Source organism: Aquarana catesbeiana, linkage group LG04 (assembly GCF_042186555.1).
Source record: "Aquarana catesbeiana isolate 2022-GZ linkage group LG04, ASM4218655v1, whole genome shotgun sequence".
Lineage (NCBI taxonomy): Eukaryota > Metazoa > Chordata > Amphibia > Anura > Ranidae > Aquarana > Aquarana catesbeiana.
In genome coordinates this window covers 622,371,851-622,516,029 of record NC_133327.1, presented here as the reverse complement: position 1 = coordinate 622,516,029, position 144,179 = coordinate 622,371,851, and the positions used below count along the sequence as shown (strand labels likewise).

The 144,179-nt window shown below is 44.3% G+C and overlaps 1 protein-coding gene across 2 annotated transcripts; it reads left to right on the top strand.

The window, feature by feature from the left end:
- The first annotated feature begins 29,453 nt into the window (after positions 1-29,453).
- On the top strand, positions 29,454-133,765 carry EPHX1 (epoxide hydrolase 1). 2 transcript variants are annotated; one of them, XM_073628317.1, is made up of 9 exons: positions 29,454-29,692; positions 79,331-79,515; positions 86,246-86,426; positions 97,002-97,229; positions 98,163-98,292; positions 102,333-102,547; positions 127,726-127,834; positions 130,563-130,688; positions 133,258-133,765. In XM_073628317.1, exons 2-9 carry the CDS (start codon positions 79,336-79,338, stop codon positions 133,457-133,459), a joined length of 1,371 nt encoding a protein of 456 aa, XP_073484418.1. In that variant the 5' UTR covers positions 29,454-29,692; positions 79,331-79,335; the 3' UTR covers positions 133,460-133,765. The 2 variants fall into 2 exon arrangements, with proteins under 2 accessions (XP_073484418.1, XP_073484419.1); XM_073628318.1 differs by lacking the exons at positions 29,454-29,692; positions 79,331-79,515 and adding an exon at positions 80,732-80,845.
- The last annotated feature ends 10,414 nt before the right edge of the window (positions 133,766-144,179 follow it).

Below are 144,179 nucleotides of genomic sequence, written 5' to 3'. Positions count from 1 at the left end.
CGGGAAGCGGGGCAGGCAGATGACTCCTCTTCTGAGGGCTCAATCTCAGGGGAGCCCTTCTCAGCCTCGCAATCCCAAAAACTGCTGGTCCAATCCCTTACGGAATTGGTCCGTTCGGCATATAAATTACCCCCTTTTTTTCTTTGCATTCTTTGAGGCCTTCACAGGGCCCACATGCTTTCCCTTTACACCCACTACTATATGCAGACTGGGCTCACCATTTTCTCCCTCCTGGGAGATTTTCTCTTCTTTATCCAATGGAGGAAAAATTCACTAAAAAGTGGAGTTTGCCACCAGTGGATGCTGCTATTAGCTCTGTAAATAGGAGTCTAACTTGTCCAGTGGACAATGTCCAGGTTTTCAAAGATCCAGCCGACAAGAAGCTGGAATCTTTACTTAAAACCTCTTTCTATAAGCTGGGTCAGCAGTACAGCCTGCAGTAGCAGCGATAGGGGTTTGTCCATCCTTAAAAGACCAGCTCAAGCAAGTCATTAAAAGTGTCCCCACTCAAGGGGAAGCAGAGCTGCCAAGGGCCTTATGTTTTGCGGTGGACGCCCTTAAAGCTTCTATTCAACAGGTGTCACGCTTTGCCCTCTTATCTGTGCATATGCACAGAATTCTCTGGTTGAAGCATTGGTCAGCTGAGTTGCCGTGCAAAAAGCTATTGGCGAGTTTTCCTTTTCATGGGGAACGGTTGTTCGGAGATGACTTGGATGAGTATATCCAAAAAAATTCAGGTGGTAAGAGTGCCCTTTTACCAGTTAAAAGAAGGAGTAAGCGTCCTTCTTCATTTAAATGTTCTTCTCCCCAGCACCAGGTGCTGCAGCTTGCAGGCAGTTTCAACGGCCTCCGCTGTCAGGTTCAAGAGGTAAGCCTCAAGGTCAAGCACAAGGCCAGAAGAAGCCCTGGGGGCAGAAGCAGACAAAGCAGAGTCCTAAGGCCTCCTCATGAAGGGTTGCCCCCACTCGCTCGAGTGTGGGGGGGGTTCTGCAGTTTTCAGGAGCTTGGCAGGAAGAGATCCAGGACAGATGGGTCATCTCCACAGTATCTCTAGGCTACAAGCAAGAGTTTGCGGAGTTTCCACCATTTTGGTTTCTAAGATCGAATGTTCTCAGAGACCCGTTAACAAGAAGGTCTTTGTTCCAGGCACTGGACCGGTTGCCATCGCAAGGTTTGATTATAGAAATTCCAACAGAGGAGCAGGGTATGGGGTTTTATTCAAATCTCTTCACGGTGCCAAAACCGAATGGAAATGTCAGACCCATTCTAGATCTCAAAGATCTAAATCAATTCCTAACCATCCGCTCTTTTTGCATGGAGTCAATCCAGTCAGTCGCGTCCTCTCTGAGAGGAGGAGAATTTCTAGCATCAATAGACATCAAAGATGCATATCTGCATGTGCCAATCTACCCCACTTACCAGAAATTTCTGAGATTCGAGGTGGAACAGCATAATTTTCAGTTCGTGGCCTTGCCTTTCGGGTTAGCCACTGCTCCCCTGGTGTTCACAAAGATTTTGGCCCTGGTATTAGCAAGATTAAGTCTCCAAGGTATATCAGTAAAGGCATACCTAGAGGACTTGCTGCTTATAGATCAGTGGGTCATGCGGCTAGACTGCAGTGTGTCCAACACGGTCAGGTATTTGGAGCACCTGGGCTGTATTCTGAACCAAGAGAAGTCAGCCTTACGGCCAGTAAGGAGGCTAAAATACTTGGGTCAGGTCATAGACACAGTCCAAGAAAGTTTTTTTTGCCCCAGATGCAAGTCAGAGCTATAAGAGATCTGGTCCGTGTGGTCAAGGGTTAGAAGGATCCCTCCATTCTCCTTTGTATGAGGTTGCTGGGGAAAACAGTGGCTTCGTTCGAAGCTATTCCCTATGCCCAATTTCATTTGAGACTGTTGCAAAACAGTATTTGGTCTGCTTGGAACAAAAGGGTCCAAGCTTTGGACTACCCAATGTATCTGTCACCAAAAGTACACCAGAGTCTCAATTGGTGGTTGATTACCAGAAATTTGCAGAAGGGGAAATCCTTCATGCTGGTAGCCTGGAAGGTAGTAACAACGGATGCCAGCCTCTTGGGCTAGGGAGCGGTTCTGGAGGAGGCCACTGTCCAAGGGTAGTGGTCAGAGACCGAAAAAGCCTTGCCCATCAACATTCTAGAGATTCGGGCAGCGCGTCTGGCTCTAATATCTTGGACTTTCAGGGTGCAGGATTGTCCTGTCATGATGCAATCCGACAATGCCACAGCTGTGGCTTACATCAACCACCAAGGGGGTACCAGGAGTCAGGTGGCCCAAAGGAAGGTGGATCATATTCTGACATGGGCAGAGAAGCATGTGCCTTTTCTGTCAGCAGTCTTAATTCCGGAGGTGGAGAATTGGTAGGCGGACTTCTTGAGCCGCCAACAGTTGTTCCCGGAGGAATGGTCCCTGCATTCCGATTTTTTTTTTTCAGCCATTTGCCGAAGGTGGGGTATCCCAGACATAGATCTATTGGCGTTCAGGTTCAACAAGAAGTTGGACAGCTTTGTGTCAAGGACAAGGGATCCACTCGCATTTGGGACAGATGCGCTAGTGACCCCTTGGGATCAGTTTTCACTGATTTATGCGTTTTCCCCCTCCCCCCAGTTCAGCTCCTACCGCGGCTTTTACGCAGAATCAAGGAGGAAGGGAAGCCGGTGATACTGGTAGCCCTGGCGTGGCCCAGAAGAGCCTGGTATGCAGAGATCATAAGGTTGGCAGTAGTGAAACCGTGAACTCTTCCATTCCATCCACACTTGCTTTCGAAAGGACTGGTGTTCTATCATGCATTACAATCGCTAAATTTAACGGTTTGGCTATTGAAGCCCAAATTTTAAAGGATCGGGGGCTCTCGGGCTCAGTGGTAACTACCCTGATTAATGCAAGGAAACCGGCTTCTAGGGCCATTTATTATAGGATCTGGAGGTCCTATGTTTCCTGGTGTGAAGCCAAAAGATGGCATCCTCGAAAATATGTTATAGGGAGAATTCTTGCCTTCCTACAATTGGGAGTAGAAATTAAGCTAGCCTTGAGTACCATCAAGGGTTAGATCTCGGCCTTGGCAGTATTTTTTCAAAGACCGCTTGCTTCACATTCTTTGATTCGGGCCTTTGTACAAGGGGTAACTCGTATAACTCCGCCAGTTAGGTGGCCATTGTGCCCATACGATTTGAATCTAGTTTTATTGGTTTTGCAAAGACAACCCTTTGAGCCTTTGCGCCATATTCCCTTGATCCTTTTGACAAGGAAGTTGGTTTTCTTGGTTGCAGTAACTTCAGCAAGGAGAGTGTCAGAATTGGCAGCTTTTTCCTGTAAAGAGCCATTCTTAATTAGTCATAAGGACAAGGTGGTGTTGCGTCCTCACCCAAGCTTTTGGCCCAAGGTAGTGTCCAGTTTTCACTTGAACCAAGATGTCTCCCTGCCTTCATTTTTCCCAGAACCTCGCTCTGCGGAAGAAAAATTGTTGCATTCTCTCGATGTGGTGAGAGCTGTCAGGATCTATCTAAGGGTGACAGCTCACATAAGGAAGACTGATGCTTTTTTTGTGCTGCCAGATGGACCCAGAAAAGGGCAGGCAGCGTCAAAATCAACTATTTCCCAGTGGATTTGTCAGGTTATAGTTCAGGCTTATGGATTGAAAAGAAGGGTTCCACCTTTTCAAATTAGAGCGCACTCTACCAGGGGAGTAAGTGCTTCATGGGCAGTGTGTCACCAGGCCTTTATGACTCAGGTTTGCAAGGCCGCGACTTGATCGTCAGTACATACATTTACAAAATTTTACCAGAAGGATGTAAGGCGGCAGGAGGATACCGCTTTTGGGCACAGTGTACCGCAGTGTACTGCAGGCAGCAGTGTAGGTCCTCATGTCTGAGGCGCCCTGCTTTGATATGTGTCTCCTTCCCCTCAAGGGCATTGCTTTGGGAAATCCCACATACCCACATAAAGTTTGTCCTTTATTCCCCACAAATTAAGCTTTCTTTTGATGGTATTTGATCACCACTGTTTTTTTTTGTTTGTTAGTTTTGCGCTATAAACAAATAAAGACTTCCACTTTTGAAGAAAAAAAAAACACATTTTTAAATTTATGCTATAAAACGTATCCAATAAAAAAAAAATTAAAAATCAAATTTCTTCATATCGGCTTAAAGTTATGTGTTCTGCTTCATATATTTTTGGTAAAAAATTCCAATAAGCATATGTTCCTTGGTTTATGCAAATATTATAGCATCTACAAACTATGGTATATATTTATGGAAATTTTTTTATAGTGGTAATGGCCGCGATCAGCAAATTATGGCAGGACTGCGATATTACTGTGGCCAATCAGACACTAACTGACACTTTGTTGGAACCAGTGACACTAATATAGTGATCAGCGCTAAAAATATGCACTGTCACTGTACTAATGGAATTTTATGTGATAGACCAACAGAAAGTGGCACATAATTGTGAAGTGGAAGAAAAGTTATAAATTATGTTCAATTTTTTTTTTTACAAATGAATATCTAAACCAGGGATCTTCAAACTACGGCCCTCCAGCTGTTGCAGAACTACACATCCCATGAGGCATTGTAAAACTCTGACATTCACAGACATGACTAGGCATGATGGGAATTGTAGTTCCCGAACAACTGGAGGGCCATAGTTTGAAGACCCATGATCTAAACCATGTGGTGTGCATTTGTATTCAGCCCCCTTTACTATGATACCCCTAACTAAAAGCTAGTGAAACCAATTGTCTTCAGAAGTCACCTAATTAGTAAATAGAGTCTACCTGTGTGTAATTTAATATCAGTATAAATACAGCTGTTTTGTGAAGCCCTCAGAGGTTTGTTAGGGAACCTTGGTGAAAAAAACCACATAATGAAGGCCAAGTAACACACCAGACAAGTCAGGGATAAAGTTGTGGAGAAGTTTAAAGCGGGGTTAGGTTATATTAAAAAAAATATATATATATATCCCAAGCTTTAAACATCTCACTGAGCACTGTTCAATCCATCATCTGAAAATGAAAAGAGTATGACACAACTGCAAACCTACCAAGACATGGCCGTCCACCTAAACTGACAAGCCAGGCAAGGAGAGCATTCTTTAGAGAAGCAGCCAAGAGGCCCATGGTAACTCTGGAGAAGCTGCAGAGATCCACAGCTCAGGTGGGAAAATCTGTCCACAGGACAACTATAATGCCCCGTACACACGGTCGGACTTTGTTCGGACATTCCGACAACAAAATCCTAGGATTTTTTCCGAACGGATGTTGGCTCAATCTTGTCTTGCATACACACGGTCACGCAAAGTTGTCGGAAAATCCGATCGTTCTGAATGCGGTGACGTAAAACACGTACGTCGGGACTATGAACGGGGCAGTGGCCAATAGCTTTCATCTCTTTATTTATTCTGAGCATGCGTGGCACTTTGTCCGTCGGATTTGTGTACACACGATCGGAATTTCCGACAACGGATTTTGTTGTCGGAAAATTTTATATCCTGCTCTCAAACTTTGTGTGTCGGAAAATCCGATGGATAATGTGTGATGGAGCCTACACACGGTCTGAATTTCCAACAACAAGGTCCTATCACACATTTTCCGTCAGAAAATCCAACCGTGTGTACGGGGCATTAGTCGTGCACGCCACAAATCTGGCCTTTATGGAAGAGTGGCAAGAAGAAAGCCATAAGAAGTCCTGTTTGCAGTTTGTGAGAAGCCTTGTTGGGGACACAGCAAACATGTGAAAGAAGGTGCTCTGGTCAGATGAAACCAAAATTGAACTTTTTGTCCTAAAAGCAAAATGCTGTGCGTGGTGGAAAACTAACACTGCACATCAACCTGAACACACCATCCCCACTGTGAAACATGGTGGTGGCAGTCTTGTTGTGGGGATGCTTTTCTTCAGCAGGGACAGGGAAGCTGTTCAGTGGGATGGGAAGATGGATGGAGCCAAATGCAGGGCAATCTTAGAAAAAAAGTCTGCAAACGACTTGAGACTGGGGTGGAGGATCATCTTCCAGCAGGACAACAACCCTAAAGCCAGAGCTACAATGGAATGGTTTAGATCAAAGCATAGTCATGTGCAATGGCGGCCTGTAATGCAGGGGCGCTGCCCCCCTATCCATGCGTCCAGGCCCCTAATCTACATGCGGGGTGCTGGATGCATGAATTCCAATGGGGGTTTATTATTTTCTTATTGAAGCAAGTGATTAGAGCCTGAGACTCTAATAGGCTTCAAAAAAGGATGGGCTCAGGGCGCAGAGCACTGCTGCCCCCCGAGCCCACCCAGTTGTGTGACAATTACTATTGTCTTCCTGATTCTCCTCCCGGCCAATCAGGAAGTGGCCCGATTGGCCGAAAGGAGAAGCGCTCCTATTGGCCGCTTAGGAGGGGGGAGAAGACGCAGGGGAATCCGTCGCCTGGAGGAAGCGCTGCCCGACAGATGGGGCAAGTGACCAATGGGGGGGGGGGGGGTCGGTGGCTGTGGGTGCATTGTTTACCCCCCCCCCCCCAAAAAAAAAAAAAAAAACACCAGGCACCACTGTTCATGTATTAAATTGGCCCAATCATAGTCCAGACCTAAATCCAATTGAGAATCTGTCAAGACTTGAAAATTGCTGTTCATACATCCAATTTGACAGAGCTTGAGCTATTTTGCAAAGCAGAATGGGCAAAAATGTCACTCTCTCTATGTGCAAAGCTGGTAGAGACATCCCCAAAAAGACTTGCAGCTATAATTGCACCGAAAGGAGGTTCTACAAAGTATTGACCATTTATCATTTTCCTTCCACTTTACAATTATGTGGCACTTTGTGTTGGTCTATCACATAAAATACATTTACATTTTTGGTATACTTGAATACTTTTTTAAGGCACTGTATACACAGAGCTGCCTCCCTGTAGCAGTAAAATTACTATAGGGCGGTCAGCCAGTGGTTAAATATGTTGTTCTGGGGTACATTTGTATGCAGACCACCCTAGGAAACACCCACATGCAGTATGATGCTGAGCTTCCATGACTGAAAGAACTAAAATTCATTGAATGAAAGGAGTGCCTATGGACTGAGGCTGGGAAGGAAAGGGCTAGATAATTCTGCTTGCCCCCCTGACAAGAAATGAGCTGGGCTCTATCTGGCTTCCTATAGTTTCTAATGAAGATGAGATGAGACGCTCACAGTGTGCAGTCAAATCTGAGTAAGCCGTTTCAGTAGGGAAGGGAAGACTGGAATTCAGCTTTAAACTTTTCAGCTGTCATGTATTTACAAGAGACTTGCAGAGAGGACAGAACAGAGTGATGAGCTCCTCAGTGGCTTGCTTCTCTTTTCACTGTCCCATCACAAGACCTGTATGAAATAAAAACATGTCTGCAATGTTAATCCTCCTTCCCTCAAGTTAAAACTGAAAAAAAAGGTGGAATTAGTCTTTAATCTTAGCCTGTTCTCTTTCAAATAATTCCTACTTGAACAGGCCTTTCTTCCCATAGTAGTCAGTGATTGATTTCACTTGCACTTTTCACTGTCTGCCTGGCAATACTCCCCCTACAATCTGCAGGTCTCGGCTTACATTCCGACTCTTCCACAGAACAATGGGGATCCAACAGTGAAAGTGGCTTTGCAGTAAGCGGAGGAGCCGCCACATCTCATGAGACCGGTTTTAGTTTCTGCTGACTGTTCTAATCTGCTCTGGTGTGCACAAAAATCTGGCTGAACAATGATGGCCTTGGCCAGAAAAACCAGCCCCTCAGCCGGCTCTCAGCACTCCAATGAACAGGTGTAAGAGAATACGGATTGCAGGTTGAGTCTCTGGGCCATCTGCCAGTATGTCATAGGAGGCAATCGGTATCTGCAAAGTCGTTCCCACAGAGCGTCCTCACCCAGGACAAAAGCTGCGAGACTTAGCTGTGCACAGATCCCACAATAATTACCTGCCTGCCATTTATTTTGCAATGCATATCTGCAATTTTAGCTGAGTGTAAGCCATTGCTCTGTTATTGGCCTCATTCCTATTGTTATGCTATGTTACTTACGGCCGATTAAGGATTTCTTTAAACGATCAGGGTGCGTTTGCTAATATACACATTTTTATGCCACCTGGTTTATACTGTTAATACAATCTTAAAGTGTTAGTTCACCTTTACAAAAAAAAACAAAAAACTGCTTATGCAGATGAGGGTCGCCTGTAGATAAAGAAAACAACTGTGCAGCACTGACCCAAAGTTAAATATTGCCCATGCTATAGGTGTAGGCTATTTACATACCTCCTGAAGCCTGGCTAAAAAACACTTCCAGAGATGGCATTATCCTGTCCTGCTATGTTGCTAGGACACTCCCAGCTGATTCAATTGCCCTAGCATGCGCTTTCTCTTCCCTGTAGCAGTAAATCTGAACTCAGTTATGCTACGGTGAAGGAGATAGTGAACCACTAGGGATGAGCCCGCGGTTCGAGTCAAGCGCAAGTTCGACTCGAACATTGGGGGTTCGCCGAATACTGAACATTATGGGGCGTTCACGGGAAATTCGAGCACCCGCAAAATGAAGCGAGACCGTCAATGCACTGTGAGATCGCAGTGAATTGATGGCTGCTGATTGGCCAAAGCATGCACCTGACCTGCATGCTTTGGCCAATCACAGTGCTCTCTGCTGTGAGAGCCATGATTGGCCAAAGGCAGAGTGTCTTTGGCCAATCATGGCTCAGGGGGCTGAGTCCATGCCCCACACTATGTAAGGCTGCTTACATGGCAGCCGTACATAGTTTTATGAATGAGAGCAGCAAAATGACATTTGTAAAAAAAAATGTCATTTAAAACTGCTTGTGGCTGTAATGTATTGTCGGATCCAGGCAATATAGATTAAAATCATTGAAAAAAACGGCATGGGTCCCCCCCAGTACATTACCTGGCCCTTTGGGTCTGGTATGGGTATTAAGAGGAACCCCGCACCCAAATTTCTTTTAAAAAATTGCATGGGGGGTGGGGGTCCCCCCAAAATCCTTACCAGGCCCTTCAGGTCTGGTATGGATATTAAGGGGAACCCTGCGCCAGAATTGAAGAAAAAAATGGTGTAGGGGTCCCCCCAAAATCCATACCAGGCCCTTCAGGTCTGGTATGGATTTTAATGTTAACCCCGAGCCAAAATGTAAAAAATATGGCGTAGAGATCTCCCCAAAATCCATACCAGACCCTTATCTGAGCACGCAACCTGGCAGGCCACAGGAAAAGAGGGGGGACAAGAGAGCAACCCCCCTCCTGAACCGTACCAGGCCACATGCCCTTAACATGGGGAGGATGCTTTGGGGTCCCCATGTTGATGGGGGCAAGGGCCTCTTCCCCCCAACCCTTGCCTGGTGGTTGTGGGGGTCTGTGGGTGGAGGGCTTATTGGAATCTGGAAGCCCCTTTAACAAGGGGACCCCCAGATCCTGCCCCCTCTATGAGTATGGGGCACACTGTACCCCTACACATTTACCAAAAAAGTGTCAAAATTTTGAAAATCACAAGAGACAATTTGGGACAAGTCCTTTTTTTAAAAAAAAAACTGTCCCGCGATGTCCATTCATCTTCGATCACAACGTCCAACGAAAAAAAAAATAATGTAAAAAACTCCGCCTCCCATGCTGACTGAAGCCTCTTCACGATGACAGCTGTCATATAGCTGGGGGCGGGGTCACCCGGTGACGTAAACGGGTGACCCCGCTCCCCTCTGACGTTACGGGTCGTCGAACGCTGTGATTGAAGATGAATGGACATCGCGGGACAGTTTTTTTTTTTTATCAGGTTTTTTTCATTTATTTTTTTTTTTAAATAAAGGACTTATCCCAAATTGTCTCTTGTCATTTTTAACAATTTGACACTTTTTTGGTGAATGTGTAGGGGTACAATGTACCCCATACCCATTCACATGGGGGGGGCGGGATCTGGGGGTCCCCTTGTTAAAGGGGGCTTCCAGATTCCAATAAGCCCCCCGCCCACAGACCCCCACAACCACCGGGCAAGGGTTGTGGGGATGAGGCCCTTGTCCCCATCAACATGGGGACTAGGTGCTTTGGGGACGACCCCAAAGCATCTTCCCCATGTTGAGGGCATGTGGCCTGGTACGGTTCAGGAGGGGGGGTGCTCTCTCATACCCCCCTCTTTTCCTGCGGCCTGCCAGGTTGCGTGCTCGGATAAGGGTCTGGTATGGATTTGGGGGTTTACCCCTACGCCATTTTTTTTTTTTTTTTTAACATTTTGGCGCAGGGTTCCCCTTAATATCCATACCAGACCTGAAGGGCCTGGTATGGATTTTGGGGGGACCCCCACGCAATTTTTTTTTTTTTATTTGGGTGTGGGGTTCCCCTTAATATCCATGCCGTTTTTTTCAATGATTTTTAGCCATATTGCCAGGACCTGACGATATATTACAGCCACGAGCAGTTTTAAAAGACCTTTTTTCCTTTACAAATGTCATTTTGCTGTGGTACTCTTATAAACATGGGAAAAATGTGCTACTTTACGGGCATACTAAGGACACCCCCCGGCACAATATTTAAAGGAAGCCTGAGTTCCTGCACCTATTTTCAGAGAAAAAAAAGGCCTGGCTATAAGAAGATTGCCAAGAGCCTGAAAATGAGCTGCAGCACGGTGGCCAAAACCATACAGCGGTTTAACAGGACAGGTTCCACTCAGAACAGGCCTCGCCATGGTTGACCAAAGAAGTTGAGTGCACGTGCTCAGCGTCATATCCAGAGGTTGTCTTTGGGAAATAGATGTAAATAGAGTGCTGCCAGCATTGCTGCAGAGGTTGAAGGGGTGGGGGGGTCAGCCTGTCAGTGCTCAGACCATACGCCGCACACTGCATCAAATTGGTCTGCATGGCTGTCCTCCCAGAAGGAAGCCTCTTCTAAAGATGATGCACAAGAAAGCCCGCAAACAGTTTGCTGAAGACAGTAAATTTACACTGTTATACAAGCTGTACACTCACTACTTTACATTGTAGCAAAGTGTCATTTCTTCAGTGTTGTCACATGAAAAAAATAATAAAATATTTACAAAAATGTGAGGGGTGTACTCACTTTTGTGAGATACTATATATGTAAAGTGCTGTGTAAATTGACAGCGTTATATAAGTACCTGTAATAATAATAATACCTCCATAGGCAGTTTTTTGCTAAAGGTCAAATAACCCTTTAATCACTTGCTGACTGTACTATAGCCAAATGACGGCTACAGCGCGGTCGTCCAGTTCTGGGAGGGCGTCTATTAAGGTCCTCCCGGAACGGCACGCGCTGTGGCTTGCATCCGGCGTGCTCTGTGATCGGGGTAAAGGGCCAATCACAGTCGCCCTTTACTATGTGGTCAGCTTTATGCTGGCCATGCAGCAAGTTCCTGATGAGCCAGCTGAAATTATCTTAGTAGATGTCTTGGCACCATGGAATAATCAACTTTTGTTGAAGGAGCCTGCTGGAAGAATTTCAGCCAGATAGTGGCTGCATCCAATCAGATGCAGTTGCAGTTTGGTTATTCAGACAGCTGCCACTGGCAAGGGGATTTCTCCATCTGCGTGGCTGGATGGAGAAGTCTAAAGCTAGATATAACCTAGCAGAGTTTTGTTTGACATTTTTCATTGTAAGAACATTCCTTCATTTAATCATTACTGGGGTAAAATCGATGTTCTGCTTCAACCACAGAGACGAAAAAAATTAGAAAGAGCAGGTTGAAAAATTTTTCTTGAACGAATGGATTTCTAACAGTGTATGTGGTTTTCATTCGGTAAAGTCCATTCATTTCAAAATTGAATGTTAAAATGGTTCTAAAGGCTGCATGAAGGTAACCCCCCCAATACTTACCTGAGCCCCTTGTCGATCCACCAATGTGCACGAAAGCCTTGGCTCTCTGGGGACTCTCCCTCCTCATTGGCTCCCGCTACTGTCAATCAAAGCCAGTGAGCCAATGAGGAGAGAGAAGGGGTAGGGCCAAGCCACCGCTCCGTGTCTGAATGGATACAAAGAGCAGCAGCTCAGGAGCACCCCCTGCTTGGATGCCCCCATTGCTTGCTCTGGGGGAGCCAGTCCATGCGCCAGCATGGGACCCAAGAAGAGGAGGATCGGGGCTGCAAAACCACTACACAGAGCAGGTAAGTATGATATGTTTGTTTTTTAAAATCTTTAACTGCTTTTGAACATTCTGAAAATTTTCGTGCCAATTTTCACTTGAAATTCTACAAGTGTATACCCAGCTTAACAGTGTATTGCCAGCCTGTGACTGGATAGTGAAAGGAAGACACATTAGCACTGCAGCACAATTGATTGGCTCCTTGTGCTGTTTCTCCCTCTCGCAGACTGAGCTCGGGAAAAGGGAGGCTCCTGCCATAATGTGCAAGTATGTAAAGCAGATTTACTCGTTATAGCACATCTACTCCCCCTTTGTTCCCTCTTTCAGTGATGTCAGGTCCAGGCTCCAGTTGTTGCCCCATTTGCCATCTTCTCTGCCACTTCTTCCAGGTCCAGCAATATTCCTCGTCATCCATTGAACAGCCACTAATGCATGTGCATGGGAGCTACATTGTACCTGGCAACCGGTTCTATTCTTGGCATGCAGTGAATGAAGAGAATCAAAAATTGCTAGGAGCATGGATAAAACATGTTTTTGGCAAAAGAGACTTTGCATAGGTCTTCTGCCAAAAAGCTCTAACTCCTGGCAGTTTTTGAGGAACTTCACTCTTTCAATCAACATTACCTATTTGTAATCATTATGCTGCCAGCCTTAGTAAATAGATAGAAAAGTATAACATTTTACACTTTTTTTTTTTTTTTTTTTACTTTTCTTCAGCTTCTTTCTGGTTCCCAGGTCTAGGCAAATGATGTCATACATCCCAGGAGTCTTCAGGAGGGGAGGAGGGGTTTTCTCAGCTAAGGCCACCCTCCTGCCTGCATGCCTGAGCTAAGGGCATATGAATTCCAGGAAGTAAATGTTACATGAATCACCCGCCCTTAATCAAGATGGCCGCAACTAGGAATGCTAGTGGGGTGTTTTTCAAAGTAACTTCTCAGCAAAATAAAGCATGAAGAGATGGATGAGTTTGCTTTTAATACATATATTTTTTTATTACCGTAAATTGCATTTTTTGGTTTGTGGTGCTCAGATGCATTGTAGTTCTATTTTAATTTGCCTCTTATATCTGCTTGGAGTTCAGAAAGATGGCTACCACGTCCAACCATGATCGTGCTGCCCACAGGCTGCGATCTGTGATCGCTGAGTCCTTCAGACTCAGCTGATCACAGATTGGGGTAAGGGGCCAATCAAAGCAGCCCTTTACCACATGATCAGCTGTCAGCCAATGACAGCTAATCCCAGGATGTAAACATAGCGGGTTATCTGCTTTTTTTCCCCTCACGCTGACAGTGTGAGGAGAGAAGAAGAGAGCCGATAACTGGCTTGTGTTAGGGACATCAGCACTAATAATCAGGGCACTGAATATCAGTGTCCTGACTATCAGTGCAGTCCCAAAAGTGCCCACCCGTGCTGCCAGTCAGTGCCACCTATCTGTGCCCATCAGTGCCTCCTCATCAGTGTCACCTATCAGTGCTGCCTACCAGTGCCTATCAGAGCCCATCAGCGCCACCTATCAGTGCAGCCTCATCAGTGCCCACCAGCAAGGGAGAAAAAATACCTATTTGCAAAATTTTATAACAAACTCTGAAAAATGTTTTTTTTTCAAAATCTTTGGTGTTTTTTCGTTTGTTTAGCAAAAAAATATAAACCCCAGTGGTGAATAAATACCACCAAAAAAAAAAAGCTCTATTTGCGCGAAAAAAATTATAAAAATGTCATATGGGTACAGTGTTGCATGACCGCGCAATTCTCAATCAAAGTGTGACAGCGCTGAAAACTGAAAATTGGCCTGGGCAGGAAGGGGGCAAAAGTGCCCAGTAGGCAAGTGGTTAAGCTGGCCATATACTAGTAAATTTTCAAACAAATATTCAAACGAAATGTCATTTGATAGTACTTCAAAACAAGTTTGCTTTTAACATTCAATTTTGGAGTGAATGGACTTTCCTGAAAGAAAACCGAATTCACTGTTAGAGAAAAATTTTCCATCCTGCTTCTTTAAATTTTCTCATCACTGCGGTAAAAAAGGAATGTCAATTTGACCCATTACCTATTAGGCCTGATTCACACCTATGCATTTTTAGTGCTTTTTGCAGATTTGCACTACAGAACGTGTTCCATAGGAAACCATGTTAAATGGACTGTAGTGCAAATCTGCAAAATGCAAAAAGCACTAAAAATGCATAGGTGTGAATCGAGCCTTAAAATGTTTATAAAATGAAATTTTTTTCAACACAATTTTGCTAGTGTATGGCCAGCTTTAAGGTTTCCATGCACTTTAACTGTGAAAAAAGTACAATGAATACCATTGGATGCATCATTACACAAGTAAACAAAAGCAGCCATTACACAAAAACATGCGATTGCGTAGGAATATATTGCAAGTGACCTGCAAATGCACTAAATAAAACAATAAAACTTTCCTGAGATCCCCCGGAGTATGCGGGGGACGCCTAGGCACAAAAAGATCTGGCAAAGGCAACACGATGAAAAGTTTTTATTTCACTGCCAAACAATATGAATACACAGTGCCAGGAAATATCTGTCTGTTTTCTTCCATAGAACAGGAAAGTGTACCAGGCTATGAGCTCTGTGATGTTATCGCAAAAAGGAGACCAAGTATTAAATATTACTACCATTGGTAACCACTGCTAATGACACTACCTGAAAATAATACATCATATCAAATTAAAGTCATACCCAAAACAAACATTTAAATACAACATTGAAATATATAGTACATATATGAACGGTTTAACCTAACAAAGGGTATGTAATTCTGTTGAGCCAGTTTTGCGATCCAGGCACCCCTGCCAGACAGCCCAGACAGGTTCTTAAATTCCCTGCAGAAAACAGTGCATCAGCAAAATAAAAAATACTAAAGGAAGAACGGAATGAAGGAGTTAATAACTAATTAGGGTTCACTAAGGGTTAATAATTAGAGGCTAAAACATTGTTAAAAAGGTTTTTTATTGTTTACAAATACATGTATTTTGTGAATGAAAACTACAATAGTAGCTTTTGTTCATAAATGCATGCAGAGCAAGACTCGATGTGTCAAAGTGACAGTGCATGTGTGTTAATTACACAGGGAGAACAGGGCTCCCCCTGTGTAATCATCGGAACTCTGTGATAAATGGGTGCTGTGCTTTGTTTATCAGTGTAGCCGACAGTGGACTACAGTTATCTGGCACTGCAGACTTACCCTCTCCCTTCTTAGACTGTCTCTGTGTTCCTCTAGTGCTGAGCTTGCATTACAGGTATCATCTTCCTGAGCCAAGTAGAGAGCATTGTGGAAACTGTAGTCTCCTGAACAGACATCCTTAATCTTCAGAACTATCCCTGAACTACACCTCCCAGCAAGCCATCTGCTCCAAGGAAAGAACTCTGGGAGAGGCTATAAAAGGGTCGGCAGACCAGGCCCTAGCTCTCTTGCTTCCCAGATCTCATCAAGTAAACATCCCCTTCACTGCTGTGTGTGAGAACTGCGGCCTACCACGCGACAACAAGGCGCTCCCAGTTCTGACCCAGGTGGGTCTGACGCCACAAGCTACACGCGGGGCACCACTGCAACATCGCTGAAACCAGCAGGACCAGACGATTCACTGTTCCAGCAGCCAGTCCATCATCTCGGCCCATTCTGCAGAAGGAAGAAGCGACTTGGATCACTCTTCAGGAAGTTCCTACACTGTCTCCAGATTGCTGCCCACAAATCCAGTACCAGTCACTATCATACTCCACAGGACACTGTATACAGACATCTTATCCCTGAATTACATTAAGGATTGCCACTGGTCAGTCTCAGCTGCTTTGCCTTGACTGCATATCACTGTGCCACATTTAGAAGTCTTGTTTATTTGAGCTCCAACTTGCCGGTGAAGATAATTGCAAGGCCTTGCATCTTTGAACTCTGCTAATTCCATCCTTATTTAAAGGGGCAAACCACTAGTCACTATATTACTTCATCTCTCATTAGGATTAAAGGTATAATAGGCCGGCCTGGTGTTCCCCTTTAAGCAGTGGTATTATATTCAGCAACCAATAGCCCTTTCTAAATCCATTCATTTATTGTCTGCTTTCTGTATGCCTTGATATTATATTTCTGTCAATGCCAATTGTCATTTAATTGCTTTGGGGGACTTTTTCAGCTGAGTCTTGGCTGTTTATCCAGGATTTGGCTGACTAATACCCTTTTACATAACTCTCCTCTTGAGTAAGTAAAACCAGAGAGAGCTAATCAATATACATTGTGTTATTTAAAGGTGTACACAACATGTCTCAACCTAGAGTGTCAGGAGGGCTGGAAAGTTCACAGGGTCTAGGTCATGGCCGTCTTTAATATTGATTGGACCCTAGGCAAAAATGTTCTCGCCCCCCCCCCCCCCCCCCCCATATGTAATTTCACTCTCCATCTGCTCTGAGACATACAATAAATAGCAGCTAGACTTAAAATCAGTTTACTGTATGAGATCAGGCCGCAGTTGCAATTGGTTGCCAGCTGTTACAGCATATCATTACTACTTACTGACTGGTTGCTAGAGGTTACAGCACACATTATAGCTCACTGATTAGTTACTAGAGGTTACAGCAAATGATTTCTGCTTGTTAATTGGTTGCTAGGGATTACTGTACAGTAATACTGCTTACTGATTGGTTGCTAGAGGTTACAGCACATCATCTCCTCACTGCAGGGGGGCACGATATACATATGAATGCCACCTTTATTTATATATCAATGCCGCCGGCCGCAGCTGTTTACTTATGAATGCCGCCGCTATTTACATATGAATGCCAGTTATTTACATGTAAACACAGGGTCTGCAGGTGAGTCATCTGTACACAACAATAGGGCAGAGCAGGGCAGAATTAGTACCAGCACTTCACACTGAGATATCGGGACACAGCACGGGACTAAAACTTCAAGGGACAAGGGAATTTAAACTGGGATAGTTGGCAAGTATGAGGCAGCTGCTTTGGGCCCCACAGCAATGACAGGGCCCAGGGCAGCTGCCCCTTTTGCCCTGCTTTAAAGACAGCCCTGGTCAAGGTGGCACAGATATACATGCAATTATAAGCAACAGCCAAGGGGGCAGTACTACATCAGGACTTTACAGAGCTCATGAGTGGGGGGATGTCACACTGACAGTGGAGTGCCGCTGGTTACACAGGGAAAGCTGCAATTTCTGAGTTTTCCGTTTAACACCTCGGTCCTTCACAGTGCAGGACACAGCTGGGTGATGCAGAGGCAGGAGAGGCTCCAATGTCAGTTATGCCCCTCCACAGCATGGTACCCAAGGTTGGTGCCTCTTCTGCCTCTGTCTTGGCCTGGCCTCTATGATGTAACATATTTGGTAAGGAAATACTGTACATTCTTATTGGGTGTTGCCCTTAGTGAGCATTCTCATAAGTTGTGCACATGTGGATGGTAAGAGGTGCAAAGGAACTCTCTACCAGTCCTTGGAGCAGATCGGTTTGTCTGATGAAGAATACAGGTAGGTTCACACTGGTTTTAATCTCCCAACCCACCAACCTGGCTTCCTAATTATTTAAAAACTTTGAGTTCAAGTCCACATTAGTGAGTGGTAAGTTAAGCAATACAAGCCCAGCAGAGTTATGTGTAATATTTAATGGCATTGGTGTGCACAGAGTTAAAAGTCACATTTCTCTGTGGTTAAAGTGGTTGTAAAGTCAGACAGTAGGATTACTGCCAGCCCCTCCGTTCTAATAAGGTATACAAACAAGATATTTGGGGGGCACACCCTAAAAGATGCATTAAAGTTGGTGCAGCCATAAGACCATAAAACAGAACAAAATATTACAGCGCACACATGCAAAAAAGACATTTACCTCCAGCAAGGCTAATTTAAAACACCTAGACTGTATCAAAAAATATGGAGATTTGGTCACAATATATTGCTATATGGTGCTTAAGCCTACTTACTGCGACAAAGTACCCCATGATTAGGGGGTCCTACACTATCCATAGATTGGGAGATCCCGCTTCTCTGAACCATGGCAGAAATACACTCCTCTATATGGGAGAACTTGAGGTCCCCACCCATGACACAGGTGGACACTCCCTCATTGAGTACCTCTCATTAGTGCAGGCAGGATCAACCAGGTTTTTTACAGCATAGAAAGGGACAGATTAAACAGCACTGTGCTGTTTACCTGCTTTAAAGGAACAGGATCTGTTTTTTTTTTTTTTGTTTTTTTTTTGTTTTTTTTTTTTAACAAACCCTTTAAGACACTGGGGCCCAAACCTCTAGTTTACACAAGGGACCTTCACAGACAATTGTGTGTTTGCTTCTGAATAAAGATGCTCAAAAGGATTAGATGTAATGTTCTACTGGGTGCCATATCATTTTGGAGACCAAAATCAAAGTTCAGAGGAATTAGTAGGGGGGGTTGAGTGCCGACCCTCTTTTTGTAGGTCGTGCTCTGACATTTTTTTAACTCAATGACAGAGTCACTTTAATATGAGTAATTGAAGATCACAGTGAACAGCATCCAGCCCTGTGCAGTACTCAGCACACCATATGAGGGATGGACATCATGCCTGGGTTTTATCTCCTGGAATGTTAGATAATAGGAAATCAGTACAGAATGTTGCCATCTCTGGCAGATTCTCAGGTATTTTCACATTCTATCTTGTGCCAGATGTACCAGTTATCCAGGATGACACGTCCGCCCCAGAACACGGCGTTCCAGCATTGCAACGTTTTGTGTACAATAAAAGAGATTTTATTTTACCCTTTAAAAAAGAGATTTTACACTCTTAACTGCCATTCAATAAAGAGGACCTCGCTGTCAGTTTTTCAGGCAGACCCGATCGGACCCTCCAGTCTCTTCTATGGAGCGGTGGATGTCAGCAGACATATGTCCGCTGCCATCCGATCTGATCCTGTTCGCCAAAAACAGCCCGTGTGAAAGGGACCAAACAGTTTTAGCAGCTTTGCACAGATCTTGCCTACTTTCTGGGTGGTCTTTGACTAGCGTTCAGAAAGCTTTAAACGCCTTCAGATCCATGCTATAGCCGAATGACGGCTACAGCGCGGATCTACTTTGCCGGGAGGCCGTCAATAGACATCCTCCCCTTTGCACGCTCCCCGCGTGCCCCACGCTGTGATCGCCGAGTCAATGAGACTCGAGTGATCACAGATCGAGTAAGGGGCCGATCCTGGCCCCTTACTATGTGATCAGCTGTCAGCCAATGACAGCTGATCACGTGATGTAAACAGAAGATCGGTAATCGTTTTTTTTTTCTCAGTGTGAGGAGAAAAAAAAAAACTGACCACCGGCTTCAGTGCAAGGGAAATCAGTCCCAAAGAGGAAGAAGCGAAGCCGCCTCATCTGTGCCCACCAATACCGCCTTCCAGTGCCACCTGCCAGTGCCCCACACAGTGCCACAAATGAGTGCATAAGTGCCAACAATCAGTGCCACCTATCAATGCCCACAAGTGCCACCTATCAATGCCTACCAGAGGTGCCAATCGGTGCCAGCTAACAGTGCTGCCTATCAGTGTCATCTACCAGTGCCGATCAGTGCCCTTCACTGCCACCTATCAGTGCCAGCTATTAGTGCCCTTCAGTGCCACCCATCAGTGCCACCTCTCAGTGCCCACCAATGCCACCTATCAGTGCCCACCAGTGCCACCTCATCAGTGTCCACCAGTGCCGCCTATTCGTGCCCATCAGTGCCGCCTTATCAGTGCCCATCAATGCAGCCTATCGGTGCCCATCAGTGCAGCCTCATCAGCGTACATCAATGAAGGAGAAAAATTACCTGTTTGCAAAATTTATTAACAAAATATAAAACGGCTTTGTATTTCTTTTTTTTTTTTAAATGTCGGTATTTTTCAATTTTTTTAACAAAAAATAAAAAACCCAGAAGTGATCAAATACCACCAAAAGAAAGATCTATTTGTGGGAAAAAAATTTAAAAAATTTCATTTGGGTACAGTGTTGTATGACCGTGCAATTGTTCAATTTATTCGAAGAGTGACAGCGCTATAGGCTGAAAATTGGTCTGGCAGGAGGGGGGTTTAGGTGCCCAGTAAGCAAGTGGTTAAAAAAGCGTGTCTGAAGCCAAAGCAAGTGTAAATGAGCCCTTAATGTAATTTCAAAAGCCAGTTTCAATATTTTTAATTCTGCAGCTATCATTAACCACTTTAGCTCCAGAAATTTTTACCAGGCCATTTTTTGCTATTTAGCACTGAGCTACTTTAACTGGTAATTGCGCGGTCATGCAACACTGTACCCAAATGAAATTTATATCATTGTTTTCACGCAAATAGAGCTTTCTTTTGATGGTATTTGATCAACATTGAGATTTGTTTGCGCTATAAACGAAAAAAGACAGAACATTTTGAAAAAACTTTGTTATAAAAAATATCCAATAAAAAATTTTAAAAAATCGAATTTCGTAAATTTATTTCAAAATCTATTCTGCTACATGTCTTTGGTAAAAAAAAAGAAAAAAAAATCACAATAACTTTATATTAATTGGTTTGTGTGAAAGTTAGTGTTTACAAATGATATACAGCATATACTGGAATTATTTATTTATTTATTTTTATACTAGTAATGGCGGCAATCAGTGACTTATAGTGGGACTGCGGCGGGCAACCGTGGCGGCTGGTGAAGTTTTAGGATGGGGGGCACCAGACCCCGCCCTTCCTTTTTGACCCCTCCCACTTCTCAAAAGCCGCACCCCTTATACAATCCACCCTCTCTGTCCCCTGTATTCCACTTGCTTCCACCCATAGTTTCAGGAGTATACAGCTCAGCATCACAGGACAGAGTATACAGCCCCAGAATCACAGGACAGAGTATACAGCTCAGCATCAGAGGACAGAAGTATACAGCCCCAGCATCACAGGACAGACTATACAGCCCCCGCATCACAGGACAGAGTATACATCCCCAGCATCACAGGACAGAGTATACAGCTCAGCCTCACAGATCAGGGTATATAGATCAGCATCAGATATAGGGTATATAGATCATCATCAGATATAGGGTATATAGATCAGCATCACAGATAGTGTATACAGTGGGGCAAAAAAGTATTTAGTCAGCCATCAATTGTGCAAGTTCTCCCACTTAAAAAGATGAGAGAGGCCTGTAATTGTCATCATAGGTATATCTCAACTATGAGAGACAAAATGTGGAAACAAATCCAGACAATCACATTGAACGACCCATGAACGAATTTATTTGCAAATTATGGTGGAAAATAAGTACTGTATTTATTGGCGTATAACACTCACTTTTTTACCATGAAAATCAGGTGCAAATAGCGTGTGCGTGTTATACGCCAATACTTCAATTTTAGCTGCCTCGGAGGGGACAAGGAGGGCGCCGGACGAGCGCTGTCAGATTACATACAGCGAGAATCTCCTGTTTACTTGGCAGCCTCTGTAATAGGAAGTCCTGTCTCCTGGGCCGCCATTGGACCACTGTTCTGTCTATCATAGGAGATTCTCTTTGTATGTAATCTGTCGGCACTCGTCCCGCCCCCTCCCTGTCCCCTCTAGGCTGCAGGTGGACGTCAGTCAGGCTGCACTGATGGCAATGGTGAGGCTGCTGCATTGAAGGCAATCATAAGGCTGTATTGATGTGGATTGATGAGGCTGCAGATGGGCACTGACCCTTATTTTGCTCCAAAGTTCCTTATTTAAAATTTTAGTTTTTTTCCTGAAACTTCCCTCCTAAAATGAATGTGCGTGTTATAGGCCTGTGCGTGTTATACGCCGATAAATACGGGTATTTGGTCACCTACAAACAAGCAAGAATTCTGGCTCTCACAGACCTGTATCTTCTTTTATAAGAGGCTCCTCTGTCCTCCACTCATTACCTGTATTAATGGCACCTGTTTGAACTTGTTATCAGTATAAAGGACACCTGTCCACAACCTCAAACAGTCACACTCCAAACTCCACTATGGTGAAGACCAAAGAGCTGTCAAAGGACACCAGAAACAAAATTGTAGACCTGCACCAGGCTGGGAAGACTGAATCTGCAATAGGCAAGCAGCTTGGTGTGAAGATATCAACTGTGGGAGCAATAATTAGAAAATGGAAGACATACAAGACCACTGATAATCTCCCTCGATCTGGGGCTCCACTCAAGATCTCACCCCGTGGAGTCAAAATGATCACAAGAACAGTGAGCAGAAATCCCAGAACCACACAGGGGGACCTAGTGAATGACCTGCAGAGAGCTGGGACCAACATAACAAAGGCTACCATCAGTAACACTACGCCGCCAGGGACGCAGATCCTGCAGTGCCAGACCTGTCCCCCTGCTTAAGCCAGTACATGTCCGGGCCCGCCTGAGGTTTGCTAGAGAGCATTTGGATGATCCAGAAGAGGATTGGGAGAATGTCATATGGTCATATGAAACCAAAGTAGAACTGTTTGGTAGAAACACAACTCATCGTGTTTGGAGGAGAGAGAATGCTGAGTTGCAACCAAAGAACACCATACCTACTGTGAAGCATGGGGGTGGCAATATCATGCTTTGTGGCTGTTTCTCTGCAAAGGGAACAGGACGACTGATCCGTGTACATGAAAGAATGAATGGGGCCATGTATCGTGAGATTTTGAGTGCAAACCTCCTCCCATCAGCAAGGGCATTTAAGATGAAACGTGGCTGGGTCTTTCAGCATGACAATGATCCCAAACACACCGCCCGGGCAACGAAGGAGTGGCTTCATAAGAAGCATTTCAAGGTCCTGGAGTGGCCTAGCCAGTCTCCAGATCTCAACCCCATAGAAAACCTTTGTTGCCCAGCGACAGCCCCAAAACATTACTGCTCTAGAGGAGATCTGCATGGAGGAATGGGCCAACATACCAGCAACAGTGTGTGACAACCTTGTGAAGACTTACAGAAAACGTTTGACCTCTGTCATTGCCAACAAAGGATATATAACAAAGTATTGAGATTAACTTTTGATATTGACCAAATACTTATTTTCCACCATACTTTGCAAATAAATTCTTTCAAAAATCAGACAATGTGATTGTCTGGATTTGTTTCCACATTTTGTCTCTCATAGTTGAGGTATACCTATGAGGACAATTACGGCCTCTCTCCTCTTTTTAAGTGGGAGAACTTGCACAATTGGTGGCTGACTAAATACTTTTTTGCCCCACTGTATAGGCCAGCATCACAGATAGGGTATATAGATGAGCACAGCATCACAGATATGGTATATAGGACTGACAGCACTGCCCACCTCCCGCCCGCTCACAGGGCTCACAGTGGAGGAGTGACATAGCCACCCATGGACAGGAAGTGTGTAAATTGCACACCAAGGACTAGTAAGCTGCAATATATTACATCTATAGATTTGGGTTTAGATACACTTTACGAAAGAAATAAACAGTATTTTCTAAAATACAAGATGGGATTTGTTTATGATACACAGTGCTTTTACAAACTGAGTGCTATTTAGTTAGGGTTTACATACTTTTGAGTGACTGCCTTTAAGTAAACTGCACCGCTATTAGTAACTTTTTTTTTTCTTTTGATTGGAATAGAGAATGGTTATATCCCATGTCAGTTTTGTTTTTGCCATCTGTGTTCCTTTGGTGAGATTTCCCTTTACCTAGGGCAGGGGTGTCCAAACTTTTTTCAAAGAGGGACAGATTTGAGGAAGTGAACATGCGCGGGGGGCCGACCATTTTGCCTGACATTCTTTGAACCATTAAAATTCAGCCCTAATGCCCTGTATACATGATAGGATTTTCCGATGGAAAATGTGTGATAGGACCTTGTTGTTGGAAATTCCGACCGTGTGTAGGCTTTATCACACATTTTCCATCTGAATTTCTGACACACAAAGTTTGAGAGCAGGCTATAAAATTTTCCGACAACAAAATCCGTTGTCGGAAATTCCGATCGTGTGTACACAAATCCAACGCACAAAGTGCCACGCATGCTCAGAATAAATTAAGAAACGAAAGCTATTCGCTACTGCCCCGTTTATAGTCCTGACATACGTGTTTTACGTCACCGCGTTCAGAACGATGGGATTTTCCAACAACTTTGTGTGACGATGTGTATGCAAGACAAGTTTGAGCCATGGATTTTGATGTCGGAATGTCCGACCGTGTGTACGGGGCATAAGTGTGTTCATCTAAGCGCTTATACACTGCCCAAAAAGAATTCTCTTGCCTTTGTGGCTGTGTGTGAGTAAAGAGATGAGCTTGGGCGTATTATTTGGATATACCGTATTTATTGGCGTATAACACGCACCTTCACTTTAAGAGCGAAGTTTCAGGAAAAAAAAATTTTAAATAAAGAACTGTGAAGCAAAATAAGGGTCAGTGCCATTCTGCAGCCTCACAAGTGCCCATCTGCAGACCCACCATTGCCATGAATGTAGCCTCACCATTGCCAGGAATGCACCCACCATTGCCAGGAATGCACTCACCATTGCCAGGAATTGCACGCACCATTGCCAGGAATGCACACACCATTGCCAGGAATGCACTCACCATTGCCAATAATGCACTCACCATTGCCAGGAATTGCACTCACCATTGCCAAGAATGCACTCACCATACCCAGGAATGCACTCACCATTGCCAGGAATGCACACACCATTGCCAGGAATGCACTCACCATTGCCAGGAATTGCACTCACCATTGCCAGGAATGCACTCACCATTGCCAGGAATGCAAACACCATTGCCGGGAATGCACTCACCATTGCCAGGAATGCACACACCATTGCCAGGAATGCACTCACCATTGCCAGGAATGCACACACCATTGCCAGGAATGCACTCACCATTGCCAGGAATGCACTCACGAGTGCCGAAGATTACCTACAGGAGAATCTCCTGTTTACACGGCGGCCTCTTTAATAGAAAGTCCCGCCTCCTTTGATGGACAGAACAGCCGTCCAATGGCAGCGCGGAGACGGGACCTTCTATTACAAAGGCCGCCCGTAAACAGGAAATTCTCCTGTGTGTGCAGGGCGCTCGTCCCGCCTCCTCCCTATCCCCTCCAAGGTATATACATCTTTTGTGGCCCCGTCGCTGGGAGATCGTCGGGGGCCACAAAAGATATATATGTCCAAATAACCAGTCGGGCCGTTTAGAACCAGAACGCGGGCCGCGATTGGCCCACGGGCCAGACTGTAGACATACCTGACCTAGGGCATGTTCACAACAGCAGTGTTGCCCAGCACAGCCCCAAAACAAGAACAAGGCAATTTGTCTTATATTATGAGGCTTCAGTCCACACCAATTTGCAGACCTGCAGTACAGGCCTGCTCCTTCCCCACCAGTACAGACCCCCCTCCAGTACAGGCCTCCTTTCTAGTACAGACCCCGCCCCTCTTGCACAGATCCCCTCCCTCCCCACCAATAAAGACCCCCTTTACTACAAACCCCTACCCCCCTCAAGCTTACTGGTGGAATGGATAGATGCAGTGGCAGAAGGAAGTCCTTCCCTTGGCTGAAGTCAAGGAGTAGCTTCCCTCAGCTTGCCATGAGCTGTAGATTGATTTGCATATAAATGAGTTAGTAAGTCTCATTCATATGCAAATGACATGGTTGGCTCATTCTTACATTGGTTTATTCATGTGTAAATCCTGTGGTGATTTGCATATAAATAAGCTGTGGGCACAGTGGGACGGAGCCTTTGCAGGACTATTGAGAGGTTTTATCGCAATGCGTTACAATGAGCTGCAACACACTGCAGAACATGCACTCACTGGCCACTTTATTAGGTGCACCTACTCAAATGCTTGGTAACATAAATTGCTAATCAGCCAATCAAATGGAAGCAACTCGGTGCATTTAGGCATCTAGATGTGGTGAAGACGATTTGCTGAAGTTCAAACCGAGCATTAGCATAGGGAAGAAAGGGGATTTAAGTGATTTGAATGTGACATGGTTGTTGGTGCCGGGCAGGCTGGTCTGAGTATTTCAAAAACGACTGATCTACTGGGATTTTCACATGCAACCATTTCTAGGGTTTACAGAGAATGGTCGGAAAAAGAGAAAATATCCAGTGAGCGGCAGTTGTGTGGAGAAATATGCCTTGTCAGAGGAGAATGTGCAGACTGGTTCAAGATGCTAGAAAGGCAACAGTAACTCAAATAACCACTCGTTACAACCAAGGTATGCAGAATACCATCTCTGACCGTGAAACACATCGAACCTTGAAGCAGATGGGCTACAGCAGCAGAAGACCACACCAGGTGCCACTCCTGTAAGCTAGAAACAGCAAGCTGAGGCTACAATTCACACAGGCTCACCAAAATTGGACAATAGAAGATTGGAAAAATGTTGCCTGGTCTGATAAGTCTTGATTTGAGCTGCGACATTCAGATGGTGGGGTCAGAATTTGGTGTAAACAACATGAAATCATGGATCCATCCTGCCTTGTATCAATGGTTCAGGCTGGTGAAGGTGTAATGGTGTGGGGGATATTTTCTTGGCACACTTTGGGTTCCTTAAATGTCACGGCCTACCTGAGTATTGTTGCTGACCATGTCCATCCCTTTATGACTACAGTGTACCCATCTTCTGATGACTACTTCCAGCAGGATAATGCACCATGTCACAAAGATCAAATCATCTCACCACTGGTTTCTTGAACATGACAATGAGGTCACTGTACTCCAATGGCCTCCACAGTCACCAGATCTCAATCCAATAGCACCTTTTGGTATGTGGTGGAACAGGAGATTCACATCATGGATGTGCAGCCGACAAATCTGCAGCAATTGCATGATGCTATCATGTCAATATGGTCTCTGAGGAATGTTTCCAACACCTTGTTGAATCTATGCCAAGAAGAATTAAAGCAAAAGGGGGTCCAACCTGGACCCGGTCCTAAAAAGGTATACATAATAAAGTGGCCGGTGAGTGTAGAAGTTATAAAGAAATTCTTTACATTCCAGAATCCAATGCACGTTTACATCACACACCAGCACATATGTGTCCATCTCGGTCCATATATTTGGACATGAATTCATACCTCCCAATGTTCTGAGATGGGAACGAGGGACACCTATTAGCAAAAGTATGTAGGCATAGGACACACCCCTTGCCATGCCCCCTTAAAGGAGAATTGTACAAAAAAATATAGGTTTAACCCACAAGTGCTTTTTTTACCTCTACTGTTCGTTTTTACTGGCTTTTGAAATTTACAAATGCAACAAATTAGAAATTGGATGAAAGGTTTAGCACTGGGAAACACTTTTTGAAAGATAAATAGTGCATTTTTAATACAACTATATAGATCAGACCAAAATGAGGGACAAATGAGGAGGAAAGAGGGACAGAGGGACTTTGTTCCAAATCAGGGACAGTCCCTCGAAATCAGGGACAGTTGGGAGCAATGTAAATGACAGATTGGAGATAATCAGATGTAAATGGGTGCATGTATTTTTCACATCTGGCTGCCCATAGACCTAACATGAACTTTTTTTAGGCTTCGGAAACGTAAAACTGAAAAGGACATGAATGTGACAAAGTAACATCTGTACCGTTGTGCTCCAATCAGAAGGAGCACAGCCCATGTGAAAGGTCAGAGGCCATCAAAGGTCAGCCAGGGCCAGTTGTGACATACAGTGTGGACGGAAAGTATTCAGACCCCCTTAAATTTTTCACTCTTTGTTATATTGCAGCCATTTGCTCAAATCATTTATGTTCATTTTTTTCCTCATTAATGTACACACAGCACCCCATATTGACAGAAAAACACAGAATTGTTGACATTTTAGCAGATTTATTAAAAAAGAAAAACTGAAATATCACATGGTCCTAAGTATTCAGACCCTTTGCTGTGACACTCATATATTTAACTCAGGTGCTGTCCATTTCTTCTGATAATCCTTGAGATGGTTCTACACCTTCATTTGAGTCCAGCTGTGTTTGATTATACTGATTGGACTTGATTAGGAAAGCCACACACCTGTCTATATAAGACCTTACAGCTCACAGTTCATGTCAGAGCAAATGTGAATCATGAGGTCAAAGGAACTGCCTGAAGAGCTCAGAGACAGAATTGTGGCAAGGCACAGATCTGGCCAAGGTTACAAAAAAATTTCTGCTGCACTTAAGGTTCCTAAGAGCACAGTGGCCTCCATAATCCTTAAATGGAAGACGTTTGGGAGGACCAGAACCCTTTCTAGAGCTGGCCATCCGGCCAAACTGAGCTATCGGGGGAGAAGAGCCTTGGTGAGAGAGGTAAAGAAGAACCCAAAGATCACTGTGGCTGAGCTCTAGAGATGCAGTCGGGAGATGGGAGAAAGTTGTAGAAAGTCAACCATCACTGCAGCCCTCCCCCAGTCGGGGCTTTATGGCAGAGTGGCCCAACGGAAGCCTCTCCTCAGTACAAGACACATGAAAGCCCGCATGGAGTTTGCTAAAAAACACCTGAAGGACTCCAAGATGCTAAGAAATAAGATTCTTTGGTCTGATGAGACCAAGATAGAACTTTTTGGCCTTAATTCTAAGCGGTATGTGTGGAGAAAACCAGGCACTGCTCATCACCTGTCCAATACAGTCCCAACAGTGAAGCATGGTGGTGGCAGCATCATGCTGTGGGGGTGTTTTTCAGCTGCAGGGACAGGACGACTGGTTGCAATCGAGGGAAAGATGAATGCGGCCAAGTACAGGGATATCCTGGATGAAAACCTTCTCCAGAGTGCTCAGGACCTCAGACTGGGCCGAAGGTTTACCTTCCAACAAGACAATGACCCTAAGCACACAGCTAAAATAACGAAGGAGTGGCTTCACAACAACACTGTGACTGTTCTTGAATGGCCCAGGCAGAGCCCTGACTTAAACCCAATTGAGCATCTCTGGAGAGACCTAAAAATGGCTGTCCACCAACGTTTACCATCCAACCTGACAGAACTGGAGAGGATCTGCAAGGAGGAATGGCAGAGGATCCCCAAATCCAGGTGTGAAAAACTTGTTGCATCTTTCCCAAAAAGACTCATGGCTGTATTAGATCAAAAGGGTGCTTCTACTAAATACTGAGCAAAGGGTCTGAATACTTAGGGCCATGTGATATTTCAGTTTTTCTTTTTTAATAAATCTGCAAAAATTTCAACAATTCTGTGTTTTTCTGTCAATATGGGGTGCTGTGTGTACATTAATGAGGAAAAAAAATGAACTTAAATAATTTTAGCAAATGGCTGCAATATAACAAAGAGTGAAAAATTTAAGGGGATCTGAATACTTTCCGTCCCCACTGTAAAGATGGACAGTGTGAGTGGTATGGAGGCAGAGCTGGGAGCAATGTCTCTCATACAGAACACATGGCTGGAAGGCGGCGTACTCCCAGCACTGTACATGATCACAGAAGAGGGAGGACGCACATACATAGACCCAACCCTAATCTGTCTGCAAACTTTGTACACAGCCAGAGGCCAGGGCTTTAATGGAAGTCCCATCATGCCCTTGTTTCCTGCTGTTTATCAGTGTAGGGGGAGGGGAGCATAGATTGCAGGGACAGTGAAGCTGCAGGACAGGTGAGACTTCTCTAGGAGCTGCTGAGGACCATCCAGCCTGGGAGAGAGAGAACAGCATCCAGCGGAGACCAGGAGCACAGAGGACAGACAGGTGATCACATCCTACATTTTTTATTCTAATACATTCAAGTCTATTGCACTTTGTCAATCTTCTGGCTTGAAGTTCTTGGCTGGAACTTGCCAAAAGAGGCAAAAGCTGCAAAAAAAATCAAAACATAAAAGAAACTAGCCCACACTGTCATCTATTTACAATTGACATTTAGGGCTCATTCACACCACACAGTGCATGTTATTGTATGTGCTGTGAACACGTGTGCTGCAATGTGTCATTGGAATGCATGGCTGTGCCTACTCTTTTTTTTTTTTTTTTTTTTTGTTCCTTTGTTTATTTAAAGTTTTATGCAAATCTATGGGCTGCAATGCGCTGCAGTGCTTTACAGCATTTTGGATTGCGTTGTGCAAAAATGCAACAGGTCTTGTTTTTTTTTGCAACTGATCTGCAGCCACAGGACATAAGACAAATTGGACAACATTGCCCGATGCTGCTGGTGTGAATGAACACTATAATATATGCATGCATAGTGAGGGGTGTCATTTCACTGCGAAAATAGCAATTAGTGGTAATTCATTGAAGGGAAATTCTCAGGTTGCATCCAAACTTGTGCAATGCAACACGTTGATTTTTTTATATGTTTGTCATGCAACAGCATAGGACATCCCATTCCTTTGAATGGGCTGCCCTGCACATGACAGCATGACAGATGCGCCAAAGCAGCTCATGTACCTTTTTTTTTTTTTTTGCAGTGAGTCGAGTGCATTTTTTTTGTGTGTTTTGACTCGCGACAAAATACACGACTGCCATCCACATTTGGGGTGGCATCAGAGCGGCGCAGGCACGACTCGCATTTTGCTGTGTTTTTCGCACACTTCCAGGAACACATGCAAAAACACGTGTTTCTGCGCGCGTTCCCGGAACACCAAAGTGTAAATGGGGCCTCAATTTTGCCCATTGAGCTGGTTAGGTGAAATTTGATTACAATTGTTTGATGATACCAAAAAAAAAAAAAAAAAAGGCTCTTTTTTATGGGTGTGTTGTTTAAGTTGTATTAAGGGTAGTTTTTTCATCATATTGTTTGTACTAATGTTTATTTTATTTTTTTTGTGTAGTTGATTGTTATTTGTGTGCTGTCACTTTTTAGGGCTACACTCCCACTAACCTGCACGCTAAAACGTGTCAGCTCTAGCAAGGAGCGATGTGCTGTATGTTTCAAGTTTTAACTTTACTTGAAGTGTCACCTAGTGACACTTAACCACTTCACCTCTGGAAGATATACCCCCCACTCCTTCCTGACCAGGCCATTTTTTGCGATACGGCATTGCGTTATTTTAACTGACAATTGCGCCTGTCACCTAGTGACACTTAACCACTTCACCTCTGGAAGATATACCCCCCCACTCCTTCCTGACCAGGCCATTTTTTGCGATACGGCACTGCGTTATTTTAACTGACAATTGCGCCGTCGTGCAACGATGTACTCAAATAACATTTATGTCCTTTTTTTCCCCCAAATAGAGCTTTCTTTTGGTGGTATTTGATCACCTCTGCGGTTTTTTGGGTTTTTTTGCGCTATAAACTAAAAATGAGCGACAATTCTGAAAAAAAAAAAATATATTTTTTACTTTCTGCTCTAAAATTAATTCAATAAAAAAATGTAAAAAAAACAAATTTCTTCATCAATCTAGGCCAATATGTATTCTGCTACATATTTTTTGGTAAAAAAAATCTCAATTAGCGTATATTGATTGGTTTGCACAAAAGTTATATTATCTACAAACTATGGGATATTTTTATGGAATTTTGTGTTTTTTTGTGGGGCAGGTGCTTTTACTAGTGGAAGGCATGGATCAGTGTTTCTGCTTTACAGGAACACAGGATCCATGCAACCCCCCCACCTGCAGGAGACGGATGGGAATGCGGTAATTGACCCCCCTCCACCACCCCCCATGGGAGACAGATGAGAATGCGGGGATCCACTGATCAAAACGCACTCGACTCACTGCCATTTTTATGCACTGCACCACACCGTACATCACACCAGCATTGCAGTGTGAACGGGGCACATAGAAAAATGTGTGCTAGTGGCGACCTGCATTTAACCAGTGCTGAAAAACACAGGTCACTGCACATATTGTAAATGAGCACCTAAAGTTTTCTTTCGCTGTTGTATTTTTTTTCTTTCTGTTAAAGATGTACTGAAGCTAATGAGGAGCAAGTTTTTGGTCCCAGAACAGGTCCAGGATATTTGGAAGGAGCTGCTGTAATCCTAAAGAGCCATTAAAGTGATTGTAAAGGCTGAAGGTTTTTGTATGCATGAAGGTAAAAAAATTTCAGTGTGCAGCTCCCTCCTACTACTTACCTAAGCCTGATCTCCATCCAGCATTGCGCACGAGAGCTGAGGCTCCTTATTGGCTGTCAATCACAGCCAGTGAGGCGGGAGTGGGGGGCGGGGCTGAGACACAGAGGCGGTGTTCTGCCGAGAAAGTTCCCCCCGGCGGATAAGGACCCCCCTCTACTGCGCAGGCGCAGTGCTTACACAGTAGGAGCCGGCGGAAATAGCCGAAGCCGAAAAGAATACAAATCAGCTGTACACGGCGCCTGTAAGAGGGCCCCTCGCGGGCTCGCTTCGCTCGCCACGCTTCGGGCACGGCCTCGCTTCGCTCGGCACTTTTTTATTCTCCCTCTAGGTCCACTTGGATGGTGGGGCTTGAACCTGGACCTAGGGCGCAGGCGCCGTGTACAGCTGATTGAAGTTTCTGAGCTTCGGCTATTATCGGCGGCTCCTAGTCGTTCGTACTGCGCAAGCGCTGCGCCTGCGCAGTACAGGGGGGTCCTTATCCGCCGGGGGAACTTTCTCGGCAAGACACCGGCTCAGAAGTGAGCATGCACAAGAGCAAGCCGATTGCTATGGGGGCACTCGGCAAAGGGAAGGGGCCCAGAGCGCTGGCGGGGGATCTGAGAAGAGGAGGATTGGGGCTGGGCTGCTCTGTGAAAAACTATTACACAGAGCAGGTATAACATGTTTGTTATTTTTTTTCCTTTACCAAATGCTTTAAAGTGACACTAAAGTTATTATTTTTTTTTTTAAATAACAAACATATACTTATTTCCACTGTGCAGCCATTTTGCACAGAGTGGCCCCAATCCTCGTACCTTGGCTGCTCTCTTGGCTCCTCCCCGCTTCAGATAACTCCCTGGGAGAAGCACTCTCCCGGGGGGTTACCTTGCGGGCGCGCTCCCGAGTCCAGCATTCGGCGTCCATAGACGCAATGCAAGACACGGCCCCGCCCCCCAGTGGCTGCGTCATTGGATTTGATTGACAGCAGTGGGAGTCAATAGCTGCGCTGCTATCAATCTATCCAATCAACAGCCGACAAACCCAGGCAGAGAGACGGCGCGTCCCTGTGGGACAAGTTCGAGGGTTCAGGTAAGTAAAACGGGGGGGCTGGTCACTGACAGGTGTTTTTTCACCTTACCTTTACAACCCCTTTAAGGCCTCGTTCACACCGGAAAGCAGTGCAAGAAACCTGCATTCTGTGCGCATTTCCAGTACCACGTTCGAAATGCACTGGGTGTGTGATCTGCTGCGGGTGTCAATATAATCCTGACACCCCAAACGCAGATTGCAAACGCAGTGTATGGAGTGTGTTTTTTTTTTTTTTTAAACTACTTTTTGGTGTGATCCATTGCAATTTCAGCCCAATCAAATGAATGAGCTGAAAATTGAAATTAAATGCACTGAGTTGCACAGGAATTGCACCCAAACGCAGACCGTATTCTTGTGCAATTCTGGTGTGGGCCGGTCCTAACCAACCCACGCCCACCACCCCAAGAAAAAAAAAATATTGTAAACAAAAAATGTATTAACTACAGTAAACATAAAATATCCAAATTGGGACTTGACCTAGGTTAGTGTCAGGGTCAAGCTGGGGGGTCAAAAGATGAGGGTCAATATGTTTTAGTTTAGCTAAAAAATGTGCACTATTGTTTCTTGGCCCTACTTTGGGTACAAACAACAAATAACATTAGGAGTAGGAAAATTGGGTTATTTTTTTTGGTAGTGGGTCAAAGCAATGGCAAAAATATAAAACTATAGTTTAAAAATAATTTTTCTTTTTACTATCTTGGTACATTAATTTAAAAAAAAACAGGATATATCCATTACCATTTATGAAATTAAAGTAATTTTACCCTGAAAAAAGTCAAGGTATATTTCACCTTAAAGGGGTTGTAAAGGTTTGTTTTTTTTTTTTTTTAAATAACAAACATGTCATGCTGCCCCGATCCTCCTCTTTTGGGGTCTCCCAGCAGGGCTCCTGGCTCCTTTTCTTGAGTGCCCCCACAGAGACCCGCATTCCATGGGGGCACCCGTGAGGGCGCGTTACCGAGTCCTGCTGCTGCGTCCATTGACACAGACAGCAGGACTTGGCCCTGACTCCCGTGTCACTGGATTTGATTGACAACAGCGGGAGCCAATGGCTCCCGCTGCTATCAATCTATCCAGTGAGGACCCAAGACAGCGGCTGGAGCTGGTGTGCTCGTCCCCATCGCTGGAAAGATCGGGCTCAGGTAAGAAAAAGGGGAGCTCTAGGGGGCAGCTGCACTACAGAAAATTTTTCACCTTAATGTATAGAATACATTAAGGTGAAGAACCTCCAGGGTTTACAACCACTTTAACACTGAAATATGATGATATGTACAGTTTTGCTAATACATGCCAGAGTTGCAAAACTGCGCTCAGATGTTAAGATTTATTTTACCTGCAGCCATTAAAGAGGAGCTCCACCCAAAAGGGGAAGTTCCGCTTTAAGGTCTCCTCACCCACTCCTCTTCCCCCAAATGACACTTTTTTGGGGGGGGAGTGGGTACCTGGGTTTGATAGGTACCCGCTGCCACTTTTGTTCGGATCACCTAGGCAATTTGACCAGAAGTTCTCCTCTTCCCCTCCCTCCCCGCAGTCATCTAGGACAGGTCAGAGGTTCCCGAGAACTGCAGGACCATTCACAAGGAAAAGCACGACCCGCGCATCCACAGGAGAGGTGAGTGTGTGTTTAGTAAAAGTCAGTAGCTACAGTTTATGTAGCTGCTGACTTTTAATAAACACAAAAATGACTGGGGCTCCTCTTAAAGGAGTTAAAGTATCTTTCTTTTTAACCTTGCTTTATTTTGCTTAGTTCATGTTGCATATTCTGGCCCATATAACTTTAGCGATCCTGTTTGTGGCAACAATATATTCGATTGAAAGCGTATGTCAGAGCAAAAAAAAAAAAAAGCTAAAAAAACCCTATACGCAGTATATCTCTGCATTGGGTGCGGAACCATTGCAGAGATCTACTGCATATGTTTTTTTTTGTTTTTTTTTAAGATTCCCTGTATTTTGTCCTTTTAAAGATAGTGCAAGCACTTAAAGCGTTACTAAACCCAGGAGCCTGCATTCACTATATCTGGTCTCCCACAGTACACAGAACAGGGAAATGCAATAGATTTAGTAAATATAAACTGCTAAATACCTTTTCTCATCAGAAGTATATAGCAGTCTTGTGACTTCTATCAGTGTCTGGTTAAAGCTTGTAGGAGCAGTTTTCATTCTGCACTGACTGTCCTTTGAGGATGCAGGACCCCTGACCCTCTGTCTAGACAGTGCTGATTGGACTTGTGCTGATCACATGCACTCTCCAAATTAAAAAAAACTCTCTATCAATACACACCAAATTGAGCATGTGCAGCTTGTCCCCTAGCTCTGTACTTCTAGGAGATATTTTGGGGACAGTGGAAGAATGGAAGGAGACGGGATCAAATAGCCTTTTTACACAATGCAGAGGATTTACTCCTTAGGTTCCACAGTGAGTATAACAAGCATACTTTACTGCATATACAGACTGATTTTACTGTTGTGGGTTTAGTAACACTTTTAGAGTGGAATGCCATTTAAATGTGAAAGTTCAGCTTATCCTCCTCCTCCTCCCCCCTTCCCTAATATTAGTGTTTTTTTTTTTTTGGAAGCAGGTACCTTTTTCTGACAGGTACCCACTCCTACTTCCAGATTTCTTGCCTAGGCAAGCACATGTCTCAGGAGGTTGCAGGACCAGTATAACAGCGTAGCGCATCTCACACATGAAATACTGTAGCTGCTCTTTAATAAACAGACAGTCACCAGTGCAGGGATCCAGCTCTGTCTTCACCCAGGCTGGTGCATTGCCATTCTTCGGATCTCTGGTGCCACCAACTTGACTGCAAGAAGCCAGCTGTGACTTTCTGATGTTTCACAGCTGGCTTCCCACAGTCAAGATGGTGGTGCTGGTTACTCGAAGACCAGTGAAGAACCAGCCTGGGTGAAGACAGTGCTGGATCCCTGGGCTGCTGATTGTCAAAATGAATGGGCCAAAATCGCACCGCACAGAACTGCATGTGAATCGCACATGAATCCACAGCGTGTTCCTGTGTGATTCCCAGTGACTGTAGTTCCTCATTAAATATTTCTTTTGTTCTGAAGTCCTGTTGTGGGCTGATAACGCTCAGCTTTTTCCATAGACTAAGCACTGTCTGCCCTGCCCTTGTGTTTGTGCCAAACTACTCAACCTCTCCCACTCTCAGATCTCCTAAACATAACAACTAATTTATTTTTATTCTGCTCTGGAATTTTGCCTTTCAGGCATAAAGCCCTGAAAACGGGTTCCATCCGCTGCATATTTCATCCTCTCATAGATTTTGTCAGGTTGCTGGCAGCAGAGATGTATGCTGCATCTATGCCTCCCAGGATGCAGGCCTAAGCACTAATGTGCATGAGGCCTTAAAGCCCAACTGAACTTTCATTTTAAATCACATAAATACATCCCATGGGCAGCCAAACAAAAGTGTGTTAATATTCATCGACTGTTGGCTTTCAGATGGAATGATCTGGCGGCTGTACAGTTGCCCGATCGCTTTCACAGAAACCCAGAAGTGCCCTCCCCCAAGCAATCCCCACCATGTTACCATCTCACCTGCAAGCCCAGGACCCGCATGACAGGTGTTGCTGGGCATAAGGGAGGGAGACCAACAATTGACCATTCGCTGAACTCCCGGAAGAAGTCCTTGTAGTGACGAAACCGGTTGGGCTGAGGTGTCGTTTCCTGTCATCACATTTGGATGAGAGCACACGGATGTTACTGTGCCCATTATACACATGCTGTTTTTTATCTGTTGGCATGTAAGTGCATTACTTTTAAAAAAAAGCGACGTTGTTAAGATTTTACACTATAGTGGCGTTTTATCTCTTGCTGGGGTATGGCATTTGGTGCGTCCACTTGGAATAAGAGGATTTGTGATTTCCCTACTGGCTGCCTGGAACGATCTCCCCCATCTTCCGTATGCTGACTAACAAATGGTGATGGAGCATTTGAGATACACGAGCCTTCTTTGACCCCTCCGTAATAGGTGGTCAATGCTCTGGTAAGAGCACATCCTTGAATTGGTGGTGGTTTATCACAAGGTGGAGGATTTTGTTGGTGACTCAATGATCAAGACACCTGTTCACATATTTTATGTCACGTTGGTGACTTATGGACTCACTTTTTTTTTTTTTTTTATTACACTAATTATTTGTATTAGGCACAACACATTTTTTATACATTCATTGATCTTGCCTAGCCAATAAGATCAAGGAAGGGATGAGGATTTCATCACATGTTGGGGTGAGCAAAAATGTCAATTATGCTACACGCGGTATATATTGTCGCATCCACTGGAGCGAGAACAATAATTCACATTATTTAAAGGCTTTTTATGTCGGGCTTCTATTTACTTGGCAGTAAGTTATATTGCGCATGCCTGCACTAAAAATTACTTTTATTGTATTTTTTATTTTATATTTACTGAAAATTTGCTAAATATTTGTGCTTGACAAACCATTGCACGAATATAATGTGACATAAAAAATTATGTTTACCATCATTTTATTCTTCAGGTTCTCTGCTTTGAGAAAATATACTGTTTTGACGTTTTAACTAATCTTCAGGCCTAACATGATTTTTTATTGTGTGCAAAAGAAAAAAAAATGTGTGCAATTTAAAAAAAAAATATCTGTACCAGTGGACTTCAAACCTTCCTTTTTTCTGGACAGGAAGTTTATAGACAGGCAGACCTCCATCTCGCTCTGCACCGGACTAGACCTGAAGGTTCAGTTCAAAGTCTTTTTGCTGCTGTTATCTCTGCAACTAGTCTCAAAACCTTTGCCTTTTTTATAGATTTAAAATTTTTACCACTCACATGATCATGATCATGATTCAGTTCTAATTTTTTTTTTTCGAAATGTAGAAAATGAATTCCCTTTTTTTTTGTTTTATGGGGAACTATATTTATTTTTGCTCAGTTATTTGAATTGATGAATATTAACATTTTTTTTCTTTTTTATACAATCTTAGTTTTAATAAAAATAAACATTTTATATCGGGGACAACGTGATTTAGGATTTCCACTCTGTCTCCAATTGAAGCCTTCAACAGAGTTCTATGGAAGGACAGGGGGGAAAAGGGAAGGAATCTGCAGCTTGAGCTATTTAGCAACATAAATAGGGTTTTTTTTTCAGCAAAGCAGATAAGGATAGCTTAGACAACATTTGAAAAGGAGCCTGAAACTCTACTTGATTTTGCTGCCTGCTTACCGTAATTTCACTGACGTGAAAGCTCTCAATTTTACTCATTTACGTGTAAAAATGTACATATTTAATTATTTACCGACCCTTTACATTTTTTTTATTTTACATTTGACATTTCACTATCTGTTTTCTCTTTCTGTGAAAAAAAAAATATTGAAGCAGATTATAGACTTTCTTTTTGTAAAAAGACAGGTACAAGATTTTTGCAAAGACCTTCTCTAACCCTCAGAAGTCGTTTAAACCAACCCACACTTAAAAACCACCAGAAAACCTCCAATTTTATTGAAATTTCCTAATTTTTGAAAACGCTCAAACTTTTTAATCCCCAATATTAACCTGGCTAAGAAAATAAAAAAGAAAATACTTTCAGGGCCGCCTCACAGTATGTGGTCCATTTATAAAAAATTAGCAATGTAAGGGTCTTTTCACACAAGCTTTCCTGATCATGAACGGACCTTGCAGTCTCTTCTATGGAGCGGCGGATGTCAGCGGACACATATCCGCTGACACCCGTCACCAACCGATCCTGCACAATCCGGACGGATGGTGGTCCTATTTTCCATCCGTCTGGCGGATCGGATAAGATCGGCTGAAAAACGGACAGGCAGTACCACAAGGCTCTGTACTGGATCCTGTTCTTTTTAAACTATATGTGATATAACTAAAGGTTTGTTGGGTAAAGTATGTCGTTTTGCTAATTATACAAAGGTGTGTAATAGGGTTGATATCCCTGGAAATGTCTGTAACATGGAACATGATTTGGCATTGCTGGAAGATTGGTCAAAGCAGTGGAGACTGCAGTTTAATATTTATAAATGTAAAATAATGCACATAGGGAAAAAGAATCCCCTGAGAGGGTACAACTTTGGGGGTACAGTGTTAGCCAGCACTACAGAAGAAAAAGATTTGGGGGTACTTATTTCAGATGATATTTCAGATGATTGCAAAATGAGCAAACAGTGTGAAGTAAGCACTAGGAAAATCGAATAGAATACTAGGATGCATCACTAGAGGGATCACCAGCAGGAGGAAGGAGGTCCTTATTCCCCTATATAGATCTTTAGTGAGACCTCATTTAGAATACTGTGTCCAGTTCTAGCGACCTCACTTACACAAAGATATTGATAAAATAGAAACGAGTCCAGAGATGGGTAACAAAATTGGTGGAAGGTGTGGGGGGATAAAACATATCGAGAGCGACTTCAAGGAACTTAATATGTACAGTCTGGAGGAAAGAAGGGAAAGGAGAGACGTGATTGAAACCTTTAAATGCATCAAGGGGGTGAATAGGGTTCAGGAGGGTGGACTTTTCAATATGAAACCAAAATCAAGAACACGGGGACATTACATTAAACTAACTGGAGGAAATTTCAAAACGAATCTTAGAAAATATTATTTTACTGAAAGGGTAGTTGATGATTGGAATAAACTACCAACAGAGGTAGTGAGACATTCAACAGCAAATGGCTTCAAACATGCTTGGGATAAACATAGATCTATAGACAGACAATAAGGTTAATGGAAAAAAAAACACAAAAAAAACAAAACAAAAAAAAAAAAAAAAATGAGCAGACTCGATGGACTACTCAGTTTTTTTCTGACGTCACTTTTCTATGTTTCTATGTTTTACATTACAGTGCCACCTTTACAGAGCAGTCCCCATTACATTAACCACTTCCCGCCCGCCCTATAGCGGATTGACGTCCGGGAAGTGGTTCTGTTATCCTGACTGGACGTCATATGACGTCCAGCAGGATAACATGCCGCAGCGCGCCCCCGGGGGCTCGCATCGCAGCGATCGGTGGAGTGGTGTGTCAGTCTGACACACCGCTACACTGATCTTGGTAAAAAGCCTCCGGCGGAGGCTCTTTACCACGTGATCAGCCGTGTCCAATCACGGCTGATCACGCTGTCAATAGGAAGAGCCGTTGATCGGCTCTTCCTCACTCGCGTCTGACAGACGCAAGTAGAGGAGAGCCGATCGGCGGCTCTCCTGGCAGGGGGGGTCTGCGCTGATTGTTTATCAGCGCAGCCCCCCCTCAGATCACCCCACTGGACTACCAGGGATGCCACTAGGACCACCAGGGCAGGGGCAACGTGGATGGCCAAGTATGTACCCCATGGCCATCCACATGTGCCCAATCTGTGCCAATCAGTGCCCACAAATCGGCACTGATTGGCACTATTATGTCAATGATATGCCCAGATCTGCCCAGCAATGCTTTATCAGTGCTACCTGTCATTGCCCATCGGTGCCACCTGTCATTGCCCATCGGTGCCACCTGTCAGTGCCCATCTGTGCCCATCAGTGCCCACCTATCAGTGCCCATCAGTGCCACACATCAGTGCCACACAAAAGTACCCATCAGTGCCACCCATATATACCAATCAATGCCACCTACGAGTGCCCATCAGTGCCGCCTATGTGTGCCCATCGGTGCCACCTATGAGTGCCCATCAGTGCCGCATACCAGTGCCACCTATCAGTGCCCATCAGTGCCACCTATCAGTGCCCATCATCAGTGCCCGTTAGTGCCACCTCATCAGTGCCACCTCATTGGTGCCACCTCATCGGTGCCCATCAGTGCCGCCATATCAGTGCCCATTATTGAAGGAGAAAGCGTACTTATTTACAAAAAAATTTAACAGAAACAAAGAAAAACGTGTTTTTTTTCGAAATTTTCGGTCTTTTTTTATTTGTTGCGCAAAAAATAAAAACCGCAGAGGTGATCAAATACCACCAAAAGAAAGCTCTATTTGTGGGAACAAAATGATAAAAAATTTGTTTGGGTACAGCGTAGCATGACCGCGAAAATTGGGCTGGGCGGGAAGGTGTCTAAGTGCCTGGTATTGAAGTGGTTAATGTAAAGCGGCACTGTGATGTAAAGGGAACTGCACTCTAAAGGGGCACTGTAATGTAAAGGGGGGGCTGAGGACGGACTCCGTGAATAGCACCCGATCCCTGGGAAAATTGGCTGCCATAAAATCAGTCCCTGGTGCCAAAAAGGTTGGGGACCGGTGCCCTATGTGATACTATACGGGCATGTTAATAAAGTAAACTGTTAATTAAGGCAGCCTATTCATTTTAGATCATGTGAGAGCACACTTTAATGCACAAAAAACGGACCTGCACCTTTTTGTTGCAAAGCAACGCACCACAATGTACATCAAGAGCTTTGTGGTGCACTGTAGTGTGGATGTGTTGCCTTCTACTGTAATAGTGCATTGGAAAGCCATTCGAAATGAATGCCACCAAAGCACAATGTACTTTGTGCATCAACATGTAGTAAAAACAGGGCTTTTCTTCTGACGGAACTTGCCAGAACGCAGTTCCGCCACCTCAGGCAGCCCTCTCCTCTGCAGTCTGTCACATAGAACAAAAGCCGATAGAGGAAGTTTTCTATACCAGTCACTTCCTCCGCCAGCTTCTGTATGTTAGGCATCCAGGGAATGTGCTCAACAGCTGACTGATCGGATTTCAGAGGCAGCTCTCCCGCCTGTTGTCTGTCAGATCCGTGTAGCACGGAGCCGAGCTCTCTGAAACTCCTCCTCGGTTCTGTGCTACACTGATCTACTGATCTGACAGGTGGAGCTGCACAGAGGAGACTACACAGTGAGCTGAGGTGGGGGGGAAGCCTGATTTGACAGAACAGAAGTGTGCTCAGCATGGCTCTAATGGAGGTGAGATAGCTGTGGAGGGAAAGGGGGAGGAAGGGGGGCTGGTTATGCAGAGAGAGTAGAGACTGAAGTTGTGGATATTCTGCAGTCTGCAGAGGTCAGAGCTGGGGGGGGGGGTTAGATTGTGCAAAGAGAGTTGTGAGGAGGGGAAATGTATACAGGGTCAAGAGTTCTGGGGGGGCTTGGGGTGCAGAGGTGGAAGATGGAGGGTTGTAGAGAGTTAGAGCTGTGGATGGGGGCGCAGAAGTGAAATGTGGAGGGGGGGAGATAGGCTGTGAATGGGAGTGCAGAGGTGATTGTGGAATGGAGGTGTAAGCAGTGAATGGGGGGTGTGCAGAGGTGATATGTTGACAGAGGTTAAAAGGGGGATTGGGGATGGGGGGAGGGGACTGGCATGGTAATGTGAAATGTGGGGGTGGAGGGGGTGAGCTGGCTGTGGATGGAGGGGGGTGAACTGTGGAGAGGGGGGAGAGGGTGAGCTGTGGGGAGGGGAGGTGAACTGTGGAGAGGGTGAGCTGTGGGGGGGAGGTGAACTGTGGAGAGGGTGAGATGTGGGGGGAGGTGAACTGTGGAGAGGGTGAGATGTGGGGGGGGGTGAACTGTGGAGAGGGTGCGATGTGGGGGGGGTGAACTGTGGAGAGGGGGGGAGAGGGTGAGCTGTGTGTGGGGGGTGAACTGTGGAGAGGGTGAGATGTGGGGGGGGGTGAACTGTGTAGAGGGTGAGCTGTGGGGGGGTGAACTGTGGAGAGGGTGCGATGTGGGGGGGGTGAACTGTGGAGAGGGGGGAGAGGGTGAGCTGTGTGTGGGGGGGGTGAACTGTGGAGAGGGTGAGATGTGGGGGGAGGTGAACTGTGGAGAGGGTGAGCTGTGGGGAGGGGAGGTGAACTGTGGAGAGGGTGAGATGTGGGGGGAGGTGAACTGTGGAGAGGGTGAGATGTGGGGGAGGTGAACTGTGGAGAGGGTGAGATGTGGGGGGGTGAACTGTGGAGAGGGGGGAGAGGGTGAGCTGTGTGTGGGGGGGGTGAACTGTGGAGAGGGTGAGATGTGGGGGGAGGTGAACTGTGGAGAGGGTGAGCTGTGGGGAGGGGAGGTGAACTGTGGAGAGGGTGAGATGTGGGGGGAGGTGAACTGTGGAGAGGGTGAGATGTGGGGGAGGTGAACTGTGGAGAGGGTGAGATGTGGGGGGGTGAACTGTGGAGAGGGTGAGATGTGGGGGAGGTGAACTGTGGAGAGGGTGAGCTGTGGGGGGGAGGTGAACTGTGGAGAGGGTGAAATGTGGGGGGAGGTGAACTGTGGAGAGGGTGAGATGTGGGGGAGGTGAACTGTGGAGAGGTGGGAGAGGGTGAGCTGTGCGGGGGGGAAGGGGGGTGAACTGTGGAGAGGGTGCGATGTGGGGGGGGTGAACTGTGGAGAGGGGGGAGAGGGTGAGCTGTGTGTGGGGGGTGAACTGTGGAGAGGGTGAGATGTGGGGGGGGGTGAACTGTGTAGAGGGTGAGCTGTGGGGGGGTGAACTGTGGAGAGGGTGCGATGTGGGGGGGGTGAACTGTGGAGAGGGGGGAGAGGGTGAGCTGTGTGTGGGGGGGGGGTGAACTGTGGAGAGGGTGAGATGTGGGGGGAGGTGAACTGTGGAGAGGGTGAGCTGTGGGGAGGGGAGGTGAACTGTGGAGAGGGTGAGATGTGGGGGGAGGTGAACTGTGGAGAGGGTGAGATGTGGGGGAGGTGAACTGTGGAGAGGGTGAGATGTGGGGGGGTGAACTGTGGAGAGGGTGAGATGTGGGGGAGGTGAACTGTGGAGAGGGTGAGCTGTGGGGGGGAGGTGAACTGTGGAGAGGGTGAGATGTGGGGGGAGGTGAACTGTGGAGAGGGTGAGATGTGGGGGAGGTGAACTGTGGAGAGGTGGGAGAGGGTGAGCTGTGCGGGGGGGAAGGGGGGTGAACTGTGGAGAGGGTGAGCTGTGGGGGGGTGAACTGTGGAGAGGGTGCGATGTGGGGGGGTGAACTGTGGAGAGGGGGGAGAGGGTGAGCTGTGTGGGGGGGTGAACTGTGGAGAGGGTGAGATGTGGAGGGAGGTGAACTGTGGAGAGGGTGAGATTGGGGGGGGAAGTGTGGATGAGAGAAGAGAAGGTAACCTGTGGGTGGAGGGAGGGGGTGAGCTGTAGAGAGAGAGGGTGAGCTGAGGGGGAACTGTGGAGAGGGTGAGCTGTGGGGGGGAACTGTGGAGAGGGTGAGCTGTGGGGGGAGGTGAACTGTGGAGGGGGGGAGGGTGAGCTGTGGAGAGGAAGGGGGAGAGGGTGAGCTGTGCGGGGGGGAGGTGAACTGTGGAGAGGGTGAGATGTGGGGGGGGTGAACTGTGGAGAGGGGGGAGAGGGTGAGCTGTGTGGGGGGGGTGAACTGTGGAGAGGGTGAAATGTGGGGGGAGGTGAACTGTGGAGAGGGTGAGATGTGGGGGGGGGGTGAACTGTGGAGAGGGTGAGCTGTGGGGGGGGTGAACTGTGGTCGAGAGAAGAGAAGGTAACCTGTGGGTGGAGGGAGGGGGGGTGAGCTGTAGAGAGAGAGGGTGAGCTGGGGGGGAACTGTGGAGAGGGGGGAGAGGGTGAGCTGTGGGGGGGACTGTGGAGAGGGTGAGCTGTGGGGGGTGAACTGTGGAGGGGGAGAGGGTGAGCTGTGGGGGAAGGTGAACTGTGGAGAGGGTGAGCTGTGGGGGGAGGTGAACTGTGGAGAGGGTGAGCTGTGGGGGGAGGTGAACTGTGGAGGGGGAGAGGGTGAGCTGTGGGGGAAGGTGAACTGTGGAGAGGGGGGAGAGGGTGAGCTGTGGGGGGAGGTGAACTGTGGAGAGGGTGAGCTGTGGGGGGAGGTGAACTGTGGAGAGGATGAGCTGTGGGGGGAGGTGAACTGTGGAGAGGGTGAGCTGTGGGGGGAGGTGAACTGTGAAGAGGAAGGGGGAGAGGGTGAGCTGTGGGGGGGAGGTGAACTGTGAAGAGGAAGGGGGAGAGGGTGAGCTGTGGGGGGTGAACTGTGGAGAGGGGGGAGAGGGTGAGCTGTGGGGGGAGGTGAACTGTGGAGAGGGGGGAGAGGGTGAGCTGTGGGGGGTGAACTGTGGAGAGGGGGGAGAGGGTGAGCTGTGGGGGGAGGTGAACTGTGGAGAGGGTGAGCTGTCGGGGGGGGTGAACTGTGGAAGAGAGAAGAGAAGGTAACCAGAGGGAGGAGGGGGTGAGCTGTGGAGAGGGGAGGGGGTAAACTGAGAAGAGAAGGTAAGCTGTGCATGGAGGGAAAGGTAACCTGTGTGTGTGTGTGGGGGGGGGGTGAGCTGTGGACGAGAGAAGAGAAGGTGACCTGTGGATGGGGAGGTGAGCTGTGGACAGGGAGGGAGAAGGTAAAGAACACTTTACTTCTCTTTCCCAAGGAATGGCGGTATTGGGGGCGGGAATAGGGGGGGGGGGGTTGGGGGGGTGAGAGGGCACAGAATTGACTGGGGAGGGTGGGTTCCTGCACCTATTCTCTGAGAAAAAAAGCCCTGAGTAAAAATGTTTGATTTACTGCTCGTTATAGCAATACAATGATATAATTGGTTCCTAAAAGTCTCAGTAAATATTACCATATCAGTCATAAATAAACAAGAATATAGAGGGTTCTGAGTATAGAGGGTTCTTGTGGAGATGTATTGTTGTGCAATTTAGTTGTTTTGTATAGTATTTAGAATTATAATGGACATCTCAGTTATTGGTATGCATTCAGGTTGATTGTATCTGCTTGTGTGTGGTTTTTCTTTTTTGTTATTTTGTGTGTTTTTTTTAATTTTGAAAATCAATAAATATATGTTGGAATAAGGAAACAAGAATATAAACATAGATGGAAATTAAGGCATGAAGCTCGCCCTTTTGATAGACAACACCCAGGAGCACATATTGATTTTAAGTTGGCCATACACCAGTAGAATTTCATTCAAAAAAATAATTTTATGGAACAGTAAACTATTACGGAATGTTTTCAATAACTTTTTGGAACGTTTATTCAATTTTCTGTTTCAATAAATTTTTATTTAAGGTATTCAACTTTTTTTATTTAACTATTGTTTCGAGTTTACAACAAGAATTTCAGAACACTAGTCTTTAAGTAAAGCATAGACTTTTCAAGATCAATGTTTGACCAAATGAACCCCAGTCCACGAAGCAATACGCTGTACCAGAATCCACCTAATTGAAACACAGAAATCTAAACATAACTTTATATAATATGCAACCTCATAAATATAAAGCATCTTTAAATTGGTAATAGAAGCTGTAGTTGTCACCCATATATTAGTCGGCACAGGCAGGTTGGAAATAGTAATCTAGAAATGTATGCAAATATGGGATGCACCAATATGGTGTCTCTATAAATCGGAAGGTTCATTCAATTTTATGTTAGTTTATGGGGTCAAATTAATGATTAATGTGGTTTTCGTCCAGGAAAAATCATACTTATGCAGGCCATACATGGGTCGAATTCTGAACGAATTTTCCTTAAAGTGGGGTTCCACCCAAAAAACCAAAAACACATAAAAAAATCCTAAAAAAAAAAACAAAAAAAATTTGGATATTTTTTTTTTTTTTTACTCACCTCTAAATGCCTGTTGCTAGGGGGTCCCTCGTAGTCTGCCCCTTCCACTGCCTGGGCTGGTGACATCACTTCCCCCTCAGCACAGGAAGGGCTCCGCTCTGCTCCCTCCCTCCTGTCAATCATCTGGGACCCAGGTGACTGAGAGGCCAATCACGGCGCGCGGCACCGCTCGCGCATGCGCAGTGGGTGCCAGGCTGTGAAGCCACAGCCCGGCGCCCACAGTTGCAATGCCGGCGTCGCTGAACAGAGGGGGAGACGAGCGGGGCTTCGATCCCCCGCATCGCTGGACCCAGGGACAGGTAAGTGTCCAATTAAAAGTCAGCAGCTGCAGTATTTGTAGCTGCTGACTTTGAAGTTTTTTTTTTTTTAACCGGCCCCCTGGGTGGAACTCCTCTTTAAAAATCAGAAATTTTGTGATCCGATGGTGCCACCATTGATTTCAAAATTCAACCAACCAAGATTTGTGGCTGAAATCTTCTTTTCTTTCTGGGAATTGTCTTTTCATGCGCTCATGCGCATTTCTCTTTCTATCATATTTCTCATACAATTCTCCCATCATTGATTAGAAAATTGTTTGTTTTTCAAAAAATTTCCAATATGCCCGGTCACTTAAATTTGATGGCCGCATGAAAACCGGCCGTTGCTGCGGCCCATGAATGGTGCAAAATTTGAAAGAAAATTTTTATATAAGATTTTCGAAAGAAAATTCTTTCGAAATTTGACCCATGTATGGCCGGCATTAGGCCTTATTCACATGTGTATACTTAAGTGTACACTTGTGTGAGGGCAACGTTTGCCCACACAGTAATGCACAAATGATCCATGCTTACAAAGAGCCCTTACACAGATGTACACTTAAGTATGCCCATGTGAACGAGGCCTTAATGTAATGCGCATATGAAGAATTTAAAACATTGACATGGCATGTGAGCATATTGGTCCAAAATCTAATGCTCTTACAAATTATTTTTCTGATTTTCAGTACTAACATTCAAACACAATTCTATTGGTGTATGTCCAGCTTTGGTAGTAGAAGTGAGTAATGGATTTGACCCAAACTATCTTATCAGATCACTGATATATACAGTACTGTGTAAAAGTTTTAGGCAGGTGTGAAGAAATGCTGTAAAGTAAGAATGCTTTCAAAAATATTTATTTATTTATTTTGATCAATTTACAAAATGCAAAGTGAGCAAACAGAAGAAAAATCTAAATGAAATCAATATTTGGTGTGACTACCCTTTGGCTTCAAACCAGCATTAGTTTTTACACTTGCACACTTTGTACACTTGCACAAGGTCTGGGATTTTGTGGGATTAGATTCAGGTGTTTGATTAACCAATCATACCAAGCAGGGGATAGTGATCCTCAACTTCATATGTAGGTTGAAACACAGTCATTAACTGAAACAGAAACAACTGTGTAGTAGGCTTAAAGCTGGGTGAAGAACAGCCAAACGCTGCTACTAAGGTGAGGTTTCATGACACATGTCATACACCATGGCAAGACTGAGCACAGCAACAAGACACAAGGTAGTTATACTACACCCAGGCAAAGATTTTAAAGCAGACTGGGGTTTCAAGATGTGCTGTTCAGGCTCTTTTGAAAAAGCACAAAGAAACGGGCAATGTTGAGGACCACAGACGCAGTGTCGCCCAAGGAAACTTAATGCGGCAGATGAAAGACATATCATGCTTACTTCCCATCAACATTAGAAGATTTCCAGCAATGCCATCAGCACAAAACTGCTGGAAACCAGTGGGACCCAGGCACCCATCTACTGCTCGGAGAAGTCTGGCCAGAAGTGATCTTCATGGAAGATTTGCGGGTTAAAAGCCAAACCTCTGATGTGGAAACAAGGCTAAGAGACTCAATTATGCATGAAAACATAGGAACTGGGGTGCAGAAAAATGGCAGCAGGTGCTCTGGACTGATGAGTCAAAATGTGAAAGGGCTGGAGAGCGGTACAATAAGGAGTGTCTGCAGACAACAGTAAAGCATTGTGGAGGTTCCTTGCAAGTTTGGGTCTGAATTTCTACAAATGGAGTTGGAGATTTGGTCAGAATCAATGGTGCCCTTAATGCTGAGAAATACAGGCCGATACTCCATCATGCCATACCATCAGGGAGGCATATGATTGGCCCCAAATTTGTTCTGCAGCAGGACAGATTAGAATAGAGAGAAAGAAGGATCTGAGGCAGCCTACTGTACATCCACAGAAGATCTATGGTTGCACCTAAATCATGAAAGCTGTGTGCCAGTTTCAGCACCAGATGCAGATAGTTCTTGCTACTACCATTTTTACTTTTAGATACTGTCACTAAGGCAGTGACAGATTCTAAAAGAATTACCGCCAGTTCACAGATAAGTAACCGAGAGGTAAATATGACCACCTCCAGGTTATCATACAGAGAGACACCAGTGCACAGAGTTGGGTATACGTGGTGATAAGCTTTCACTAATGTGACAACCTCCCACGTAGGGTTTGTGGTTGCTCGCATGCTGGCAGTTGCTGGCTTCCTAGCAACCAATGACTCATCCCTAGTCCCATTTAGTTGCCAACTGAGAGTCTCCTCAGCAGGAAGTAAACAAAGGGGCATGGATGTGACACATTTATGCATAGTACTGTATATGAAAAGCCCTGCATTGACTTGTTAACTCGGTGTACAAGCATTGTGTTCCATTCCATTATATTTATATTACATTTTGGTACAAACATAAATCAATAAGGTTTTGTAACGTTTTATTTTTTAAAACTAATAAAGTTCAAAAAAGTTAGTCAACTTTGGTCATATCAAAAAAGAAAATGTCTGCTGCAGTAGAGTTGGGTCAGTTTTCACCAAAATGCAGTTATGTTCCATGTGCATTTCCCGTAGGTGAATGTGCTGCCCTTTGCAAGAGTTTGCAGGTGACAATTAATTGTTAAAAGCACCCAAAGGCATTGTTGTGCTGCATTTGTGGGAACCAAATGGCGTGGTACTGCAGTACCATGTGGTTTGGTGCAGTGTATTCTGAAACAGTAGTGCTTACCCTACTTTTTCCAAATTCCAGTGCGTTTGAAACAGCCATTTAAATAAATGAGTTGCAAAACCAGACCACATGGGAACATGCGCATTTCAGTGTGAACTGGCTCAAAAAATATGTTAGTATCATGAGTAGTGATTTACTTAAAGTGTAACTCCACTTTTGTTGAGAAAAAAAAAACATCCTCCCCCCGGGTGATGTATGTACATTGCAAGGATCATAACAACCTTTCTTGCAGATTCCTACCTTTTGTTGTTCTGAAGAAATCCCTGTGTGTTTGTCTCTGCCTCTGGCCTGAGTGAGTCTAATGGGAGGGGTTTCATAATTATCAGTCAGCTGTGGCAGCTGCAGGACACTAATGAGAAAATCTGCTGGGTCTGCATCCCTTTAGACGTGTTCCTATTGGAAATATCTCATCAAAAATGACATTTCTGTTGCAGGGGATGCCTGAAATCTGACTTGTATCTTAGGCAGACTTCTGGGAAAATTTGTGAGCCAATCACACAAATCGGAAATTATGTTTCTGGGGAGTGGTCAGTACACATTCTGTGTACAGAACAACTCCATGTAGCCATATTGCTTTGCATTGATACAAAAATTACAGCGGCTGCAGATTGAAAAGGAAAGGTAATTTTTAGTAACATTCAATTAAAATATGACTTGTGTCACAATTGCACACGCTATATCATTTTCTCTTTATTTGCTATTTTTTTCCCACGAAAGTGGAGTTACCCTTTAATTCTTTTCATTCTACTGCCTGGTTAGTGACTTGAAAAAGAACTGTGGGCATAATGAGCTCTTGTATTAAAGTGTTACTAAACCCAGGACCCTGCATTCACTATATCTGGTCTCCCACAATACACAGGACATGAAAATGCAATAGTTTTAATAAATATAAACTGCTGAATACCTTTTCTCATCAGCAGTATATACAGTAGCAGTCTTGTGCGTTCTATCAGTGTCTGGTTAAAGCTTCTAGGAGGAGTTTTCATTCTGCTCTTACTGTCCTATGAGTCTGCAGGACCCCTGACCCCCTATCTGGACAGTGTTGATTGGCCCTGTGCTGATCACATGCACTCTGCCAAAAAAAAACAAAAAACTCTGTAGCAATACACACCAAATTGAGCAAGTGCAGCCTGTCCCCTAGGCCCTGTTCTATCAGGAGATGGATTGGGGACTGCAGAAGAAGGGAAGGAACAGAGAAGACAGGATCAAACTGCTTTTTTTTACACAATGCAGAGCATTAACCCCTTAGGCTCCACAGTGAGTATAACAAGCATGCTTTTCTGCAGATACAGACTGATTTTACTGTTGTGGGTTTAGTAATACTTTAAGGGCACATCATAGAGTATTCCATTTATTTTTGGAGATGGAGATGATACCTCGTAGAATAGCTTTTGCATTGGAATACCTGATGTTTACATTAATGGGGCCCCATGATATATACATTTTTTTCATGTCTTTATTTTTTGTTAGCAGAAAACAGTTTTTTATGTTTGTGTGCCTTTTCTGTAAGAACAAATACTTGTATCATTGATTAATTAACAGTGATGTTTTATATTTTCACTGTGTCCACCTTTTCTAGTACCTTGATATATAATAAATCTTTGTAATTGATCTCCAGATATCAAGCGGGTGGTAATTCCTATGTGTAATCTCCAAACGGAAAAGCGTTTCACTCATGTGGGGCAAAAGGTACACACTCCTATCGTCCAATGGTCAGCGATTTCTCAATCCGTATTGCAGGGCATAGTTCATTAATACAAACTTTATACAGCATACTGCTGTTCAGGTCTATGACAATGCACACATCACACATACCATCGAGGTCAGTTAGACACTGTGTAGAAGCCTCATGCACACAGTGCATTTTTTTTCCTGCCGCTTTTAGGAGCGTCACACGTTTTTTTTTTTCATGACGTCATCCCAGGACGGCCGACATGGTGCGACCCTGATCTCTGTAAAGAGCCAAGTCCAATCACAGCCTGTCACATGTAAACATGGAAATGCCGGTAATTGGTTCTCATCGCCTCACACTGAGTGTGTGGCGCGCAGAGTCGATCAATGGCACCTTCTCGCAGGGGACATCGAGGCATGTAATTAGGGCACTGATCATCAGTGCCCTGATTACAATAAAGCACCACCAGTGCCCACAAGTGCCACCAATCAGTGCCCGTTAGTGATGCCAGTCAGTGCTGGCTATCAGTGCTGTCCATGAATGCCCATCATTGCTGCCCATCAATACCCATCAGTGCTGCCTATCGTGCCGCCTATCAGTGCCCACCAGTGCCACCCATCAGTGCAGCCTCATCAGCGCACATCAGTGAAGGAGAAAAATTACTTATTTACAAAATTTACTGAGAGAAACTAAGAAAAAACTTTTTTTTTTCACAATTTTCGGTCTTTTTTTTTGTAAAAAATAAAAAACCCAGCAGTGATTAAATACCACCAAAAGAAAGCTCTATTTGTGTGAAGAAAATGATAAAAATTTCACATGGTTACAGTGTAGCATGACCGCGCAATTGTCATTCAAAGCGTGACAGCACTGAAAACTGAAAATTGGCCTGGGCAGGAAGGGGGTGAAAGTGCCCTGTAGGCAAGTGGTTAAGCTGTAGTTATGTGATTTGGGAGTGGAAAATACAAGAGGGCAGTGTTCTTTAAAAAAAATGCTGGTAAACGCTAACACGGCTAAATGAGCATTAATGCCAATGCAAAATGCTTTTAAAAGCGCATTTTTTTTGCTATAAAATTAAATAAAATTGCGCTTGGAAAAAATATTAAATACCAATGAAGAAAAAAATCAAAATATGAATAAGGATAAATTAACTCCTAGACACAAATAAGGAAATATCGTGAAAGATTAAATTCTATACAGCTGCGGTTATAAGTGGGGCACACCAATGGAATAAATAGAACAGGAAACCGCGCTAAAAACAATAATGAGTGAAGTCCGATTATCGATTGATGAAACAAAGTCCAACTATAGTCCAGAACAAACAATAAATTTCTCTTTGTGATGAGATGGGGAAAAATATAGTATAACTGTGTGGTGAACTGCTTACCAGAACGTAAGCCCAATCAGACAGATGGCTTAAACCCAGCCCAGGCCTTTAGGAGCGCTCCAATGGGCAGGATCCGTCGCGCTCATGCAGCAAAAACGGGTCCACGTAGGGTTTAATCAGAAAAAAATATAAAAACCATAGCGTGATACTGACATAGTAATGCAATAAATCAAAAAAAGAAAATTGTGTTCCCACAAATAATCATGAAAATCATAAATACACCCTGTATGCACAGCATATACAGGAACGTGAAATTGGTGACATGCAACATGCAATGAGTAGTGCCCTTGGATGTGAAGTTTAAAGCACCAAGTGTATCTGTTTACCAGAGGTTAAAATTGAAGAGCAAACAAAAACGCCAAAAAACAGAAAACACACCAGGTGCACAGACACACGAGGCCGCTTACCAGATGGCAAACTGGTGAAGTTATAATCAGCGGTAGGCTTACTGCCTCTGCGTGACCCAGAGTATAAACTAAATTGAACCCATAGGGGTTCCTGCTCACCAGAAGGTTAATTGGAAATGGCCCGAATGAAACCTTGGCGGAGTCACCCCGATCCCGTCCTTGCAGGCTCTTCACAGGCTCAAATATGCATATATTTTCAAAGAGGAGAAACAGCCAATAGCGTGATAACGTTGAGACTCCGATTTATTAAAAAGCAAACACTTACATTAAAAACAACGAATAACAGTAATGCCGGCCGGCACTTAGACAGCTCCCGTCCACAACAGGGCGACGTGGTGACGTCAGCACGTCCCTCCCAGACGCGTTTCGTCACAGGTTGACATTCTCAAAACGTTTTTTACTGCTTTTCCCTGGCGTCATTACTGGCTTTGCAGCTCAATTTTATTTAACGCCCTGTGTGCATGAGGCCTTAGCAAAGAAGTCTTGAAGTATTTCACAAAGTTTACTCGGAAGGCGCAATTATGTCTGACACCCTACTGATCAGGTCCACAAAACCACACCCTCATTTGTAGCCACACCCACAAAACCATGCCCCCCCATTGCTAAACTGAAAAAGAAAAAGAATCAGAAGGGAATTGTTGGGCTGTGCAAATTGTGGGTGTGGTTAAATTGCCATAACAGTGGGCGGGGTTTAAAAGAGTTTGGTTAAATTAAACCTGCCAACTTGAGGACAGTATAAATCACTCTTTTGTTCGGTCAAAAGAACGTTAACTATACCCACCCTTTCCACCCTCCTGCTCCATTCATAGAAGTTGTACTATAGCTTCTGTTAATGAAAGGTGATTTATGAATGAAGGAGGCGGACTTTAATCAATCCTTTATTGATAGCTATAGTGCAGCTTCTATGAATGGAGAAGGGGGCGGAAAGGGCAGGCATAGTCAGCACTCTTGACGGGTGCCCATGACAGTTTCAGTGGCTATATTAACCCCCGCAGCACCAGAAAAGGGGGGGGGGGTCCAGAGGATGGAAGATTTCAACTATGACAGCAGCACAAAGGACACTTCTCATTGAATGTAAGTACAATCTACAATCCCTTATGCTGATTTAAAACAATCTACATTGCATCTGGAATGTATTCACAGCGCTTCACTTTTTCCACATTTTGTTATGTTACAGCCTTATTGCAAAATGGATTAAATTCATTATTTTTCTCAAAATTCTACAAACAATACCCCATAATGACAACGTGCAAGAAGTTTGAAATCTTTGCAAATTTATTAAAAATAAAAAACTAAAAAAATCCCATGTACATAAGTTCACTGCTTTCGCTCAATACTTTGTTGAAGCACCTTTGGCACCAATTACAGCCTCAAGTCCTTTTGGGTATGATGCTACAAGCTTGGCACACCTATTTTTGGGCAGCTTCTTCCATTCTTCTTTGCAGGATCTCTCAAGCGCCTTCAGGTTGGATGGAAAGCGTTAGTGCACAGCCATTTTCAGATCTCTCCAGAAATGTTCAATCGGGTTCAAGTCTTGGGTCTGGCTGAGGTCCAGAGCGCTCTGGAGAAGGTTTTCATCAAGGATTACTCTGTACATGTCTCTGCATTCACCTTTCCCTTTGTTCCGGACTAGTCTCCCAGTTCCTGCTGCTGAAAAACATCCCCACAGCATGATGTTGCCACCACCATAATTCACTGTAGGGATGGTATTGGCCAGGTGATGAGCAGTGCCTGGTTTCCTCCAGACATATGACGCTTGCTGTTCAGGCCAAAGAGTTCAATCTTTGTTTCATCAGACCAGAAAAAATGTTGTTTCTCATGGTCTGAGAGCCCTTCAGGTGCCTTTTGGCAAAGTCCAGGGGGGCTACCATGTGCCTTTTACTGAGGAGTGGCTTCCGTCTGGCCACTCTACCATACAGGCCTGACTGGTGGAGAACTGCAGAGATTGTTGTTCTTCTGGAAGGTTCTCCTCTCCACAGAGAAATGCTGGAGCTCTGTCAGAGTGACCATCGAGTTCTTGTTCACTTCCCTGACTAAGGCCCTTCTTCCCCGATCGCTCAGTTTGGCTGGGCAGTCTGCTCTAGGAAGAGTCCTGGTGGTTCCATACTTCTTCCATTTACGGATGATGGAGGCCATTGTGCTCATTGGGATCTTCAATGCTGGTGAAATTTTTCTGTACCCTTCCCCAGATCTGTGCCTCAATTCAATCCTGTCTTGGAGGTCTACCTTGGACTTCATGGCTTGGTTTGTGCTCTGACATGCACTATTAACTTTTGGACCTTATATAAACAGGTGTGTGCCTTTCCAAATCATGTCCAATCAACTGAATTTACCAAAGATGGACTCCAATCAAGTTGTAGAAACATCTCAAGGATGATCAGTGGAAACGGGATGCACCTGAGCTCAATTTTGAGTGTCATTGCACAGGCTGTGCATACTTATGTACATGGGGATTTTTTTGTTTCTTATTTTTAATAAATTTTCAAAGAGTTCAAACAAACTTCTTTCATGTTGTCAATTGTTTGTAAAATTTTGAGGAAAATAATGTATTTAATCCATTTTGGAATAAAGAGAAAATTGGGACATGGAAACCTGTGTACTCTGCTCAGCTTGGTACGGCGATAGTCCATTCCACTTGTCCATTTTTCCCTTTGTGGTGGTCTGTTGGGGACAGGTTTCCATGTCCCAATTTTCTCAAATGATTTTGGATGATGGTACCCTTTACCCCATGTATCTGCAACTACTGTGAGGCTTAAAACTTTATCCATTTTGAAATAAGGCTGTAATATAACAAAATGTGGGAAAAGCGAAGCGCTTTGAATACTTTCCAGATGCACTGTATCTAAACATAGGTTTTAACCTATAGGCCATTCAGTTTATTTCAGTTTCACTGTCAGGCCTTTTGACTCTCACATCTGCTCCAGCCAGCAAAAACAGATTTGTATAAATTGTTGCACAGTTCAGGCAGTTTTTTGGATAAAGAAGAAAACTGTTTTGCAAGAGGCCATCTACATCGTAAAACAGGTTTTAGATGTCATGGCACCTTGATAATTGGATTATGTAAATTAGAACAGGGCATCTTCACATATTTTCACACCCCTGTCATGCTATGGATTATCCATGACTGAGTTGGATAATCCATAACATGACTTGAGTATGTTTCTGACACTCATTAGAACTGAGAAAACAAATGGATTAATGGTGAAACGTCTTCAAAATTACAAAACAAGCCCAGGTGAATGTAACTAGGGGGCCTATTCACACCATATGTGTTGGGCTATGCTGGCCAGCGTTGACCAATACAGCCATAATGCATAGAAAAGGAAAAGTGCCTCATGTCCTATAAGTTCAGTTTACATGGCTGCACTGAAAAAAAGTAGGACATGCTGCATTATTATGCAGCACAGCATGTTGCGACACACTACACTTATATATAAATTAAATAATCACTTGTTCATTGTTGCGCTCAGGATGAAACAACCTCAAAACAAACAAGATAGCAGCTACTTTTAATTAAATCAAATGTAAAATATCACCTCAGAAAAACTAAAGTGATCAGCGGCGCTTATAAAATAAAAATACAGAAAAGTGAAAATTAATGGAAGTTTAGTGACAAAAGTCCATATAAAACAATAAAAGTGCTAAAAAGTGTCCATAAAACAAAAAGGATCTTCCAAAGGGTGATAAATTCTCGCAGCCCACTCCCCATCAGGGTTAAACTCACCAAAAAATATCATCTTACACTCTCGTGTTCGGCAACAGCATAGTACCCATACAGGGTTAAGCCAGCAATCTGCTCCTCTCCACACAGAATGGACGAGTGGATGCAATCACATGGAAGAGATAATAAAGAAAGGCTCCACTAGTGTGATAAAGTCAAATACACCAATGTTTATTCAAATAAAACCTTCATCCATTGCACCTACAACATATATGAATAAAACAAGCATAAAAGTATCAACCAGAGCGCTGAAGGAATTACAAGTGAATATCAAGCCGTGATATCTCACCACACTGCTGATACACCTGCCAATTCAGCTTGGACTTCTCTCGTTGTAGTGAAGTCTTCCTACTAGTTGCCGCACAGCCATGCACCAACGCATTTCGTCATCTTGACTTCGTCCTGGGATTGGCTTTACAGCACAACAACGTTCCTAATATCCCATAGACATGCAAATGATTACTGTGACTGTAGTAGCAGAGCCACACCATACCAGAATGCCTCAAAGCAACGGTAAGCGTGACAACAGCACTAGATTTATTGCAAACTTAAATGGTGTCACTCCTCCAATCTAGGCATCAATCAAATCTAATATAGATATAAATAACAACCTGATCTACAATCATATAGCATATTTTAAGAACAGTATTAATAGGTCCGAATATCAAAAATTAAAACCATGGGTCTAGCAAGAAAAAAACTTAAAATAAAATACTAAACATCACTAATGAAGCAATTTAAATCTAATTCAATATTTAATCCATTCGGTGTGAGTGTATTTAATAAAAAAATCTATTTAGTCTCTCGTTTAGATAAATCCCTTACTATATTGGACCCCCTCCAATTATAGAAGACCCTATCAATGCCGCAGAACTGACGGGTCTCTATCATGTACATTTTTAAAATGCAGAGAAACGCTATGTTTAAAAAAACTATTTCTAACCAACTGCACAGAGGAGGTAAGTATAACATGTTTGTTTTGTTTATTATTTTTTTTTTAAAACAGACTTTACAATCACTTTAACACATTGCTTCTCCTTTCACTTTCTGTATTTCCTTTTGCGGCTCTATCACTCTTCCCACCAGCCCTTGAGGATGCTTATTATATCTAACTTAACCTAACCTCTTAGGTTGGCCATAGACGGTTCAAATCTCGGCCGGTTCAGCAGGAACCCGCCAAGATTCAAACCATTATTGGGCAGGCTGAATGTACCAAGTTGATCAATTAACTTGGGTACAACCAGCCTGCCGGATTATCTTGCGATTATTGCTATAGCCGCTAGCGATAATCCCTGTCTTCTCCCGGCAGTGACAGCTTCACCCAGCTAGTGTAATTTACAGATTTTGACTTAAAGCTGTATTAAACTTAAAAACAAAAATATAATATAAGTGCCTTGAAAAAGCATTCATACCCCTTGAAATTTTCCACATTTTGTCATGTTACAAATAAAAACATAAATGGATTTTTTGGGGATTTTATGTGATAGACCAACACAAAGTGGCACATAATTGTGAAGTGGAAGGAAAATTATAAATGGTTTTCCAAATTTTTTACAAATAAATATATGAAAAGCGTGGTGTGCATTTGTATTCAGCCCCCTTTACTCTGATACCCCGAACTAAAATCTAGAGTCTGTGTATAATAATCTCAGTATAAATATAGCTGGTCTGTGAAGCCCTCAGTTTGTTAGAGAACCTTAGTGAACAAACAGCATCATGAAGGCCAAAGAACACACCAGGCAGGTCAGGGATAAAGTTGTGGAGAAGTTTAAAGCAGGGTTAGGTTATAAAAAAAATATCCCAAGCTTTGAACATCTCACAGAGCACTGTTCAATCCATCATCTGAAAATGGAAAGAGTATGACACAACTGCAAACCTACCAAGACATGGCCGTCCACCTAAACTGAGAGCCGGGCAAGGAGAGCATTAATCAGAGAAGCAGCCAAGAGGCCCATGGTAACTCTGGAGGAGCTGCAGAGATCCACAGCTCAGGAGGGAGAATCTGTCCACAGGACAACTATTAGTCGTACACTCCACAAATCTGGCCTTTATGGAGGAGTGACAAGACGAAAGCCATTGTTTAAAGAAAGCCATAAGATGTCCCGTTTGCAGTTTGGGAGAAGCCATGTGGGAGACACATGTGAAAGAAGGTGCTCTGGTCAGATAAGACCAAAATTCAGCTTTTTGGCCTAAAATCAAAACGCTATGTATGGCGGAAAACTAACACTGCACATCACCCTGAAAACACCATCCCCACTGTGAAACATGGTGGTGGCAGCATCATGTTGTGGGGGTGCTTTTCTTCAGCAGGGACAGGGAAGCTGGTCAGAGTTGATGGGAAGATGGATGGAGCCAAATACAGGGCAATCTTAGAAGAAAACCTGTTAGAGTGTGCAAAAGACTTGAGACTGGGGCGGAGGTTCACCTTCCAGCAGGACAATGACCCTAAACATACAGCCAGAGCTACAATGGAATGGTTTCGATCAAAGCATATTCATGTGTTAGAATGGCCGAAAGTCCAGACCTAAATCCAATTGAGAATCTGTGACAAGACTTGAAAATTGCTGTTTAGCTGTTTACAGACACTCTCCATCCAATCTGACAGAGCTTGAACTATTTTGCAAAGAAGAATGGGCAACAATGTCACTCTCTAGATGTGCAAAGCTGATAGAGACATCCCCAAAAAAGACTTGCAGCTGCAATTGCAGCGAAAGGAGGTTCTAAAAAGTATTGACTCGGGGGGGCTGAATACAATCGCACGCCACACTTTTCACATATTTATTTGTAAAATTAATCTGAAAAACATTTATAATTTTTCTTTCACTTCACAATTATGTGCCACTTTGTGTTGGTCTATCACATAAAATCCCAATATAATACATTAATGATTTTGGGTTTTAACATGACAAAACATGGACGATTTCAAGGGGTATGAATACTTTTTAAAGACAATGTATTGCAGCTTAGCAAATCCTTAGATGAGATAGCATTAGTTTTCTTCTTTAGGTTTTTCTTCTTTATTTTTTGCTGACGATCCTACCAAGTTGTGCCCCTTTTTGTTAACAAGGGGCAGCAAACTTAGGGATTACTCATCACTTTGTTGCTGCTCCTCCACTATGCAGTCACAGGCTAGGTCATGGAGGTGATCAGGCTGTATTGTGTAACTTCAGGGAAAAAAAAGTCTGCTCAGCAGCCTGGCTAAGCTGTTTGGTAGGTTTGTGTATGCCCCAGGACTGGACGGATAGAAATGCAAAACCTTTTACAAATAAGAACAATTCCCATATGAGTATTTCAATGGCATGGTTAGCTGCTTGTATCAACTTCAGCTTTAAATCTCTGTACTTTTCCATAACTGTAAATGGCATATGAAATTTTGGAGATTACTATAATCCTCAGAATTGACAAATTCCACAATAATTATATATTAGGAAAAGTACAACCCAGAACATGCCTGAAACACAGTCTGCACAAGTAAAGTATATTGTTTTAGTAGTAATATTTTATAAAGGTTTCCTTTTTTTTTTAACAGTAAATTATAAAGGTTTCCTTTACTTAGGCCTGGTTCACACCTATGCATTTTTTTAGTGCATTTTTAGTTTTGCAGAACTAGGAGGTGAGTTGCCATCTAGATAAAGGAAGGCCCGTAGACGTGGTGTATCTGGATTTTGCAAAAGCATTTGACACAGTTCCCCAAAAACGTTTACTGTACAAAATAAGGTCCGTCGGTATGGACCATAGGGTGAGTACATGGATTGAAAACTGGCTACAAGGGCAAGTTCAGAGGGTGGTGATAAATGGGGAGTACTCAGAATGGTCAGGGGTGGGTAGTGGGGTTCCCCAGGGTTCTGTGCTGGGACCAATCCTATTTAATTTGTTTATAAACGACCTGGAGGATGAGATAAACAGTTCAATCTCTGTATTTGCAGACGATACTAAGCTAAGCAGGGCAATAACTCCGCAGGATGTGGAAACCTTGCAAAAAGACCTGAACAAAATAATGGGGTGGGTGACTACATGGCAAATGAGGTTCAATGTAGAAAAATGTAAAATAATGCATTTGGGTGGCAAAAATATGAATGCAATCTATACACTGGGGGGAGAACCTCTGGGGGAATCTAGGATGGAAAAGGACCTGGGGGTCCTAGTAGATGATAGGCTCAGCAATGGCATGCAATGCCAATCTGCTGCTAACAAAGCAAACAGAATATTGGCATGCATTAAAAGGGGGATCAACTCCAGAGATAAAACGATAATTCTCCCGCTCTACAAGACTCTGGTCCGGCCGCACCTGGAGTATGCTGTCCAGTTCTGGGCACCAGTCCTCAGGAGGGATGTACTGGAAATAGAGCGAGTACAAAGAAGGGCAACAAAGCTAATAAAGGGTCTGGAGGATCTTAGTTATAAGGAAAGGTTGCGAGCGCTGAACTTATTCTTTCTGGAGAAGAGACGCTTGAGAGGGGATATGATTTCAATTTACAAATACTGTACTGGTGACCCCACAATAGGGATAAAACTTTTTCGCAGAAGAGAGTTTAACAAGACTCGTGGCCACTCATTACAATTAGAAGAAAAGAGGTTTAACCTTAAACTACGTAGAGGGTTCTTTGCTGTAAGAGCGGCAAGGATGTGGAATTCCCTTCCACAGGTGGTGGTCTCAGCGGGGAGCATTGATAGCTTCAAGAAACTATTAGATAATCACCTGAATGACCGCAACATACAGGGATATATAATGTAATATTGACACATAATCACACACATAGGTTGGACTTGATGGACTTGTGTCTTTTTTCAACCTCACCTACTATGTAACTATGTAGAAACACACTACAGTCCGTTTAACATGGTTTCCTATGGGTCACGTTCACATTTGTGCATTTTATGGAAAGGGCCAGGGACCAGCAAGTTGTGTTTTTGTTTCCATAGGCTTCAATGGATCAAAAATGTGTATTGAAAAACACTAAATGCACCTGGAATATGCATAGATGTGAACCAGGTCTTATTGTAGATAAACTGTGCCTCATAGGCATTACCAGGACTTGTTGGACTCTGGTGCCCACCCATTGCCCTCCCGCTTCCATTAATTAGTCACCTTTGCAGTAGAAACCTCTGCTCTGCTTCAGTATCCTATAAGGCTGGATTCACACCTATGCATTTTTAGTGCTTTTTGCATTTTGCAGATTTGCACTACAGAACGTGTTCCATAGGAAACCATGTTAAATGGACTGTATTGCAAATCTGCAAAATGCAAAAAGCACTAAAACTGCATAGGTGTGAATCCAGCCTAATGGTCAGTTATGTAGGCATTCTACTAATCTAGCAGACCAAGGGGTTATTATAGGTCCTAGTGGCGGGGTCAGTTGGCTAGTCAATGAAGAACAGTCAGGTGTATTTCCCTCTGTCACTCCCTTTATCCTAAGCTTCCATCACCACCTGTTTAAGTTACCTCTGGTCTGTGGGTGGGACTTAAAGAACCTTGCCACTGACCACTAATGCAAAAGGCGGTCTTGCAACTGCCCACTGAAGTAAAGGGGGCCTTGCCACTGCCAAAAATGTAGAAAGGGCCTTGCCACTGACCACCAATGCAATGGGGGCCTTGTCATTAACTACCAGGTTAAAGGGGAGCTTGCCATTGACCACAAATGTTATAGGGGCCATGCTGCTAACCACCAATGTGATGGGGCTTTTTTGCTAACCACTGATGCAAAGGGGACCTTGCTGCTAACCACCAATTAAAGGTGTCCTTGCCACTAAACATCAATGTAAACGAGATCCTGTCAGTAGTCATCAATGTAAAGGGGCCCTACCCCGACTACCAATGTAAAATGGGGCCTTGCCACTGACCACCAATGTTATGGAGGCCATATCATCACCTCCAATGGAAGACTTATCTAATGAAGGCTAATCAATTAGCAGGCAGCTTTTGTCTCATGTACATCATAGTTAATTGTAGTGCAACTATATTCCTATGTGTATATTTTATTAGAATGAACCTTCTCAATCACATATTGCCCATTGTAACAGTGCGAGGCCCTTAAAAATAGTTCAGACTGACGTAAACTCACTTCAAAAACACATCTACCACGAGAGCTAATCACCCCCATATCACACCATATATGCCCAAACTTGCCCACTTTCTGGAAAAGTCCCACCTCCACGAGCCAAGCAACTGAGTCATTTCAGTAAAATATACAAATCTTTTCATTTTTGAGTCTACAGAAAAAAAACACAGTGTGACTGATCCTCTGCCTAAACAACATTGTTCCCTCTAGCAGAGTGCCAAAATGCTTAAAAAAGCAAAAATAGCTTCAAATAGGAATGCAAGACTTTCAGTAAAAAATATCTCACAAATGACTGTCAGTATACTTTTTCTATTTGCTGTTAAAGCTGAACTCCAGGCAATTGGCTATATGCACAAATTAAATACATACACCGATCAGCCATAACTTTATGATCACTGACAGGTCAAAGCGGAGCTCCAGCACCCCCATGATCCTTAATACTCGTACTATATAAGTTGGATATTGTCCTGTCCTCATACTTTTTTTCTTTGAAATCTGTAATTTATAACATGATCTGGCAGGCAGTCAGTGGCCATCAAAGATGTGGGCATCTGAAGCCCCCTCCCGTGTATTTCCGGGATTCTGTGCAGCTGGCTACCCAGCATGTACCTCCCAATCTCGCGCCTGCACAATAATGACATTGCATGACACACTTTTCTAATAACAGGTTTCCATAGAAATGGCAGCGGCGATGGAAGTTCCCGCCCCATTGTTATGGCAACCTCGCATTTAACAGAGAACTCGGAAGGGTAGGCAAGTGCGGTCAGAGAAAGGAGCAGTGGAGGAAATGGCACTTATTGCCTCACTTCCAGTCATTAAATCTCGTGATCGTACCTGCATTAGATGCCTGAAAACTCCTGGGGTGACTGACATAGATATCCCAGGAGTCAACGGGCTGGGCTGATGATGTAGTCGCCTAGGCGGCCATGACCGGAAATCGTGGGGAAGACTACTTAAAAAAAAAGTACATAAAATCACTATGGGTGCATATCACAATGTGGGTACCGTATAAACTCGTGTATAAGTCGAATTTTTCAGCCCCTTTTTGGGGGCTGAAAGTGCCCCCTTCGACTTATACACGAGTCACCGCCGTCTGCCTACATGATCAGTGCGTCATGCAGGCAGACGGTGGCCAGCGTGTGCTGCATAGACTCGGCAGCGGCTCTCACTGTTCAAAAGCCGCGCCTCCTCGTCTGTGATAGGCAGTCAGTGTACAGCCTATCACAGACATTCTCTCATCCTTGTCCGTGGTATGAGGATGAGAGAATGTCCGTGATAGGCTGACTGCTGGGAAATTGAGTTTTTTGGACGAGGAGGAGGCGCGGCTTTTGAACAGTGAATGGCCGCCGAATACTACACGCTGATCGGTGCAGAGCGGCGCACGGAGGATGCACAGGACACAGGTAGGATGCACACACAGACACATGCACACAGGTACATATACACATACACAGGACACAGGTACATATACACATGACACATGCACATATACACAGGACACATGACACATATGGACAGGACACATGATACATGCACAGGACACAGGGAGGTATACAGCTGCAGATGGGCATTGTTGACCCTCTTTTTCCACTTACAGTAGCTGCTGCATTTCTCACCCTCGTCTTATACTCGGGTCAATAAGTTTTTCCCATTTTTTTGTGGTAAATTAGGGCCTCGACTTATACTTGGAACGACTTATACTCGAGTATATACGGTAATTATTAACTGCTTTCGGACCGTCCACCGCACATTTACTGCGGCAGGGCAGCCTGACTGTGCGGAACAATGTACCTGTACGTTGGTACCGCCTCTGGGTCTAGGGTGCGCCCCGCCAGCGACCTGCTTCCGCTGTGATTGGACACAACGGGTTGCTGGGACCCGCCGATCATTTGCTGGAGAGGCAGAATGGGGTCTGCCTATGTAAATAAGGCAGACCACCGTTCTGTCAGAGAGGAAGAGAGAGATCTTGTCTTCCTGCTAACCAGGAACACAGATCTCTCTCTTTCTCCCTCTAGTTAAACCATCCCCCACACAGTTAGAAATCACTCCCTAAGAGCACACTTAACCCTTTGATCGCCACTGATGTTAACCCCTTCCCTGCCAGTGTCATTTATACAGTGACAGTGCGTTTTTTTTAGCACTGATTACTGTATAGGTGTCACTGGTTCCCAAAAACTCTTACATAGTGTCCCATTTGTTCTGCTGCAATGTCCCAGTTCCACTAAAAATCGCTGATCGCCGCCATTACTAGTTAAAATAAAAATGCCATAAATCTATCCCATAGTTTGTAGATGCAATAACGTTTGCGCAAACCAATCAATATACGCTTATTGTTTTTTTTTTACCAAAAATATGTAGCAGAATACATATTGGCTTAAATGAATGAAGACATTAGATTTTTACATTTTTTTTTATAGGATGTGTTTTATACCAGAAAGTAAAAAATATTGTTTTTTTTTTCAAACTTGTCAGTCTTTTTTTGTTGACAGCGCAAAAAATAAAAACCGCAGAGGTGATCAAATACCACCAAAAGAAAGCTCTATTTACTCCCTTTTGCCTCCAAACTCCTTGAACGTTTAGTCTACAACTGACTGAGCGACCACCTCATTGAGAATAACCTTCTTGATCCCCTTCAGTCTGGATTTCGCCCACAGCACTCCACAAAAACTGCCCTCCTAAAATTCACAAATGACTTACTAACAGCCAAAACCAACGGTCATTATTCCGTACTCTTACTCTTGGACCTTTCCGCTGCCTTTGATACAGTTGACCACCCCCTCCTCCTCAAAAAACTCAATTTGCTTGGTCTTCATGGCTGCACTCTCTGTTGGTTCGAATCTTACCTATCTCATCGCACCTTCAGTGTCACTTACAACTCCACTTCCTCCTCTCCAACTCCTCTTACCGTTGGGGTCTCCCAAGGTTTTGTCCTCGTACCTCTACTATTCTCGATCTACACATCCTCCCTGGGTCAGCTGATAGCCTCCCATGGCTTCCACTACCATTTATATGCTGATGACACCCAAATCCATCTCTCTGCACCCCATCAATCTCTCATGCATCACTGATTTACTAACAGACATATCAGCCTGGATGTCAAACCACTTCCTCAAACTGAATCTAAAACTGAGCTTCCCCCACGTGCCCCTTCCCCTGACAAGATCAATGGCACATCTATGAGTCCGTCCCCACATGCCAGGGTGCTAGGGGTAACCTTAGACTCTGAACTGTCCTTTCAGGCCCACATACAATCCCTGTCCAAATCATGCCGCCTTAGCCTCCGCAACATTTCCAGAATACGCCCCTTTTTAACTAATGACACCACCAAGCTTCTAATTCACTCCCTGGTGATCTCTGGCCTTGACTACTGCAACTCACTCCTCATTGGATTACCTTTACGTAGACTATCCCCCCTTGAGTCTATAATGAATGCTGCTGCAAGACTCATCCACCTTACCAACCATTCAGTGTCCTCCACCCCTCCCTGTTAATCCCTCCACTGGCTTCCACTCACCCAACAAATAAAATTCATAGTACTAACAATAATTTACAAAGCCATCCATACCTCTGCCTCCAGCTACATCATTAACCTAGTCCCAAAATACCAACCAAGCCGCTCTCTTCCGTCCTCCCAAGACCTCCTGCTCTCTAGCTCTCTTGTCACCTCCTCCCATATCTGCCTCCAGGATTTCTCCAGAGCTTCTCCCATCCTTTGGAACTCCCTACCCCAATCTGTCCGACTGTCCCCTAATCTATCCATCTTTAGACGATCCCTGAAAACCCTTCTCTTTAATGAAGCCTATCCTGCTTCTAACTAACTGTTTTACTTCTTCCATCAGCTCATCCCCCACAGCTATTACCTTTTGTTTCAATCGACCCTTCCTTTTTAGATTGTAAGCTCTAATGAACAAGGCCCTCTGAACATTCCTCTTGTACCAAATTGTAATGTACCGTATATACTCGAGTATAAGCCTAGTTTTTCAGCCCATTTTTTAGGCTGAAAAACTCCCCCTCGGCTTATACTCGAGTGAGTATCATTACTAAAACAGCGTGTGTCTCCCGCTGTGTAATGCAGTCTGTTCGGCCGTCCACTGAAACAAAGCCCCGTATCCTCCTCGCCCGTCCGTGATAGAGGAACACTGATACGATGCTGGGAAACTGTATCAGTGTTCTGCCTATCACAGAGGAGGAGGAGGCGGGGCTTTGTTACAATGGACAGCTGAACAGAATGCATTACACAGCGGGAGACACATGCTGTCTTAGTAATGAAAGGTACAACTGCAAATGGGCACAGTGAGACTACAACTAGGCACAGTGAGACTACAACTAGGCACAGTGAGACTACAAATGGGCACAGTGAGACTACAAATGGGCACAGTGAGACTGCAAATGGGCACAGTGAGACTACAAATGGGCACAGAGAGACTACAAATGGGCACAGTGAGACTGCAAATGGGCACAATTAGGCTGCAAATGGGCACAGTGAGGCTGCAGATGGGCATTGTTTACCCAGTAGCTGCTGCATTTTCCCACCCTGGGCTTATACTCGAGTCAATATGTTTTCCCAGTTTTTTGTGGTAAAATTAGGTGCCTCGGCTTATATTCGGGTCGGCCTATACTCGAGTATATACGGTAGCTGTAATGTCTGCCTTTTTTTGTAAAGCGCTGCGCAAAGTGTTGGCTCTATATAAAACCTGTATAATAATAATTTGTGGGAAAAAAGGACATACATGTTGTTTGGGTACAGCGTCGCACAACTACGCAATTGTCAGTTAAAGCAACGCAGTGCCGTAACGCAAAAAATGTCATGAAGGGGGTTAAACCTTCCAGGGCTGAAGTGGTTAAAAATGAGTGGAACATGTTGTTCCTGGAATTGATATGTCGAAAGCAGAAAAAAAATTAGTATCACAGTTTGTTGTGTATGGGGCTGCATAGCCACAGACCGGTCAGGGTGCCCATGCTGACCCCTGTTCATAGCCAAAAGTGCCTACAATGGGCATGTGAGCTTCAGAACTGGACCACAGAGCAATGGAAGATGGTGGCCTGGTATGATGAATCAGATTTTCTTTTACATAATGTGGATGACTGGGAATGTGTACGTCCCTTACCTGGGAAAGAGATGGCACAAGGATGCAGTATGAGAAGAAGGCAACTGGTGGAGGTAGTGTGATGCTTTGAGAAATGTTCTGCTGGAAAACCTTCCGTCCTGCCATTCCTGTGGATGTTATTTGACACGTACCACCTACCTAAACATTGTTGCTGACCAAGTACATCCCTACATGGAAATGGTATTCTCTGATGGCAGAGTAGCCTCTTTCAGCAGGATAATGCACCCCATCTCACTGCAAAAATGAATGGTGTGAGGAACACTGCAAGTTTGAGGTGAAGGTTCAACTTCACAACCTCCACAACCATCGACTTAAAGGATAACTTAAAGGATCTGCTACTGGTAGCTTGGTACCAGATACCACAGTATACCTTCAGAGGTCTAATGGAGGAGGATTGCACACTTTTACATTGAAAACTTTGATTTTTTGGACACTTTAACCTCCTCCCAGCCTCCATATAGACAAATGACGGCGGACGGGACCCCCTCTGGGGCGATGTCATATGACGTCGCCCCAGTCTCACCGCATTTGCGCACCCAAGGGGGCATGCCGCATGGCAATCGCAGGCGCGCTGTGTCCCTGGGACACGGTGCAACCCCGATCTCGGTAAAGAGCCGATGACGCGACTCTTTACCCATATGATCGGCTGTGTCCAATTACAGCCGACCACATGTAAACACAGGAGTGCCATTTATGGGCTCTCCTCGCCTCATACTGATGGAGTGAGAGGAGAGGAGAGCCAATCAGCAGCATCTCCTCACAGGGGAGACCTGTACAGAGAATCAGGGCACTGATCATCAGAGCCCTGATTATCTGTGCAGCCCCATCAGTGTCCATTGGGATGCCAATATGTGCCCATTAGTGATGCCAATCAGTGCCCATCAGAAATGCCAGTCAGTGCTGCCTTTCAGTGCCTGCACATCAGTACCGCCTATCAGTGCTCATCAGTACTGCATATCAGTGCCTCCTATCAGTGCCCATCAGTGCTGCATATTACTGCCTCCTCATCAGTGCTCATAAGTGCTGCCTTATCAGTGCAACCTATCAGTGCCCATCAGTGCAGCCTCAGTGAAGGAGACAAATTTACTTCTTTACAAAATTTTCTGACAGAAACTAAGGAAATGTGTTTTTTTTTTTCTGGTATTTTTTGTTTTTTTAGCAAAAAATAAAAAATCCAGTGGTGCATAAATATCACCAAAAGAAAGCTCCATTTGTGTGAAAAAAATGATAAAAACTTCATATGGGTACAAGCATTGCATAATCGCGCAATTGTCATTCAAAGTGTGACAGCGTTGAAAGTTGAAAATTGGCCTGGGCAGGAAGGGGGTAAAGGTAACTAGTATTGAAATGGTTAAGGACACCTATTGCTGTATATGTTAATGTGCATTCATGTTTGATGTTATTTGTTTTGGACTTAACACATTGGGGGTTATTTACGAAAGGTAAATCCACTTTGCACTGCAAGTGCACTTGGAAGTGCAGTCGCTCTAAATCTAAGGAGTAGATCTGAAATGAGTGGAAGCTCTGCTGATTTTATCATCCAATCATGTGCAAGCTAAAATGCTGTTTTTTATTTTCCTTGCATGTCCCCCTCGGATCTACAGTGACTTTACTTTCAAGTGCACTTGCAGTGCAAAGTGGATTTGCCTTTAGTAAATAAACCCCAATGCTATATGGTAAATGTATTGAGCTGTGATATATTGCAGTTTTTTTTTTAATCAATACCTTTTTATTGAAAGTTTTCATACACAAACAATAAGGTAATAACAAACATTCCAAGACAATAATAGTCGTAAGTGTCATGGTAGTTTCAATAAAGAATGAAAATATATTGCATTGTAAATACCTGTTACCCCAACAGGGTTCACACTGTAACATGTATATCCATCGTTAAGAAGTATACATTAGATTAACAAATAACATTGCACTTATTAAGGAAAGTATCCTAATTGGTAGAAGATTGCTCATCAAAAATAAAGCAAAAATGGAAAGGGAAATTGTATCATGTTTTGCCAAGCTCTCTACGTTGTTCAGAAGCCTTTGGATGAGAGATCCATACTTGCCATATTAATTAACTGATCAAATTTCATATATCTATACCAGAGTTTATAGAATGTATAACTTTCACACAGTGATTTGGGTTATTTCTACCTTTATGCCGTGTACAAACGATCGGAAATTCGGCCAGCAAAAGACCGATGAGAGCTTTTGGTCGCAAAATGCGACCGTGTGTATGCTCCATCGGACTTTTGCTGGCGGAATTCCCGCTAGCAAAAGATTGAGAGCAGGTTCTCAATTTTTCGGTCGGAAAAAGTTCCTATCCGAAAATGTGATCGCCTGTACAAATTCCAACGTGCAAAATTCCTACGCATGCTTGGAAACAATTCGACGCATGCTCAGAAGCATTGAACTTCATTTTCTTGGCTCGTTGTAGTGTTGTACATCACCGCGTTCGTGACAGTCGAAAGTTCAGAGAACTTTTGTGTGACCGTGTGTATGCAAGGCAAGCTTAAAGCGGAGCTCCACCAAAATGTTTTTTTTTTTAAGTCAGCAGCTACAAATACTGCAGCTGCTGACTTTTAAAACATGGACACTTACCTGTCCAGGGCCCCCGCGATGTCAGCACCCGAGGCCGAACCGTCTCTCTGTCCTCGGGTGCTGCCGCCTCCATCTTCGGGAAGGGAATCAGGAAGTGAAGCCGTGCGGCTTCACTTCCCGGTTCCCTACTGCGCATGCGCGAGTCGCGCAGCGCAATACGGCTGGTCCCTGCTGTCTCTGGGACCCGTGTGTTTCCCAGCAGACAGCGGGGGGGGGGGGGGAACAGGATGTGGCGTAAATAACCGCAGATTCTGCGGCTATCTACGCCGGAAGTGGGTACAGATACCTGTAATATACAGGTATCTGTACCCCCCTCCCCCCTGAAAGGTGCCAACTGTGACACCGGAGGGGGGAGGAATCCGATGAGTGGAAGTTCCACTTTTGGGTGGAACTCCACTTTAAGCGGAAAATCCGCTCGTGTGCACGCGGCATAAGAATGTAGCAGGCTACATTTTGGCCTAAATTTATGAAGAAAGATTAATTGTTTGCAAAATTTTATAACAGAAACTAAGAAAAACGTGTTTTTTCAAAATTGGATGGTTTGGTTGGATTCTCTTGTTTAAGTAGCAAAATAAAAAAAAAACAGTGGTGATTACATAGCACCAAAAGATAGCTCTATCTGTGTAAAAAAAAATATCAATTTTATTTGGGTACAGTGTTGCATGACCGAACAATTACCAGTTAAAGTAGCACAGTGCTGCATAGCAAAAAATGGTCTGGTCATGAAGGGGGTAAAACCTTCCGAAGCTCAAGTGGTTAAAGTGATTGTAAACGATTACCTTGTAAAACAACCCATTCCGTTTAAAATAGAAATGGAGTGCAAAACATTTTTCACATTCCCTCTGTTCTCAGTTGCATAATAGCTAGGAGGAGGAGGAGAAGCAGCAGCCAGTGAATGGCTATGCAGAGGGGGCGTGTCAGGACAAGTCTGATCATTGGAGGAGAGCACACTGAGTTCCCAGCACAGCTAGAGAAATAACCACAGTGTGCTCTCCTGCTTAGCGCGGTCAGTATTTAATAAGCAAGGGGATTAGCAGGGACACCAGGCATTTCGTACAAAGGAAGCAATGCAAAGAGAACAGGATACTTTCTCATACAAGTACATGGTACAACAGGCACATATCAGGAATATGAAGTGTTGGGGTAACAATTACTTTAAGTTCCCTCATTTGGAAGTTGGCAAGTTGGGAGATATGGGCACCACTTACATTCCATTTATACTGCAGCACAATTTATTGGCTCCTTGTGGTGCTTCTTCCTTTCTCAGTCTGATCTCTGCTGTACAGGGGGTAGCAATGGACTGATACCATGTCAAATTCATTAACTTACACTGCTTGCATTTAAAATAATACTAAAAAGAAAGATAGAGCTGTATTAATTTGTATCTGTTATATCGGTTTGGAGATCAGCTTTTATGTTCTGTATGGTCACTGGGACAGAAAGTGAGCAGATACATTACCAAATGTTAAATGTACTGTACATCAATAAGGCCACCGCAGAATCCAGTCCTTCCCCTCTTTATCCAGAATAAAGAAATATGGAAGGAGAGCCAGGGGCTGGCTGCACAGAAAAGAAAATACTATATTGCACAGAACCCATTATGATATAAAAACAGATTTATCTGTCTTTGCTGGAGTTTTTTCTTTTACAGAGACCGACACAATCTCTAGCTGTCTTCTAATTTCCAGCATAGCGCTGAGAGCCTTCTTTCCTGGACACTTCCCCTATTATCTGAAGCGTAAACAAAATCAGCGGGGACCTGCATTTTCCCTCGATATGCCTTTGTTGTTCGGAGTTTTATTTGCACTGTAGTTTTATTGTGTGGGATTGTTTCTGGGCTCTCAGCGGCTCATAACAAGGTAACAATCTCCTCTGTGGGCTGAGGACTATGAAGGTGAGGGGACATCATCGTTATACATCTATGTGCTTGTCAGTTTCTCCTGATTCCCAGCATCAATGCCAAGTCTCAGAGATTTATTTTGGAAAGGTCTTGACTCTCAAAGTGTTTTATATTGACCATTGATCAGTGCTGCAAAAACATCCTCGCTTTTATATGCCCATGGTTTTTATCAATTTATATTACCTTGGTTTACCTTAAAGGGAATTGAATCTATAATAATGGATTGGGGTCAGTTGTAGTTTGATTTTTTTAAGTTTATGGTTTTCAAAAATGATTTTTTCGTACTACAGTATGTATTTAAAATCTTGCTGTACAAATAAACATTTACTAAAAGGTACACCCATAACACTGGTAAGAATGATGGGTTTTCTAAAGAAGAAGCTGTTTGCTATCAGACTGTCTCTCTCTTATTGAATCTCTTTATGAACAAAAAGGACAAACCGAAAGGGAGATTTATTTAACTGGGTTTGTAATATTAGTTTCAGTTATTAATAGAGCCTAGCATTGTCGGGATGCTTTTTTGGATGTATCTGTATACTGACTAATTAAGGTATTTCTCTGCTAGGAGAGCAGGTTGGGGTATGTCCCTCCTCATTCAGCTATATCTATCTATATATCAGGGAAGCACAGCTGCCTGAACATAAAAAAAAAAAAAATCGAGCTTTGAGGGTTGTAGCTTGGCTACCTGGTGTCATAGAGACCCCAAATTTGGGGGGTATGTAGCCTAAGTGCTACCCCACCACTGGTAAATGACCTATGGTTCCAGAGATGTGGGGCTCCTTGCGCAGCCTGTCAGAAACTAAATACAGAGCGGCCACTTTAAATACAAGCTGGCACACTCTGTTTGCAGCAGACTGAGAGGATAAGCTCACAGTGCCTCTCACTTCTTGTCAGAGGCACTGAGCTCAATTTAACAGCTTGGAGACTTGGACCAATGGTAAAGTACCATTGGTCCAAGCTGTCCAATAAAAATGCTGCAGTGGAGGCACGCCTCTCACTGCAGTGTCATAGAAGGGGCATGTGTCTAAAAGACAAATGCTCCCGTCCAGCCCAGCCCTCATAACTACAAGGAAAAAACATGTGTTTATGGTGTCCCTTTATGAAACTGAGATAAGCGGCGATCCCGAGTCTTGCCGCTGATCTCAGGTCATTACCAGTGTATGAAACTGAGGTAATCAGCGGAGAACATGTTTTCCACTGATTATCGCAGCACAGTGAGAATCTGTAACTGACTGTCACAGAAACGGCCAGTGTATGAAGGTGCGATCTCGGCACCTCACTAGCGATCTGTGACAGAATTCTCACTTTCTGGTTCACCATTCCAGAGGTGGAGAATCAGAGAGAGAAGCGCGAAGCTGGCTGAGTATTCTGGAGGAAGTAAGAAGTCTTTTGACTTCCTCCTTTCATCCACGAGCAGCCATACAGCCAGAGCACATCTTCCCTACCATTACACACCCCAAAACTAGCAGGTTAGCAATCTATAGTGTATATATATATGTGTGTATGTGTGTGTATATATATATATATATATATATATATACATATATATATATATATATATATATATACATATATATATATATATATATATATATACAGTATATATATATATATATATATATATATATATATATATATATGTATGTATGTGTGTGTGTGTGTGTGTGTGTGTGTGTGTGTGTGTGTGTGTGTGTTTATTTCAATGTGTATGTGTATATATATATATATATATATATATATATATATATATATATATATATATCTATATATAGATATATATATATATATCTATATATAGATCTATATATATATAGATCTATATATAGATCTATATATATATATATCTATATATAGATATATATATCTATATATCTCTATATATATATCTATATAGATATATATCTATATAGATATATAGATATATATATCTATATAGATATATATCTATATAGATATAGATATATATCTATATATAGATATATTATATATTTTTTTATTTTATTTACATGTTCACGTCTCTGGCTGGGTTCACACTTGTGCGATGCGGGAACCAGCGTGATCCCTGTGCGGGTTTCCACATCGCACCTGCATTGACATCTGCGCACCGCTGCGGCTGTCAATGTAAAGTTAATGACACCGCCAGATCATTTCAAAGATCACAGTGTGAACTATGAAATGCTGCAGGAATCGTATCGCATCGGTGTAAACACCAGTGCGATCCGTTTCCAGTGCGGACCACTTAAAGGGTCCTGTACAATTTTGGTGCAAATGCAATATGATTTAAATTAATATCGCACAAATATTGCATGTGATATGCACAGCAATGCGTGAGATGCAATTTCTGTGATTGCACAATTGTGATGCCAGCCTCTTTCTCTCTCTCTTATTTACAGTACCTCATAAAAGTGGGTACACCCTTCACATTTTTGTAAATACATATATTTTCATGTGACAGCACTGAAAAAATGACACATTGGTACAATGTAAAGTAGTGAGTGTACAGCTTGTATAACAGTGTAAATTTGCTGTCCCCTCAAAATAACTCAACACAAAGCCTTAAAGCGGAGTTCCACCCTAAAGTGGAACTTCCGCTCATCGGATTCCTCCCCCCCTCCGGTGCCTCAATTGGCACCTTTCAGGGGGGAGGGGGGTGCAGATACCTGTATAATACAGGTATCTGCACCCACTTCCGGGAATAGCTAGCCGCAAATGCCTGCCCCCCTCCCGTTGTGTTGTGGGAAACACACAGTTCCCACAACACAACGGGGACCAGTGTAGACGCACAGCGCGACTCGCGCATGCGCAGTAGGGAACCGGGCAGTTAAGCTGCAATGCTTCACTTCCTGATTCCCTGACCGAGGATGGCAGTGGGGGCAGCCGAGAGACGAGCGATCGATCGGCTTTGGCTGCTGACATCACTGAACCCTGGGACAGGTAAGTGTCCATTTATTAAAATTCAGCAGCTGCAGTATTTGTAGCTGCTAACTTTTAATATTTTTTGTTTAAGGTGGAGCTCCTCTTTAATGTCAAAACCGCTAGCAACAAAAGTGAGTACACCCCTACGTGAAAATGTTCAACTTGGGCACAATTAGCCATTTTCCCTCCCCGGTGTCATGTGACTTGTTAGTGTTACTAGGTCTCAGGTGTGAATGGGGAGCAGGTCTGTTAAATTTGGTGTTATCGCTCTCACTCTCTCATGCTGTTTACTGGAAGTTCAACATGGCACCTCATGGCAACGAACCCTCTGAGCATGTGAGAAAAAGGAATTGTTGCTCTACATAAAGATGGCCTAGGCCAGGGATCCTCAAACTACGGCCCTCCAGCTGTTGCAGAACTACACTACCCATGAGGTATTGTAAAACTCTGACATTCACAGACATGACTAGGCATGATGGGAATTGTAGTTCCTGAACACCTGGAGGGACGCAGTTTGAAGACCCCTGGCCTAGGCTATAAGAAGATTTCCAAAACACGTAAACTCAGCTGCAGCACAGTGGCCAAGACCATACAGCAGTTTAACAGGACGGGTTTCAATCAGAGCAAGCCTTGATATGGTTGACCAAAGAAATTGAGTGCACGTGCTCAGCATCATATCCTGAGGTTGTCTTTGGAAAATAGGCGTATAAGTGCTGCCAGCATTGCTGCAAAGGTTGAAGGGGTGAGGGGGTCATCCTGTCAGTGCTCAGAACATACGCTGTACACTGCATCAAATTGGTCTGCATGGCTGTCGTCCCAGAATGAAGCCTTAAAGATGATGCACAATAAAGCCCGTAAACAGTTTGCTGAAGTTAAGCAGACTAAGGACATGGATTGTCCTGTGGTCTAATGAGACCAAGATAAACTTATTTGGTTCAGATGGTGTCAAGCGTGTTTGGCGGCAAACAGGTGAGGAGTACAAAGACAAGTGTGTCTTACCTACAGTCAATTATGGTGGTGGGAGTGTCATGGTCTGGGGCTTCGTGAGTGCTCCCGGCACTGGGGAGCTACAGTTCATTGAGACAAACATGAATGCCAACATGTACTGTGACATGATCCCCTCCTTTCAGAGACTGGGCCATAGGGCAGTATTCCAACATGATAACGACCCCAAACACTCCTCCAACACGACCACTGTCTTTCTAAAGAAGCTGAGGGTAAAGGTCATTGACTAGCCAAGCATGTCTGCAGACCTAAACCTTATTGAGCATCTGTGGGGCATCTTCAAACGGAGGGTGGAGGAGCGTAAGGTCTCTAACATCCACCAGCACCGTGATGTCATCATGGAGGAGTGGAAGAGGACTCCAGTGGCAACCTGTGAAGCTCTGGTAAACTCCATGCCCAAGAGGGTTAAGAAAAGTGCTGGAAAATAATGGTGGCCACACAAAATATTGACACTTTGGGCCCAATTTGGACATTTTTAATTAGGGGTGTACTCACTTTTGTTTTCAGCGGTTTAGACAATAACGGCTATACAAGCTGTACACTCACTACTTTACATTGTAGCGTGTCATTTATTCAGTATTGTCACATGAAAAGATATGATTAATTAATTAGTATTAATTATTAATTATTATTTAATAATTATTTAATGATGTATTTTTTAATAATTAATGTATTAAGCTATTATTAATGTCATTTTTATATAATTTTGAATTTATTAGTAAATAAAATTTTGTAAACACTGAAATATAGTTTTACCCATGGCATGTTCTATTACAGTTATACGGGAGTTTATCAATTATGAAATATATTTTATTTAAATTTATTAATACATATTTATACTTGTATACTTTATTAAAATTATTTTTTAATTATTATAAATGTATTTTGCATTTATATGAATGGTGTATAGCTGCATTACATATGTGGATTACATTCATTTACTATACACCATTCACATTTAAATAGGCACATGTATGATCTTTAAATATTGATAAAAATAATGTTTTTTTATAATTAGGTTAATGTATATTGTGTAGGGGGAATTTAACTTTATTATTTTATTAATATTGGGGAATAATGTGTGCTGATTCGTGTTCAACTTTTTGTATTTTACACTTCCTCATACTGTAATCCCGCTACATCACACGAGATTACAGTGAGAGGAGCCGTTCTCAGGAGTTCCCAGAGTTTGTAGATCACTTCTCAACTCAACATGAGAAGCGATCTACAGACCATCATAAACAGGCACTCAGAGGAGACCGATCTCCTCTGAGAATGCCTGAGAACTGAATAGCGGTATTTTATCGCAGTTTCATAAAAGGACACCTATGTGTACCACAATCCCATGTTTTTCTCACAATTAAGAGGGAGAATGAGAATCTTCTGTTGCTGAAAAGGTACTGTTATATTCAAGCTAAATCATATATTATTATGCTATATGTTATAACATAATCATTTATTATTTATCTGTTTACTGTGAAATTACTGGTTGCAAGTTATAACTTCAAACTTCAGTAATTTGTCCGTTAAAGCCACCTGCTTGAGTACAGATTTTGAAAATAAATTACCTTAAAAACAATTATATAATAATTATTTGTATATTACTTATGGTAAGTAACCCCTTTTTTTTGGCTATAAAATTACTCAGAACCCCCAAACATTATATATATTGTTTTAGCAGACACCCTACGGAATAAAATGGTGGTCGTTGCAACTTTTTATGTCCCACAGTTATTTGCGCAGCTATTTTTTTAAACTCGTTTTTTTTGGGGGAAAAAACTGTTTCATGAATAAAAAAAAAAAAACAACACTAACGTTAGCCCGATTTTTTTTGTATAATGTGCAAGATGATGTTACGCCGAGTAAATAGAATACCTAACATGTCACAATTTAACCACTTACGGACCGCCCACCGTTCTTTATACGGTGGCTCTTTCAAGTGGAATATTTTTGTTATGGCAGCAGCTAGCTGCCATAACCCCGGTATCCACTTCTTTAGCGGGCGGTCCGCTTTCAGATAAAAGTGGTCTCAGCAGTGGATTCGCCGCAAGATCACTTTTATTGGTGGCAGGAGAGGGCCCCCCTCCCGCCACGCTCCGGTGCCCTCTGCCGCAATTAACAAAACAATTAGCTGAACAAGGAATCACTGAAGTAATTATCCCGTATCCATAACACATGCAGAGGCTCCAGTGTAAAAGCCCTCGGGGCTTTCACACTGGAATTAAAGCAGCGGCTGTTTCGAGTTGGTTTGCAGGTGCTATTATTAGCGCAATAGCGCCTGCAAACCGCCCCAGTGTGAAAGGACCCTTAGGTATTAACTGTGCAAAGTGCGCATGCACCCTGTAGAGATAATGCTCAGCTATTGATTTTCGGCAATTTTCGGAGTGTCCTATGTACTCCGTTGGCGCTTGCGCGGTAGAGGGCGGACACTGTCCAATGCCAGGCTCTGCACTTGCACAGTAGAAGGCAGACACTATCCGATGGGGGACTATTTTCGATAGGACACCGGCCCGCTTCTTAACAGCCAGCTATTCACTGGTTGTCACTAGCAGAGTTTAGGAGCTGTCAGAGTTTTTTTTCTGCCAAAATGCTGGTGCTCCAGAACGCCCTGGAAGTACCGGTAGGTTTTTTTTTCTGCCACTAAACTCTCCTGCCACAAAACGCTGCTAAAAGCCTATGCGTGTATGAACACATAGAATAACATGCAGGAGAGTTTAGAGGCAGTAAAAAAAACACCTGCTGTCCCTAACAGTAGCGTCAAACGCCCAGTGTACATCAGCCCTTTTTAGCGTATTTTGAAACATCCCCATCTTTTTAAAACTCTAAATAAATCCTGTATGTAGTAAAAATGTCACGTTTGGTTGGAAGTGTATATGGGGCACTAGCTAAGACGCATAGTCCCTGGAAACAATTTGACCAGTTGGCCTGAGGTCCACTGACTGTGCGATTATTTCTTGTAGGTAAAATGCTCCTAGAAATTGTTGGAGCGCTGGTGGTCGGGGCTCTCCTCTACCACTTTGTCTTCAGGAAAACAGATGACACTTTGCCAATGGGAGATGGATGGTGGGGTCCTGGGCAGAGACAAGATGATGATAACGAAGATATCCGTCCTTTCAAAATTGAGACTTCAGAAGAGGAGCTAAATGTAAGCTGATTTCATGTGCTGTATCTAATAACAAGTACATAGTAGAGCATATACACTATATTACCAGAAGTATTGGGACGCCTGCCTTTTCACGCACATGAACTTTAATGGCATCCCAGTCTTAGTCTGTAGGGTTCAATATTGAGTTGGCCCACCTTTTGCAGCTATAACAGCTTCAACTCTTCTGGGAAGGCTGTCCACAAGGTTTAGGAGTGTGTCTATGGGAATGTTTGACCATTCTTCCAGAAGTGCATTTGTGAGGTCAGGCACTGATGTTGGACGAGAAGGCCTGGCTCGCAGTGTCCACTCTTTCATCCCAAAGGTATTCTATTGAGTTGAGGTCAGGACTCTGTGGAGGCCAAACAAGTTCCTCTGCCCCAAACTCGCTCATCCATGTCTTTGTGGACCTTGCTTTGTGCACTGGTCCAAATCATTTGGTGGAGGGGGGATTATGGTGTGGGGTTGTTTTTCAGGGTTTGGGCTTGGCCCCTTAGTTCCAGTGAAGGGAACTCTTAAAGCGTCAGCATACCAAGACATTTTGGACATTTTCATGCTCCCAACTTTGTGGGAACAGTTTGGGGGGTGGCCTCTTCCTTCCCTTCCTGCCTTTGTGTGTAAAGGCAGGCGTCCCAATACTTTTGGTAATATAGTGTACTGTGGATGTCTCTGCATTTAATCTGCTACTGTACCAGTTAGAGCAGGGGTAGGCAACCTTGGCCCTCCAGCTGCGGTGAAACTACAAATCCCATGATACTTTGCAAGACCCTGACAATCATAGGCATGACTCCTAGATGCAAAAGGCATGACGGGATTGTAGTTTCACCACAGCTGGAGGGCAGAGGTTGCCTACCCCTGAGTTAGAGGGATGCTTTTGCAAAGAGTCATAGACAATTAATGCAGAAAGTTCCTTTATGAGAAATGGTTTGGTCCCCTGTCTACACCAATCTTGACTTTCCATCTGTCTATATATGTTGGTCTGGAAAAGGGAGAACATAGGAGAGGTTATTGCTGACTCTGGAAGGCCCAAAGGGCTTACTTAGCCATTTCCAAAAGCTCTCTCCATTACTGCCTGTCACCATAGGTTGAGTTATGCTGGTTGGGTGTTTTAGGTGCAGGAGATAATGGGATAGGCATGATAACATGGTGGTATGTGTATGTCAAAGTGTAACTTTCACTAAAACTTTATTTTTGTGTTTTATAGAGTGGGGGAAAGATTTGTATTGCTCCTTGGTTCCAGTTGCAGGATTTTTCTTTCACTTCCATCATTGGAGACCATGTTATCACTATGACAGGAAGTGGTGTGAAATCTTCAGGCGGAGCACAGGAGGAGGTTCAAGCCTTTCCTTTCTAATCTAAAAAAAAATCGTTTTCATTGCAGTGGTGTCCTTCTTAGATTTTTACTCAATTCCTTTGGCGTAAGATAAACTTGAACTGTTCTGTATAGATCTATAGCATATTTGTTGAGGGATTCTGTGTGTGTACAAAGAAAGATTTTGTAAAACTGAAGTGAGGCCATAGGCACTAAGAAGGTGATTAGATCTGCAGGTATGATCAAAATATCTTCTGGTTTCTGCACTGGCTAGCGCAACCCCAAACATAAGCTGTAAAAAGACAACTACTATTATTAAAGGATAGGGAAACTTGCCCACAAACGTTCAATGTGGTCGCCAGGAGTCATTGTCAACTTAACAACACGTAAAGGGGTTGTAAATCCTATTTTTTTTCTTAAGTAACAAACATCCTACTTACCTCCACTGTGCAGTTCGTTTTGCACAGTGTGGCCCCGATCCTCCTCTTCTGGGGTCCCCCAACGGCGCTCGCGGCTCCTTCTCACATCGGCAAACCCCCTATGAGAAGCGCTCTCCCAGGGTGTTACCTTGCAGGCGCGCTACCGAGTCCAGCATTTGCTTCCATAGACACAGAATGCCGGACTCAGCCGTGCTCCCCGCGGCGCCCACGTCATTGGATTTGATTGACAGCAGCGGGAGCCAATGGCTGCGCTGCTATCAATCTATCCAATCAAGAGCCGAGAACCCCGGGCAGAGAGGTACAGCGCATCTCCACTGAAGGAGCGAACGGGCTCAGGTGAGTAAAACGTGGGGGGGCCGGTCAGTGTCAAAAGTTTTTTTAACTTAAAGCGGAGTTCCACCCAAATTTTGAACAATATCTGTATGTATTCTCTTCCTTGCCTAGATGCTGACATGCCGTTTAAAAAAATTTAAATCGCTGTAATTACTGTATTTATTGGCGTATAACACTCACTTTTTTACCATAAAAATCGGGTGCAAATAGCGTGTGCGTGTTATATGCCAATACTTCAATTTTAGCTGCCTCAGAGGGGACAGGGAGCGGGTGGGATGAGCGCCGTCAGATTACATTCAGTGAGAATCTCCTGTTTACTTGGCGGCCTCTGTAATAGGAAGCCCCGTTTCCTGGGCCGCCATTGGACCACTGTTCTGTTCGATCAGGCTGCACTGATGGCAATGGTGAGGCTGCTGCATTGAAGGCAATGGTGAGGCTGCTGCATTGATGACAATGGTGAGGCTGCTGCATTGATGACAATGGTGAGGCTGCTGCATTGATGACAATGGTGAGGCTGCTGCATTGATGACAATGGTGAGGCTGCTGCATTGATGACAATGGTCAAGCTGCAGATGAGCACTGACTCTTATTTTGCTTCAAAGTTTCTTATTTAAAATGTAGGTATTTTTTCCTGAAACTTCCCTCTTAAAATGAATGTGCGTGTTATACGCCTGTGCGTGTTATACGCCGATAAATACGGTACCTTTTATTCTTTTTTGCACTTCCTGGTTCTCCTCCCGTGGGAGTAGGCGTGTTTCTAGCCTCTCCCAGACTCCTGGGAGCTAGTCTCAGGCTTCCCAGGATGCCACTGAGCATGTGCGGGAACGAGCAGTGAATGCTGGGAGCACAGCATTCACCACATCCAGGAAATAAATGCTTGTGGGCTTCAAATGCCCACAATGAAGATGGAAACCGCCTGCAGTGAATAATACAAGTTATTCTTTCCGACGAAATCTGACACATGCAGACATATTACACACAATATGTGAGTATGTAATGCTGAGAAGAAAAATTTGTGAATGAACTCAAAAAAAAAAAAAAAACGATAGATAGGTGGACCCCCGCTTTAATGCATAGGATGCATTAGTGTGAAAAAACACGAGGGTTTACAACCCCTTTGAAGGTTAATTTTTCCCTACCCCTTGGCCTAGCCCATCCTACTCCCCTCGCCCCACCACTACCATAAAGCGGTATTAGGCTCAAGACTTAAAATGTAATATATTGCAGCTTACCAAACATTAGATGTGGTGGCTGCATTCATTTTTCCCTTTTTTAGGGTTTTTTCCCCCATGTTTTCACCTGGTGATCTGGCCAGTAACACACCTCCTGTCATACGTTGCCCCCACTCTGGATGAATAAGCACCGGAGGCACAACAGACATCAGCATTGTCAGATTTAAATACACCAATGAATTGATGCCAAACTCCAGCTCATACTTTATAATCAGTTACAGCAAACTGTTTTCTTTCATCTATTTTTGGGTAAAGGTTTTACATGAATAAAATAAATATGATCACCCGTGTCAGTGTTAAATAGTTCATCTCATTCCTGTAAACTGATACATCTGGAAGAGAGCTTGTTCTTTTGAAAAACAACAGACTAACTGGCGAGATCACCAGGTGAAAATAGAATAAAGAACGACTAAAAAATAAAGCTAAGCCCGGGTTCATACTATACCGGGCTGCGGATCGCACAGAAGCGCTGTGCGTCCCTGTTCCTCGTTTCAGGGACGAATCAGGGCCGATTCTATGCCTGAATTTGGAAACGGAGCCAAAGACGCACAGCATTTTTGTGCAGTGCACTCCGCAGCCGCCCCGGAGATATGTGAACCGGCTCCATAGGGAGCCAGTCACATTCTCCTACTATGCGAATTAGATGTGGGGAAACGCACATCTAATTCGCATAGGTGTGAACCCGGGCTAAAGCAACCACCACATCTAAGAATTGGTAAATTGCTATACTTACCTAGATCCTGCTCCTGCTCCTATGGCATTTTTTACATCCCTCTGTCGGATAGCTGATTTGACATCCTCACCTGCATGTTTTTTGGGCTGGTAGACAGATTGGCTCCTATTCATCCACTAGTCCCATAGAAGCCTATGGGGCTGAACTGTGCAGGCATGGATGCAGGGCTGGTGCATGGATTTTTGACATACTAGGTGAAACCTCATTTTGCCGCCCCTGACTCCACCCCCTTTGCCCTAGCCATGTACATGGTGGAGGTGGCAGGGTGGAGATTTATGCGGTGCCTCTCTACCTATTTCTACAGCTGTGGTCCGCAGGCCCGCACCTGCGCCTCTGGACCCGGCCTGAAGACAAATAGGGGCGACAACCGCCTCACTTCCTCATGCCAGCCGAGGTCCGCAGGTATATGGACAGGCCAGGGTTGTAAATGGACAGGTTAGAGAAGTAAATGGACAGGCTAGGGTAGTATATGGACAGGCTAGGATAGTATATGGACAGGCTAGGGTAGTATATGGAAAGGCTAGGGTAGTATATAGACAGGCTAGGTTAGTGTAGCAAGGTCCCAGGCCTCCTTCGATCTAATGAGAACCTCCAGGGCCAGAGATAGCTGACACCCTTCTGTATATGGTGGGTTGTGAGGCATAGTGGGTGCAAAGTAGCCAGAGTAATTAGGCGCCAGACACTTCTTGAATAAAAAAGAGGTTTTATTTCTCTTAACAGAACTTTGGGAGAGAGGGTTAGGGCCAGGACACCCTTATGTAGTTGCAAGGTTAATTGGCAGACTCTGAGGCTTCAACAGGAGGACATCCATGCAGGGAAAGCCATCCAGCGAGACACCACATCTGCATGTGTAGGAATGCTGTCTCCTATGGCAACAGTCTTTAACAATTCTTAACACAAAGTGTAACAGTTCCTTCACTTCCACTACAATCACTTCTTGTAGTTCTTCAGCCCACTGAGCTCCGAATCTCTCACTAGACTAGACGATCCTCTGCCACAGAATCCTATGAGCTCCTCCAATCTTCACTGTAGTATCTTCCTCAAGCATCACCCCCGCTTCTCTGCTGGGTCCCTAGCTTGGCACTCAAGATACTTCTCAAGCTTCACCCCACTGGCCTGCTCGGTCCCTGGCTTGACACACAAGGGTGCTCTGCAAGTATCACCTCCGCTGGCTGAATCCTTGGCTTGATACCCACCGAAGTTTCCAGATTCTGCACCGTCACCGGTTGGTGAGAATACTGCTCCGGTACTTGCTTCAGTTACTCACTGTGGTCCCTGGTAATAGGGTGGTTGGTCCCTTAGTGGCGACAGCTTCCCCTCTACCTCGAACCAGTGTTAATTTTGGCAGCAAATTTCGTTTTAGTTTTAGTCTTATTCTTAGGACTAAGACTAAGGGCTTAGGGCCCAGGATAGGCCCAATCTCTAGCCTAGCAACCTGGGCAGTACAACACACGTCCACCCAGACAGCCATCCAGGTAGCACAGAACCCCGATCACCTGACTCCACCCAAATATATAGGCTCTCCCAGCAGGCCAAGGGATCCAAGAAAGCCCTTGCCCATTGGCTGAGATATCCCATATATCCATAATCTGACCTTGCATCGACCTTCTCTTATCTTATGCCACCAGGTACCTGGCCACCTAGTGGCAGAAGAGAAACGTGCAGCAGTGCCAGACTTAGGCAGAAATCAGATGATCCCTAACAATTAGCCAAGGTAGCTACTCCTGGCAGGTAAATTTAGGAGCAACCCTGCCTAAACTCCAGGGTGCTATATCAGTATATGGACAGACTAGGGTAGTATATGGACAGGCTAGGGTAGTATATGGACAGGCTAGGGTAGTATATGGACAGGCTAGGGTAGTAAATAGACAGGTGCTCTCCTGAGCAGTTCAGTAGCCTCTCAGTAGATCAGTGACATCTGATCGATCCCCGCACACACACACACACGCGGCCCGGGACAGGACGGAGACATCGGAGAGCAGACAGAGCAGAGAGCCCCGTGTCCCGCCACAGTACAGGGAACACCCCCTCCAAGAGAGCTGTGCATGGCATGGCAAGCCCCGCCCCTCCTGTGCAGCCCGGCCCCCTTCTCTCTGCTCACCGGCCACCAGGATCCCTTCCTCGGCATTGCACTCCAATCCTCGCAGGCAAGGCAAATTAAAGCTTCCATGCTGCACCCTCTCTTCTATGGGGCGTAGGGTGGAAGTTTTAGTTTGCCTGCTGGAGGGACAGGTATTTTAAAAATCCAAATCCCCAGCGAGTGACTGGGGATCTGGATTTTGCCGACCCCTTACCCTGGCCCCCTAGAGGTGTGAACAATGCTTTTGGCTCTCTTGGAGTAAGATCTAGGTAGGTATAATGATTTATTGGGGGGGGGGGGGTTCCTTATCCTTTAAATGCCATCAAGTTGACATTGACTCCTGGTGACCACAGTGGAAGTTGTTCTCCAGAATGCTCTGTTTCTCCATATTTTCATTATGTTCTTTAACTCAAATCTTCTCAGTTTTCAGCTATGAGTGTAGTGTCATCATCATATTGAATATTGTTGATGTTTCTTCCAGCAGCCTTGAAACCTCTTTTAACATTATTGGTTCAGTAAACAAGATGAATAAATATGATGACAATAGGACCCCTTTTAATTGATTACTTTTCACTTCTTATAGCTTCTATGTGTCTTTTGCAGGATTTGTTCCACCGGATAGATCAGACCCGTTACACGGAGCCACTGGAGGGCAGCCGCTTCAACTATGGCTTCAACTCCATCCACCTGCGGAAAGTGGTGTCTTACTGGAGAAATAAATTTGACTGGAGGAAACAACTGGAAGTTCTCAACCAATACCCACAATTTAAGACCAAAATTGAAGGTATGCCAAGTCTGGTAAAGAGCAGATACATGAAAATATCAGAAGACTGCTAAGGTTAGCCCGAGAATCGAAAAGGACTATTCGTTTTCGGTCAAATTTCTTTATCATTCTTCAAAGTTTATAATAGTAAAGTGGCCTCGCTTTAAAAAACAACATATGTTGTACCTCTGCAAAGTTCCACAATAACTTCATAGATCATCCCATCTACGTCATGTAGTTTCATGTGATGGGGGAACAATGATGCTTCAGTGCTCCTCAATTTAAAGCAGCGTTGTCCCTCATGTAGACGGTGTCTGCTTGCACCATAGTGGACTGGCAAGATTAGCATTGTTGTTGTTGAATTAAAGGCCTGTAGCTTGTCAATCAACAACTGGTCAACCTAGTCCTTCCCACTACTTTCTGGAATGACAGCTTTGACTGCCTTTGCTGCTGAAACCCTCCCACTGTGGGCTGCAGTGTCTGCGAGGGGGAGCGCATGAGACACTAATGAAGGATGATTTGGGTCAATCTGGGAAGGTGAAGGAAATCTTTTTTTATTTATGAGGCTCGTGCACCACATAGTAAATGAATCGGAGACCTGTGTAGACTGTCATAGAGGAACTTTAAATTGTATTTTAAAATATTTGCTTTTAAAATACCTTTTAATAAGGAATCAGATACTGCCAGTATTCTTGAGAACACTGTGTATGTATCTGAAAGGTCCGTTCAACCTTACCTTGCCAAGAGAATAAAAGGAGTGTGTTCAATATTAAAGAAGATGCCCACCTGTCCCCAAGTAGGTTAACATCAGCAGAGGAGGTCACGGCTGTCTGAAGTAAGTGGGCAACTGGGTGGGGGATTCAAGGTTAGTTTAAGTTTGGGAGTTAGGGAAGGTGTGCAGCTGCACTTCTCACTAAATGTACAAGTGCCATTTAATTATTGACCTGACTTTTAGAGCATCATATGTTGCTGGGATAGAGGCAGCCAAGTAAGACATGGTGATTAGGTCTGAGACCAAAGCTGCAGATAACAACAATAGCGATCTGTAAGGTGTAATCTTATCACCCTAGAGGTTTGCTTCAGTAACATTTTTTTGGCAAGGCAATTTTTTGTAAGGTTTTGGGTATCCTGGCCTACTTTGCAGATTTAGGTTTTCCTGTGTTCTTTCTCTTGTTATTGTCTTTTTAATTATATAAAATGAGACTCAACAGGGAGAGTGGGAGATAATTTTGAAGTAGCTTTGTGACATTTGGTTCATAGGAGAGGACAAGTAAGTGCACTCCTATGACCCACAAGGGAAGAATGGCCAAAAAAGCTTTGGTCATACGTCTCTTTTAAGAGCTAAAGGTTCATTAATATATAAGTCCAATATGTAGATACCCTTGGACATAGTGTGAGTGCCCCTTTAAATGTTGGTGGTCATTGGTGTATGTGCGCTTAAGACCCCTTTCACACTGGGCGCTTTACCGCTGTTATGGCGGCACTTTTCGGCTGATAGCGGGGCGCTTTTAACCCTCGCTAGCGGCAGAAGATAGGGTTAATAGTGCCTGTGTTGTGATGCTGCCGAAGCACTTTGCAGGTGCTTCGGCAGCGCTGCTCATTAATTTCAATGGGCAGGGGCTGTGTAGGAGCGCTGTATATAGCGCTCCCGCACTGCCCCAAATATGCTGCTTGCAGGGCTTTTTTCCGGTCCTGTAAGTGCACCGCCCCATTGTGAAAGCACTCGGGCTTTCACACTGGGGTGGCTTCAGAGGCGCTTTACAGGTGCTATTTTTAACGCTGAAAATGTTCCCCAATGTGAAAGGGGTCTTAGTGTTGGTAATCGGCGGTGAGTGCCCCATAACTGTTGGTAGTCAGTGGTGTTATTTTGCCCATAACATTGATAAGTATGCCCCCTCAATATGCTGCCTTGGCCAGTGAACCCAATGCTCACTGTGCCCCCTTTCATTGGCTTTTCAGTGAGAGCAGCGTTGTTAGTTACTGAAGAGATGCAATCTGCGGCTATGATTAGTTCATAGCTATTACAAGGCAAAAGCCACACTGATTGGCTCTCTGCATTATGTTTGTGATCAAGCTGTCATGTTTTCTGCAGCATTGTTTACAAGCCTACTATTTTTTTTTTTTACAATAGTGCAGTAGTAAGACTGTTAAAAAATGCAAGGTTTTAAACACGCTTATAGAATTTTTATCTATAGCATTATTATTATTATTTATTTTCTTTTGTTCTGGAGATCCTGGTGTATTGCTGCATTGATGGCAATGGTGAGGCTGCGTTTATGTGGACTGATGAGGCCGCATTGATGGCACTTGTGAGGCTGCAGATGGGCATTGATCAGGCTGCATTGATTGATTATTTTGCTTCACAGTTCCTTATTTAAAATGTAAGTTTAAAATTTAAGTTTAATTTAATTTTTTTTCCTGAAACTTCCCTCGTAAAATGAATGTGCGTGTTATACGCCGATAAATATGGTAATTAAATTGCACAATGACTTGTGTAGAATTTAGATTTCTGTACTGATAATTTTTACTTTAACCTAATAATATCTAACAAAATATTAAATATAATTTTTTGTCCAAAATGATGCTTTAAGCTATCCATAGGCTGCGACACGGGACATTTAATGAGTGTAATCGGATCATCTTTCTTGTCTCGCCGTTATCATTTGTTACTTTTGCTCTAGATTTTCGTTGTACATCCAGGGGGGATAATACATGTGGGATATATGCAGGAATTTAATTAAACATGATTCAGCCAGAATTAGAGATGGCCTGGACTTATAAAAATAGATCACACTTAATTACATTTAATATGTGCCGCTTCTCCTGTCATCTCTGTTTGATGTGTATATTTGTCACACGGCAGCTGCCTGCACACTTAAAGTGGACCTATCAGATATATTTTATATTTATATGTTAGGTGCAGCATTCTAATTATTATCTAAGTGTAACACTTCTGGGTATTTATTACTTCTCACAGTACTTCTCCCAGACAATGCCTTCATCTGCTTTTCTGTCCAGAAGGAAGGTGCCATCTTTGTTCAGGCAATAACCAGAGTAAGCATCCACTTCCTGGACTGAGATGCTGGTGCAGAGATGACACACTCATGTAAATACTGGTGCCCCTGCAGTTCTTTAGTTCACAAATGTCTGACACAGATCAGTCCCCTGCTGCAGCCTCTCACCTGACTTGCTACAAAGTTGCAATCTTATTACTGATGAGAGGAGACTGAGGAAATGCTTCCTCCTGCCTGCAGCAGAGTTATATCATCTCAGCCTAGGCAAATTCACTCACCTGGGGCTCATAGATTTATTCTTTTGACTTGTAGGTCACTGAGAGATTCACGTTAAAGAGGGCCTCCTCCAACAGTGAAATCAAAAGTTCCAGCATGGCTGCCATATAAATAGCAATGTGATTGTAAACTCTTGTTTTTTTTTCCTCTAAAAATAATAAACATGTTATACTTACCTGCTTTGTTGCAGTGGATTTGCACAGAACAGCCCGGATCCTCCTCTTCTCGGGTCCCTCTTCTGTGATCCTGGCCCCTCCCTCCTAATCAGGGGGTACCCAAACTGAGTCACAGCTCCCTGTGTCCATTCAGACACGGAGCCCCCTCTCCCCTGATTGGCTAGCTGACTTTGACAGCAGCGGGAGCCAATGGCGCCGCTGCTATGTCTCAGACAATCAGGAAGGAGAATCTCGGATCATCGACATCGCTGGACAGAGAGGGACCTCTGGTAAGTATTAGGGGGGCTGCTGCACACAGAAGGCTTTTTATCCTAATGCATTGAACGTATTAAGATAAAAAAAAACTTTCTGCCTTTATATCTCCTTTAACTGTTGATTCCCCCTTTACAGGTTTCCTCTCCACAGCCCCCCCTTACCCTCCTCCAAGTTCTCAGCTCCACTTCAGATGACACCATTTTGGTGAGCCCTGTGTTTTCCCCATGGCCAGATTTGGGTCTTCATTTTCCTTGTATCACCTCCACGTACAGTACCTGTTACAGTTGTGCAGGGTGTTTGAAAATAACTGTAGTCTAAAGCCGGGTATACATGGTTAGATTTATTTCTTTCAGCCAGTGGGCTGCTCAGAATTTAAGGTACCTGTAACTTCATCCAAAGGGTCAAAAGCCTACAATGACTTAAGCCAGCCATTCATGGTTCGAAATTTGGCTGGTTTGGCAGGGACCGTGCAAATTTCTATCTATGTATGGGATAGATTGAGATACAATCCTTGATTGTACCCAAGTCGATCCATCAATTGACTTGGGTACAACCAGCCTGTCCGATTTTTTACATGTGATTACTGCTGGCTGCTATAGCCACTAGCCATAATCATTGTATTCTTCTGGCTGGGAAGGCTCGCCGTCGCTCAAAAAAGTACATAGGCTTCTTTTTGGCAGATTACAAGCGTTTTTGGCCCCATTTTCAAACAGCAGTTCTTCACCCCTAGTTTCCTCTCCCTCTCCTCCCCCTAGTGCTTTCTATTGGCTAAACAAAAATGCCTGAAGCTGTAAAATGCTTGTAATACACTTCTAAAATACTTTAAAAATGCTTGTAAAAAGATGCAATAATTCTTTAAAGAAATGCCCAAAAAACAACAGTAAATCACTATGCTCAGGTGTGAATGGAGTTTTAAAGCCACATAAGACCCTGTCAGAGCTCTTCTGGAACCACTCTGGAACCTCTTCCACTTCTCCATGGCGACATCACGGAGCTAGTGGATGTTAGAGACCTTACGCTCCTCCACCTTCTGTTTTGAGGATGCCCCACAGATGTTCAATAGGGTTTAGGTCTGGAGACATGCTTGGCCAGTCCATCACCTTTACCCTCAGCTTCTTTAGCAAGACAGTGGTCATCTTGGAGGTGTGTTTGGGGTCGTTATGTTGGAATACTGCCCTGCCGCCCAGTCCTCGAAGGGAGGGGACCATGCTTTGCTTCAGTATGTCACAGTACATGTTGGCATTCATGATTCCCTCAATGAACTGCTCCCCAGTGCCGGCAGCACTCTTGCAGCACCAGACCATGACAATCCCACCACCATGCTTGACTGTAGGCAAGACACACTTGTCTTTGTACTCCTCACCTGGCCGCCACACACGCTTGACACCATCTGAATTAAATAAGTTTATCTTGGTCTCATCAGACCACAGGACATGGTTCCAGTAAACCATGTCCTTAGTCTGCTTGTTTTCAGCAAACTGTTTCCGGGCTTTCCTGTGCATCATCTTTAAAGAGGCTTCCTTCTGGGACGACAGCCATGAAGACACATTTTGATGCAGTGTGCAGCATATGGTCTGAGCACTGACAGGCTGACACACCCCCCCCCCCCCACACACACACACACACACACACCCACCCAGTTAACCTCTGCAGCAATGCTGGCAGCACTCATACATCTATTTCCCAAGGACAACCTCTGGATATGACGTCGAGCACGTGCACTCAACTTCTTTGGTCGACCATGGCGAGGCCTGTTCTGAGTGGAACCTGTCCTGTTAAACCGCTGCATGGTCTTGGCCACCGTGCTGCAGCTCAGTTTCAGGGTCTTGGCAATCTTCTTATAGCCTAGGCCATCTTTATGTAGAGCAACAATTCTTTTTTTCAGATCCATAGAGAGTTCTTTGCCATGAGGGGCCATGTTGAACTTCCAGTGACCAGTATGAGAGAGTGAGAGTGATAACACCACATTTAACACACCTGCTCCCCATTCACACCTGAGACCTTGTAACACTAAGGGTCGGTTCACACTGGGACGACTTGGGATCCGACTTGTACGCCCTCAAGTTGCCCGAAGTCGCCCCAGAAAGACATTCACATTTAAGTGAATGGGAGCGTCTTAATATACACTACTGAAGTCGCTCCGACTTCAGAGCGTACTCCCTGTACTACTTTGATCCGACTTTGATCCGACTTCAGCCTATTGACTATCATTGAAATCGGATCAAAGTCGGATCGCCGTCTCGCATGATCCGACTTCGGCATGCGACTTGTGCTCAGATGATCTTGAAGGGGAACTGCATGGGTTCCCCCTCCAAGAGCATACCAGGCCCTTGGGTCTGGTATGGACCTTGAGGGGAACCCCCTACGCCGAAAAAACGGCGTGGGGGGTCCCCCAATCCATACCAGACCCTTATCCGAGCGCGCAGCCCGGCCGGACAGGAATGGGGGTGGGGGACGAGCGAGCGCCCCCCCATCCTGAACCGTACCAGGCCGCATGCCCTCAACATGGGGGGGTTGGTGCCTTGGGGGAGGGGGCGCGCTGCGGCCCCCCCACTCCAAAGCACCTTGTCCCCATGTTGATGAGGACAAGGGCCTCTTCCCGACAACCCTGGCCGTTGGTTGTCGGGGTCTGTGGGCTTATCGGAATCCGGGAGCCCCCTTTAATAAGAGGGCCCCCAGATCCCGGCCCCCCACCCTATGTGAATGAGTATGGGGTACATCGAACCCCTACCCATTCACCTAGGGAAAGTGTCAATTTAAAAAAAAACACTACACAGATTTTTAAAGTAATTTATTAGACAGCTCCGGGGGTCTTCTTCCGACTTCGGGGGTCTCTCCGGTTCTTCTCCGCGCTCTCCGGGTCTTCTGCCGGGCTCCTCCGCTATTTTTTGCTCTTTTGCTATAGCGGAGGAGCCCGGTCTGCTGCCTTCTTCTCTTCGGGGGTCTCTCCGGTTCTTCTCCGCGCTCTCTGGATCTTCTGCCGGGCTCCTCCGCTATTTTCTGCTCTTTTGCCGCTCTTTTGCTATAGCGAAGGAGCCCGGTCTTCAATTTTCTGCCTTCTGCCCTCTTCTTCTGATGTTGACACGACGCTCTCTGGGGCTGGAATGCACTCTGAGCACTCCGCTCTGACTTATATAGGCGGTGACCACGCCCCCTTATGCCGTCACAGTCCCTGGGCATGCTGGGACTGTGACGTTTTAGGGGGCGTGGTCATCACCCAATGACCACGCCCCCTTATGCAGTCATAGTCCCAGCATGCCCAGGGACTGTGACGGCATAAGGGGGCGGGGTCACCGCCTATATAAGTCAGAGCAGAGCGCACAGAGAGCATTCTAGCTGGAGAGAGCGTCGTGTCAACATCAGGAGAAGAGAAGAGGGCAGAAGACGGAAGACCGGGCTCCTCCGCTTTAGCAAAAGAGCGGCAGAAGAGAGCGGAGGAGCCCGGAGGAAGATCCGGAGAGCGTGGAGAAGAACCGGAGAGACCCCCGAAGTCGGAAGAAGACCCCCAGAGCTGTCTAATAAAATACTTTAAAAATCTATGTAGTGTTTTTTTTTAAATTGACACTTTTTCCCTAGGTGAATGGGTAGGGGTACGATGTACCCCATACTCATTCACATAGGGTGGGGGGCCGGGATCTGGGGGCCCCCTTATTAAAGGGGGCTCCCGGATTCTGATAAGCCCTCCGCCCGCAGACCCCGACAACCAACGGCCAATGTTGTCGGGAAGAGGCCCTTGTCCTCATCAACATGGGGACAAGGTGCTTTGGGGGGGGGGCCGCAACGCGCCCCCTCCCCCAAGGCACCAACCCCCCATGTTGAGGGCATGCGGCCTGGTACGGTTCAGGAGGGGGGGGGGCGCTCGCTCGTCCCCACTCCCATTCCTGTCCGGCCGGGCTGCGTGCTCGGATAAGGGTCTGGTATGGATTGGGGGGGGACCCCCCACGCCGTTTTTTCGGCGTAGGGGGTTCCCCTCAAGGTCCATACCAGACCCAAGGGCCTGGTATGCTCCTGGAGGGGGAACCCATGCCGGTTTTTTATTTAAAATTTGGCGCAGAGTTCCCCCTAAAGATTCATACCAAACACAGTGGCGGGGATCCAAGTCGGATCCCCATTCATTGAAAGTCGGACACATGTCGTAGGGCAAAGTCGGATCCACAAGTCGTGTTGAAGTCACGTTGAAGTCGCGTTGAAGTCGCGTTGCAAAGTCGCGTTGAAGTCGTGTTGCCCCTGTGTGAATCGAGCCTAACGAGTCACATGACACCAGGGAGGGAAAATGGCTAATTGGGCCCAATTTGGACATTTTTACATAGGGGTGTACTCACTTTTGCTGCCAGTGGTTTAGACATTAATGGCTGTGTGTTGAGTTATTTTGAGGGGACAGCAAATTTACACTGTTATACAAGCTGTACACTCACTACTTTACATTGTAGAAAAGTGTCATTTCTTCAGTGTTGTCACATGAAAAGATAGAATAAAATATTTACAAAAATGTGAGGGGTGTATTCACTTTTGAGATATACTGTACATCTGTTACAAGGATAACTTCTAAAACTTTCCACACTTTGAAGAAATTTCCTCTCACTTCCTGTTTTGTTTCAGACATAACGTGAAGGGAAATCACCCTACAGACAGTTATCAAAGCTTGACAAATTATTTATATGATGGTGTCTTCAACATGGGAGACCAAGCCAGGAAGCACGGTTGTGGAGACCTAACTTCGTAAGGCTTCATGTACACCCTGCCTACATTTGCTGCGGTTTTGCTGTGGTTTGCGTTTACCCCTGGCCGGCGGTCATAACATTCCTATCCTGAACGCAATTCTTCTGCGTTCAGGAGAGGGAGGTTGAACCTCACCTAACCACAGCAGCTCTATGTGTACATTGACAGGCATTTATGGAGCTGAGCTTAAGAGTTTTGGCAAAAAAACGCCAAAAGCTCCTAAACTCAAGTTTAGGAGCTGCTAGGGTACATGAAGCCTAACAACACACAGATATGAAAATCCAAAGAATAACTTGACACACTATCATCCACCCATATCTGTCCATCTTGTTTTGGGTGAACTGACCTTTTAAATTAATTATAAAGTATGCCTTTCGATACTTGGAAAAGTCTTGCTTTGCTGTTTTCCCCCCATCAGTGTTCCAGGGGCCCCCAGACGCCTTGGTGAAATGTCATGTTATGGTGCTGAAAAATTTTATATGAGTGATTTCACAGTTCAGACTCACTGTTGGTTTTGGATGTCACATATGTTTGTATAACAGTATTTGTGTGCTCTATGAATTGCAGCTGATAAATACTGGCGCCTTGTGAACAGTTATAGACCAGACGCACATTCCTTACAGTCCAGCTGACGTGGGGTTAATTGCTGTCCAGTTGTAAGTGCCAGGGTGCATCAGGGGCCAATGACAGCAAGTCATTTGCGATTGGTGCTGAGATATCAGTGCTGTGAGATCTAGTGCAGGGAATGTGAGGACTGTTTTGAAACTGTTAAAGTACCTACTTTCCAAGCTGTGAGCTCCGGGCCCAAAAATATTCCTGAAAATATAATCCTTATTAGCCACAAAGGAAAAAATCCACGTTATGTGCACCACATGTCTTTACTAATGCAGAAATAAATTCATAAAAGTAGCAGTGACATCATTTTCATGATGACAACACTTTCATTTTGTAACATCAGTATTGTAATACCATTACAAACAATAGTTATTATTGACAAAGCTATATATTCTCACTTGAAAAAACACTTTTCATGTTGTGAGTGCTGCCTGTCTGCTGGCCACCTCTTTCCACAACTTCCTGGATTCCCTGCATGCTTTACAGGCTCTCCTGTTATTTACTTTTAATTTCCAAATTCTGAACGTCAAGAACGCAGTGACGTACAACACGTACGACAAGCCGAGAAAAATGAAGTTCAATAGCCATGGCGGCTCTTCTGCTTGATTCCGAGCATGCGTGGAACTTTGTGCGTCGGAATTGTGTACACACGATCGGAATTTACGACAACGGATTTTGTTGTCGGAAAATTTGAGATCCAGATCTCAAATTTTGTGTGACGGAAATTCTGATGAAAAATGTCCGATGGAGCCTACACACGGTCAGAATTTCCAACAACAAGCTCCCATCGAACATTTTCCGTCGGAAAATCTGACCATGTGTACGGGGCATTAGAGTCAGTGGGGGGAAAGAGGCACGATCGGACCAATGCTGCATCCACCTAGGTGAGTATAAATGTTTATTTTTTTTCCAGCTCCCATACTTCTTTTATTTCCATCTGTGTCACCGTTTAGGAGGTTTACCCTCACTTCTGGTTGTGTCAATAGAACAGGATATGGGGGAATATCTATATAATAAAACAGAGTTTATTACTCTTCCTAACTCTATCCAAAACTCAAAAACAAAAATTTTGGCTGGAGTTGGGCTTTAAAAAAAAAAAAGATATATTACTACATTATAAGCCAAACAAGGTATATTATATGGAGGCACCACACCTGGTCAGTTCAATGTGTATCATATGACTAAGCCCCAGAGGCAGGAAGAAATGCATCAGGGGGTGTACTCTCAGGAGGAGCTGAGGCTAAGGCCAATCTCCATTATTTGGTACACATTGAGCTGACGATGTACGGCGCCTCCATATAGTATACCTTGTTAGGCTGCTGGGATGGGTATTTTAGATGCCAGCACCACCTTCGGTTGTGGATCATTTGAGCAGCATCTCTTGGCACTTACAGCGACACAAAAAACTGCTTACATTTTAAGCCAATTACTAAAAATGGCTTCTTTGATTTTGGCTACCGCTATGATTTTTTAAAACTGCCCAATTTAAAATCAAATTAGATGTATTTCTTTAGCAGTAAAATTGCTTTCTGTTGCTCCAGGGCTGGACATTCATTTTCTTCACGCAAAGCCAACAAACCTCCCAGCTGGTAGAAGAGCCAAGCCCCTTATTATGGTCCATGGATGGCCTGGATCCTTCTACGAATTCTACAAGATAATCCCCCTTCTGACTGATCCTGCCAGCCATGGTCTCAGCGATGAGCATATTTTTGAAGTCATCTGCCCATCCATCCCTGGCTATGGGTTTTCTGAGGCATCGCATAAGCAAGGTACAGTTCGACTTCCCTATTGTTTCTCTTCAACTTTCAGAGAGCAGCATGTGGGTGAGTACAACGTTCTGCAGCGATAATAACTCACACACAGTCCAGGTGCAATGATTAGAATTTGTATTGTAGTAAAGGAAAAGCAGTTCACAACAAACCTCGTGGGAAAGTACCCAACCGGGAGCACTCACTGACAGCGTCTGCCTTGAGGGGTAGAATGCTCCCTGGTTGTCTCATACCCAAATGGTAAGGTGTCCAAAAGATTGCGAGCTCTAGGCTTTTCCTCCTCGTCTGGAACCTTTCACTGACCCAATACTGTCTCTAACATACGGGTATCCTGTCCCTTCACTACCCACACGTAAATGCATGCCAAACCCAGGGGCCAGGGTCTTGAATAGACTCTGCCACACCCAAGATGGCTGTGAGAGTCATAAATCGTTTCCCTGCCCCAGTGCTTCAGGAAACCATAGAGGAACCATGTTCCTCATGACCTCCTCTCCCTCTGCACTGCCACCTGCAGTGGAGACAGCAGATTTGACCTGCCTACCAGCACCCAGGAAATTAAGTAGAGATTTTCAGAAATCTCTGCACTAAAGTCAGAAAATCCTTCTATTTTGTCTTTTATTTGAGTTTTATTGACGAAACCCCTACAATGCTAAGCTTTCCCATGAATAAGCAGGGTATACACTTACCACTTCTTAATGAGTAGTGTGGGAGTAGTTCTCTTTGGTCCCCAGCAGCGTTCACAAGTTCCCCTTGCTGATACAGCAGTGACATGGAGGTTAGTGGGAGGAACCAGTGACTGCTGCGGTGTCCACTCCTAAAATGTGTTATCGGCCCTCCCTTGCACTCTTTTTTTTACAGCATGGGGATAAATATATATATTTTTGCATGTTTAAGTGTGTGCTTTAAATTTTGTTGTTTTCTATTTCTGGATAGGATGTAACTCAGTGGCTGTGGCTCGAATCTTCTATAAGTTAATGCAGCGTTTGGGATTCCGGGAGTTCTATGCTCAGGGTGGCGATTGGGGATCTTTGGTCTGTACAAATCTTGCCCAGATCGCTCCCAGGTAAGAACTGAGTTGCATTTTATGGATGGACAGATGGTACAAAATGACAGACCTTTGCCCACTTACAAACTAATTGTACACATTCCTGTAATATTCTTTCCATTTTGAAAAGTGAAAGCTTTATTTTCCCCACAGGAATGAAAATAACATCCTATTGTGCAATGTGGGAATTAGTTGTGTTACTTGCTTTTTAGAGGCTGTAGTGTACATGGACATCCTTTCAGGACATTTTCTGGTAGAGACATACAGTATATGATCTACCATTGATGGCTTGTTTTTGAAGGCACATATTATAAGGCCTGCCATTAGCCTTTTGCTTGCTTTACTGCTTAGTGACCAAATAGAGTAAGGACGAACTGTGAAGTAGTTGCAAAGAGATGTGAACAGCAAATAATCTGCTTTACTGCAAGCCCATTACAAAGAGACAATGCATTTTGGGCTTTAAAAAAAAATTGCCCCTTCATCAGGGCTGCAAGGATGACCGTAGTGGAGCTTCCAAGGGCTTCTGTGTTTTTACAATCAATGCAGAGTAAATGACAAAAAACTTGAAACAAACCAATGAAACAAAATCCGAAAAACAAGAGTGCTGACATGAAAAAAAATTATGAGTGAAAAAAAACTCTAATGCCCCGTACACTCGGTCGGATTTTCCGATGGAAAATGTCTGATCGGAGCGTGTTGTCGGAAATTCCGACCGTGTGTGGGCTCCATCGGACATTTTCCATCGGATTTTCCGACACACAAAGTTGGAGAGCAGGAGATAAAATTTTCCGACAACAAAATCCGTTGTCGGAAATTCCGATCGTGTGTACACAAATCCGACGGACAAAGTGCCACACATGCTCAGAATAATTAAAGAGATGAAAGCTATTGGCCACTGCCCCGTTTATAGTCCCGACGTACGTGTTTTATGTCACCGCGTTCAGAACGATCGGATTTTCCGACAACTTTGTGTGACCGTGTGTATGCAAGACAAGTTTGAGCCAACATCCGTCGGAAAAAATCCTAGAATTTTGTTGTCGGAATGTCCGAACAAAGTCCGACCGTGTGTACACCCTATAATAGGTAAGTTCAAAATTATAGTTATGTTAAAGAGGTAGTACACCTAAATCCACCTAAAAAAAAAAATATTAAAAGCCAGCAGCTACAAATACTGCAGCTGCTGACTTTTAATAAACGGCCACTTACCTGTCCCAGGGTCCAGCAATGTCGGCAGCCGACGCCGATAACTCGCCCGATTCTCGGCAGCTGCCGCCGCCATCCTAGGTGAGGGAATCAGGAAGTGAAGCGTTGCGGCTTCACTTCGCGGTTCCCTACTGCGCATGCGCGAGTCTCGCTGCGCATCGTAACTGGTCCCCGCTATCTCCTGGGACCTGTGTGTTTCCCAGGAGACAGCGCGGAGGGACAGGAAGAGGCATAGACTCCCGTGGGAGTCTATGCCGGAAGTGGATGCAAATACCTGTCTTAGACAGGTATCTGCACCCCCCTCCCCCCTGAAAGGTGCCAAATGTGACACCGGAGGGGGGGAGGGTTCCGAAAAGCGGAAGTTCCATTTTTGTGTGGAACTCCGCTTTAAGAACAAGCTTAATAACAAAAAAATTGTGTGTATAAAAATTAGTCCATCTGTGAATCAACTGCTAGATCCAATGAAATTGTCCATCCAAAACAATACAAGAGTAAAGGATCAGTGCAAACATATCCAAAAATACTTTATCACCAGTAAATAGATGGCAGCTTACCAGATCCAAAGATCCTAAAAGGATCTATATGCGCATGTCTCTACAATGGGAAATCAGCTGTTAATGATCACTTGCTTGAACTCAGGCTGAACACCGACTCCCCCTGCTGCTGAAGAAATCCCAACAGGATCCTAGTTTGTGTGTGTGTCCCCACCAGGGTAATTCAGCTAGTTATGATCAGTCGCTGGGATTCACATTAGACACTGGTTTGAAGTGCTCAAAAATAAGCGCGTTGGAGAGGTAGAAAAAAGCTCATAGTGCATTCACTTTTTAAAGAGATAAAAGTTTAATGAAAGTTGCTAAATTAGATAAAATAGGTCAATAGTGTGAGGATGACCGCCTGCAGTACGGTCTGTGCTCTAAAACGCCACACTGCTAGCTCCTTGTCTGACGTGTTTCCTCTGAATAGGGGTCAACTGGGATTAGAGGCTCAGTTGACGCCTATTCAGGAGAAACGCGTCAGCCAAGGAGCTAGCAGTGTGGCGTTTTAGAGCACAGACCGAACTGAAGGCCGTCATGCTCACACTATTGTGCTGTTTTACCAAATTTTTTGTAAGTGCAACTTTTTATTCAACTTTTTATGAGCTTTTTTCTACCTCTCCAACAAGCTTATTTTTGGGCACTTCACACCGGTGTCTAATGCGAATACCAGCGACTGATCATAACTAGCTGAATTACCCTGGTGGGGACACACGCACATAAGGATCCTGTTGGAATGGTGGTCGGTGTTCAGTCTGAGTTCCAGCAAGTGATCATTAACAGCTGATTTCCCATTGTAGAGACACGCGCACATACTGTAGATCCTTTTTAGGATCTTTGGATCTGGTAAGCTGCCATCTATTTACTGGTGATGAAGTATTTTTAGATATGTTTGCACTGAACCTTTACTCCTGTATTGTTTTGGATGGAGATTTTCATTGGATCCAACAGTTGATTCACAGATGGATCCATTTTTACACACGCAATTTTTTGATATTATGGTTGTTCTTAACATAACCATCATTTTGAACTTACCTATTAGAGGTGTTTTGCACTTATAATTTTATTGCATGTCAGCACTTTTGTTTTTCAGACTTTGTTTCATTGGTTTGTTTCAAGTTGTTTTGTCTTTTTTTATCAATTGTTTACACACATTTGGTATTTGCATATGTCTATGAACTTATACATTTAGTTTTGACAGTGCACTTTATACTTAATACCACATTTACCACATCCCGCCAATCCAGAGATGTGCTCAGTGCTGCAGTCTTTCACTATATTGGCCAAGCACACCCTTTTTTAATTGTACAATACAGAATACAGAGTAAATGTATGGTGTTTAGCAATTGTACTGTATAGAGACCATTGTTTTGGCAGCCTTTTTAGGTGATCTCACTATATTTTCGCTTGAGAAAAACTTGATGAAGGGGTCAACTTTTGATCTGTGAAACTGCAGCTTGTTTTTAATGTATACAATAAAGGAGGTTGTTTGAAGTCCATGTCTCTTTGCCAATTTTTGGCACTTTGCGCTCTGCTCGTTCACAAACATGAAGTCCGATCTTCACGGTTCTTTAGGACAAGGAGCAGCCTATTAATCATCACCATTACTCTACATTGGGACTTTCTTATTACTCAGCGCCGGTCCTGAGGCGCTGCGGGCATGAGTTTTTAGGCGAGGCCGCGGCGTCCGGCCCAAGCCGCGGCCTCGCCTAAAAACTCATGCCTGCAGCGCATCAGGACCGGCGTGGTGAAAAAAAAAATCTGAAAAAAAACGATTTGCTTAAATTTTGAATCGATTTGACCTCTCAACTCGATTCAAGATTTAAATCAATTTTTTCCCCAGCCCTAATCACTAGTATAGTTATAAAGGGGACCTATACTAGAAAAACCGTGCCTAAAAAAAAAAAAAAAATTCAAGCAGAGGCAAAAGACTAGTCACCAGTTTTGCCAGTGGCCTCCCTGCACTGCCTTGTTCTGCAATGTCTCTTTGTGGTGTTGGCCACCTTGGTAGAGGCAGGGCTTTTGGGGAACAGGCGAACACCCAATGTTGGAGTCGAACTTACGTTCGACTCGAACGTCGGGCTCATCCCTAGTGACCAGTATAAGAGAGTGAAAGCGATAACACCAAATTTAAGACACCTGCTCCCCATTCACACTTTAGACCTTGTAACACTAACGAGTCACATAACATCGAGGAGGGAAAATGGCTAATTGGGCCCAATTTCACTTAGGGGTGTACTCACTTTTATTGCCAGCAGTTTAGACATTAATGGCTGTGTGTGTATATATGTATATATTATAGATCTGTTTAATCTCTTTCAGCAATGTTAAGGGTCTGCACCTCAACATGGTATTTGTGTCCAACTTTAAGCCAGTGGTGTTCCTCTCCATTTTGCTCGGCCAGTATTTCCCAGGGCTATTTGGCTTCAATGACCTGGAAGTGAGCAAAATGTTCCCCTTTATGAAGAAGGTGGTTGGGCACATCTTTAAGGAGAGCGGGTACATGCATCTCCAAGCCACCAAGCCAGATACCGCAGGTAAGATGCCACTTCAGCTTTGGTGAATACAGGCAATTTTCATGCCAGTCTCTAATCCATTTTTATCCATCACATTTTTATCCATCACTTTTTATCTATGACACAGGTGTTCAGTAAACATTATCCCAGTAGGGGACATCATCAGACATCTTGAGCTGTTTAGTGTCATCCTGTACTAGGGCTTAATTGTAGAGACTCTATAATTAGGTCCTCCTAGTACAGTGTGAAATGTAAAAGATCTTGAGGTGTTTGGCTGCATATCCATAAATTGGAATGAATAAAGTTTACTGAATGCCTTATAATCATGTCGTAGCATGGATTTAATGAGTTCAATAAATACAAGGCAAGATCTTTTGCTTGGTGTAGACCCACTGATTGTGAGAGCAGCAGTGAGGAACCTTTGAGCAGTATCATTGGGTTGGATTCTAAACAATTTTGGTAATTATGTAACAGGTACAAGTTTGCAGCAATTACTGTATTGACCTGATAGAATATAGCATATTTTCATTTAATGTGCTTTCCATTTTTTAGATAATATATAATATATATGATGTACAGTATAAGTGCAAATAACCTTTCAGTTCAGATCAGCAAATTACTTTCCTTTTTTTTTTTATCAAACAGGTTCTTTATTGTACTAAAGGCAAACAATATCAGATACAGAGATAGACATATACCAGTGTTTGTCATCCATGGATTACATTCAGGTTACCAGGAGGGTGATTCACTTGTAGACACATATGATTAGAGCACATATATATACATCCTAAATGTTGACATACAGAATGTACCACATATTAAGTACACACATCCTCCAATGCGTTATGCGGCATACCTAACCGAAACTAGGCTGCTCTGTTTGGACATTGCACAAGCCGCATCTGAACGAGTTCACGCGGGCAAAGTCCATGGTATCCAGCCATGGTGCCCATAGCCTTTCAAAGTTTCGTGAGCATCCCCTGTGTTGGTACACATATTTTATTAAAAATAAGGGTGTGGCCCATGTGTGTTACCCACATTTTATGTGAAGGGGGGGTCTTGGTATTTCCAGAGCAAAAGCAGTACTTTATGAGCTTGAAAGAGGGTGCGATTGATCGCCACTCTCGTGGGCTCCACCGTTATAAGATCGCTTAACATACCTAACAAACAGTATTTGGGGTCTAGCAGGACAGAGGATTGGAATACCCTATTAAGGGTACCCAAGACAGCTGTCCAATAACTGTGTAATTTAGGGCATCTCCAGAGAGGGTGGATGAGGTCACCCCTTTCTCGTTTACATCTATAACACGGGGGGGTCAGCTATTAAGCCAAAGTTATGCAATTTGTGGGGTGTGAGATGGGCTCTCAAAACTATGTATAACTGGGATAGTTTTTATGACGAGATTCGGGAGCTAGATACCACCCCCTGCAGCCCATCTCCCCACTGATCACCAGGTAGTGATCCAACGTCCCCCTCCCATCTCTCTCAAGCCTTGGTGGGATAGCTATCAAGATAATCACCCAATAACATATGGTAGCACTGAGAAATAAGACCTTTAACATGCTCTACTAAGGAGATCAGTGTGAAAATAGGAGTTTGCAATAAGGTCCAAGTAGTCTCATCACCCTGAGCCCTAACCGTGTGCTGTACTTGAAAATAATAAAATTGCATATGGGAGGGGAGGTTAAATTTTCTTTTTTTTTTCAAATATAATTTTCATCAACACCCCCAACGGGCGAAATCAGGTCAATACAGCAAAAAGAAAATATAATATACAAATTACAACTGAAATATAACCTCATTCATCTAGTATATATCGGCACCGATCAGTAAAGTCACCTATGAAGCCAATCCCAGACCGGCTCCGCCACATGTTGTCTTCTAGAGGAGGTACATAAAAGGAATTCAAATAGCAGACCTGACATTACTCGTTCCTTTTTTCCTATTTCCAATCAGTTGATAAAAATAGAACTAAAAATGAGTGTGAAACAGAGAAGGAAGAGAGGGAAGAAAAGAGGGGGAGGGATAGGGAAAAGCGGAGGGAGTAAACAGCGGGAGGGGGTGTAGAAGGGAAGAGAGGGGGACTGGGTTTCGTTGGTTCTGGATAGCCAAGGCATATAGGGGGTATTGTTCATGTATGGCTCTACTGTCCAAGGAGGGCCAACCCCTCCACAGACAGGGTGAACTGTTTCCAGGCACTCCACGTATTGGAATACCATCATCCCCAGGAGCCCTGGACACAGGAAACGAGGCAACCACCTTTTGCACCTCATCTAAGGTTAATGGGGAGTCCAGTTTAGACCGCTGACAGTTTGTCAATGTGGGCAGCACTAGAGTACACAAATACACGTCTAGTTCCTCCATGGAGTATTGACTCCGTGATTGGTTTAGGGTGGCAAAAAATGAAGTCAGCTCCTTAGTGATAAGTTCAGGCAATTCACTGTATGACCATCAGAGGCACGTATGGCCCCTATGGCGGAGGAGGACTGGTAGGATCGAGCTGTTCTAGCAAGCAAACGCCCTGTCTTCTCTCCCTTCATAAAATGCCATTTTAGAAAAAAAATGCTTACGTTCTGCAGTGGAGATTTTCAACCGATCTAGAGAATCCTGGGCCGACATCCACGCCTCCCTTGCGGAGTCGAGTGAAGTAGAGATATATTGTAGTTCCAACTGTTGCACCTGGCTTTCAACCTGTAGGACAAACTCAGAGGAGGATCTTTTTTAATTGCGTTAATTTCTGCTTTAAAGATTCCCCTTAAATATGCCTTAAAAAGCCTTCACCTTCTTTATCTGGGCGTCGATATGCTTATGAGAAGGAAATAATTGTAGCCAAAAGGAATTCAATTTCCATGGGGCTCTGGGAAGTGACGGGCCTGAAGCCAAACCACAAGAGGGGAATGGTCAGATCATCCCCGCGGAGAGTATTTTGCCCAAGGCTGTCATTCTGCCCCCACTAGGCCGGAGAGCAGGCGGGTGTCTATCTAAAAATGGGTCTAGAAAGCAATTCAAATCTCCAAGAAGAAATACTGGGATATCTGGTTTGTCAGCCAGGTACGACAGCAGCTCCCTTATCACTGCCTCCGAAAAGGGATATAAAAGCTAGCACAGCAAACAGCAAACAGTTCACAGTACAGAAAGATAAAATGACCGTCAGAGTCCACCATAGAACTCAATTCCCGAAAGGCCAGGGCCCTGTGTATCAGGACACTGACCCCACGCGAATAGCTTGTATAGGTGGAGTGATAGCTCCCCAGTAACCATGAGTAATTAAGGCATGACACTGAGTCAGAAGTAAGGTGGGTTTCCTGGAAACACACTACTGCAGGCTGGAATCGCTTTATACAGGAGAAGATCATGGTCCTCTTCAGAGGGTCGCAGACACCCCATATATTCCATGACACCAGGGGAATGTCAGCCAGGATGTATCAACAATATAAAAATATGCAAGGAGAAACTAATATGAGCCCAGCCAGGTTCACTGGGCCAAGACAGGTCAAGAATTGGAGCAGGACCTTGGTTAGAACAGAGTTCCCAGGCAGCCGCCCTGAAAGTATTCTGTCAGCACTAGAAATCCTTAAGGACACATGTAAAGGCCATGAGGTAGTAGCCACCAGACACAGGGATGAAGTAAACAGCAAAACAGTGCATTCAGGGATGCAGGTGGAACTCCGTATCTAATTCCGGATGTCATAAAAACATATGTAATATTGAACTTGACCCATGCAACTGGGGTTGTCAGATCCAGGTTCGTCAACAGGACGAGTCAAATCAGGTAGAAAAATGTATAAGGCAGAGAAAGTGTTTAAACATTTTCCTTTTACATTGTAAACTCTTTTTGGCTACGTCCTCATTCCTAGTGTATGCTTGAATGTTGACAGTATTTTAGCTATAGCTTCCTTATGGTACTATAAAAATCCTTATTAATAATACTAATAATAATCATCCAAAATTTAGAGAAGGATAATCCAAGACTTTATACAGCTTAATTTTCTGGTATTTAACAGACCCAAGCAAAAAATTTTGTTTGCGCATAATAGCACTGTAAGCCACTAAAATAGATCTACAGGAATGGTTTTAAACAACGTTCTCAATAAGTAAATTAAGTGTCCTGGATTACATTAGACTGATTAAGCAGACGTAAGATCAAAGGACAACATCAAAGATACACGGTAATGTACTTTTTCTGGTTCACAGGTGAATTATAGGCCAGGTTAGAGCACTTTGTATACCAGCCTTAAAATAGTATCCTAAAGTGAACCTGAACTCAAAAAATGAATAGTGCTGTCTTATGGAGTACAGTAAATTCTTGGTTTGCGTGCATAATTAGTTCCAGAAACATGCTTGTAATCCAAAGCACTTGTATATCAAAGTGAATTTCCCGATAAGAAATAATGGAAACTCAAATGATTCGTTCCACAACCATTTATTCATAAAGTCTTCAGTTTATAGTCCATATAAAAAGATTATAGCAATGTGATAGGTTGTGTAAACATAAAGTGTCCATCCACAAATGGAAGCCTCAACAATGGGATTAGAAGCAAAATCCAGCAGGAGCTACAGAGTATGAAAGAGAAGAGAGGCACCTCTAACTGTAGCAATATGGTTACATTTAGTGAAGGTACAACATTTATCAACTCACATGGTTGATGATTAAAAGAGGCACATCTGAGTATGCAGGCATCCAGAGTAAAGCTGTCCACATAGACCATCCCCCGCACCGCCGGCTCTCATCGCTGTCAGTCTGCAATCTTGACCGGAAAGACTACCCTGCAGTAGAGCGATCTGAAAGTGTGGCTTGAACCGCTTGTGGAGCGCAGCGTGGAAGGGATGACTTCGATGGCGGTGCTGAGGATGGTCTATGTGGACAGCTTTACCCAGAATGCCTGCATACTTAGATGTGTCTGTTTTAATCATCAACCATGTGAGTTGCTAAAGGTGGAACCCTCATTAAATGTAAGCATATTGCTCAACTTAGAGGCGCCTCTCTTCCCTTTTATACTCAGTTGTGACATGACGCTACTTGTATATCAAGACATCGCTTGTATACAGAGCTGGACTGGGACAAAAATTTGGCCCTGGACTTCATCCAGACCGGCCCACTTTGGAAGGAGACAGGTCTCTCCCTTGCCGGCCGGACAGAGCTTCTCAGTGCCGACTGCTGAGAATCATGTAATTATTCAGTCGCACTGCATAACTAGGCAGGTAGAGGAGGTGAGTGCTGGGGAGGGGACAGAGGAGCGGAGGGGGCGGTGGTCCGCTGTCACTGAAACCGCCCCACTGAGCCATCGGCCCACCAGGAAACTCCTGGTAGTTCCAATGGCCAGTACATGCCTACTTGTATATCAAATCAAAATTTATTTAAAAATTTTGCTTATCTTGCAAAACGCTCTCATACCAAGTTACTCCCAAACCAAGGTTTTACTGTATCTAGAAATGTTAATTTTGCCTAAGTAGTACCCTGAAAAATCTGCCATTTGCCTGGATTTTTCCTGTCTTCCTGTTTCTTCCAGTGCGCTTCCTGTGCCTAGACGCTAAGTCTTTATCCTGTATATCTGTAGTGTTAGATCATCTAGTGCACTGCTGTCTCTGACTGCTAGTCTCACCATTTTTAAAGTGAGATTTGGTGATGTCACACCTGTGCTGTACATTGTCCTCCTTACTGGAGAGAAAGCTATACCTGGGGACCTGCAGTGCAAGGATATTTCTGCTTCATGCATTATGTAGATCTGTGTTTCCACCATCTCTCCTACTGCTTCCTAAATATTCCCTACCAGTCACCAGATCACCAGTCATCAGTGAGGTCTCATTTGAGGAAGCAAATTTCTGCCCTTTGTCAAGATGGCCTCCTTTACACAGAGGCATAATGCAGAACACGACGTGGTATGTCAGTAATGGGAAAAAGATTAAATTCACAGAACCCAAAGGCAATGCTGGTGACTAGCCATTTGTCCTCCACCTGCTTTTTTGGTCACATCTCCCACAGTTCAGGTCCTCTGTAATTCCTGTATTGATAGGTTGTTTTATTTCTAGCAAATTTGACCACAAATCAGACTGAAGAACCCTGCATTGACTGCAATGTCCAGTGGGGGTCAATTTGAAATCTATAGAGGGCCTCATGTTTGGCCTCTGACACTTTAAGTGTGCTGCACAGTAGCAACTTATTTTCATACATTGAAGTGCATTGGATCATTAGGCAACTCATTAAAAATGAATAGGCGGGGGGGTGTCCAAGATGGCGGAGTGACCAGCCGTCTATTCCGGAGCTCTGCTGCAGGGAAACTAATATTGCTATCCTGGCTGGGTGTTTTTGAGCCTGTTCCTGAGCTGATTGCTGGTGGATACCTCCTAAACACGCTGGGCAAGGCAGGGGAGGAAAAAAAGCTCAGTTTTCCCCCAGAAATAACAGCTAAAACCAGCCCTGAGAATCGGCGGGGAGGCAGCCAGGCACCACGTGGCAACATGGCATCCCAGATGGAGAGGGATCTGATGCATCCACCCCAGGCATCCCGGAGGTCATCATGGCCATAGCTACCTGCCAGGTGGCCGTTGCGGCCTGCCAGGCAACCCTCACCACTAAAATTGAGGCGGTCTAGCTAGATGTGGGACTCGTCCGACTTGACCTGGACAAAGTCAGCTCCTGCCTGTCTGCTGCTGAGACACGGGTCGACCCGCTTAAGGACAGTGTGGCGGACAACTTAGGTGCGCTCCGATACCTGCACTCCAGGGTCAAGGTGCTGGAACACCGTGCCAAGGACGCCGAGAACTGCTGCAGACGGATTAACCTCCGCATCGTTGATCTGGTAGAGGGAGCGGAGAGTAAGAACCCCACTGTGTTTACAGAAGAGCTGTTCAGATCCTGTTGCCAGCGGCTCAGCTATCTCCTTACTTCATGGTTGAGAGGGCCCACTGTATGCCACAGCAGCCAGGCCCGCAGGGGGGCCCCCTCGCACATTCATTCTGCGCCTTCTCAACTTTAGAGACCGGGATGAGTTGCTTAGAGCGGCGGGAGAGCTGGTGTTTCAGAACAACCGCATAATGCTGTTCCCGGATTTCTACGTAGAAACCCAGAAGCTCCGCCGGTCCTTTGATTCTGTTAAAGCAGCCTTACGCACCATAGGTATCAAGTATAGTGTGCTTTTCCCAGGTAAGCTGAGAGTGGTAGATGAGGAGAAAATCCGCTTTTTTACGTTTCCAAGGGATGCCGCTGACTGGTTGGAGACTTTGCCCCCTCTGAGATGAAGCACATTTTTTTTGCACCCATGATAATCCTTACTGCCACTCAGGGATTCTTCCTGGCTGGTTTTCTTTGCTATAGTTATCCCTATGGCAGTGGCCGCATGCTTGGTGTAGCATAGCTGGGGTCGGCTGACCCTTGAATGGCACGGGTGCTCGTCTGTGAGGTTTACAGTCCTGTTGGTCTCTGTTGGAATAAGTTATGTGCCCCTGGCATAGCCCAGGTGATTACCAAGCACCCGGCTCCAATGACATTACATTACAGCATCTCCAATGGAACTTTTATGATTGTTTTCCCTTTATTGGTTCCAGGTGATAGACTATGCTGAGATTCCTACATTTCTACCTCTGATACACGTCTCCCAGTTATTTGTTGCCCTCAGGCAGGTTATTTGGGTCTAATGCAGTCTCACTTTAGGTGGCTCTTGCGGGATGGGGGGAATGGGCTGCTAGCCGTTGCTGGCAGGATGTTACAGTATATGTTGAATTATATGTTGGGTTTTTATTTTATTTTCATTAATGCACAGTTTAAATGCTATGTTCCTTTCTGGTATGGTTTGATTTCTCACACAAGATGACAGTTCTGAAGTGGCTTGGTGGGCTGGAAGAGGTTGGTCCTGTGATGGAACAGAACCCCCCTGCTGTAGGCTTCCATACTCTCTCCCGTATCAACCTAATTTATGCCTCCCACTCCTTGCTCCGGAAGGTCTCTGCGGTGGATAACTTACCGAGAGGCATTTCGGACCATGCTCCCGTACTGCTGAAGTTGTCCCTGGGCCCTCCGGGGGAAAGGCTGTGGAGGCTGTCCAGATACTGGATTGAAAATGAGAAGGTTCAGGAGGCTCTTCAGGAGGGTATCTGCTAGTACTGGTTGACCAACGCCGAGACCAACACTCCCCCGATACAGTGGGATGCCTTTAAGGCCTGGTCCAGGCGAGAGTATATCTCCCGTATCGCTGCGGAACATCTCTAGAGGGGTTGGAGGAGGTGGCCAGACAGAGGGAGGCTGCTTACGTAGCCAACCCTGATTATGGCACTTATGGGGCTTGGCAATTCGCCCTGAGAGAGGTCTTACTACTTAGGGTTGAAATGACGCAGAAATCCCTTTTGAACACTGCTCATCGGGTTTTTGAATATGGCAACAAGAACGGTCGATTGCTGGCTTGGTTAGCTAGAGGGCAATTCACGGTCACCCACATTAGTGGGATAAAGGACTCTAGTGGGGAAGTGCTGAGATCGCCTAGCAGCATAAATGAGAGGTTCTTTCACTTTTACAGGGCTCTGTACTCCTCTAGAGTGGACTACACTTTGGATGAATTGGCTACTTTCCTAGGTAACGTTGCCCTCCCTACCCTTGACCCAGTGATGAGTGAGGGACTGGAGTCTGCTATCATTCTGGAGGAGATACAGATCGCTTTTTCGCAACTCCAGGCTGGGAAGACTCCTGGGATGGATGGCCTCCCGACTGAATTCTATTCCCATTATCAGGAGCTGCTTGCCCCTAGACTGGTTTCTCTTTTTGACCAATTTTTCTCCCTAGGTGTTCTACCTGAATCTTTGTCCGAGGCGGGGTGGGTGTTGGTGCTCAAACCGGGCAAGGACCCTGAGGACTGCTCCTCCTATAGGCCAATATTCCTCATAAACGTTGATGCCAAGATTTTGGCTAAGATTCTGGCTAATCGGCTGTCGGGGGTATTAGAGGAGCTAATCCATGTTGATCATACCGGGTTTATGCCCATGAAGGGCACTGACATCAACCTCCGACGCCTCTTTCTCAACCTCTCAGTATCCCATACTAACAGTGGACATAGGGTTATTGCCTCCCTGGATGCCGAAAAGGCGTTCGACTCGGTCATGTGGAACTTCCTATGGGAGACATTACATAAATTCGGTTTTGGCCCCAGGTTTCTCCAGTGGTTGCGTATGTTATATAGTGCACCCAAAGCCCGAATTCGGACTAACGACAGCCTATCCGCATCTCTCCCACTGCAGAGAGGCACGTGTCAGGGATGCCCCCTGCTCTTTTTGCCCTAGCCCTTGGCTATATTAATTTGAAGCTCTGACCGGGTCAAGGGATTGAGGGTGGGATCCCTGGAGTAAAAAAATCTCACTATATGCTGATGGCGCACTGTTATATCTCCAGGATGCCGACGAGTCTCTAAAGGCCACGTTGGATATCTTTAATGAATTTGGTAGGTTCTCGAGCATTCAAATTAACTGGGCTAAGTCAACGCTCTTTCCCTTAGATCCCCAAGCTAGAGCGCTTGCTCCAAATGTCCCATTACTCTGGGCTGATCAGTTTCGGTATCTGGGTGTCTAGGTTCGGAGGGAACTGACCAGTTTTTTTAACCTTAATTTGGCACTGGTATTGTCTCAGCTTTGCTCCAAGTGCAAGTCCTGGACTTCGTTACCGCTGAATCTGTTGGGTCGTATTAATTTACTCAAAAAATGGTGTTCCTTCCAAAACTCTTGAACATGTTCCGTAATTGCCCAACCTGGAAACCCAGATCCTTCTGCTCGGACATTGATAGGTGTATTGGGACATTTATTTGGGGGGTGCTCTCCCTAGATTAGCTAAATCTACTCTCCTGGTGCGATGCGGGGGGCTGGCCTTACCAGACTTCTGAACCTACTATTGGGCGGCCATTTTGGTCACAGTTCGGTGGTGGTTTGTGCTCTCTAGGGCTAATGCAGCCATATGTCTGGAGGCTTTGGTTCTTGGATCACTCCGGGAGTTGGGAAACCTGATATATAGGGGCTGTCGGGCCTATGCTGACCTTCCTACTAGAATGACCTTGAGGGTTTGGGGGGTGGCCAGGCGTAGGTTTGGCTGACCAAATCGATGGTCTCCCTTTACCCCGCTGTGGGGGAACCCCTGTCTTCTGCAGTTCCGCTCTATCCCTGACCCCCAGGTGTGAGCCTGATACGGCATTAAAACTATTGGGGATGTGTTCTTGGTAGGGGCCCTGCGCCCCTTCCAGGATCTCAAGGCTAATTTAAACTTACCTGACTGGATGTATTTCAGATACATGCAATTAAGACATGCTGCTCAGCCCGAGTTCCCATCTATGGACCCCATCTAGGAATGCTTAGCTCAAGAATCATTAACAAAATCTCTGTCCACTCTGTACCTGGCCTTGTTGAGTGTTGAATCTTCCAAGATTCAGTGTACATGTCTAGTGTATACAGCACTCCTAAACCGCCCATGCCCATTGGAATGAATGGGCAGCGCTTCCAAAGCGCGTGAAAATCGATTTGGAAGTGCCCTTAACACGGGCGCTTTTAAGCCTTTCTTCGGTCGCTTGCGGGGGTTAAAAACAGCCCACTAGCGACCGAAAAGCAAAGCTAAATCGACGGTAAATCGCCGCTAAAACTAGCAGTGCTTTACCGCCAACGTGACCGCTGCTCAGTGTGAAAGTAGCTTTAACCTTAAACTCAAGGACTGCTTTTCACTAATAAAAGGTGAAGCTTTCTTGAAATACATTACTGTAGCTGTGTATTGTGACAGGATTTCTGTAAAGGAGAAGTCCAGCCTGAGCTTTTTAGGCTGGACTTCTGAAGTCCGCTCTCCACTGACGTCACTGCTATCAGTCGAGGAAGCGCGTCATCCCGACTTCCAAGTCTGAATCCACCAGCTGCCTTGATTGATGGCAGTCTCCTCGCCCCTCCACAGCTCATCGCTCCAATGAGCGTGGAGAAGCAAACCAGGAGCGATGCTGAATTCTGCTTGGGGATGAGTGAGAACCGCGCCATCGGCGATGTTCGGTGGCTCGGTTCTCAGTGCAGAGACGGCAGGGGACAGCTGCAGCATTGGTCTGATGCTCCATCCACCAAGGTAAATATGATTAGCAAAAAATAAAAAAATGTAATAAAAAAAAATAAAAAAATGTTTTTACACATTATGTTTGCTTATAGCAGTGAATTACATTGCTATAAGCAAGCATTTTACTGAATGAAACCAAATCATTCAGGCTGTTTTGTTGTGATTAGCTGCGATTGGTCAAAACTAATCACATGGTATAGATGGGCTGTGAATGGCCCTGTCTGTACCATGTGATCAAATCGACCAATCAGCTAGCAGCACAATTATACACAATGGATGGCATAAAGCCATCCATTGCGTACAACTGTCATGTGACCTGCTGTGATTTGTCACGGCTGTCATATGGTACCAGCATCGAGACGGCACTCTGATGAGTCGCCAGATCACGCCACTGCGCGGTCCTGCAGCAGAGTGATTGGCGCTTTCTGACAGGATGTCATATGATGTCCAGTCAGGATGGGAAAGCCATCGCCCGGCTGTCATTTGTCTATAGGCTGGGCAGGAAGTGGTGACCCTACCAATAACTTGTATGCAAAAGCACAGCAAAATCAAGTATTTTAAATGCTCACTTGCAGGTGTTTTCCATAAATGATTTTTTTATTCACTAGCAATATGCCTTTGAACTTTCTAAGGAATATGAGCATTCCAGGAGTTGATTCCCTAGCCAAACCACACCACCCCCTCTCTCCTTGTAACATAATAGCTCTTCCTAGAAGTGTTTAATCACTGTCTGTGCTGGCCCAGCTCCTCTGCCCCTCCCATATCTTTTTTTTATATAGCAGCCAGGTTAGGAGAAAAGAGGCATACTATAAAGTGTCACTTTTGTATGCACAGGCTGCTGAATCCACATCCAAGATGGTAGTGTCAGCAGAAGTCAAAGGCTTTAAATGTCTACGCAAGGGAGGCTAATAATCCCTAAATGCACATTGAGAAGATATTGAGGAGATAATTGTTGGAATGAGTGTGGTCTGACAACAGGGTCCATTTCAAATTAGCATTGCCAAGTGCTGAAAACAAATGTATGGACAAAACCACCTGACCGAGGTTCCAACCTTTCCCCGTACCACCCAAAAAGAAATCATGAGATTTTGGCTGGTGCTGGCCTTGAACACAATTTACACTTAGCTAAAATAGCCTTGTAGCCATGGATTTTGCCTGGTAAAGGGTGCGGGACGTTCAAATGTAATCATACGTGTTTGGAGGAGACATCTAAGCGGAAGGAGACACTTTCTGTAAATTTCAGCGAATAAATGGAGCATCCTAATGGATTGAGATAAAGTGGGAAAAATACCATCCAGCTGTCCTTTTCTCAGTAATCGGAGAAACAAAGGATCTTACATCAATATTACGATGCATTGAGCAATGACTCATATCTGGCATAAATTATTACCGTCAGTTCACACAAATGCCTTTAAATGCATTTTATACCAGGAAGCCCATTATATGGGATCACGCTGATTAGCATGCGTGCCTGTGAATCATATCCCAGTAATAATTCAATTAAAACTTCTAAAGGGATTAAGAATGAATTTTGAAGTCTAGCTTGTCTTCTCCACATTTTAAAGAGACACTGGGGAAAATATGTATTTTAAAGTGTATATAAACCCTAAAGATGAACTTTCCTATTTTGCTCCGCTTTGGTCTATATAATACACCATCTAAAGGGTTTTGTTATATCTGTTCAATGAGTGCAAAAAATAACGGTTGATCATGCCAGGAATCCAGTGCTTTCCTGTATACTCTGCAGTGTTATTTTAAAGTGGTTGTACAGCCTTAAGGTTTTTCACCTTAATGCATTCTATGCACTAAGGTGAAAAACCTTCTGTGCTGAAGCTCCCAGACCCCCTCTTTTTCTTACCTGAGCCCAATTCGATCCAGCGATGTGCACAAGCGCAGCTGTCGCTCTCCTCATTGGACAGATTGATAGCAACAGGAGGTGTTGCTGTGACATGGGAGGGGGGGGTCATGGCCGAGTCCTGCTGTCTGTGTCAATGCAACGGGACTTGGGAGCGAGCCTGCATGGGTGCCCCCATGGAAAGCGGATTTCCGTGGGGGCACCTGATGAAGAGGAGGAGCCAGAAGCGCCGGGGGGGTCCTAGAAGAAGAGGATCAGGGCTCTTTTTGCAAAACCATTGCACAGAGCAAGTAAGTATAGGCGTGTTTGTTGTTTGTCTTTTTAACAAAAGTTAAAAAAATATTTCCAACCGCTTTAAAGCTGAACTCCAGCCTTACCTTCAGTCTTGCACTATTGTACAGGCTCCTCTCCTGTACTTAAATTGTACTGTAAGCTACTTAGAAGCTACAGCAAGTCATATAGGGTCCACCCCATTTGTTACTGGAAAACATCCAGCATCATCTAGGCCTTTTCTGCCCGGCCTTACTGTCTCTGACCCTCCTCTTTCATTCATTGGATTCCAGTTCTTTCAACCATGGAACATTACACGTGGACGTTACCTAGGGAGGTCTGTGTGCAAATGCAGTCTACCTGGGAAGGCCCACTCCTCCAGACTAACACCCACTAAGCATCCACTGCTTGCATCAGGGCTGAGGGCTTTTAAAGTGTTACCTATATTTTACTTGTTTAAAGACAAATAGCCCGCCTCCCCCTCTTAGAAGAACCAAGTTTTTATATTTACAACGCCACCTCTGGCTATCCTACATTCCTCGCTCTGTCTTGCTTTTATCGTAAAGCATCCTACATGGTAATTTGGCACTGGATCTCTATGTGGGCACCAGCTAACCCGTCCTGTGTGGGCACACACCCCGAGGTGGCATATGTTCATTCTGTCAGTGAATCCATCTTTAAAATAGGTCAGGTGTTTTACATTATGCAAAGCATCTGAAGGATGCACTGTCTGTGATGCCCATGACAACCAAACAGTTTTTTTTTCAGTTTCTATGTTACATTAAGGCTGGGTTCACACTGGTGCGACACGACAGCCGTCCTACTTTGGATCCGACTTTGCCCTGCGACATGAAGCCGGCATGTGTCCGACTTTCAATGAACGGGGATCCGACTTGGATCCCCGCCAATGCCCGGCACTGTGTTTGGTATGAATCTTTAGGGGGAACTCCGCGCCAAATTTTAAATAAAAAACCGGCATGGGTTCCCCCTCCAAGAGCATACCAGGCCCTTGGGTCTGGTATGGACCTTGAGGTGAACCCCCTACGCCGATAAAAACGGCGTGGGGGTCCCCCCCAATCCATACCAGACCCTTATCCGAGCACGCAGCCCGGCCGGACAGGAATGGGGGTGGGGACGAGCGAGCGCCCCCCCCCTCCTGAACCGTACCAGGCCGCATGCCCTCAACATGGGGGGTTGGTGCCTTGGGGGAGGGGGCGCGCTGCGGCCCCCCACCCCAAAGCACCTTGTCCCCATGTTGATGAGGACAAGGGCCTCTTCCCGACAACCCTGGCCGTTGGTTGTCGGGGTCTGCGGGCGGAGGGCTTATCGGAATCCAGGAGCCCCCTTTAATAAGGGGGCCCCCAGATCCCGGCCCCCCACCCTATGTGAATGAATATGGGGTACATGGTACCCCTACCCATTCACCTAGGGAAGTGTCAATAAAAAAAACCACAGTACACAGGTTTCAAAATTAATTTATTGGGCAGCTCCGGTATCTTCTTCCGACTTCTCCCGGTGTTCCGCCTCTTCTCCCGGGCCCCGCCGCTATCTTCTTCCAGCTCTATTGCCAGCGAGGGGCCCGGTCTGCTGCCGCTGTCTTGTCGCCGCTGTCTCGCCGCTTCTTCTCTTCATCTCTTCTTCCGATGTTGACACGATGCTCTCCCCGGCTGGAATGCTCTCTGTGCGCTCTGCTCTGACTTATATAGGCGGTGACCCCGCCCCCTTATGCCGTCACAGTCTCTGGGCATGCTGGGACTGTGACAGCATAAGGGGGCGTGGTCATCGGGTGATGACCACGCCCCCTAAAACGTCACAGTCCCAGCATGCCCAGGGACTGTGACGGCATAAGGGGGCGGGGTCACCGCCTATATAAGTCAGAGCAGAGCGCACAGAGAGCATTCCAGCCGGGGAGAGCATCGTGTCAACATCGGAAGAAGAGATGAAGAGAAGAAGCGGCGAGACAGCGGCGACAAGACAGCGGCAGCAGACCGGGCCCCTCGCTGGCAATAGAGCTGGAAGAAGATAGCGGCGGGGCCCGGGAGAAGAGGCGGAACACCGGGAGAAGTCGGAAGAAGATACCGGAGCTGCCCAATAAATTAATTTTGAAACCTGTGTACTGTGGTTTTTTTTTATTGACACTTCCCTAGGTGAATGGGTAGGGGTACCATGTACCCCATACTCATTCACATAGGGTGGGGGGCCGGGATCTGGGGGCCCCCTTATTAAAGGGGGCTCCTGGATTCCGATAAGCCCTCCGCCCGCAGACCCCGACAACCAACGGCCAGGGTTGTCGGGAAGAGGCCCTTGTCCTCATCAACATGGGGACAAGGTGCTTTGGGGTGGGGGGCCGCAGCGCGCCCCCTCCCCCAAGGCACCAACCCCCCATGTTGAGGGCATGCGGCCTGGTACGGTTCAGGAGGGGGGGGGCGCTCGCTCGTCCCCACCCCCATTCCTGTCCGGCCGGGCTGCGTGCTCGGATAAGGGTCTGGTATGGATTGGGGGGGACCCCCACGCCGTTTTTATCGGCGTAGGGGGTTCTCCTCAAGGTCCATACCAGACCCAAGGGCCTGGTATGCTCTTGGAGGGGGAACCCATGCCGGTTTTTTATTTAAAATTTGGCGCGGAGTTCCCCCTCAAGAACATCTGAGCACAAGTCGCGTGCCGAAGTCGGATCATGCAAGACGGCAATCCGACTTTGATCCGACTTCAATGATAGTCAATAGGCTGAAGTAGGATCAAAGTCGGACCAAAGTAGTACAGGGAGCATTTCTAAAGTCGGAACGACTTGTGTCGGACCAGTTAGGACGGCTCCCATAGGGAAACATTAAATTTCACACGTCATGCGACATGAGCTCCCAATGTCGGAGCGTTTGTCGGACCAGTGTGAACCCAGCCTTAAGGAGTGACAGATGAAGCATTGGGGTTGATTTACTAAAACTGGAGAACACAAAATCTGTTGCAGCTGTGCATAGAAACCCATCAGCTTCTAAACTCAGCTTGTTCAATTAAGCTTTGACAATAAAACCTGGAAGCTATTTGGTTTCTATATAGAGCTGCAGCAGACTTTGCACTCTCCAGTTTTAGTAAATAACCCCCATTCTGTTTTGCACAATGCCTTCTTTAGTGAATTGTCTAACTATTTTTTTTACATTTACAAATATAAAATATTTTGTGTTGATATTACATAGAGTTAGGTCCATATGTATTTGGACACAGGCACAATTTTAGTTTTTTTCAGGCATTTACCACAACATATTCAAACTATTGTTATATAATGGATATGGGCTGAAAGTGCACACTCTCAGGTTTAATTTGCGGGTATGTACATCCAAATCGGAGGAAGGGTTTAGGAATTACAACTCTTAAAAATAGCCATCCCCCCCTTTTTTCAAGGGACCAAAAGTAATTAGACAATTGGATCAAAAGCTGTTTCATGGCCAGGTGTGGGCTACTCCTTCGTTATTTCTTCATCAATTAAGCAGGTAAAAGGTCTGGAGTTGATTGTGTGGTATTTGCATTTGGACTCTACTGCTGTGAACCTACATCATGCGTTCAAAGGAGCTGTCCATGCAAGTGAAACAGGTCATTGTTATGCCCCGTACACACGGTCGGATTTTTCTATGGAAAATGTCCGATCAGAGCGTGTTGTCGGAAATTCCGACTGTGTGTGGGCTCCATCAGACATTTTCCATCGGATTTTTTGACACACAAAGTTTGAGAGCAGGATATAAGATTTTCCGACAACAAAATCCGTTGTCGGAAATTCCGATCGTGTGTACACAAATCCGACGGACAAAGTGCCACACATGCTCAGAATGAATAAAGAGATGAAAGCTATTGGCCACTGCCCCGTTTATAGTCCCGACGTACGTGTTTTACGTCACCGCGTTTAGAACGATCGGATCTTCCGACAACTTTGTGTGACCGTGTGTATGCAAGACAAGTTTGAGCCAACATCCTTCGGAAAAAATCCTAGGATTTTGTTGTCGGAATGTCCTAACAAAGTACGACCGTGTGTACGGGGCATAAGGCTTCAAAAACAAAACAAATCTATCAGAGAGATAGCAGCAGCATTAGGAGTGGCCAAATCAACAGTTTGGTACATTCTGAGTAAAGAAGAACGCACTGGTGAGTTCAGCAAAATTAAAAGGCCTGGCCGTCGGTGAAAGACAACAGTGGTGGATGATCGCAGGATCCTCTCTATGGTAAAGAAAAGCCCATTCACAACATCCAGACAAGTGAAGGACACTCTCCAGGAGGTGGGCGTATCATTGTCAATGTCTACAATCAAAAGAAGACTTCACAAGAGCAAATACAGAGGGTTCACCACAAGGTGAAAACTATTCATAAGCATGAAAAATAGAAAAGTCAGATTAGACTTTGCGAAAAAAAATCTAAAAAAGCCAGACCAGTTCTGGAAAAGCATTCTTTGGATGGATGAAACTAAGATTAATCTGTACCAGAATGACAGGAAGAAAAAAGTGTGGAGAAGGCTTGGAAGAGCTCATGATCCAGAGCACACAACGTCATCTGTAAAACATGGTGGAGGCAGTGTGATGGCATGGGCATGCATGGCTTCCAGTGGCACTGGGTCAATGGTGTTTATTGATGATGTGACAGAAGCAGCTGGATGAATTCTGCAGTGTTTAGAGATATACTCTCAGCCCAGATTCAGCCCAGTGCAGCAAAGTTGATTGGACGGCACTTCACAGTACAGATAGACAATGATCCAAAACACACTGCAAAACAACCCAGGAGCTTTTGAAGGAATAGAGATGGAATATTCTGCAATGGCCCAGTCAATAACCTGATTTCAGCCCAACTGAGCATGAATTTCACTCGCTGAAGGCAAAAATAAAGGCAGAAAGACCCACAAACAAAGAACAACTGAAGACAGCTGCAGTTAGAGCCTGGCAAAGCGTCAGAAAGAAGGAAGCCCAGTCTTTGGCAATGTCCATGGGTTCCAGACTTCAGGCAGTCATTACCAGTAAAGGATTCTCAACAAAATATAAAAAAAATTAACATTTTATTTACTGTATGATTATATTTGAACCCCTGAAAATGGGGGGACTGTGTATAAAAATGGTTGAAGTTCCTAAAATGTGTACTTGATATTTATGTTCAACCCCTTGAATTAAAGCTGAAAGTCTGCGCTTCACATTCATTTAGATTGTTTTGTTGTGAAAATTGTGCCTGTGTCCAAATATATATGGACCTAACTGAATATAATGGCAACACTAGGTGTCAACTTTATGAGAAAGCAACTAACTGGGGATATTTTAAAAAAAAAATCAAAATTACAATAAAATAATAAAACCCCATTAAAGTCACAGAAGTGAATGTATTGTGGATATAACTGTGCAGTGTAAAGATCGGACCCATCGCACTTTGTAGTCAGCAATCAGTAACAGACCTGGTCAGGCCGTATTCTTTTGCAACACAAATCTGTATCAGATCACTAGCATTGAGAGCTGAGGCTGTTACTGAGCTCTGCCAGCATAGAAAATTGCAGCGTGAGTGCACTAAATGTTTTAATTGGGAGGAAAAAAGTATTTTTGGTCATTTCAGTGAAAAAAAATCTGTCACAATTCATAACCTGTGGGTTTCGGAACTATGAGGAGATAATAAAAAGCACGAGATTTTATTTGGACTGTAATATTTAAAGGACTTAATGTATTAAAAAAAAGTTGTACTTACATATTTGTGACATTGAGGCTGGGTTCACACTGTGTGCGGATGCAGCTTACAACAGGGGTCCGGTGCGTATTTATCACATTAAAAAGAACACAGATCCTTAAGATACTACCCCTATATACTAAATCAAAAAATGTGTGTGTGTGTGTATATATATATATCTCTGAACACCGAGGGTATTCCAGTGAAGGGGGGGGGGGGGGCTGATTTCGCTCAATCACCTCTAATGTCAATCAAAAATAAATAAACTCGCTGGATCAAACAGAACCATATTTATTTTTTTTGTATCAAAATTTTGAAAGAGAAGAAAGTACATCATGCTAAAATGGTACCACACAATACAAACTACATTTATGCTAAAAAGATTGTATATCCACCTCATATATCAAGAAACCATTAAACCTGACTCAACAGGGGTGTGATGTATGCGAAGAACTATACCCCCTGACTCCTCAGAGTCCAAGTGTGGGGGAGGGGGGACATGTAGCCAGTGGACCTAAGAGATTAAGTTCCAGGGACGCTCTTGTGAATGACCAGGGTTGATGTGGATGGTACGGAATTGCAATATAAACACTGTATAAGAACAATGTCCCATATATCCACGGATGTGCTAAAGCTCAAGATCTAGAAATTCCAACTGTGTATTCCAACATCTTTAAAGCATCTATGATGGCCCAAGTAGAGGAAAGGGTACAGTGGTCCAGAGGAGGTAAAATTCCAGGCTTGTGAAATATGTCTGTATGTGGAGACCCAATGTAGGTTATATGCAAATGTCATCTATGATAACAGATACCCGGAAAACCTCCCTCGCACTGTAAAAGTTGTCCAGCTAAAAGCAGGAAACAAAGATGGTTGGCCTGTCCATATGTTCCATATCAAACATCAGATTATTGGAATGTATGCACAGTTCTTTGTAGAAAACTTCACAAGGGAAAGTCAAAAGTCCATTAAGATGGTATACTTATCAGGTCTTGCTGCCTGTGACTTGGATCTTAACCCATATGCAGGTCATCCAGCATGGAGCTCTCCCATCTCTGTGTAGGTCCCAGGTGGGTCGTGAATTGGGGGTGGATAAGCCGGACCCGTGCCTGACCGGTTTCACCAGTCTCTGCCGACTGCTTCGGAGGCTAAAAATAGAGTGAGGTCTCTTGAGGGGTCCAGTGCGTCCCTGTTCTCCATTTCAGGGACAAATCGGGCCCGAATTTTTGCCAGAATTCGGACCTGAACCGGAGCCAAAGACGCACAGGACTCTTGTGCAATCCGCACCATGGCCGCCCCGGAGCCGTGTGAACTGGCTCCATGGAGAGCAAGTCACAGTCTCCTGTCATGTGAATTGGATGCGGAGAAACCTGTGGGAAGGGGAAGGGTCCTCTGCGTCTTTGGCTCAGTTTCAGGTCCGAATTCAAGCAAAAATTCAGGCCTGATTCTCCCCTGAAAGAAGAACAGGGACACGCCGGACCCCATGTTGTGAGCCCCTCTGCACATAGTGTGAACCCGGTCTTAAACACAGATTGGTTGATATTAAGGGGTGTCGCGCTCATACCATAGCGCCAACACCATCCTACAGTGTTTGAACAAGATAGGATAGATCCATACTGTGTCAGGGGCGGATCCAGGGGGGGGCAACGGGGCAATTGCCCCCTCCGAGAAATGCGGGTGTGTCAGAGAGCCGGCAGGCGGCTCCGTAAGTGACAGAGCCGGCGAGCGGCTCCGTAAGTGAAAGAGCCGCCGGGCGGCTCCGCAGGAGAGAGACAGCGGGCTGGCCCAGCGACTCAGTTGGTGAGATGTGCCGGCGCCGCTCGATGTGTGAGCGGGCTGCTGGCCAATCAGGGAGCCTACGGGCGGGGGAGCAGAGAGATGACATCATCTCTCACCGCCCGGCGCCCGCTCTGCATCCCTGCAGTTCCCCCCTCACCATGCAGGCAGCTGCGGCAGCAGAGAGATTAAATCATCTCTCTGCTGCCTGTCTCTGGGACACAAGAGACCACCTTAGCAGGTGGCAAGTGACAATCTTCATCTGGTGACAGGCGACCTGGCAAGTGACAATCCGCAACATGTGGCAGGCGACGTGGCAAGTGACAATCTGCATCTGGTGACAGGCGACGTGGCAAGTGACAATCCGCAACATGTGGCAGGAGACGTGGCAAGTGACAATCTTTATCTGGTGACAGGTGACCTGGCAAGTGACCATCCGCAACATGTGGCAGGCGACGTGGCAAGTGACAACCTTTATCTGGTGACAAGCGACGTGGCAAGTGACAATCCGCAACATGTGGCAGGCGACGTGGCAAGTGACAATCTGCATCTGGTGACAAGCGACGTGGCAAGTGACAATCCGCAACATGTGGCAGGTGACGTGGCAAATGACAACCTGCATCTGGTGACAAGCGACGTGGCAAGTGACAATCCGCAACATGTGGCAGGTGACGTGGCAAGTGACAATCTGCATCTGATGACAGGTGACGTGGCAAGTGACAATCTGCATCTGATGACAGGTGACGTGGCAACTGACACACTTGGGGCTCCCACTGATTCTGCATTATGGTGAGTTAAACTATTTAATTTTTTATAACAATGTAATAATAGTAATAATGCGTTCAATCATCCTGACACCATAACAACCATGGTGCCTTGATGATTGAAGCGCCAACACCAGCCATTTCCCCGATAGATGTACCCCAAAAAAATATATTTTCTGGCAGTGCCCCTCCCGAGACTAGACTCTGGATCCGCCCCTGTACTGTGTATGTCCAATAATAATCCTGCCCTCTGTAAGCTGTAGGGAACAGCTACGTCTATTTGAGCAGGCACCATTTTTGCAGACTTCGGCTGTTCAGTTTTGGTGATCTGTTGGGCCTTATAGTCTTGTTTCCCCGTTCTTAGCTAGAGGTGAGGATTCCATCCTGGCTTTCTTCTGCAGTAACCCAGCTTCTTCAAAGTCTGACTTGTGAGTTTGGATATAGCCTTCTAGACCCTGGAGACCACAGTGCATGTAAATCCCAGGAGGTCGGCGATCTCTAAGATGCTGCAGTCACCACATCTGGTACTAACTATTATTCAACATTCAAAGTCATCTAGATCAGGCCTCTTCCCCCTTCTAATGTTTGAACAGCAACTGAATCATATCTGCATGCTTTATGGATTAGGTTACAGCCACATAATTCCATATTTGGCTATTTGTGTTATGAAGCAAGCATTTCCTGTTAATTTTTGTCATACATGGAATTTATTACTTTTTATTTTGGTCCAAGCTACAAATTTTTTTTTTTAAGTACGGTAATTGTAAAACGCAGGAACGCCTTCCTTATTGGGTAGCTCAGTGTTTGACAGCAACTTCAGTCTACATTAAAATAAGAGACTCCTCTGCAGTACCCAAGAAAGAGATCTTAAAGTTTCACTTCTGTCCTGCACAGTTGTACAGGCTCCTCTTCTGTACTGAAATTGCTTTCTCTGATTTAACCACAAACTGTAATCTTTTTACATTGTGCAATAGATGCTGTAGCAAGTCAAATAGAGCCCACTTCATTTCCCGAAGGGAGGAAGTCCACTATCATCTAGTTCTTTCCTCCCCAGCCAGACTTTCCCTGACCCATCCCTTTTTTTTATTGAATTTCAGTTTTTTCAATCATGGGGGATCAGCATCACATGTGGCATGTCTGCATGCAAAGACAGCCTGCCAAGCAACATCCACATTTCCAGACTCACATCCACCCATCAATGCATTAAGATATTTGCACAACTCCTCCCAAAAGCCATCCCACTGCTTGCATCAAGGCTGAGAGGAGTACTGAGGAAGGGTGCTGTAATGTTTTCAGGAAGCTATGTACAACCCTGCTGGCCCTTCCCACTAACTATGATCTGTTTGTATTGCATAGAGAAGCACAGGGACCCAGTGATCATGTCTCAGGGTATAAAATAAGGTTTGTAATAAAACAGCTTTTATTTTCAATTTCAATAGCAGTTGATGAGGGGGGAACTGGACCAGGGAAGGCAAAAATAATCAGAATAAACTTCATTTTTAATAAAGGCTTTTTAACAAAACTGAAAATCTGTTGGTTATTGGGACTTTGATCTCTTCATTGAATGACATCTGCTTACATTTTAAGCCAATTATTAATGAAGTAACAGGGCATGGAGCCAAGTCACTGGTTGGCTACGTGTGTACATATAGTATCTGTATGTGCTTGTCTGCACCTACTCATAATCTGCTCTACAAACCACCACAAAGCTATTTTAAAAATATGTGCCTAACTTGCTCCTACCTACTTTAAAGCCAAAATTACTTGAGGATGAAGATGAGCTATGAAAAGGCACAAAACGAAGACAATTATTGTATACCTTGTAAGAGACCCTGTCACCAGATCAGTCATTTTACCAACATTTTCCATAAAATATGTGCATTTAATGTATTTATGCCAGTTATTTACCTGTAAAAGCCACCCTCGAGTTGACATCCAAAAGCCCTGAGACTGCTGCTTGGCACCGCCATCTTGGATGTGATGTCAGCACCCCCAGCAGACTCAGAGCTGTCACCCAGGGGACCCTCCATAGTATTCCCAATCACTCCTCCCCTGGAATTTACATAAAAGGGTATGTAGGAAGGGTGAAGGAGATGGGCCAGCATAGACAAGAGGGCTATGTTATGAAAGGAGAGGCTGTGCTAGGAAAGTACTCTCCTGGAGTATCCAAATTTTCTAGCAAGTTTAAAGACACATTGCAGGTGGATACAAAAAACTATTTTGGAAAGAAAAATGCTACGAGTAAGCATTCAAAACACTTGATTTTTCTGTGCTTTTATCTGCTATTTTTTTTTTAATGACTGGTTCTCTTTAATAGTACAAAGTCCCGTGCTGGAATGTAAATCAACTAGAGGCACACAGGGCACTCTAATTAAATAACAATAAAGATTGGCACATGGGACTTTGAATTTGCATTTTCTAAAATGTCCTGTAATCTTTTCAAAATGACACCACGATAATTGAGGCTCCTTTACAATTTCGGTCAGTTATGTCCCATTCCCAAGCCAGGGTCCCATCCTATACATGGAACACATTCACTGTACAAACATTTCAGTCCCTCTCCCCAGGAACAGTTAAGCCTAGTACCCATGGGCCGAATGTCGGCCGGTATCGGCTGGTTGAATAGAAACCGGCCAACATTTGGCCTGTGTGTATGGTAGCTGGTCCGTCAGAATCCGGCCAGCCGACTTCTGTTGGAGGCTCATGACCAAAAAAGGTCTGCCGATCGGCTCCTGATCAGCGTTTCCAGCCAATGCCTGAGAGCACTGACCAGAGTGTTCTGGTGAGGGGGCCGCCCCCTGTCAGAACACAACAGATCAGCAGAGCAGATCGCTGTACTAACACGGATTGTTAGTACAGCGCCTCTGACCTGGGCTGTATTGAACAAAAAAAAATTGTTGTGTGTACGAAGCTTTAATCTCACCCACATCCTGCCACGGGCCGCCCAGGTGTTCCCACCCAGACCCTACCCACTTACTGGAGTTGCCCGGCTTTTAATTATGCAGGGGCGACCCCCTGTAGCTCCTGATCACCGTAATTAATGTCTTTATGAGTTATGCATGCGCAGTAAGGCCCCTTTCACACGGGACGGATCCGTGATGATCCGCCCCGTGAACATCGGCTTGCTCAGCGCGGGATTGCTCCGTTGATCCCCGCTGAGCCGGCGGATGACAGGGCGGTCCCTGCACACTGTGCAGGGACCGCCCTGTCAGATCTCCGCTCTCCCCTATGGGGGGATCGGATGAACACAGACCGTCTCTCTGTGTTCATCCGATCCGCTCTGCAGACGGATAGAAAAATAGGATTTTCCTCCGTCTGCAGAATCGGACCATAGCGGGGACGAATAATATCGGGGGTCAGCGGATGTTCATCCGCTGACTCCCAATATTCCATAGGGATGCATGTATGTCCGTATTTCATCCCAAAACGGATGGATGAAATACGGACATACGGTCCGCACGTGTGAAAGGGGCCTAACCCAAGTAAGAGTAACACTGTGATCCTGGGTCATGGCCGGAGACACAGCCTCATAGGGACTGAGATCCAAGATGTGAGATTGTGCTGGCAAATCGAGGACAGGATAGAGAGAAAAACTCTGATGAATAGGCTAATCTGCAGGTAATACAAACCATACAGACAGTATCCCCCTTGACAGTTTAAATTTTACCCAGACATATGATAGAAAGTTTCTATCAGAGACATAGAGGATAAACAGGTATATTGGTGAAAGTTGTATTCAGTCATTCCTGAAAACGTTCTCAGTAGTGGAGTTATGTCCTAAAATCGAATGTTTCTGTTTTGCAGGCTGTGGACTAAATAATTCCCCCGTTGGTATGGCATCATACATTCTAGAGAAATTCTCCACTTGGACAGACCCTGATTTTCGTGACCACGAGGATGGAGGTCTGGAGAGGTACATATGGAAAAGCCAACGTTTGTGGGAGGAGCCAAGAGAAAACAGGGAGGAAGGAATTCACCCCTAATTGCACAGCTCGCTGATCTTTAGACTGGCCCCTTTTTTAAGATTTTAAAGTGATTGTAAAGTCAGAAGGTTTTTTTTATCTTAAAGCGGAGTTCCACCAAACGAAAGACCACCTCTCCACCCCTCGTTTTTGGATATTAAAATACATTTTTTTTCTTCTATTGTACCCTTTTATGAAGTACATAGTGTACTTCCAATCCATCCAGTCCGCGGCCTAAGACGTCATATCCTTTTGTGCGGCGAGGCCCCCCCGCTGTCTTTTGGGACCTGTGTGAGTCCCAGAAGACAGCTGGCCATTCACAAAGCGCCGAGCAACGCTGCTGCAAGGCTCCACTGCCGTTTTCCCTTAGTTAGAATGGCGGCGCCTGCACCCTATCCCATGGGCGGATCGGCCTCGGGGGGCCGACATTGCGGGCTCCCTGGAGAGGTGAGTGTCCTTATCAAAGTCAGCAGCTACAGTGTTTATAGCTGCTGACTCTTAAAAAAAAAATAATTTGTGGGTGGAACACCGCTTTATTGCATTCTATGGCATCAGACTGTATAAAAAACGGGCATGATTCTGTGATTGACATCACTGCATGGGGTCAGGAATACGTCCAGAAATTACTGTCTGTGAACATAGTTTGCTGTGACATCAAAAAATGCAAGTAAAAGCTCCGTCATGCAAAGAAAAAGCCATATCTGAACATGATTCAGGAAAGCTCTGGGCCAAAGCTCCTTTAAAATGGTCTGTTGCAAAGTGGAAAGCCATTCTGTGGTCAGACGAATCAAACTTTGACTTTTTTTCGGCAACCATGGGAGCCGCGTCCTCCGGACTATAGAAGAGAGGGACCTTCCGGCCTGTTATCAGCGCTCAGTTCAAAAGCCTGAACCTCTGATGGTATAGAGGTGTAATAATGCGTGTGGAATGGGCAGCTTGCACATCTAAAAAGGCACCATCAATGCTGAAAGATAGATCCAGGTTTTAGAGCAGCATATACTCCTGCAAGAATGGGACAACATTTCTCTCCTCAAACTCCAGTAATGGATGATACACCATGATAAACATGGCCCTGTCCTGGGGTTGTACTTTGCCAGTTTTTGTTGTCCTGTCCCAACTTTTTTGAGACATGTTGCTGGCATCAATTTCAAAATGACCTTATTTTTTTCTTAAAGTCGTATATTTTCTCAGTTTAAAGATTTTACATGTTTTCTATTGTGAATACAATATGAGTTTTTGAGATTTACAAATCATTGCATTCCGTTTCATGTAGATGTTACACAACGTCGCAACTTTTATGGCATTGGGGTTGTATATCTAAACATGTATACAGCCATATTCGATCATTACATATGCAGGCTCTGCTTCCTAACTGTGCTTTTGGTGATTTTCTCATCATGATAAGTCTACCAGACAGGATCTGTGATGAAGTGCATCCAGCCACAATCACTGCAGGTAATTGCTGGCTGTGCAATCTGTGGCAGCTGACAGCCTGTCATGGCACTGTATGGGCTCTGCGGCTATCCACACACAGCTGTCATTCCCAGCTGTAGGAATCAGTAGATTCTTGTTGCTGGGATTGGCAGCATGGCTAAACACTCGTGTGAATACAGGCTAACCATATGTTCCATTGCCTGTCATTCAAACGTGATAAAAATTGCTTGAACATTGCTACCTGTATGATCTGCTTAAAGCCTACTACACATGATTAGGTAATCAGACAAAAAAAAACATTTTGTTAGTACACAGCTTTCGAGAGCCGATCACGACAGTTCATGCGAAATTATCCGAAGGGACAAACACAAAAATGTTTTTGGTAAGATAACAGAACAAACAATTTTTGTTTAATCAGTACAGTATTCATTCCTAAAAAATCAAGTGATCAAGACCGCACATGCTTGGAAACAAAAGTATACATTACAATACATCATCGGGGGGGATTTGTATTCTGTCTTACAAGAATTTTTTTTTAAACTCTAGTAACCTATTCATTTTCGATGTGAAACTAGCATGCAAAAAAAAAACAGACAATCATTCGTAATATGTTCTTATTGTGTGTGCTTTATGCAGGCCATACATGGAGCGAATTTCATAGTGATCTCCCGCTAGGGGGAGGGGGGGAGAGAGTGATTATCACTAGCGGTTATACCAGCCACTATCGATAATTGCATGTAAAATCCAGCAGGCTGGTTGTACCCATCACGCCAGTTCATCTGATATAAATCAGATCGGACAAGCACTAAAAATAGTGAAGTGACAGCCAAGCCGGGGGACGCGCCTGGCTGCACATTTGATGGGCATAACTGGCTGCATATACTGGACACAAGTGGCTGCATATGATGGGCACAGTGGTTGCGTTTGATGGGCACAAGTGGCTGCATATGATGGGCACAGTGGCTGCATTTGATGGGCACAGTGGCTGCATTTGATGGGCACAGTGGCTGCATTTGATGGGCACAGTGACAATGGCTGCAATTGATGCTGAGGTTCAGTATTTTTCAGTTTGTTTGCACCCCCCCAAAAATTTTGAGCACCAGCCGCCACTGTTAGGCTCTATGTTGACCTGCATAAACCCTGTGCAAGTCCATCCAATCACTTTATATTGGTATGTGTCACACCCAGTTCTGCTCAGTCTGACAATCTGAACTCATTCTTACCCCTTGTTCTCCTGTGTTCCAGGAAATTCACTTTGGACGAACTTCTGACCAATGTCATGATTTATTGGCTCTCCGGCTCCATTGTCTCCTCCATGAGGTTCTACAAGGAAAACCTGGGAAAAGGAATTGGCCAGGCCAAACATGAAAAGTATGTGAATGGGTAGAGTTAGTAGAAGAAAATGTATATAAATCATCCCAATTTAGGTGAACCTTGCTTAATGTACTTTTTATGGTAAGTGCAGCATGCTAAGTAGATGAGTGTGCACGCTTGGAACACTTCTGGGTATTTCATAGCTCACAGAGGTCACGGTGCACAGACAATGCCTTCATCTACTTTTATTTCCAGGAGGACAGAGCCATCTTTGTGTCATCCATCATCAGCATCTACATTCCAGACTGAGATGCTGGCTCACAGTTATGTATACCCTGGTGCTTGTAAAAGTATTGGCTGTGTGCACAATTGTCTGACACAGATTAGCCCCTGTTATAGCCTCTCACCTTGTGACTTCTGCTACAAAGTTACAAGGTGCAGCCTGATCACTGGGAGGGGGGAGACTGAGGAAATGCTTCCTCTTGCCTGCAACAGACTGATAAAGTAATCTCACCCTAGGCAGAGGAGCTTAATTACTGTTTTTTTTGTGATAAAAGGTGGAGTTTTATTTTAGATAAATATATTTTAGTTATATATTGTGACATATCAGGAATTTATTCATGCAGATTAAACTTTAAATGGCAGAGGGCCCTTTCACACTTTTTTCATACTTTTTTCTTCAATATACTAACCTGCAATTCAGGTTTGGGCAAGCTTAGTCTCTCCCTATGCTGAGGAACTATGAATGGCAGACTGGCATATCCCCAGATTTCTGAAATAGGAAAGGACAACGCATTGTAGTACAAAGTTTGTAGGCAAAGGTCACACCCTTGCCACGCTCCCATTACACAGGCTATGGAGAATTACACCAAAAAATGTTTTGATTATTCTGACAAGTACTCTTTTATCTACCACAACTTTATACTTCCGTTTCAAAATAACAAATGCAATCATTTAAGGCTGAACTCTAGGTTGATATAACAGACACAAATGAATGCAGCTTTGTAAATAATAATGCTTCATTAACCACTTCTGGACCGGCTCACGTCGATATACGTCGGCACTTTGAAGAGGGATATCTGTGTCATGGAAGCAGATAGCTGCCATAACCCCGGTATCCTCTTCTTCAGTGAGCGGTCCGGTTTCCAATAATAGTGGTCTCTCCGGTGCCCTCCACCGCTTACTGGAGCCGTCGGTAGCGGCGGAGGCGATCAGGTCCTCTCCCTGGCTTGTTATGGAGACAAGTGAGGGGAAGATGGTCCCCACCCGTATCCATACCATTGCAAAGTGGAAGCAGCATCAAAACGTCACTTCCGCCCATAGCACTTAAAGCAGCATTTATTTATTTTCTTTTAATTATATTTTATTTTTTTATTTTTTTTATTGCATTTTTGAGTAAATATGAGATCTGAGGTCTTTTTGACCCCAGATCTTATATTTAAGAGGTCCTGTCATGCTTCTTTTCTATTACAAGGGATGTTTACATTCCTTGTAATAGGAATAAAAGTGACACAATTTAAAAAAAAAAAAGAACAGTGTAAAAAGGTAAAATTTATCGGAAAAAAGAAAAAATTAAACGCGCCTTGTCCCGCCGAGCTCGTGTGTAGAAGCAAACGCATACGTGAGCAGCGCCCACATATGAAAATGGTGTTCAAACCACACACATGAGTTATCGCCGTGATCAGTAGAGCGAAAGCAATAATTCTAGCCCTAGACCTCCTCTGTAACTCAAAACATGCAACCTGTAGAATTTTTGGGTATTATATTTTGTTTGTATGCACTAAAATTTCCTTTAAGACCCCTTTCACACTGGGGCGCATTGCAAGCTCTACAGTGCTAAAAATAGCGCATGCAAAGCACCCTGAAAGAGCCGCTGCTGTGTCTCCAATGTGAAAGCCCCAAGGGCTTTCACACTGGAGCGGTGCGCTGGCAGGACGGTAAAAAAAGTCCTGCTAGCAGCATCTTTTGAGCGGTGAAAGAGCGGTGTATACACTGCTTCTTCACAGCTCCTGCCCGTTGAAATCAGTGGGGCAGCGCGGCTATACTGCCAGCATAGCGCTGCTGCAGCAGTGCTTTGCGGTGGTTTTAACCCTTTCTCGGCCGCTAGCGGGGCGCTTTTACCACCCTGCTAGCAGCCGAAAAAGGGTACCCCCGCAAATACGACGGTAAAGTGCCACTAAATATAGCGCCGCTTTACCGCCGACGCTGCCTCGCCCCAGTGTGAAAGGGGCCTTAGTGTAATTTTTTCTTAAAATTGCATTTGATAAACATCTGCGCAAATATCAAGCAACATAGAAAAGTGTAACTTCAACCATTGTATTCTCCAGGGTTTCTGCTTTCAGTATATATATAATTGTTTGAGGTTTTAAAGTAATTTCTAGCAAAAAATGCAGATTTTAACGTGTGCAAAAAAAATTTAAAAAATTCCCTGGTAGAAAAGTGGTTATGTTATTGCAGAGATTTATTGCTGAGACTTGTAGTTCTTCGGCGAGTGAGGTGCACAAGGCTATCTGTTGTAAAATTGTCTCCATAACTCATAAGTGCTTTTCATAAGGCAGATTGTGGCTTTTTACAGTTCACTGAATGCTCCCCCCCCCTTTCTTTCTCTTCTACTAATGTCTTGCAGAGTCCCCGTCATGGTCCCCACAGGCATCGCCATGTTCCCCAACGATCTGTTGCTTTGTCCTCTCCTGTGGGCCAAGCAGAAGTACGTCAACATCGTCTCTTTTAATCACATGCCCCGAGGGGGCCACTTTGCTGCCTTTGAAGAGCCAGAAATTCTGGCAAAAGATATCCAACAATTTGTAGCAAAAATGGAACGAAAATAACTGTCCTAAATAATGCAAAAGAGGAGACCGAGTGCAAAGAGGACCTGTTTTATAACCTGCAACCGTTTCTTTCTTACTATTGAGTGCTATTTTTTTAAGAAATTATAGTGAAAATATTATAGTCATCCTGTAGTAGATTGTATCTTATACCAATATATCAACATTATTACAATCTGCTTGCTATTTCTGGGTAATATATGTATGAAAATCGTAGGCTTATTTCTTGTTTTTTCTGTTTTTATAATTGAATGACTTTTGAATAAATGTTTACTAGTACTTTAAAGTACTTTAAACTTAATCACTAAATTGCATAAGTTTTAATGTGTAAATGTAATTTCAGTAGTTGTTTTTAATCTTTTTACATATGCAGCTTCCATTAAAATAAAACCTGGTGATCCTGCCATGAAGATCTTTGTTCAGGCACTTCTGTTATAGGGTGACAGTGCACTGTCCCTGACTCCCAGTTGTGCTCCTGTGTTGTCACGTTGTTATATGTGCCCCTGGTGGGCGAAGTGATGGCGTTGAATTATTTCTGGCCACAAGCCCAGAGTTGGGATTTAGGCTAGGTTCACACTAGCCTGTACTGTGCATTCCAGTTGCGGATGTGGGAATCGCATTGATTCCCGCACCTGCAACCACCCGCAGCCAAATCGCACTGCTCTTGCAAGACACGTGAGAGCTGCCATTCAGAATGAATGGCACCCCCTCACATCTCTGCCCACAGCACGATCGTGGGTCTGGGAACCGCAGGGAAACCGCATGGTCAAAGACACCATGCAGTTTTCCTGAAACTGCATTTTTAAAAAGGTGCATGCACCTTTTTTGTGCGGTTTACACGGAAAAGCAGCCCATTCAAATGAATGGGCCTGCCGTTCCCGAGCAAACGCAGGACACATGGTCTGCACTAGTTTAAACCTTGCCTTAAAGTTGCAGACTTTTTTTTTACATTAATGGAACTCTATGCCAATATCAATGTATGTTAGATTCTGCCCATATAGACTGCTTCGGTCACAGAGGACCTTATTGTATCTAGTGTCCATTCTGTTTAGAGCCAGAATCAGCACTTGAATAAGTCAACATGCAAATATTTTAAGGGTTGTAATCCAGCTTATAAAGTGTATAAAAGTGTTATTATGTGCTGCAAAGCACTTGTGACTATTTACACTGTATCACATTGGACATCTTGTATTAGACATATTGGAGGTGATTTACTAAAGACAAAAAAATGTGCACTTTGCAAGTGCAGTTGCACTAATTTCCCCCAAAGTTTTTAGTACTGTAAATGTGGTAAAGCATTGTTGATTTCCATCATATATTCATGTGCAAGCAAAAATGCTTTTTTTTTTTTTCCTTGCACCTGATTGAGTAGTCTTTACAAACTGAAGTTTTACCACATTGACATTTACTAAGAAAAAAAGAGTGCAACTGCACTTCCAAAGTGAACAGTCTATTTGCCTTTAGTAAATCCACCCTAGAGATGCACCGAAATTTCAGCCACCGAAACATTTTGATGTAAAATGATGTTATTGGCGTTCGGCCAAAAAGAGAAAAAGGTGTCGATAATGGCACCAAAATCAGTTATAACTCTATAGGCTTTAAGATTGTCACCTGTGGAAAATTTTGGGTATAAGGCCTCTTTCACACGGGCCAGTAATTTTACCGCAAATTCACAGCGATTTTTGCCTCAATTTTACCATGATTTTACTGTGCTTATGGTGTGTTTTTCATAGGTCATGTGACTCAAAAACCGCATCAAAAAGTAACACGGGTGCGTTAATGATGCGTTCTTGCTGTGTTTTTAATGCATTTGAACTGGGAGGTGTGTTTTTTTAACTGACCAGAATGCAGCAAGCAGCATTTTTGACACCACAATGGAAGCCCAACGGACCAGTGTGCAGACATACACAGAATTTAAAGGGATACATTTTTCTTGAGCTTTATTTGCGCTAAAGATTCCAACGATAAATTCATATTCATTTAAATTGATGATTTTAATTTAAAAAGTTGAATGTAATACAATTATATATAAAAAATATAAATATTTTTTAAAAACTGTCATTTTCAGTTTCGGTTTTCGGCCAAGTGCATCCTGCATTTTCGATTTTGGCACCAAAATTTCCATTTGGTGCACTCTAATCCACCCTATTGTAAATGTTTTTAAATTGTGCCTAAATTTACCTAAAAAACTTCACAGTGGAAGCCTTTACTGAAAGGAATAAGGTGGCTGCTATGCCAATCATCCTCTGAAAATGTCAACTGCCTGGACAGTGTGGGGTCATTTACCACTTTGGCGGCCCTGCAAGGATGTAAACAGAGCTGTTGACCCAGGATTCTCATCCAGGCAGGTTGAGGGGCTCCAGGGGACTATTGTCATTCAGAGGAAATTGGCTTTTCAGTTTCCTCAAATTTCGTAGTGATCTGGAAGGGATGAAATTTCCTGGGCCTGGTTTTTGGAACCACTAGCACACTAATTGGGCCGGTGTGTGTGTACTGGGCTTTTTGTAGAAATCTATACATGGTGCTGGTCTCCACCCCAGTAGACAGAGGAAGTCTGACAGAAATCAGGAAGGTTCCCCCTAAGAGAGAGGTGGGAGCCAGAGCAGCAAAGGACTACCAGGTGTATGAATTGAACTTGTGTGTGAAGACAGTAAGAGACAGAGAAGGGCCTAAAGCAGGCATAACTAAATGGCGGAACGCAGTGCGCATCCAGACCGACTCGCTGTCCTGTCCAGACCGCCGCAGTCCTCTATAGAAGCCTGTTGTGCCCTGCAGCCGTCATTGCTGTCATCCTCGTAGTCTGCAGCGGAAGGCAGGTCTGTTCTGGATGGAGGGTTTGCTTCCCCAGTTCACAGGCAGGTGATTGGTTGTGAGGGAGGTCCTAGCAACCAATCACCAGCTTGCAGCTCTTGCCCTCTGTCCAGACCCACTATGCCTCCCAATCTCCCCCCTGTCTGTCTAAGGTAGGATGGGGGGGTGGGAGGAGGGATTAATGTGAAGAAAAGTTGTTTAAGACAGTAATAGGAGGCTGAGGACAGTAAGGATGAGCTTAGGACAGTTATGGGGGGGGGGGCTGCGGACAATTATGGGGGGCTGTGGACAGTAATTAGGAAGCTTAGAACAGTTTTGGGGGGAGCTAATGACAGTAATGGGGGGGCTGAAGACAGTTATGGGGGGCTGAAGACAATTATGGGGGGCTGAGGACAAAAAGAGGGGGCTAAGGACAATTATGGGGGCTGAGGACAATTGTGGGGGGGGGGGGGGGGGCTGTGGACAGTAATTAGGAAGCTTGGGACAGTTTTGGGGGGAGCTGATGACAGTAATGGGGTGGGGCTGAAGACAGTAATGGGGGGCTGAGGGCCTGTGAGAAGGGCAGGGAAAGAAGTCCATGAACCCCATTTTTTAGAATTGCGCTGCACCAAGCCGCATGTGCCATAGCTGGCGATGTGTTGGGGTGCCTTTAAGAATCAATGGTCAAGAAAAGCCCTTAAAAAAGAAGTAATAAGTGAGTGGCTGAGTCCTTCAAGCTCTACGAATTGAAGCAAGTTCTCATATATGGTGGAGGATGCAATTGGCAGAATTGGAGTTCCCTGCAAAAGAAGTAAGTTAATATGTTATATGAACTGTGTTTTGTGCATGAAATAGCACAATGTGTGTCTGCAAGTGAGGATAACCTGCAAGAGGGGAGAAACTAGCAGAGACAGTGCTCCATTTTGTTGCTGGCCTGTGCAAAAGTGTTGGGGGGTGACTGCGAGGATGAGGCACTCAAAGAGAATGGACATTACTATATGGCAAAAGAGTCATTGTTTTTCTGAGGATGCTGTGGAGTGGTGCCAAGACCTGCTGGCAGCAGTAACCCCATATAAAGGGTAAGGGAATGCTGTTGCCCCTGGCAATGCTGGTGCAAGTAGACCAGTTATTGATGTGCAGAGTCGTCAGCTTGCCAGATAATGCAACGTGGGAGCCCCTGTCAAAACACTGGTGAGAGGTGAGAATGTTTGCGGTGCGGAGAGTGAGGGCATGCTGTTTCCAAGTGCCCTTTGTCCTAGCCTACAGTGCCGAGTATCCAATGAAATAGCACTGCTACCCCAAAATAGCCCTTAATGATAAATAGGATGAGATAGAGATTCATGTGCTTGAATGTCCCCAGTACTTAGGCATCCAAACATCCAATCAAAGAGAAAAAAATCCGGCACCACGATGTCTACAAAAAAAAAAACCTATACGATTTTATTAAATCCATCCAATAAAAGGAATCAATACCGCTAGTTATTGATGCATTTCGGCCTCTTACATAGGCCTTAGTCATAATGTGCCGAGTAACATGGCTGGGCAGAGATGAAGGTCTCACACTACTTGATGCTGAAAGGCCAAAGTGCCCCCCACCCTCCTCCAAACCCGCTGAAGTGCCCAAGGCTTCAGCCTCTTTTGTCCATCCTTGGACCCAGCTTAAATATAGTAGAAAACACCTGTTGTAATACCTGAGGTGGTGAGTGGTTGATGCATTGGCTTGAAGTGTCCTAGCACCCAAGCAAACATATAGACGAAAGAAAGCTGGCGGCTCGATCTTCTGCAATGAATGAGTTTATTAATTCAGGTGTAGTACAAAATAATACAGGGATTACGTGTTTCGATGTGTAGCCTTAATCTACAGCCAGCTATGATTAAGGCTACACAGCAAAACGCGAAAGCCCCGTATTATTTTGTACTACACTTGGATTAATAAACTCATTCATTGCAGAAGATCGAACTGCCAGCTTTCGTTCGCCTATAACCCTGTGCCTGGCCTTCTTTTGCTTCAGTACTTTCAGAGACTGGCCTGGAACAACCAGGAATATCCAAGTAAAGTCTGGCAGTCCTGTCTGGCATCACAGCCTTTGCAGAAAGAAATTCTGGCCACCTCCTAGGTCCAACTGTACATGTGCACTGCTTGCACCATTTCAGTGCCTGAAGCTGTACTCATCTGGTTGGCTGGGGGCCCCCATGAATATGGACCAACTATGCCTACAAGGGCCATGCTGCACCACACAGGGCCGCACAGAAAAAAAAAAAAACTTAAAGTATTTTGGTAGGTGGCTGCCTCTGCCGAGTAAAGAACATTTAAAAGACAGCTTCACTAGAAGTCACGTTGTCCTTTAAGCATGAATATCACATGGTGCTTATACTAATGTTATAAGGTTAATGCAGAGCAGAATGTTTTCCTCTTGTAATGACCATTTAAGGGAAAACTGAATGTTAATTATAAACAGAGTATATTTCCCCTTTAATGTAATCACTGACCTGGTCTCCAGCTTGGCAATGCACCAGCCTGCAAACGTCTAAACACATGCAGAACGATGATTAAATTCCGAGTTCTTTATACAGCACAGCTCAAATTACCCTTCAAATGTTTGATCTAATCCTCTACTCTTTTGTCAAATCCTGCATGCCATTCTCTGTAATGCATTAAGAGCGAAACTAGTTTTAATCTTAAAGGAAACCTCTCCCAAGAGAATACAGGGACTGCTGATCTCCCCCTGAAAATACTAAATGTTGGCTGTCTCTGGTCACTGATCTGGCACAAGCATGCGCATTAACATTTTAGAACTCCTGATCTGTATAACTGCTCCCTGATCGGTGCTTCAAAAAGTACTGAAGCCACTTAGTTAAACTTCCTAATATAGTATATTATGGTCAGGTCTAAAAACAACAATCAACATTTTACAAATATTTTTTAGTCTATCATGCAGTTCTCTATCCAGCCACTAGGTGGAAGCTTTGTGCTCCTTTTTCCCATGTTGTTTCTTCTCTTCTTTGCTCCTTTTTGTTACGTTGCTCAGTAGCTCAAGCTAATAGCACAAAATGATTTGATTTGATCCGCTCCATCTGAGTTTCATGTCAATCCTGGCTATTGTCACTGTCTCCTGTCATTTGGACAATTGCATGTCCACAGCAAAAAAAAAAAAAAAACTATGAAAAACACCCTCTGTGAGTCACAGTCATGGCTCAATTCATATACTAACTGTGTTGCTCTGTGCTAAAGAATATGACACACTAGTGATCCTGTCACTGGTGGCAACTCTGCAGTGACAGGATCATTATAGAGGGCTAAGGAAAACTTGCTTCTATGGAGTCATTAACTTATTGGCCAGACCACATCACAGGCGAAGAAGATTCTGCAGTGTTTCAGCCAGTGAGACAACTTATTTCCGCTGGTACAGCCAGCAAGGGAGTGACACCGGAGAAACTGGTAAATCGTTTTCTTGCCCTCTCTAGAGATCCTGTCATTGGTGGCAACTAGTTTGTCATAGAACTAACTGTGCTGCCTACTGTGGTTGCCTTTATGCTGGGCTAACACTAAGCATGTAAAGGAGACAGCTAGGACTTCCACCTGGGAAAAAAACAACTAGACTTGTTTCCTGGGTAGGGAAGAGCGAGGTTGTTTTTTTTTTTTTTTTCTAAATAAAAGGTGGCTTGAAGGTTGTTGAGATGAATGATGCAGTTAGAGGGTGGACACGGGTTGTAGAGTTCCAGGAGAAACAAGAAAGAAAGGGTGCACCAGCCATGTGCATTATCCTTAGGTATAATTTATTATAATATTGATAAAAAGGAACTACTTACAAACAGTAGTAGAAGATCTCAGAAGTATAAAATAATCTTCAAATCACAGCATGTGGTGAAAGAGCAGCAAAGCCCACCAGAGGTGCCGGAAGAGCTCACAAGAATCACTGCTGGCTGACGCGTTTCGAGGGGAGCACCCCCTCTTCGTCAGAGCACTGCAGTGAATCCTCCTTCAGCATTCCCCTCTTTTACATAAATGAGTACATAGGCCCACATGCACCTTCAGTCAATCAGGCCCAATCATGAAAGCCCCTCCTATCCACGCCCCTAAGGTAGGTGGACCAGCAAAAAAGTAAATAAACAAATAAGTAGTATGCGCTACATAATAATGTTGATAGTGGTAAGCTCTGAAAGATACCCATAATATTAATGGTAATGATACTCGATGATGATAATAATAATGAAAGATAATGAAAACAATAATAATAAAAAAATAATAATAAAAATGCCCACTAGAGGTGCATAACCAGACCTATGACAGCTACCATGTATACCGTACATTAATAGGCAGAAGTGGAGGGCAAAGGAACCTACATCAGGATAGATGCTGGTCTCATTATTTTATTATTATTATTATTATTTTATTTTTAATTATTATTAATTTATTATATATATATATATATATATGAGTCAGTCTAGTATGTGTGTATATATATATATATATATATATATATATATATATATATATATATATACTCTGCATTTAGCATAGACTATATATTCAGTGTTTACTTTATATTCAGTCAGTGCAGGCAATGTATTAATATATATATATATTATATACAGTCTCATGTGTGTGTATGTATGTATTTATATATATATATATATATACACACACAGTATCTCACAAAAGTGGGTACACCCCTCACGTTTTTGTAAATATTTTATTATATGTTTTCATATGAAGAAATGACACTTTGCTACAATGTAAAGTAGTGTAAATGTAAACGGTAAATGTAAACAGTGTAAATATGCTGTCCCCTAAAAATAACTCAACACACAGCCATTAATGTCTAAACCGCTGGCAACAAAAGTGAGTACACCCCTAAGTGAAAATGTCCAAATTGGGCCCAATTAGCCATTTTCCCTCCCCGATGTTTTGTGGCTCATTAGTGTTACAAGGCCTTAGGTGTGAATGGGGAGCAGGTGTGTTAAATTTGGAGTTATTGCTCTCACTCTCTCATACTGGTCACTGGAAGTTCAACATGGCACCTCATGGCAAAGAAATCTCTGAGGATCTGAAAAAAAGAATTGTTGCTCTACATAAAGATGGCCTAGGCTATGAAAAGATTGCCAAGACCCTGAAACAGCTGCAGCACGGTGGCCAAGACCATACAGCGGTTTAACAGGACAGGTTCCACTCAAAATAGGCCTCACCATGGTCAACCAAAGAAGTTGAGTGCACGTGCTCAGTGTCATATACAGAGGTTGTCTTTGGGAAATAGACGTATGAGTGCTACCAGCATTGCTGCAGAGATTGAAGGGGTGGGGGGTCAGCCTGTCAGTGCTCAGACCATACGCCGCACACTGCATCAAATTGGTCTGCATGGCTGTCGTCCCATAAGGAAGCCTCTTCTAAAGAAGATGCACAAGAAAGCCTGCAAACAGTTTGCTGAAGACAAGCAGACTAAGGACATGGATTACTGGAACCATGTCCTGTGGTCTTATGAGACCAAGATAAACTTATTTGGTTTAGATGGTGTCAAGCGTGTGTGGCGCCAACCAGGTGAGGAGTACAAAGACAAGTGTGTCTTGCCTACAGTCAAGCATGGTGGTGGGAGTGTCATGGTCTGGGGCTGCATAAGTGCTACCGGCACTGGGGAGCTACAGTTCATTGAGAGAACCATGAATACCAACATGTACTGTGACATACTGAAGCAGAACATGATCTCCCTTCGGAGACTGGGCAGCAGGGCAGTATTCCAAAATGATAACCACCCCAAACACACCTCCAAAATGACCACTGCCTTGCTAAAGTAGCTGAGGGTAAAGGTGATGGACTAGCCAAGCATGTCTCCAGACCTAAACCCTATCGAGCATCTGTGGGGCATCCTCAAACGTAAGGTGGAGGAGGTTTCTAACATCCACCAGCTCCGTGATGTCGCCATAGAGGAGTGGAAGAGGACTCCAGTGGCAACCTGTGAAGCTCTGGTAAACTCCATGCCCAAGAGGGTTAAGGCAGTGCTGGAAAATAATGGTGGCCACACAAAATATTGACACTTTGGCCCAATTTGGACAATTTCACTTAGAGGTGTACTTACTTTTGTCACCAGTGGTTTATATATTAATGGCTGTGTGTTGAGTTATTTTGAGGGAACAGCAAATTTACACTGTTATACAAGCTGTAAACTCACTACTTTACATTGTAGCAAAGTGTAATTTCTTCAGTGTTGTCACATGAAAAGATATAATAAAATATATACAAAAATGTGAGGGGTGTACTCACTTTTGTGAGATACTGTATATGTACTCTGCATCCAGTGTAGCCTATATCTACAGTTCATTCTGTGGTGTACTGTTTCTAATACAATTCAGGCAGTGTACACAGTATCTAATACAGTGTGTACAGTGTCTACTACACTTCTGGTGGTTTACACAGTATAAAATACAGTGCAGCCGTTGTACAGTTGCTAATACAGTGCAGGCGGTGTACACAGTATCTAATACAGTGTGTACAGTTTCTACTACACTTCTGGTGTTGTACACAATATGGGGTGATTTGCTTCCCTAGGTCAAGAGGAGCAGTGCCACATCCAATAATACACATGTATATAGAAAAAGGAAATTCCCCTGGATGGACTTTAACGGCACTTGCTAACAAGTATTTGGATAATAAGTATGTGTAGCAAAGTATGAAGAGTAAAAAGATTTTTTATTTCGACATAACATAGATTAAAAACATAGTGTATCATACATTCAACGGCGCATATTACAGGATCAATACATTTTAGTATTGTTACCGAACAGTAAATTATACGAGGGCTCTTTTTCACACCCAATGCGTTTCGGAACAGTGTTTTTGTCCTTCAGGGATGTAGCAGAAAAGAGCAATTCATCTAAAGTAATTAAAATGTAAAATAATGAGTGAATTACCATGACATGTAAATATGGATGTATTTATCCAATATATGGTTAGATAATAAGTCACTCACTTATAATATGTTTCGTTGAGTTACTTTAAAACTCCAAAATTGGAGTAGCATTGGGCATTGTTGCTGGTATAGTTGTTGTCATTGGAACATCATAGTTAGCACTGAATAAGTTTAAGTGACAATAGACAAGCCATGTTGCACAATATAAAGAAGTTTCCTTACCTATTTATATCAAGTTTCAAATATGCCAGCCACGCATCCCAGCATCCAGCGTGTGTAACGCCTGAGCTGGGAGTGAGAGGATCTGGCATTTTATGTCAGCGAACTCACAATCAGCTGGCGCTAGTAATTGCGCTCAGCTGATCTGTGTAGTTCTTAGTTCTTAGTAGTTCTTAGTTTCTTTCATTGATAAATTCCATGTTGATGTACATTCAATTTAAAGACATAGATACATAATTAATCATATTTGTACCACATATATTCTACCTATTTTGGACACATGATATTTATATAGTAACAAACACTATTTCTTCTATGAGACATTATGTACATCCAAATCTTAGACCCATGTTTAATTTCTGTTTTCAAATACTTACCCCTTTTACATTGTTTTACTTCCAGGGGTTCCCTCTCCTTTTGCCTCAGTATATTGCTCTGGCCTGCACGCATCCAGGAGGGACAGGGGTAGGTGAGATACCATGCCCCATTAAATTGGACTACTACCAAGTAATTTTATTCAGTGCTAACTAAGATGTTCCAATGACAACAACTATACCAGCAACAATGCCCAATGCTACTCAAATTTTGGAGTTTTAAAGTAACTCAACGAAACATATTATAAGTGAGTGACTTATTATCTAACCATATATTGGATAAATACATCCATATTTACATGTCATGGTAATTCACTCATTATTTTACATTTTAATTACTTTAGATGAATTGCTCTTTTCTGCTACATCCCCGAAGAAGGACAAAAACACTGTTTATTCCGAAACGCGTTGAGTGTGAAAAAGAGCCCTCGTATAATT

Excerpts from the sequence above, each read along its gene's own strand:
- EPHX1 (XM_073628317.1), top strand. The coding sequence starts at position 79,336 with ATGCTCCTAGAAATTGTTGGAGCGCTGGTGGTCGGGGCTCTCCTCTAC. Across the intron at positions 97,230-98,162 it reads TGAGGCATCGCATAAGCAAG|GATGTAACTCAGTGGCTGTG; the intron begins GTACAGTTCGAC and ends ATTTCTGGATAG. Across the intron at positions 127,835-130,562 it reads GAGGATGGAGGTCTGGAGAG|GAAATTCACTTTGGACGAAC; the intron begins GTACATATGGAA and ends CCTGTGTTCCAG.